Consider the following 142,878-nt stretch of genomic DNA (forward strand, 5'->3'; position numbering starts at 1 on the left):
ATTTCTAAGTGCATTAAATTGAATTACCCAATATTATCAAGGGACGCGAAACATTGGGGCTTGGACTGGACTGTATATAAGGTATATTATATTCAAGTAAGCAAGGACTATGAAAGCCAAGTGCAGCAAGCTTGGAATGTGGGTTCAGGAGTGTTATATGCAGTTAAAAAACAAGTAAGAGGTTCTAGTCCCGACTAGGGCATACCCTGAACCCTCTTCTTCCAACAGGCGATAGGTATAAAATGATAGATACTTGATATATACATATATACTATTCTAGAAGCTACATGTCGAGTTTGATGACTCTAGCTCATATTATTTTTTATCGATTACTTGGAAACGGGCCAAGTTATCGATTATCGGAAACAAACTCGATCTGCGCGGGCACTAGGAGGACCTACAGCTAAAATTGCAAGTCTCTAGCTCTTATAGGTTCCGAGATCCTTGCGTTCATACACACGGACAGACAGACGGACATGGCTAGATCGACTCGGCTGTTGATGCTGATCAAGAATATATATACTTTATGGGGTCGGAGATGCTTTCCTCTGCCTGTTACATACATTTGCACAAATACATAATACCCTTTTTACTCAATTTTCAATGGGTTCAGGGCATAATGAGTTACTTTTTGGATGCCTGCCAATCGTAACGCCCATAAGGCAGAAGAACTAATTCTTAAAGCTAGAGCCTTGCGCTTGGGTATATACAGACTTTTGCATGCCAAATGCAAGCTCTACAAATTTCATTCAGATCGGACTATAAAGACCGAAGTTCGGCAAGAACGGAGCACAGCTTGTGTGCGTGTGTGTGCGACTAGGCTAACCTCCCGGTTGAGTGGAAAGTGCATTAATGTTGGATTTCTCCAGGGTGCCGGGCCACAATCGATATGCAATCGAAATTCAATCGGAATATAAAGCGCCAGCTTTGGCTGCACTCCAGTTATTCGGCATGGAGCTGGCCGCTGGGCAATGGCTGCTGCTCGGACTGTGCCTGGTTGGCCGCGCGCTGACCTGGCCGGAACAGGAGCAGGAACAGGAGCAGGAGCAGAGAATCGTTGAGAGGTTGTCGCATGTGCTGCAGGCGATATTCAATGCGAACCTGAGCATCTCGGTGAGCAGCGTCTATCGCGAGGATCTGCCGTTGGCGCAACGTCGTCTCGTGGAGCGCGTCCTGGACCGCAGCTGGCCGCGGGCGGAACTGTTGCCCGCTGTGCTGGACAGGCAGCTGCAGCCGGAGCTCAGCCTGCGCGTCCAGCTGCTGCTGTTCTTTGTGCTGGACGCGACGCAGCTAATTAGCGCCGCCAACCGGAATCCGCGCGTCAGCGTTACCCACAAGTACAAGTATCTGATCGTGCTGCTGGCCAAGCCGGAGGCGGCGGCGGCGTCGGTCGCCTGGCAGCGGACGCAAATGCGCCACATCTTTGGCTATCTGCTGCGGCAGCGCTACAATGTCGATGTGCTGCTGCTGCTGGCGGAGCTGACAACGGGCGGCAACGTCACCAGCTACAGCTATGCGCCGTATGCGGCGGCGCCGCAACGTTGCGACTCGACGGAGCCGCTGGCATGGCCGCTGCATCAGGCGCAGGCGCGGCGGCGGCGGCTGGAGCAACTGTATCCGGGCGATAAGCTGGCCAATTTGCACGGCTGTCCGCTGCGCGTCATTGTCTGGCAAATCCAGCCGTATATGCAGCTGCATCCGGACGGACGCATCTCCGGCCTGGATGCGGAGATACTGCAGCTGCTCGCCGTGCGGCTCAACTTCAGTTTGGCTCTGGTGGCCAATGAGCCGCCGGAGCTGATTGGCGGCGCCAGCTATATGAACGGCAGCATGACCGGCGCCTTTCGCATGCTCCGCGAGCGTCGGGCCAATCTGACGCTGGGCTTCACCGCCTGCCTGGCGGCACGCTATAAGTTTTTGGCCAGCACGCTGCCATACGGCCAGGTGGAATATGTTCTCGTGTTGCGCCGAGCACGGCCGTTTAGCCTGTACGAGATTATGCTGTTGCCGTTCGATCGCTCGGTCTGGCTGCTGTTGTTCGTGCTGGCTGCAGTGCGTCCGTTGTGCCGGCGGCTGCCGTCGCAGCTGCAGCTGGCCTGGCTGCTCTTCCTCTTTCTGCTGCGATTGAGCTACGAGAGCTGCGTGTTCGTGCTGGTGCACAATGCACCGCGACGCCCGCTGCCGGACAGCCTGGAGCAGGCTTTGCAGCTGGACTATGGCTTCATTGTGGACCATGCCACGTTTAGGATGACGGAGCTGCTGCCGGTGCTGAAGGCGCGCACCAGCATTTTGCCCGGCCAGCCGGTGGACATGTTCGAACAGCTGCTGGCCCAGCCGCCGGAGAGGCGGATCGCCGCCATCAGTACGCCGCATTTTCTGGCCCACTATCTGAGCGGGCGGCGCGACCAGCAGCCGCTCTTTGTCCTCGCCAGCCGCAAGATCATGGACAACATGGCCTGTGTGCACTTTCCGCTCGGCTCCTATCTGACCGCCACCGTCGATCGGATGCTCTTCTATATGCGCAGCTCCGGCATCAATCAGCATATCGCCAATCGCCTTACAACCATCTTGGCCCGACTACGTCATGGGCGTGCCACCGCCTCCATATCGAGGGAACATGCGACACGGTATAAGGAGTCCATGCGTTTCATCTATGCCGCTCTCAATTGCCTGCTGATCGGCGAATCCATCACGCTCGTCATATTCGCCTTGGAGCTGCTCAGCCTGCGTCTGCCCTGGCTCGCCAGGCTCCTCCAGCGTCTCTGATCAGCTGGGATTCCTATTAAAATATTGAATATATATTTATCAATGTAAAATATTAAATATATAGTTACCAGCTGCTATTGCCCGGCCTTGTCCGGCGCAAGTCTCTTGCTTCAAATGTTTAGAAAACGATTTTCCACCCTTTTTCCGCACGTGAAAATGGCTATAGATCTTTCAAAATTAATTTGAACTTGAACGAATTAGAACTAAAAGTTATATCATTGGTAAAAAAAAAGGGTCAAAAGGAGACTAGCCTCGTGAAAATCGGATGAGATTCGACCCAGTTATTGGGGTGGGAAATTATAACCTGTATGGGGAAATTCGACCAGGAATAAGATACTCAGATTTGGATGCCAAATTGATCTAGAAGTCAAACCATGAACAAAAAGCCAAACCTTATGAAAATCGAATGAAATTTGACCAAGATATGAGGGTGGGAAATTTTAACCTGACTAACTATGGGATATTTGTGGGTTATTTGAGGGTACCATTTCCACATGAATTTCGACCAGGAATAAGATACTCAGATTTGGATGCCAAATTGATCTAGAAGTCAAACCATGTACAAAAAGCCGAACCTTATGAAAATTGGATGAAATTTGATCGAGTTATGGGGTTGGGAAATTTTAACCTGTGTCTATATGGGATATTTGTGGCTTATTTGAGGGTACCATTTCCACATGAATTTCGACCAGGAATAAGGTACCCAGATTTAGACGCCCATTTTTTAAAGAGGTCAAACAATGAACAAAAATCCAAAGTTTATGAAAATCGAATGAGATTTGATCGAGTTATGGGGTTGGGAAATTTTGACCCATGTCTTAATTGGATATTTGAGGGTACCATTTCCATATCTTAATAGACAATACAGTTTTTCATACAACAACTTAATTTTCGACCGATCGTTCCTATGGCAGCTATATGATATAGTAATCCGATGTAAATAAATGTAGGGAACATAATGAAACTTACAATTGGCGAGTTTTCTCAGGAGATCTTGAAAAGCAAAAAAGTTTTCCATATAACAACTCCACGAAAAGTTTTTTTTTTCGATTTTACCAATTAGTGTAAAGTATTCGTAGTCCGAATTCACGACTATTTCAATTCTTTAAAAATCATACCGAAGAATTCAAATATAACATTTAATCTTATAAGCAAACGTATAAGTAAACCGATTTATATACTACTTTATTTTAGTGCAAAAAAAAATGTTTCTCACATCGAACGCATTTAAAGATATAAACATAAAGCTCAACAATATGCTTTAAATATATATATATATGTTACAGATTTTTTCGAATATTATTATATTATTTTTCAAATATTATTTATATATATTTTACTGAAATACAGCGCATTAAGCCTTCAAGTAGATATTTCTTATAATAATATGATAAATATTATTGTCTATATTATATATATTCTATATTAGAATAATATTATTATAATTGCAAAGCCAAAAAAACATTTGTTGCAGGTTTCTACAGCTACTGGAGGCTATATAAGTCAAAAAGAAATAATAATTAAGAGTTAGTTAGATATCTTAAAAAACATAAAATAATTTATACAAATCAATCAAACTTCGACCAAGATTTAGCTCACAAGCAAAAGTTATACTGACGATCGCGAGTTTGGATAAAATATTTTAAATAACATATAAGTTTTCTTATAGAACACAATTTTATAAAAGATTTTGCCCATGCACTTATATGGAATAGATATTATATTTTAAGGTAAGGCTCAAATTTCAGCTGGGCATTGCTTGGTTTAAGATATCTTGAAAAACAATAAAAAGCTGTTTTACACAAAAGCCTCTTCTCGCGATTTGCTATGCATATTATAAGAGAGACAAATTATCTGTTGTTACTGAACAAGAATATATACACTTGATGGGTTCAAAGATGCCCACAGCAAGTGTTTACAAATGTTGTATAGAAGCTTATGTGGATAAGGGCAAAGCGAGCCAGAATAGCTGGGCAATAAATGTGTTTAAGTTACAAAGTAGTTAACATAATAAAGGGGTTTTCTCAATCGATTGGATTGATGTCGCTTTAGACCACATAACGATTGGCCGCATTCATGAGCCGCCGGAGACGTGGTCGCTGTGGCTGGGCGGCGCGCAGTTCGAGCACGAACACGATGCTGGCGAACAGATGCATTAGCCCCAAGCTGGCGAAGAGGCCGGCGAGCAGCCAGAGGGTTAGTTTGATTGGATCACGGTTGCGCTGGGCGGCCATATGCTCGATCCGGTCGAGGTACATGCGACGATAGCGATGCACCAGGCCGGAGGACATCATGTTGATCAGCAGCTTGTTGATGCGCTGCTTCAGATACGAATGTGGACGCATGTAGAGCGCCAGCGGTGCGGTGAGCAGGGGATAGGGCAGCACAGTGAGACGCTGCTTTTCGGGACCGGAGTCCATATCGAATCTGGCTACGGTCGGCTGCAGCACCGGCACCACAAATTGCGCCTCGCTGTCATCGCGCAGCTGGCGAAGCGAATCCTCCAGACCGGACACCACCACGATACGCTGACGGGGCACCGTGTCCTTGAACACCGGCTGCAGTGCGGGCAGCATATTGAACGCATACTTCCTCTCCAGCACCTCGGACAGCGAACGCAACGGTGTACGCACCCGCCCATCCTGCAGCAGTATGTACAGCTCGCCGGTGTAGGCGGCACGCAGCACCAGTGTCTGGAGCAGCCACATTGCGAGCAAATATCGGGCGAAATTGCGACGCGGCGGATGCAAATGCAGGCCGCCGAGCAGTGTGCTCCACAGCTCTGTGCCGGGCAGCCGATTGTTCTCGCCAAGCACAAAGCGACGCAATCGCGGCCCGCCGAGCAACTGCAGCCAGGCGATCAGACAAAAGCCCAGCAGCACGCACATCAACAGGCACAGCCAGGTGATGTAGCCCAGCGGCTTGGTCAGGCGCTGCAGCGGCGACAGCGGATAGCCGCCGGGTATGCAGAGCACTATCGGGAAGCTGGTGTACGAGATGCTCGGCAGCATATACGTGGCGCGCTCCATGTTGTACATAAACGAGACAAAGGTTATGTTCGCCACGCCGTCAACGATCTGCAAGGAGAGCATGCGGTTAAGGTGAATCAGTTCCAAAGTTTGCCTGCCTCAAGCTGAAGATTGACTCACCATTTTCATGGCGCCCGTTATGGTGCCATTGGGAAGGAGTTCACCTCGATCACTATTTGGCTCCTTTACGATTTTGATGCCAAAGTTCATGCGCTCCGCCAGCAGGCGATAGATCATGCCCTCGATGCCATATATGCGCTGGTCATCGGGCTGGCTGGAATCGTCATTGATCATGACAAAGGGGCGACTCTCAAATGTGGCGGTGACCAGCTGACAGCCATGCATGTCATGCACCTTGGCGTCAAAGAATTGATCGCTGTTCTCCACATGGATTATTGGCGGTGCACCAAGGCCGCCCTGGAAGGTGGCATAGTGCACCGGCTCCGATGACTGACAGCGATGCGGACGATATGGATAATAATTGTAGACCCGGACGGTGCCCGTTTGACGACCCACCAGCAGCACATTCACGTTGATCACATAGATGGCGAGCAGACGTTTAAAGATTTCGCCAATTGTGCGCAGACGTCCGGTCTCCCTGCCCGTGTACACAATGCAATAGAAGCCGTTGCGCTTAAAGAAGCTGCCCGGCTGCAGCAGATGCCGCTCCAGACGCATATAGGCGCGCCAGCTGTCCAGCAGCAATATGGCAATATCGCGGCCCACAAAGCCGCTGGCCAGGCCAGTGTGCGCTGTGCCCGCCGGCGGCTCGTCGTCGCCATCGATGCGCTCGTGCTCCAACAGAAACTTGATGCGACCGGCACCAGATGCCAAACGCAGCACAGAATCAATCAGATCGTTGTGGAGAGCGCGACTTGAGTCGCGCGTGGCAAAGTGCATAATGGACAACGGTTTGCTCGAGTCGCTCGCATAGTGACTGTTAATCGTCCAGACGACGGCATACATTAGTGTTATGTTATAAATCGCCTGCACCGACGCGCTGGACAACATGTTGAGGGCAAGTGAAGAGTCGTCCAGTAACTGCTGTGCGCGCGGCGGCAATTGCTGAAGCTTTTAGTGCTTGCATGTGAGCTTGCAGCTTATCGCAGCTCGTTATCTGGCAAATTGTATTTAAATGGATGCGCCATCAGTTAACAAGTCGTTCGTCACATTGCCTGCCGCATGCCACATGCCACATGCTACATCTGCAAAAAAAAAAAAAAAAAAAAACCAATCTTTATATACTTAAACCGTTTACTTTATAAATCGAGTTAATTTTGCAAACGGCTCGTTGGTTTTGAACTGCCGCTGCCAGTGTGACCAACATCCGTTTTTGCTAGCTTTAACCAAATTTGTTAGCAGAAGTGACCACAAGAAGATGGACAGACATGGATGTGAGTAATTGGTTGCCACGCGGCGCTTGCCAGATCTGTATAAAAAATATTTGAGAACACAACTGTTCAAATATGTTGATTTTGCGAACTGCTCGTTAACTTTGAATTGCGGCTGCCGGTGTGGCCCCTATGTTTGTGTGTTCGCCTGTTTTCACAGCATTCGCAAGTCAGTGTGACCCCAAAATGCAGCGCAATAAATGGCGAATAAGCATTTTAATTGTTTTAGGTTTTTGCTTTTTATCTTGAAATGAGTAATTGGCAACGAAATTGCAACAGATGCAGCAACAGCTCGTGTCGCAACACAATTTACAGATCGCTGACCGTATTTTATGTGTTCATTTACAATACAAACAACTATTTGCTAAATTTTTTTGATGACCTAAGCAGCCACCCGCAAATTAATAAAAAAAAAAAAAAATAAATAAAAATATATGATAATACATGTTCCTACATATTTTTTGTAATATTTTATTCTTATTTTGTACCACAGTCGACGTTGGAGTTAAAAGTCCATTGCAGAGCTTAGCTCAGCATTGATGCACCTCGCTGGCTTCGGCGCGGTGACACACATTCGCGACAAGGCGGTCTACGCTGCGAGAATTTTTTGGTCACTAAAAATGGCAGACACTCATTTATTGGAGATGGACCACGAATACCCCAATCACGATAATGTGCATAGAAATAAAATATTTTAATTATTAAAACATATATTACAGTATATAAAGTGTATGTATATTGCTAATAAGCTGAAGGCAATTAAATGTATTGTTATTGTCTTTATTTATGTTTGATTTAGTGAATAGGTACGTTTAAGAAGACGTACATGAACTTAAACCAAAAACAATCATATGTTCAAAATAACAAACAAGAACTCAAAAACATATTGTTACTAAAGTCACGTTAATAATTTCATTTTAAGCGGTCTAATAACATCGATAACGAGTAAAAATACTAATAACTCATACTTAAGGGAATATTTGAAAATATGAGTATGTTAATTGTTTTTTCGTGCTTCTTGGGGGCCCCCAACTGTCATCTCTATGGACAATTTGATATGAGCACGTAGCGGCTGCTGTTCAAAATAAAAATGTAATATGTAGGGTCACACTTTTGGAAACGGTTAAAAGACACAAGAGACAAAGCGGAAAAGAAGTCGTGCTTAGCTTCCGGATTGTCGCGAATCGTAGACAAAACAATTCCAAAACGCAGATAAGACGAAAGAATTGGCAACTATGTGGAACTGTGGATTTGTTTTCAGTGCAACATTTTGCACTGATTCCATGAAAAATTGCTCATCAGCAAATTGTTAAGTCAAGGTTTTTTTTGTTCTTGTTTTTATGTATGTATGTATTTATTGTGCTGCGGCGGCTGCTGCAGCAGCTGCAGTCTCCATTGGGTATTTCTTTAATTTCTTTTACTTTTACTGACCGAACCCATCGGAAAAGGGTAAAATATGGGTAGCTTTGTTATTTGCAAATGGGCGAGGCATCTGGGATCCCTTAAAGCTGATTCGATCTGGTGATGTCTGCCTGCCAGTAAAGACACACTTAAGCTCTTGTTAACCATACCCAGTTTTTTTAAAGTTAAGTTTATATTAAAATATTGATAACAGCGTTTCTTAAAACGATTCAAACGATTTGGCATGTATCCAGATTATATGGCGACATTTGGTATGTTTTCTCGTTAAGTAAAGTAGAAATAGATATCATATAATCGCAAATCGCATTGTATTTATACAATAAATAACAATTTCTATTAAGCTTTTTGCCTAAACAAATATTAAATTATCCTGCTATTTCCTGCTACACTTTTTATTAGTATTTAAATTTTATAAAGCACAATAATATGGAACGGTATTTTTTTTTTGTATATTTAATTTATGTTATATGTATACACTGAAAATACGTTGACAATTGGAAAACGAATGCGGCGGCTATTTCATATTGAGAGAAAAAATTAGCACATAGACTAGCTAAAGTGTCGCTGATTATAGGGTATTTACCAGTCGATCAGTCTCAACACGAGCACTTTTGGTTGCTGTTAGTTGGCTTTTTGTGGCGCACACACACGGAAACGAAATTGAAATGCAATGTCAATTTTTGGTGTCACCAAGGCAGGGCGTTGCGGGACGGGGCGTGGCCGCATCAACTCGCAGTGCGTGCAAATTGCAGCGCAGCTCTTTGGCACGATTCGGCGGCGTCGACACTTTTTGGCCGCCGCCAACGCTGGCAGAGTTCTATATGGGCCAGAGTCGGAGCGCTTGGAGCGTCAGTCGCCGTTCGACGCTCAACAAACGGCTAGTTCCAGCAAAAGCGCTCTGAAAAGCGATACAGAGTATATACGATATTAAGGATGAGATTGATTTGTGTAACGCTGCTGCTGCTTGGCGGCGCACTGTGCAGCGCCCAGGATGCGTCGGCGGGTGCCAGCGTTGTCAGCGGCGCGGAGGCAGCTGCCGCCGTGGATAGCCTAACGCCTAACGGCAATGCCAATGACACCGCCGAGGAGAAGCCGCGCATACCCAGCCAGGAAGAGGTGAGCATCAATAGCGGCGACCTAAGCCAGCGACAAAAGCTAATCCTTTGCAACTCTTTCATCTACGACCGCAGTTACTCGCCCAGATGCCGCCCCTGCAGCCCCTAAACAGTGGAATACCCTCTCTGGATGCGTTCTATATGATGTTCCCGGCGCTGAGCAGCCTCCTGCGCTGGGGCAGCCTCTTTCCGGCACAGTCGCTGCTAGGCGCCGTGCCGGACACACTGCAGCCGGCCGCCTCGAAGGTGGTGCTCGTGCTGGCGGACGAAGCCAATGGACACAAGTCGCGTGTAACGCGTCAGGATGCAACCGCACAACCGGCGCCAGCTCCGGCGGCACCAACAGCGATGAACGGAGCCGCGATGCTGCAGCAAATGCAGCAGATGCTTGGCCAGATGCCGCCTCCAAATCTAGGCCAGATGATGCCTCCAAATCTAGGCCAGATGATGCCACAAGTGCCCGCCGGCTGGCTGCCGGATGGCTTTACGCTAGGCCAAATGCCGCCGCTGCCGGATAACTTTAATCTGGGTCAAATGCCACCAATGCCGGATGGCTTCAATCTTGGCCAAATGGCGCCCGTTATGGCCAACTTTGGCCTGCGTCCGCTGGAGGGTCTGCTCGGCCAGGCGCCAGTCGCGCCCGCCACCACAGCTGCGCCGCCGGCAGCCAAGCCGGCGAGCGAGTCGGAGCCGGCGCCAGCGCCAGCGGTGGGTCAGGCGCCACCAGCAGCAGGAGCCGGAGGATTTGGCGCTCTCTTCGATGGCGGCAGCAATCTGCTGGGCCAAGCCTTCAGTGGCATGCCCGCAGCGCCCACGCCGGACGCCTTCATGGCTGGCCTGCGCCAGTTCTGGCCGGGCGCAGCGCCGCCCACGGGCGACAGAAGCGCCCAGGCCTCGGAAATATCGGAGGTGCGCGTCAAGCCGGATAACCAGGACACGATCGGTTATCGGGCGCCACAGCAGGCGCACGCACAGATGGCCCAAATGAAGATCAAGTCCGCGCTGCAGCTGGAGCAGGAGAAGCAGCGCGTGCCGCTGCTCTGGTTCCGCATGCCCACCTCCGAAACGCAACAGTCCAAGTCCACGGAACGTGTCCAGATCGAGTCCAAGCTGCAGGCCTTCGAGCAGCAGGTAATCGCCGAGCTGCAACAGCTCCAGCAGATCGAGCGCCTGGCGCGGGAGATGCGCGCAAATGCCCAGGGTGAAACGCCCGCATACAAGCTGCGCTATCCGCTGAGCCGCACGCCCGTCCACAAGATCACCCGGGCGGACATTGAGCGCGCTTTGCGCGACGACTATGTGCGCCGCCTGCTGCAGAAGGAGGCGCAGCGCAAGACGAACTTCAAGCGACAGACGCAGCCGGAGCAGCTGCTCACCAAGGAGGACATCGTCAAGGTCATGGCCTATGCCTATCGCATGGCCAACGAAAATGCCGAACGGAAGGCCAAGGAGGACAAGTTCTATGCGGCCTACCGAGCCGCCGAGACAGCGGAGCCAGCGGAGCGACAGCAACAGCAATGGGAGCTCCAGCAGCAGCGTCAGTGGACGGAGGATCAGGCTAAGGCGCAGCAGCAGGCAAAGGATCAGCAGAATGACATGATGATGCGCCAGGCCAAGGCGCAGCAGGAGATGATGCAACAGCAGCCGAATCCCATGATGATGCGCCAGTGGACGGAGGAACAGATCAAGGCCCATCAGCAGGCAAGGGATCGACAGAATTCCATGATGATGCGTCAGTGGACGGAGGAGCAGGCCAAGGCGCAACAGCAGAACACCATGATGATGCAGCAGCAGCAGCAGAATCCCATGATGATGCGTCAGTGGACGGAGGAGCAGGCCAAAGCACAGCAACAGCAGGCAAAGGAACAGCAAATGCGTCAGTGGACGGAAGATCAGGCCAAGACACAGCAGCAGGCCCAGGAGCAGCAACGCCAGTGGACGGAAGATCATGCCAAGACACAGCAACAGGCAAACGAGCAGCAGAAGCCCATGATGATGATGCGCCAGTGGACAGAGGAACAGGCCAAGGCACAGCAACGGGCGGAGGATCAGGCCAATGCACAGCAAGCGATGCAGCAACAGAATCCCATGATGATGATGCGTCAGTGGACAGAGGATCAGACCAAGGCACAGCGGGATCCACAACAGTTTCAGCAGCAGCAGATGCCCATGATGATCCAGCAACAGAATCCCATGATGATGCGCCAATGGACAGAGGATCAGGTCAAAGCTCAGCAGGCAAAGGCCCAGCAAGAGATGCAGCAGCGTCAATGGACAGAGGAACAGGCCAAGGCGCAGCAGCCGCAACAGATGTCCGAGAAATCCATGGAACAGGCAGCCGAACGCCAGTGGGCGGATGAGAAGATGCGGGCCATGCAACAGCAACAGCAGCAGCAACAGCAGGAGCAGCAGCAGGAGCCGCAACAGAACATGGAGCAGCCGGATGAGGAGTCGGTGCTGGGCGAGGCCAAGCCGCAGATGCCCGAAAATGCTGGCCAGGCACGGCACAAAGGTAATCTCTATGGTGTATTCCGCAGTACCGATCCTAATCTCTTGCCGCAAACAGTGGACGCGCTTGGCCTCGGCGGCGATCATCGCAGGAAATCCAAATCCCATTCGTCGCCCACCATCATCAACTACTACCACAGTGCGCCGGCGGCCAGTTACGGCCAGGGCTACGGCCAGGGCTACGGCCAGAGCTACGGCCAGGGCTACAGCCAGAGCCACGGCCAGGGCTACGGCCAGAGCTACGGCCAGAACTCCGCCCAGACCTATGGCCAGAGCTCTGGACAGGGCTATGGCCAGAGCTCTGGACAGGGCTATAGGCCCAGCTATGGCACCAGCTACGGCGGCGGCGGCCAAGGCTCCAATGCATATGGCGGCTATCGTGCGGCCATTGGCAACGACGAGATCGACTCCATGCTGCAACAGCATCAGGTCATGGCGGTAAGTTAAGCCAAACCAAAAACAATCTATAGATGGAAAACATGGAACCAGCCTTTAAATCAATCAATATCAGCTCCGAACCCATAAGGAAGTCGATAAAGTCAAGGGCTTAGCTATATAACAGGCAGAAGAGAAAACCCATCTAGCCTTGTCCGTCTGTCCGCCTTTCAGACAGACTGGAAGACAGACTGGAAGACAGACTTGAAGACAGACTGCAAGACAGACCGAAAGACAGACTGGAAGACAGACTGGAAGACAGACTTACAGTCAGACTGGAAGACAGACTGGAAGACAGACTGAAAGACAGACTGGAAGACAGACTGGAAGACAGACTGGAAGACAGACTGAAAGACAGACTGAAAGACAGACTGGAAGACAGACTGGAAGACAGACTGAAAGACAGACTGACAGTCAGACTGGAAGACAGACTGGAAGACAGACTGAAAGACAGACTGGAAGACAGACTGGAAGACAGACTGAAAGACAGACTGGAAGACAGACTGGAAGACAGACTGGACGGCAGACTGGAAGATAGACTGGAAGACAGACTGGAAGACAGACTGGAAGGCTGACTTGGAGACAGACTGAAAGACAGACTGGAAGACAGACTGGAAGACAGACTGAAGGACAGACTGGATGACAGACTGGAAGATAAACTCGAAGACAGACTTGAAGACAGACTGGAAGACAGACTGGAAGAGACTGAAAGACAGACTGGAAGACAGACTGGAAGATAGCCTGGATGACAAACTAGATGACAGACTGGAAGATAGACTGAAAGACAGACTGGAAGACAGACTTGAAGACAGACTTGAAGACCGACTGGAAGACAGACTTAAAGACAGACTGGGAGACAGACTGGAAGACAGACTGGACGACAGACTGACAATTAGACTGGCAAACATTGCTTTTCAAGCATAACTCGATGAATTCAAGAGCCAGATACACAAAGGATTGCTTGTAGATCAGCGTATAATGTACGCATATTATAAATAATTAATTTTTGGAATAGCTTTCCCTCGTACCCACCATAAAATGAAAAAGAAGCTAAAGCTTTGCGCTTTGGTATGCACATACTTTACCATGTCATATTTGAGCTTTGGAAATTTGATGAAGATCGGACCATAAATACCGAAGTTAATCAAGATCAAATTTCTCGTGCATAGTTTGGTGACAAAGGGAAGAAGAAGCATAGCCGCTGCTCAAGCTGCGCTGTAACGGAAATTGAGTCCAGGGTATCTGCTAGTCGGGCACTTCCGATTAGAAAACTTTTACTTGCTTTTAAATTGTCCAGTTCCATCTATATATTGTGTATATATTCGGTTAAGACAAACCACGCACACTCACACACATGCGCACACACACACACACAGCCACACACATACCACACCCACACACACACATACCACACACAGCCACACACACACATACCACACACAGCCACACACACACACACCCAAGTAGCTGGCTCCATATCATTCACATTTTTGCATCTTCTCCTCGCCCGCTGTTCCTCATGTCATTAACAGGCGACGCATTTCAGACAATAAAACCCTACAACAACAACAACGACAACAACAAGGATGAGCAGCTGACCAGCGGGAACAGCAGCTCCTCCGCATCCCCAGACCCGTCCTCGTCCAGCAGTCATCACATTGAGAAAAGGTTAGCAAATTTTTGTAGCAAATCCTCGCCAGCATTGCGACCTGGCAGCTGCAGCTGCGGCAGCGCTAACTGCGCCTGCGGCAGCAGCTGCCGTTGCGCCGCTGCCCGAGCTCAATCCCAGGGCCAATCCCAGGGCAAATCCCAGGGCCAATGTCCGTGCCAGCGGGCTGAGCAGGCTGGCCGGCGCAGACGCAGCGCGGAATATGGCACGCTGGAGACCATTGACGAGGGCTCGCTGAATGCGCTGAGGAAGGAGTATAAGCTGGGCCTGAAGGAGATCACGCTCAGTCCGGACGAGGATCCGGCCGAGGCGCTGATGCGCTACAATGCGGCATCCATACGCGAGGCGCTCGAGCGTGCCAGCCAGGAGCCGCTGGAGATCAACGGCGATCAGCTGACCTCGGGCGAAATGGCCGCCCACCAGGAGGAGGAGCTGGAGTATGCCACCGAGCCGCCGTTGGTGACAAGCACCTCCGCAGCTCCGGCCATTGTCAGCAGCAGCACGGAGCGTGCCCAGCAGGATGGGCCCAGCAGCGAACGGGCTGCGATAACCGCAGAGCTGGCCGCGACGCGCGCCGAATTCAAGCAGCTGTACGGCCTAATCGAGAGCCTCAAGGAGCAGCTGACCAAGGCGGAGCAGCGGCTGCGGGATTGCAGGCAGCCCGAGACAGCCACAACGAGCAGCAGCAGCAGCAGCAGCACGAGTACGAGCACGAGCACGAGCACGACCACGAGCACGAGCACGACTGAGGCGCCGGTGCCCTGGGCGCATCTGCTGGCCAGCAAAGGCTACGATACCAACTATCTGTCCAAGTCGCACGAGCACCAGTATGCCCAGGGCGGGCAGCTGGACATGCCCAAGCCGGAGTCAACGGGCTCCGGTGATTATAGCTACCAGGAGCTGCAGCCCTACGAGCCGGACAATAAGCCCAAGCGCGCCACGGATGTCAATATCAGCACCACGTCGACGTCGACGACGACGACGGAGCATTCGACTGCGGCGCTGCAGCAGGCGCAGCAGCTAAATGCGGCGCTCCACAGCAATGCCATAGCTGATAATGGAGCAGCAGCAGCAGCCGCCGGCGGCGATGATGTGGGCAACACGAGCACCAGCACGGCCACGCCGTATGCGCTGCGTGGTAAATTTGTGCGCAGGCGGAGCACCGCCAGGCTGGGATTGCGGACGACGCGCCAAGCGAAGGTAACGAAGGCATCCAGCGAGAATGCGGAGCTGTCGTTGTTGCGTGCGCGCAGCACGAAGCTTGATCAACTGATCGATGTCTTACACGAACTCCTACGTTTGCAGCTCCAGCGGGAAAATGCGCTCGCCAAGATAACCAGCTCCAGCTCCAGCGTTAGCTCCACCCGGCGTCCCAGCAAAGCCTCGAACCGTTTGCGCCGGCGACGTAAGCAGCGTCCGAGCAGCAGCCCCAAAAACATAAATTCATCTATTTAAATCAACAACAAAAATTTACCATTAACTTTAACATTAACTTTAACATTAACTTTACCATTAACTTTAACATGAACATAACTAATGTTGCCTCATTCATGCTATTCACTTTCATTGCATATGTTGACATCAAATCAGTCAGTCATCAGCAACCGCACCCGCATCAGCATCAGCATCTGCATCAGCATCCACATCAGCATCAACATCCGCATCTGCATCCGCATCCATATCCGAAGTCGACGACGCCAACGTGGGCGCTCCGCTTGGCTTGAAAGAGGGCCTGCTGCGGCCCTATATGGGCCTCCTGCCGCTCGAGCAGCCGAACGATCCCTGGACACAGAAGGCCTATAATCCGCATTATCCATTGTATAGCGGCGGCGGCAGCTATGAAACGTATCTGAGGCCACGCCGCGACACGCACATTATGGCTCGCAGCCAGCCGCTGCTGACGCCCGGCATGCTGGAGCGCCTGCTGCGCATCAAGGCGGAGTTCCAGCGACGCTTTCCCCATCTCTACCAGGGCATGCTCAATCATCATACGAATCAGACGCGTGTCGTCGTTAAGCCGCCGCTGCTGGTGCGTCTGTCCAGCAACAGGGCGAGGTATAGCGACAAGCCGCTCCTGGAGCTGGGCGCCGCCGAACGCGGCCTCTTTGACGAGGAGGCGGAGGCGGAGGAGGAGGAGGAAGCCAGTGCCGAGCAGCCGACCACCGAGAAAAATGAGTCAAGCGAGCTTTTCGATAAAAAGGATGACCTTGTTGGCGATTTCGACTACTTTCACTTCGAGGATAACGATGATAATGATAACGATAACGATAACGATAACGATACTGATATTATTGACGATTAGATAAAGGTTAGTTTAATTATGTAAATCCCCTTGAACAGAATCACTAAAAATGTATAAAAGAAAACCGTTGCGTTTCAATAATTTTTATCGATATATATATATATATATATCGATAGGCATTGTCCCTAGTACTTAGAGATGAGAAATTAGCACAGGGTTGTGATTGGCGGGAGTGAAGTTTTGACTGATTGATGGCCTATTTGTATACAAGATTTTCGGAATAACTACCAACTGGGTATAATGAATTGTCCGATCGACTTATATCAAATATATATACTATATGGCACACAATATGCCGCATGATTTGCAACTGACAGCCGTTGGGTTTGTCTTGTTCTTGACTTGGGTCCAAACCTCACACGCACCCCGGGGAAATCTGTTTAATGCGTGCTTAATAAGCATATTGGTGTGTAACAATCCGAATACCTGATATCCCATATTCAATACCCTAGAGTCTCGGCCTCTCCATTTGCCTGAGTCAATTAATGAGCGGCTGTCGTTAAATTTGAACTCTGCAAGAAAAAGTGTGCACCTATTGACGAAAATTGTCTAAAATGTGCCAGCGATAACAATCGATATTTGATATTAAATAATACCAAAAATACCAGCACGGCACTTAGATCGAGAGAGAAGGCGGCAATAAGCCGAAGGATACTTATTCAATTATTAAAATGTAATAGCCACATATTACTTTTATTTATTTAGCTCCTCGGCGAATCGACTGCGTTTCATTTTAAATAGTTGCAACATTTAAGGGAAATAAATATCACGTGCATTTAATTTTGTTAAATGCTCGCTTTATCGAAAGCTCAATCGATAGATTCGCAATCGATGAGAAAATACACCGAATAAGAAACCGTTAAGATTCGAATATATGGAAGAAAGTTCTCTTTTACGCATTAGGTTGAAATTCTTTTGGATATGTATTTTATAAATATGTTATGCATTTGGTAAAAATGGTTAAATGGAAAAAGAAGAAAATCAATTAAGCTGAAATGGAGTTGTGTGTAGGAGGATCGGGAATAGCTGATTGTAGATTTTAGAACCAGTTCAGCTGATGGCAATGCGAAGTGCTGGCAGAGCGGGTGAGCGAGCGGTTGCGGGCTGAGGTCTCCCTTAACCAGCCATGCAGGAACCAGTGATTGAATAAACTGTCAGCTGGAGGCGGGTCCGTTGAGAAGGTCGGCATGTGGGCCAGGTCCAGCTGGAAACGGGGCTCCTGGTTTGGTCGGAGCTCGCGGTACACAGCGATGGGCTGCTCCTCGCCCGGCATTGACCAGAGCGAGAGGGGCTCGAACCACTCTCTGTACAAGGGATACTCCGGACTTGCGGGCCTGTCGGGGTCATCTTCCGAGTCCAGCTCAAACATATCCTCCCCAATAATGGGGCATACCCAGTAGACGGCGGTTGGGTCCTGGGCATATGCTGGCTGCTTCTTCTGCTGCTCTTCAGCTGGCGAATCGGACGGCGAGGCCAAGCCCTTGCCCTTGCTTGGAGCCGCTCCTCCAGCGCCATTACGAGTGCAGAGCGTACAGGAGGCTGGCACAGTTGGGGGCAGGAGTTGCTCCTCATCGTTGGGGCCAGCTGCACATCGGAAAGGCGCGAACAGCTGATGACCATTGCGACCGGGTTCATTGTGGTACCGGACATACGCGGCACAGTCCCTTTGCCCGGCCAGGAGCGACGCCAGCTGTGTGCGCTGAGCCAGGCTGAGATTGTGGTCGGAGGGCAGGAAATAGGTGTCCGGTATGTCGGCACGGACGCTGAGGTCGTCGAGGCGCAGGATGTCGCGACGCGCCTCGTAGATCTTGGAGGTGAACTTCTCCAGGCCCTTGATGATAACCGTGCGTTGGCGCTGGTTCTGGAGCAGCACAATGTGGCAGCCGTACCTGATGTTGAGCTCCATGAGTTGGCAGGCGAGGAACTGGTGACTCGAGGCGTAGTCGAATTTTAGAGTGACCGGCAAGTTGCCGAGAAGCAGCTGACGTGCTCGGTAGACGTTATCGATGCTCCCCGAGATGGCCACGTGGGAGGCGTCGCTGGGATTCAGCTGCGGGCAGCACAGCTCGGGCAACGTAATCCTCGTCTGCGTGTACGCCATGATGCTCTTCAGGTTGCGGTCGTGGATACCCCTGATGACCAGGTGGTGCTGCGAGGTTATCTCCATGTACAGCTTCACGGTCGCATCGCGGCCAGCGCTCGACCAGGTGAAGTTCATCAGCAGCTGCGTGGCGTCGCGCAGCTTGTCCGCCTCCCGCTCCACGCCCTTGACCAGCATCACGGAGAAGTAGAGGCGCGCCCGCTCCGAGTAGATGACCTGCACATTGTAGCTCCTCTCGATCATCCGGAGGTAGCGCGCGCTATACGGCTGGGCCTGGATCTGGGCCACGGGCAGCTCGAAGGCGAGCAGGAGGGGGGTGGAGAGTCGCAGCAGGGCTCTGGCCTGCTCCACCTGGGAGAGGCTGCCCGAGACGGAGACCTGGTTCGATTGCTCTGTGAAGCTCTGCATTTCGTCCGGGAAGTGGATGTGCGTGCTGGTCAGGTCCCTGATGCGCTTGATGCCGCTGCCGCCGCATCCGATCATGAACGTGTGGTCCGTGTGGCTGATGTCCATCTTGAGGAGGACGCGCGATGCGCGATCCTCCAGTCTGCTCAGGATGCGGTGCTTGGCTCGGAGCACCTGCTCCCGCTGGCCCACGACGCGCACGTACGGATCCTTGCGGCTCTTGGCCCCGATCTTCAGCCTGCTCGGCCAGCAGACGTAGGTCCGGGTGCTGCTCATGATCTTCTCGAAGAAGTCGCGCGCTCCACTGAGGCCCTCCTTGCGCAGCAGCTGCTCCAGCCAGTGGCGGTCCACCTTGAAGGACTCGTTGTGCAGCTCCGCCACGTCTGCGCCCAGCTTCCTGGCAATGTTCTGCATGCCAATCCACTCCAAGCACTGCTCCCCTTGCTCCCCCTGTGCCCCGCCAGCCCCGTCTGCGGCATCTGGTGGCCACCTTGGTGCGTTGCCCCTTATCGATCTTCTGCTGGACATGGCGGCGCTCACTTCCGCTGACTCAGAGCTCAGTTAATGGGATGACTGAGAGCACGTGTCACTGGGGCCCTCTACGAGTTATCGCTCAGCAATTATCGGCTATCGGTTATCGGCTATCGCTGGGTTGCTCTAACTGTAAGGCAGCCATCTTGTAGGGTTGCCACATGGCAACAAATTGTATTTCCGATTTTTATACAAAAATAAATACTATTTCTATAATTATTTCCTTAGTTACTTAAATGTCAATTAAAAAAACTCCTCAGAATTGTATATTCTCTTGTACATATATATAAAGAAGCCTGTGCTATGTGCATGAGTTTTGCATGTGTGTTTGCATGCATGCATGATGCACTTCTACAATCAGCTATTCCCGATCCTCTTCTTATTCCATTTAACCATTTTTACCAAATGCATAACATATTTATAAAATACATATCCACAATAATTTCAACCTAATGCGTAAAAGAGAACTTTCTTCCATATATTCGAATTTTAACGGTTTCTTATTCGGTGTATTTTCTCATCGATTGCGAATCTATCGATTAAGCTTTCGATAAAGCGAGCATTTAACAAAATTAAATGCACGTGATATTTATTTCCCTTAAATGTTGCAACTATTTAAAATGAAACGCAGTCGATTCGCCGAGGAGCTAAATAAATAAAAGTAATATGTGGCTATTACATTTTAATAATTGAATAAGTATCCTTCAATAAGCTGCCTTTTCTCTCGATCTAAGTGCCATGCTGGTATTTTTGGTATTATTTAATATCAAATATCGATTGTTATCGCTGGCACATTTTAGACAATTTTCGTCAATAGGTGCACACTTTTTCATGCAGAGTTCAAATTTAACGACAGCCGCTCATTAATTGACTCAGGCAAATGGAGAGGCCGAGACTCTAGGGTATTCAATATGGGATATCAGGTATTCGGATTGTTACGCACCAATATGCTTATTAAGCACGCATTAAACAGATTTCCCCGGGGTGCGTGTGAGGTTTGGACCCAAGTCAAGAACAAGACAAACCCAACGGCTGTCAGTTGCAAATCATGCGGCATATTGTGTGCCAGTTGCTGCTGCTGCAGCAGTGTCATGCGGCGCTGACGACGACGACGACGACGACGACTAGCTCAAGGCTGGACACTTTGGCTCTGGCTGTGGCCCAGGTGCTGCACGAGTCGGATATGTCACGCTGCCAGACACTTTACGTCCACATGGAGTACAGCGCGCTGTCGGCGCGGCCGCAGCTGCTGGAGCTGCTGGCACGCCTGTTGCACGCGCTGCCGGCCGCAACATTGCAGCCGCGCTGCCTGTTCCAGCAACGCCCCATGGAGTACAGGCCGTACGTGCATGCTGTGCTGCTGCTGGTGGACGACATGCGTGCGCTGCGCCGCCTCTACGCCGGGCTGGGGGCCACCGGCGATCTGGCCTATACGCTCGTCTACATGCTGCAGCCGCAGCCCACGCTGGCCATGCAGTTGATGTGGAGCCGGAGCGTGCTCAATGTCGGCTTGCTGCTGCCGGACAGCCAACAGCTGCTCCTGCTGCTCAGCTACTTTCCGTACGCTGCTGCCGCGGATGGCTGTCGTCGGATACGCGCCAGTGTTGTGAATCGTTTTGTGACAGCGCTGGGTCGCTGGTCGAGCGATGTATATTTTCCCGCCAAGCTGGACAATTTCTTTGGCTGCACTTTGACCTGCGCCACGTGGCCGGACATGCCGTATCTGGTGCGGCGCGCGGATGGCGCCTTCCTGGGCATCGAGGGGGCCCTGCTCCAGTTTATGGCCGACAATTTGAACTTCAGCGTGGGCCTCTACTGGCTGAACGAGTCCCAGGTGCGCGATACCTTCAATGAGTCCGGCTGGGTTTTCGAACAGGTGCGTATAAACGAACTTTAACTTTTCTGTTAAAGTATAGGTTAATTTAAAACCAGTGTTGGTAAACCTTTTGGACCTACTCATTGTTTACTTGTGAGGTTATGTTCGCGATGCACAGCTATGAATATTGAAATATTCAAATAACTAAAAATATGCAATATTTAATTATTTAAATATTTCATATTGTTATGTTATTTAGTCCTGTTGGGTATTCTAACCTGTATAAAGGACCTTTAACTTCTTGTTACATTATAGGTTAATTTAAAACCAGTGTTGGTAAACGTTTTGGGAATACTCATTGTTTACTTATGAGGTTATGTTTGCGATGCACAGCTATGAATATAGCCATTGAAATATTCAAATAACTGTATTTTTTTATTATTTTATATTTTTCGTATTTTAATTAGTCCTGTTGGGTATTCTAACCTGTATACCTTTAACTTCTTGTTGAATAATAGGTTGATTTAAAAACCAGTGTTGGCAAACGTTTTGGGAGTACTCATTAAAAACAAAAGTTTGATTATTTTTGAGGTTTTGTGGGCGATATACAGTTATAAATACACCCATTTCAATATTCAAATAACTGTCAATATATTCAATAGTTAATTTTTAGTCTTTTATTTTGATTTAAAGCCAGTGTTGCCAAACTCTTTCAATTTTTCTTTTACAGTCTGATTAATTATTTTTAAACGTCTTTCTTACGTTTTTGTTTTTACAGATCTTTAGTATGGCGGAATATGCCTTGGGCGGCTTCCACTACAAGCCCAACGAGCGGGGCGAGGTGCCCTATTCACAGTCGACGTACTACTTCATGAGCCACATCATGTTGGTCACAAATCTGCCCAGCGCTTATTCGGCCTACGAGAAGTTGGCATTTCCCTTCCATCCGCTCCTCTGGCAGGCCATTTGCCTGGTGTTAGCGCTGGGCTGCCTCGCGCTCTGGCTGCTGCAGCGATGCTGGAAACAGTTGCCACAGGTAAATATCAGCTGGACACAGCTGGCGATCGGACAGAAAGTTAGGTTTTGTAGCAAAACCTCCTTCTGTGGCCAAGCATCAATATATATTGCAATTCAGCTAGGGTATTTTGAACTTTGGCAACATAAATAACACCGTTTTTTCTTGATTCCCATGAAATTATACGAAATACTTAATAGAATTTGAGGTTAAGTTGCAAATTTAGAGGGGTTAACATAAGAATTGAGGTTAGGTTACGGATTTGTAAGGTTAAGTTCAATTAAACTCAATGAAATTTACTCTTCAATTATTAAATAATATAATGATTGAGGTTAAGTTGCAAATTTAGAGAGTTTCATGTTAGAATTGAAGTTAGGTTAAAGATTTGTGAGGTTATGTTGAATTAAACTCTGAAATATTTGATATAATCATTTAATAATATGAGGAATGAGGTTAAGTTGGAAATTCTTGAGGTTAGGTTAAGGATTTGTAAGGCTAAGTTGAATTAAACTTTATGAAAGGTACTCAATAATTATTTAATAATATAATTTAGAAGTTTGGTGTCAGAATGAAGGTTAAGTTAAAGATTTGTGAGGTTAGGTTTAAGATTTGTGAGGTTAAATTGAATTAAACTATGAAACGTCTGGTTTAATTATTAAATAATATAATTATTGAGGTTAAGTTTGCAAATATAACGAGCTTAACATAAGAATTAAGGTTAGGTCACAAATTTGTAAGGTTACGTTGAATCAAACTCAGAAATATTCGATTTAATCATTTAATAATATGAGGAATGAGGTTAAGTTGGAAATTCTTGAGGTTAGGTTAAGGATTTGTGAGGTTAAGTTGAATTAGACTCTCTGAAATGTACGCTATGATTATTTAAGAAGTATATTTAAGGATTTTGAATAACATATGTTTTGTTTTACCGGCATATCTGTCCAATTTAGCATCCGTATTACCAGCTGCTGGTGCTGACCATGGGCGGAAATCTGTTGCCCCGAGAGCTGCCGCAGCGCAACTCATGCCGCTTGCTGTTGATCACCTGGCTGCTGTGCGCCTGGTTGCTGCGCAGCGCCTACCAGTCGGGCATGTACCAGCTGCTGCGCCAGGACACGCAACGCAATCCGCCCCAGACAATTGCCGAGGTGCTGGCCCAGCGCTATACGATCCAGCTGGTGGCGGGCACTGCGGAACTCTGGCTGGAAAGCTTGCCGGAGCTGCGCGCCCAGCCGCTGCGCCAGCTGGAGGCCAGCGAGCTGCAATCGTTCGCCGGCTTGGCGGCACGGAGCGGCAGCGATGAGCGCGTCGCCATCATTACGCCCTACGAGTACTTTGGCTACTTTCGCAAGGTGCATCCGATGAGTCGCCGTCTGCATTTGGTGCGGGAGCGCATCTTCACCCAGCAGCTGGCCTTCAATGTGCGCCGTCACTCGCATCTTGTCCGCGTGCTCAACAGGCAAATAATGCGGGCGCATTCACATGGCTTTCTGGAGCACTGGACGCGTCAATATGTCAGCGCCGTCGATGAATCGGATGAGAGCATAGCCCCGATTGCCGCAATACCCTACGAAACTGTCAACGGGCATCGGCCGGAGGGCGAACTGGGCTTGAGGATGCAGGATGACGACCCAGTGTCTGGCAAATTGCTGGTGCTCTCCTTCAAGGAGCTGGCCGCCCTCTTCTGGCTAACCCTGTGGGCTCTGCTGTGCTCCGTTCTTGTCTTTGGCCTCGAACTGTTGCTGCATAAATAATGCCAACATTTATTTTGTGCTAAAGCGTTTTAATTAAATTACTTCATAATCCCGCAGCAGCCAGAAAACAAAGCACTTGCCACACACACACACCCTCACACACACACACACACCCTCACACACACACACACACCCTCACACACACACACACACCCTCACACACACACACACACACACACAGCTCGGCTGGAGAGCTGCTCCCGCTGATAGTTGCCAGCGTTTGCCGCTCGTATCGTAAAAACGCAAAACGTTTTATCTAAAAGCGATAAATTTGCAAAACCAAAAAAAAAAAAAATAACCACCAAATCTTCCCTCAGCAGAAAACCCACAAAAAGCACACACAACCCACCACATGGACATCAATTTTCTGTGTGTGTGCAAGTGTGTGTTGGTGTGGGGCTGTGTGTGTGTGTGTGTGTGTGTGACAATCGTTTGCCGGCAAAACGCTGCTTAATGCCGTTGGCTAGTCACATTCTCTGATACCCTTACCGAAGCTTAACTTTTAGCTGAGCTGAGGACGAGGCAACAGAATTTCTCTTACAGATGAAACTATTTGTTCTGACTGACTGATTGACTGACTGAACGAATGATTGACTGACTAGTTAAATGACTGATTGATTGATTGGCTGACTAAAAGATTTGTTAGATTGAATAACTGGCTTACTGACTGATTAATTGGCTAATTGATTGAGAGATTGGCTAACAGAATGATTGATTGACTGCTTGATTAGCCAACTGAGTGACTAACTGATTGACTGTTTTACTGGTTTAATATCTGATTGATTCGTGACAAAAGGACTGGCTGACTGCTTAATTAATTGAGAGATTGGCTAACAGAATGATTGATTGCTTGATTTGCCGACTGACTGATTGATTTACTGACTGAATGATTGATTGACTAATTGATTGACTGGCTGAAGAAGAAATTAATTGGCTGACTAATTTGCAAACAGACTGAATGATTGACTGGCTGACTAAGGGATTGATTGACTCACTAATTTGCAAACTGACAAATCGATTGACTGACTAATTGGATAACTGACTGATTGAGAATTTTTGATTGACTGACTGCGGGATTGGCTGACTGACTATACTGATTGACTGACTGCGGGATTGGCTGACTAAGTGATTGACTGACTGACTGACTAATTGGATAACTGACTGACTGATTGATTGGCCAACTGATTGATTAATTGATTTATTCGTTAAATGAATGTTTGACTGACTGACTGATAGATTGATTGACTGTCTGACTGACGGATTGTCTGGCTAAGTGAATGATTGACTTAAAGATTGATTGATGAACAACGCCCAGCCCAAACCGTAAGTGCTAGTAAGCTAAATTTTCTACTGTAGTTTCCTTCGGCATATTGCATAGCACTGGGAAAGGACTCGAGAGGCGCCCAACTCGACTTGGTACCACGAAAACCCAATTGTCCCTCCCAAGGCGCCTTTGAGTGGAGCTGCTGCGGCTGCTGCTGCTGCTTTGCTTATCGCCTCGCACATTTGCGCTTTTCCGAAATTTTTTGCCACACTGCGCCACAAAACTGTTGTAATGGGCATGACGTTGCCCCAGCATTCAGCATATCCAGTCGCAGCGCCAAGTAGTCAACGACATCGTCATCGTAGCTGGAAATTCAAGTAAATGTATTGAACTTAAGCTCATTGCCTTTGCCTGCATTGTCCTCCCCTCCCAGCCACGTCTCCATCTCCTATCAGCATCCTTTTGCCACAGAGAAGCTGTGCTGCGCTGGGCTGGGCTGGGCTGGGCTAACCTATCAGGCTTCATGGCGCGCTTCCTCTCTTAAATACGCTACGCTGTTCGGTAGAAAAAACTTTATGCAATTCTTTTTATAAAATGTTTCCTACTTTTGTATTTTTTTTTTTTTCATGTACGCCTGGCCTGCATCATTCATAGCATGTCAACGAGCTGGGATAATAGACGAGTGAAAGTCGAATAGCAGCGAGTGGAAGATTAGCGAGTAAAATAAGCCAAGCAACTGCGATTCAGCGAGAGTGAGACGCCAGCGAGTCGAGCGCGGAAATCAAAAGCTTATTTTATAGAGGTAATTGGGTAGCGAGTGCATATCCTTGTCGAAGAGCAGAGAGTTGAAGACTAGCGAGTAAAATAAGTCAGTGAGATTGAGACGCCAGCGAGTGGAGCGCGGAAAGCAAAAGCTACTTTTATGGGGGTAACGAGAGCCGGAAAAGTAACGAGTGTGTATTTAAAAGCAACGAATGCCTAACAATAATTGGCTAAGAAGTAGCGAGTGTAAACTATGTGTGACACTCGCTAATTGAAAAGCAGCGAATGCGTAACGAGAGCAGGGCTAGTAGCGAGTGTCAACTATATACGTATACTCGTTGCTATCTCTGCTCTCGTTACACATTCGCTGCTCTTTCAATTTCTAGTCACTGCTTTTAAACACCCAAACAACAAACGAGTCAAATATGCTAAAAGTGCAGCGAGTACAGTCTGCAAAGCAGCGAGCAAATCGATGGGTTAGCGACGAGTACACAAACAGCGAGTAATCTATTCTCAGCGAGTGAATGATATACAGAGTGGAGGGCACGCCCAGTGCTGCTTGAAGCTCGCTGCTTAACTTTTATGGCCACGACTAGCTTGACGGAGCCAGCGACAGAGCCTTGCGTCAACTCGTCCGGACTACTCCCGGCGATTGGCGGGGGCCGTGGCAATACTTTGGCTCGTTTGCCAATGAATTTTTATGGCGTCAGCTGAAGTCGACGCCGAAGCGCGGGCAGCGATTGCCGAAACGACGAGACAAGGCAACAAAAAACAAATATATTCATGACGCAGATTATGTGCGAGTGCACTTAAAAATTAGAGCATGGCGGAGGAGGAGGAGGAGGAGGAGGAGGAGCAGCAGCAGTCAACAGTTTTATCAGCTGCGCCGCACAAACTGGCAATTTCCGGCCGCGAAATTGCAGCTAATTAGCTAATCAACACAATTATGGCACATGAACATGGCCAGAACAGGATCAAGCAGCAGTTTGTCAGCCAAATGCAGCGGAAGTTAACCAGACGCACAGCCAAGCTCACGGCTCGGCCCGGCTCCCTCAAGTCCATGCGATGTCCGCCAACCGACCGCAACGCACACATCCGCACACATTTTGGGGCCATGTTACAAATGTGTGCAGCTGCATCCACATGGCCACCAGCTGGAGCGGACCACGTGGCCAGCCACTTGAAGCCACTTGAAGCCACTTCCAGTTAATGCAGATAGTTTTTATGGCATGGAATTTATCAGCAGAACGTAATGTCTTCTGGTCCATATACCATATTGGCTGCAAGTAATCGAAATATGACTTAAGATGTCTTGAATTAAATGTACAAGAGGCTGCTCCAGTTGGACTGGCGTGATACCCTGCAAAGTCTATGAGAAGTCTGTTCTACGGCACCCAAAGGTGTGTGCATACCAAAGTCCAAGACTTTACCTTTAAAAAGGAAATATTTAGGTAGGCATCTAAAATGGGAAATAATCTTCATCTGTGTGCGCTGAACCAGAAGCTACATGCCAAATTTGGTAACGCTAGCTCGTAAGACCTGGAAGATATGCCAAAAAAAACGGACGGTTGATATCGATTTTTATCGATTTCCAGCTCCAGCTCTTACAGTCTCCGAGAACGACCCGTCCATAAGGACTTTGCTGGATGGACTAGGCTAATGTGTTCGGAGAAGCCTCCTTAGCTTTTAAGACCTGGAAGATAGACGGCTGTTATCGATTTAAGTCGATTTCAAGCTAACAAGGCAAGTTATCGACAATTTAATCTAAAATATCGGAACTGTAACTCTTACAGTCTCCGAGGACTTTGCTGGATGGGCCAGGCTAGTGTGTTCGGAGAAGCCTCCTTGGCTCTTAACACCTGGAAGATATGCCACAAGAAAAACAGACGGTTGTTATCGATTTTTATCGATTTCAAGCTGCAACTCTTGCAGTTTCCGAGATCGACCCACTCATATGGACATGACTGGATGGACCAGGCTAATGGGCGAGGAGAAGCCTCCTTCGCCCGTAACACCAGGAAGAAATGCCACAAAAAACACACAGTTATCGATTTTTATCGATTTCAAGCTAACAAGGCAAGTTATCGGCGGTTGAATATAAAATATCGAAACTCTAGCTCTTACAGTCTTCGAGAACAACCCAATCATAAGGGCTTTGCTGGTTGGACTCGGATGATGGGCGAGCAGAAGCCTGAGAAACCAGACGTTTGATATCGATATTTATCGATTTCAAGCTAACAAGGCAAGTTATTGGCGATGGGATATAAAATTGATCTCTTCGCGACAGGAATTACGTACAAATTTTCAGGACTCCAGCTCTTAGAGTCTTCGAGAAGAAACCCAACAACTTCCGAGAGAAATTTATGCATTTATTCTACGTATTTCAATTGAATTCGATCGATCGATGAATCCCTTATAATTAGTTCTTGTACTCCCAGGCGCGATAATCCAATGGGCAGACCTCGCGCCTGCGCAGCCAGCGGGAAATGCAATGGAAATGATAAACGTGCTGGCAGATGCCGCTCGCCTCGGGGCACTCCTCCTCGGACATGTTCGACTGGCACTCGATGCATGGATCCTTAATCAGATTGCGGCAAATGGCGCAAGTATCAATCTGTACATCTGAATATCATTTATATAAAATATGATACAAATTGGGGAATTGCGGCTTGGACTTACCCCAGGACCAGAGCGCATTCGCATTCCACTGTTTGCGGAAACGTCGAAAAAAAAGAAGATAATTAATTGATTTTTCTGTTTTTCTCTTTTCTTTGATGGCTCTCACATTCATAATCTCGAAACGCTTGCGTTCCTCCTGGTTCGGGTCTTTCTTCTTGTTCTCAATCTCTTTCATTTTTCGAGCAGAATTCAGAAATTCAAGTAAACGTCTAAATTTTTCTTGTGACTTGTGATTCGATACGACGGAAAGGCAATACTACAGCAAACAGCAGAGTTGCTTTGAAAAAAAAAAACAAAACAGTGTTAAAAGCTGTCAGCTTGTGAGTGCTGTAAAATGGCACAAGAAGCACGCATAACCTCCAAATACAAACAGACTTCAATAACCGATGTAAAGTTTACGATGTGATCGCTGCAAATGGCAATATCTGCTCGATTTTAAAATCAAATATAGTTAGATAGCGTCCCACTGTGAATGGTAATAAAATAAAATAAATATTAATAAGTTATTTGTCAACCAGCTGCTGCATTTACCTTCAAGACCTCGAACCGCTTCTTGCCTTTCTTATCGCCCTCCATTTTAATATCGATTGTGTATTTTAAAGCGGCATTTCTTTACTAATGTCTTCCAGTTTCGTCGAGCACGCCGTTATGTTTGGCAAAATGGCGCCAAAAGCAGTTAGGTAACTAGGCCTGAACTAGTTCAAGTGCATTGTTCAATTGGCTAGTTCAACTATCGATAAACGTGAAGCTAGATCCATTTGAGAAAAAACTGTACTCTGATCGTTGAAGAAATACAAATTTTTGAATTAATATGAATACACAAAATTATGTGGAGGAATCATATTAGTTAATAAATTATCTTAAACGATAAAATGTAACTATTTTGTAGGTATAACCGCTAACGGTACATTCGCTCCACATGGTTCACGTGAGCTTTTGTTCATCAGTGAAATGTTCACTTTTGCAATTAGCCAACACTAAGTAGCGGCTGGTTCATTGAACTTATGTCGTGATCTCCAGCTGAGCGTACTGGTAATTCATTAGTTCATTGCGAAAGGTAGAGAAGAGAAAACAAAATGGCAGCTGGCTGACATTGAGCAACGTTTATAAGGGTTCTACATCATTATCATCATCAACATTGGCAACTACATTATTATCATGCTTAATATCCTGTGTCAACTGTTGTCCATTCCATTTGCATTTTTGCAATTATTTCAATTAAATTGACAAAAGAAACGTCTGGCCGAGGCCCCAAGGCACGACGGCAGCAGCTCAGCCGTCGTCTATGGGATGGTAAAGGGGGGGGGGGGGGGGGCTGCGTTTGGCGAATATAATTTCCTCGTGCCGGATGTGACAATGAATACGCATTAATAAGTACACGCTCACCTACGCATGTGTGTGTGTATGCATGTTTACAATTTTTGCGCTCACCGAGCGGCCGGTCATTTCGTTGCTTTGTGTGTGTGTGTGTGCCTTCCGGTGTGTAAATTGATACGCCCGTTCATTTATCCAACCGTTCACTGACCCCCCCCCATCCAACTCTCTGCCTCTCTCGCTGCCACTCAGCCACTCTCGCAGTCAGTGTGCACCCACTTACCGACAGACGTAACCGCACAGCGAGCGCATGAATGAATGGCTGGCTAATTTTGTAGAGAGGCGGACGCGCACGGCACGCGCTTTTAACAATATTAATATGCACAATAATATAAATGCAGTGACGGCAGCGGGACAAATGAAGGATAAGCCGCAGCGAAGGGGTCTCTCCTCTGCGTCTCGCACAGCAAGACAAAGGCGCAAAATGAAAGAAGCAAGCAAATAAATTTCATTGTAGGCGGCGCCACGCACAACGCACAACACACCGCTCGCGCGTGACATGGCAGCACTGTCGCCGGCGCTGCCAGCAGGCAGTCGGCCTGCTTGGCGGCAATTCCAATTGGATTTGACAGCGAGAGCAGGTCCTTTTCGAGCGAGTCTCTTATTCGCATGTCCTTCTGTCTTATTGTTGTGCTTCAGCGCAACAGTGTTGCCAGAATTATAAGCCAGTTCCAATTAAAAGCTAGAAAAACGCTAAAGTTATAGAAATGTTGGAAAAAATGAGGACTAACAATATATTAATAAAATTTTAATATAAACGGTATTTAATTTGGCAAAAGTCACGTTCTAACTCAGCTCTTGACCAAGGTAAAGGGGCTGTTTTAAAGCGAATAGCGCCAAGGAGCAAAAAAGGTTGCTCAACGAACGTCAAAAGTGGTGACAAAAGAACGTAAATGAGAATGCCTCAAGAACCATTAGTTATCAAGTCGATAACTTTAAAATGAATATATATTCTTAATGTCCGATATCTTATTAATAGCATAAAGCCTGTTATAAAAGCCAGTGTCAGCTACAAAATACCCAAAGTGGCAACACTGTCGCGTATTTGTCAAGCACAACCTCGTACATATGCGTAATATGATTATTTACATGCTGCCAGTGTTGCCATGTATATTTTTTTGTAATCTATTTCTTTTTTTGCCCCGCTGTGCGCGTGCTGTAAAGATGAAATTATATGATTTGAATAATAATTGAATTAGAAAATCATAGTCAAAGCCATGCGCCACTCAGTTGTTGGCTTGCGGCGCAAACAAATAGCCGCCGTCAGCAACGTATGCCCCCCCCTCAACCGCCATCAAATTATTGTCACATACGCAAATTTACATGCATGCACATACATTGCTGCCGTTGCTGCATTTATGCAGCTCAAGTCGTCGCTATGCGTCAACATGCTATGCATTTTGAGGGCAACGATTTTCATTTACAGCCGGCGGCGTAAATTAGGGCTTTTTGTGAATTAACTTGCTGGCAGCACATGTGCACACACTGGCAGCGCTGCCAGCTTATTGGGCGATCAACAGCTGATCGCAACGCGCTTAAAAACGAACGGTTTCTAAAAGAGAGTTGTGCAATTTGTGTTTTATTTTCTGTGCGCGACAAATTTCGTTCGATTTAATGCGTGCAATTCATTTAAACGGCAACAATGCCAACGCGCGCGCTTGTAACATGGCAAAAGTTGCACGCTAAAGAGTGTCGTGAAGCGTGCGAGTCGAACGGTCGGTCGGGCGGTAGGTCATCGGTGGGCGGGGGCGGGGGCGGGGCGGGGCAACTTGAAGCGGCTGCCAAGTGACGGCGTCCTTATAACTTGGCTCTAATGCGCACGACATTTGTCGCCTTCAAATGGTTAACAAGTTTCTGCAAATAGCGGCAGACAGACATCATTTACTGCACACAAACACACATACGCATGTGTCTGTATGCAAGTGTGTGTGTGCCTTGTAATCATGTGAATCCGTTTAAACTGTCGAAGTGTATTGTGCGTCATTATTCTCTTTCGTGCCATTAGACTTGAATAGTTTTTTCAATATAGAAAAAAAAAGACGAATGCAAATCGCAGCGACGGCGGCGCTGCTTATCAATGCATATGTGTGTGTGTGCGTGTGCGTGTGTGTGCACGCCTTTGCCAGGCGGCGTATGCAGCTCATCAGCAGACAAAATGGCGACTGTTCAAGATATCTATTGCTTGGCCATTAAATACCAAAAATACCGAAAAAAGTAAAAAAAAAAACCGGCATTAAAGTGTCATCAGCTGCATTTTGATTTGCACCAATTTTGCTTAGTTCGCAGCGTACTTAGCGCGTTCCAGTTAGAGCCCTTGGAATGCAACGTTGTCACTTGACTGCGTTTCCACTTAAGTGCGCGTCTTCTTTTTGTCTCTTTATCCACTTTTCGGGCGCTGCGGAATTTTGAGCATCAATCTTCTTCTTTCTTTTTTTTTTGGTAGCAACACATTTTGGACTCTTAAAGTTGCCTTTTCGTTTATAATTGCGGACAATTGCCCATTTTTGTTGTTGTTGTTTTTGCAGCGTTCAATTGCAACAAAGCGCTTAAATAAATCATTTTAAAAATTTTATTGAGCCCCCCGCGTGACGTGCACCACGAAAATTGCATTTTAAATGCAAATAAAATTCTGTGTGCGTGTGCCTTATTACAAAGATCGATGGCAAAACGAGTCAGCAAAAGTGCTTGACGAAAAGATACCCTGTAATTGAATACAGTGAAAGCTAACTGGCATAAGTACGCACAGTTCCAGGCTCTGTAAAGGCACAGGTAAATATTAAATATCAATTTACTTTACTTTACTTTACTTTACTTTATTTCCGACACTTTACACATTTTATCAAAAGTTGCTAAGGCACAAAAACCAGTGTTGAGAAAGTCTACATTTTGGTGCAAAAAATGATTATTTGTTTATTCTTAAGCCCGCTTCCGAAACTGGAAGATTTATGTATGACAAAAACTTAATGAAAATCAAGCTACAATTAGTCAACAGATTCGACATCCCAAATTTTTCAACTGCAACTTCAAGAGTTCCCGAGTTACGTGAGGTTGCATCTTCGTTGAAAGCTCCATTTCTTTATATCTGCCATATACTTATTATCGCAGTCAGCCCCTTTTGGCTGATGCTCGGGCAACAGGGTATGGAAGGCCACACAATTGGAATGTAAATTGTTGCGCTTTTGATAATAAGGCATGAGCCGAAATAGCAAAAATGAACGAAAAAATAAATATAAAATAAAACAATTAAAACCCATTTAAAATTTCAAGCGCACATTTCTATGCACTGGCCATTTGTTTATTTATAATTCTCTATAACGCGTTTAATACCTTTAATTTATATTTACCAAAAGATTAAATTTAATTCAATTTCGCACGTTAATTTTTTCCATTTTTGTTATTGCGATTCAATGAACCTCCCAAATCGGGTATTGCATCAGCTTAGAGCAGAGGGCAGTTAAGAGATAGTCTCAGCCTTTTTATACCCTGAACCCATTAAAAATGGGTAAACCGGGTATATTGTATTTGTACAAATGTATGTACCAGGCAGAAGGAAGCATTTCCGATCACATTAAGTATATACATAGCCGAGTCGATCTAGCCATGTCCGTCTGTCCGTCCGTCCGTCCGTCCGTCCGTCCGTCCGTATGTATGAACCCAAGGATCTCGGAACCTATACGAGCTAGAGACTTGAAATTTTAGCTGTAGGTCCTCCTAGTGCCCACGCAGATCGAGTTTGTTTCCGATATTCGATAACTTGCCCCGTTTCCAAGTAATCGATAGAAATCGATATCGAAATCCGTCACCAAAAGAAATAGAGTCACCAAACTTGACATGTAGCTTCTAGAATAGTATATATATATCAAGTTTCTTTCATTTGATACCTATCGCCTGTCGGAAGAAGAGGGTTCAGGGTATCCCCTAGTCGGGAGCTCCCGACTAGAAACTCTTTTTTCTATTTACATTTATCTAATTAATGGAAAAAGTTTTCTGACTATGTGTGCTTGTATTTCGATAAATTGAAAGATTTTCCACACCACCTCAACAGCAAATCATTCGTTGAACTATCGGCTTAGGTTCATAGTTCTTGCCATGTTGCTGGTTCGGTTCACGGTATGAACCGATGTTTTTACAGGGTAAGACTCGCACCTTGGCTTTTTACATTTCTCCCATTTTTGAAAACAAAAACTATTATCCCATATCCACACTGTATACGCTATAACACAACCCACATTCCAAGTTTGGTAGCTAGCTCTTACAATCTTCGAGTTTTTAGTATAAGACCTCTTTTCAAAATCGATATTTATCGATATTCAGAAATTGGAAGAGATATCGATATTCAGAACGTATTCTGTTTAAGGTATGGACAGCCACTTCGTAAAGGGTATAACAAGAAACTAGGCTATTAAATAGAAATTGTTCTATGCAGTCTTGTGTCGGATATATCTTTCTAGTCCCTTAGATAAAGATGCTATCGATGCTCCATAATAGTCCCCATCTGAATGATTCCACGCACCATTTCAATAGTTTGCAAGTTGGTGTCACATGACTGCAAAGCAAAACAGTTACGTTTAGGCGCAGTTTGAACCATGTTGCTGGTTCAGTTCACAGTTTGCACCTATGTTCCCCCCATGGACCGACTCGCACCTTAGATTTTTACATTTCTTCCATATATATCTATATAATCTGCATAACGATTCAATTAAAGCTGCATAAGTATACTAGACTTGTTTTCATCTTTTGAATGCCATCTAATTAACCCCATTCTCTCCCATTTCAAGGAGAATTGACTTCATAATTGGCATACTCCCATAATAGATTTGGCTTTATCCTTTGCCATCCAATTAACCCTTCTTCCCACCCAGCATTAAGAGATAAACTGTGTATGTCTAAGCTCGCATTTTTATTCTTCTTTATAATTATAGCCGCAATTCTTATTTGTAAAAGGACCAATTTAATTTTATTTTGATTCAGTTTTTGGTTAATTAGGAGTTAGGCCAGCTGTAAAATGGGAATTTATTTAGAGTAGATCCTCCGCATCGAGAGCTTAGTCTTACCTTCTTCCGTGACGATGTGATTCTCCATGTAAATATAAGCTTGATAATTTTGTATATTATGTTCTTATTACGATTCTTCCCTGAAGAAAAGGCGGATAATTTCCAAAGGAAAGAGGAGAGGGAAGATCCAAGGCTTGCGTTGAGTGTGGCGATGATTGTGGTCCCTTTCTTAGCCATTTAAAATATGAAGTCGAGCTTAGAAAATGTCATTTTGAATTTGGAATTTCTCATTTATTTTTTGGGTGTTGAATTTTACGCACAAAGACAACTTTGAATGATCAGAATATAACTGCAATAGGTCGTATTATACCGATAAGATCGAGATTATATAGCTCGTACAATACCTTGACGCACATTGAGTCTTGCAATTGAAAAGGACAACAAATACCTGCTCAGATTGGGGAGTATTACCAGATGGAGAGATCACTCGAGAGAGATCTGTCTGGACTTACCCCTTGGCTGGGCAATCAACTCCGAGAGTTTCCGATTCCCTGCGCGAATATACATTCGAAAGTTACGAATTGTGAAATAAACAATCACATCAAATCCTGCGGGAGATCGAATATATATATATGCATATATCTGAAGCGGGAACTTTGGGTTTCTCACTCACTTGGTTACGAAATACGATACTTGGTTATTAGAGATAAATAGAAACGCGTAAAACTTTTGATCTGGACTTCTGTTTAAAATTTTGCGCTGTGACGACTGGAGAAGGGGGAAGGGAAGGGAAGGGAAGGGGACAAGGGTTGGGATGAATCTTTGCTAGGTTAATGCGAATCCCTCTCTGGGTACTCACCATTATTGTGTTCACACCCATTCACACGAAGAACATACAAACCGCTTCTGAACGTAATTTTGCAACACTTCTTGAAATTTTCACATTGTTTACAGAGAAACTTTGAAACAAACTGAATTTTGACACTTTTTGATTTTATTTGTTTCTCTCAACAGAAATAAACGGAGAGAAAAGGCAGAACAAATTTAGAAAACTAGAGCTGTTGGCTCCAGTTGAGCTCCAACTGGAATGAATCTGTTTGCCTTTCGCCTGGTCTCATTCATTCTCATGTCGACTTCGAGGCCTGCTCAAGCTGTACAGCATCAAATTTCATTTACATGGCCAACAAACCAGCGAAAGTAACGAGTTTCCAAAAGTAACGAGTAGCTAAATAAATTGGCGCCAAAGCGATTAATCAGTGTGACGAGAAGACAAAACTGAAGTGTAACCTAATAGAGAGTAGATCAGTCGGGGTAACGAGTACCCAAAAAGTAACGAGTACCCGAAAGTAACGAGTACCCGAAAAGTGACGAGTACCCGAGCCCAAGAGGAGCCAATAGTAAAGAGTACCCAAAAGTAACGAGTAGCTAAATATATTGGGGTAAAAGTGACTAATCAGATTAACGAGAAGAAAAAAAACCCTTGACTTTGTCGATTGGAACTAGAAAATTGTACTTTTAATCGATTGTGGGTGTGAAATCAGTAAAAACGTTAAAAAAGATTCTGTTCGGGGAAAATTCGACAAATTTGGACTCTCACAAGCTTGACAGCAGACTAGACTTTCCACATTTGTCTGTTTTCGGAAAGATCCAAGCTTTGTATTCCCCGAGCCCATTGAAACAGGGCATAATGTGTTTTGTGCGAATTTATCCATCAGACAAAAGGAAGTAGGATGACGACTTTTATGCCATCTTTTATCTTCCATCTTCTATCTTCTCTTTTCCATCTTCTATCTCCCATCTTGTACCTTTCGTCTTACATCGTGCATCTACCATCTTTTTATACCCTGAACCCATCAAAAATGGGTAAACAGGGTATGTTGTATTTGTGCAAATGTATGTAACAGACAAAAGAAAGCATCTCCGAACCCAGAAAGTATATATATTCTTGATCAGCATCAATAGCCAAGTCGATCCAACCATGTGAGGCTGTCCGTCGATCTGTCCCTCTGTATGTATGAAGGCAAGGATCTCAGAGCCTATAACAGCTCGAGAAATTGAAATTAAACGTTGTCCTCCTTATAGCCGCACAATACTTGTTTCCAATAATCTTGGGTTTTCAGAGCTCGAGCCAAGTGTCTTTTATCTTTAGCTACCCTACGGAATTCCAAACATACATAGCTTGGCCATTTTTGCCAGGATTTAAATTGGATTAATAGGGAATCTTAACTCTGAGCATATTGGAAAGAAACAAAAGATCTCACCTTTTTATTTTTAACTGATTTCAGATAAATATCACAAAGGGGTTAACTTTTAGGTCGAAAGTCATGCCTAGAGCCAAGTAAATGCCTCTAATACATTTCCATCTTTCCATAACTTGGACAGTTCCTAACCGATTCCATACAAAGTCTATTTTAGAAGGGATACTTAATACAAGCTAAGCTATTATGGATTTTCAAATAAGTGATATCTTAAGCAAGAAATATTTGCGGGCTAAAATCAGGTCTGAAAAAGGCTCAGTATAAATTTGATGATTGGACCACAATCTTTCATAAACACTTCCAATTGATTTTATTCCAGTATTGGATAACAATAACATTTAGAATAATCCCGTATATTTCAACGAGTAGGTAAAGTAACGAGTGAACGTTTGAATAAGCAGCGAGAGGCACCAAGTCTCTTCTTTTAATTTTTTTAATTTTAATTTAATAAATTACCTGCCCAAAAAAAAAAAGTGTTTGTTGCATCTGTGATTTTATTTCGATAGACGATTAATAGAACAAAACAAATATGAGCTTCTGATAATACAGTGACGCGCAACCCTCATGATTCTGTTCAACTGGATTCCGTGCAAAAACTGTTTTTTTTAACTACGAGAAAAGAGATTCATATTAAAAGCCATCCGGATTCGAGATGCATTCGGATGCACACAGCTTACCCCCTTCTATGGCGATGCACGAGGTGATTGCGTCCAAAATATTATTATTGTTATTATTGATTTGTTAAGCGGGCTGACAGTTTTTTGGTAACCAACCGCGACAATGTTAATTGTATGAAGCTTACTTCCTGATGTGCGACAACGACGATATGGGCGAACACAAAAAAAAAAGTAAGTTTAAGTGTGGCCAAAAAAAAAACACGATTTTTTTTTTCGTATGGTTTTGGTTACTTGGTTTCTTTTTCCTAATACATATATGTCTATGTACAGAGCGAGCATAAAAGATGCATAAATAAGCTAAAAGATGAAATGAAAGATTAAGTTGTTGAATTTATTTAAATATTTACCATCGACGAAGAAATCGAAACGTCTGAGAATTGAGTATTAGTGTGCTGTGTGTGCTGTGTCTGCTGTGTGTGTAGACACTGGAGTTTGTAGTGTTGGTTAACTAGAAAATGTTAGGAATCGTAAAACTAGCATCATCTCAGGTTTTTCAACACTTACGTGTTGTATGTTCTAATTTTGTTTTTTTTTTAACTTTTTATTGTCTACTACAGATGGGAGGGTGAATTTGTGCCACAAACAGTTTATTCATATATTGCCTTTGATCGACTAATCCAGCAAACTGTAAAGGTTAGATTGAAAATTTAAGTATAATTTTTCCATATTTTATGTCATCACTTACCCCTATGGAAACACGGGTCTGTGGTACCATCGCATCAACGATATAAAGTCAGCAAAAACGCAAATACACCAAGCAGATCGCCATTTATCAGGGTTAGTTTATTGTGTGCTCTTGTGTGTAACATGTTGTAGGTTAAACTGAAAAATAAAAATAAAGAAGCAAGGTCTGCTTTAACACAGAGCTTTACCTCGAGGAGCGTTGCAAGCATAAGTCCAACCTATTGGACTAAGCTATTCCAAAGTCAAGGTATACGTTGTCAATCGAGCTCTGGTAAAATTCCATGCTTTGCTACGACTGCTTTGCCAATTAAGGCAGCTATTCCCTGAATCCCCAGGTTACCTACGAGGAGGTCAAACGTGGGTCTGTTTATTCTCCCCGATGGTTGGAAGAACGGACGAACGGACAGGATTCACACACAGACAAAAAGGGCAAAACGAACAAAACCAATATAGTTTGGCTCGACTAGGGAATACCCCGAACCTACTTCTAATAAAAGTTTAGAATTTAGAGGCGCATTTAAGAGGCACTAGACCATGGTCGAACCTTGGAAGCTTCAGCCAAATCAAAGGCCAGAAATTTGCCATACAGAGTTGTAGCTCTTAAATAGACAACAAGCAAGAGGCTCCAGTCGGAAGTTCCCGATTAGGGATCTGCATATACGATTCTGGAAGCTACATGCCAAATTCCAACAGAAATTCGATATCGATATTTATCGATTACTTGGAAACGGGGCAAGTTATCGTTTATCGGAAACAAACTCGAACTGCGCATGGACTAGGAGAACCTACAGCCGAGATCCTTGCGTTCATACATACGGACAGACAGACGGACATGGCTAGATCGACTCGGCTGTTGATGCTGATCAAGAATATATATACTTTATGTTGTCGGAGATGTTTCCTTCTGCCCGTTACATAAATTCAAACAAATACATTATACCCTTCTTGCCCACATTCACATTGGGGTCAGGGTATACGAATTGATGCCAAGGCTTGAACTAAAACCTGCGCCTACGAACCGAACCAATATACCACTTTTGCCTTATAACAAGTGAACGATTCGTTGCGCCTTCATATATCGGGCAGTGTACTTACACGTTTTTTCTTCGAGTGGATTTTCATCTAACATTTCTAAGTAGCACACTTCCTGACATTGACATTGAAACGAAATTTGGTACGAACTAAACAAAAAATTTACATCTATTTTTTAGCATCACAATTTTCAATTTGCTTTTAAAACAATTCTCAGCCGCAGAAAAGTCACAACGTTAATTTAGCCACGAAACTTATTGTTCTCACATTTTTTCTTAATTTTTATTTTTTTTATTACAAATAATTTCAATAAGTTGGAGCTCCTGACTGTAAGAGAGCTCGAACTGTAATGACAATTTTGGAGATGTGAGCCAGTGCCTAGACCCGTCACCAAAGCCTACTCCGATATTTTCACGCAATGTGCCTGCTCGGTTCTCTGAAATTCAATTGGATTTCGATTTTGTATGCATTCAGCGTTAGTTGGGTCCCATTCTCATGAATGTCGCGTGTCTACAAAATGTGGATAAATTGAGTATATATTCAAGGTTTTCTAGAATATGCGTGTTGGTTTATTATTTGTACTTTTGCAACACTCTGTAAAGTGTTAGTGTTGGAAAATGTCGAATGTATAGACATTAAGTGTTGGGAAATTTCCTCGACTTTTAAGAGCAAAAAAAGGTGCGTTGCACAGCCTGAAAGCAATTTCGAGATAAGATGGAATAATATTGTATTATTTTCTCTATAAGCCAGTGTTGGACAACTCAGCTATTTTCTGGCTAAATTTGGCTATTTTCAGCGGTTTTCAGCTGAAATAAATTGACATTTGCTTTGCCTGCAATTGCCAGCTTTTTAGCGACTTTTTCTAGTTGTTTGAAAAAATTTTTTAGTAATATATTAATATACCCTAAGCTCTTGGGGAATGGGTGAACGGGTAGAAGAGAACTATTAAGTATATATATGTATATATATCTGATCATACTTAACAGCCGAGCTGATCAAGCCATGCTCATCTATCTGTTTCTATCTCCCATTCTTATGAAGATTTGCAGAGGTTTATCCTTAGGTCTCATTGTGGGAATCCTTCCGATCGGACACAGTTGTCCGATGATACAGTTATTATAAAGCTTGTTTGTTCTTCACTTCAAGATATTTTAACCAAAGCATGAAAACCTCAGGAAGGGGCAATCCAATCCAATATCAGCATCAGACTTCTATTTCATAAAACTCTATAAAGAAAGGCTGCGATTGAAAAATAAGTTTTTGCGTGGAAAACTTGTATGCTCCCTTCTATACTAGATATATTTTTGATCAAGCCCAGCAATTACGAGCTGCACAAATACTTTCACATATTTTATATAGGGTATTTCATATTCGAGCCTCTTATTTGATGGGATCAGGATTCGGACTCGATGAACTTTTATAACTTAGCTGGAGAATATTTGCGACTGGACTGTCAAATGAAACGCGATACTTGATTTCTGTGCGTACCCTGTTGGGAATTTATTTTTCTTTTTTGTTAAACTCAAATTTAATTTCTTTGTTTTTTTTTTTTTTGGTTTTTTTTATGTCAATAAACAACTATTGCGAACAAACTGTTCGAGCAGCCTCAGAGACAGAATAATATATATATATACACACACACACAGTTTGCGGCTCAATGGGTTAAGCTCAATTTGCTTTTGCTGTTGGGGATACGGGTTGGGTCTCTTTGACGGCCTCTTGCAGTTTATTTTGCAGCTCACGATCGATGCGTTCCTTGGCCCGAAAGACTTTCGATTGTATGTAGAAGGAGCCACCGGTTGTCTTCTCGTTGGCCTGAAACAGATGCTCAAAATTGCCACGGATCTCTTCGACGTTGGACAGATCCTTAACATTGAGTATCTGTTGGGCCTCGTGCAGGGTCATGCCCTTGACAGCCAGATTTAAACACTTCGATTTGCTATTCACGTTCGATCGATGTTGGTTCGCCGCCGCCCGCGATGCCTCGATCTCCTGTCGAACGGCCTTGATAAAGGCCCGGCCCACAGACTGAGCACCGTAGACAATGATCCGTGCAAAATGTTTGGCCATTTTCTCCCGCTCACTAGCTCCCCCTTCTGTCTGGGAGTGTGCCTCGAATCGATCCAAAGAATTTTACGTATGTTTTTAAACATTAATGTACAAATGTACAGAATTTTCTATGTAAAAATATCGAAAAGTGTGTGCTCCCGATTTGTTTTCATTTGAGATGTGACAGAAATTGAAAAGAGTTTACAAGTAAACTTCAACAACAAGTATTTGTCCTAACGGACTGACCAGCTGTAGAAGCTAAAAAACTACACAATATTTGGCTTTTCGGCGCCCAACGTGTGTCTCGTAAAGCTTTTCTTTAAATTTCTAAGAATAAGTAAAATGCTACTATAAATGTTTATTTATTTTAATTATGATTTAAGACAACATACAATCATGGGTCAGAATGATCCAAACGTTTAATATCTACATTGGCGCCCAACGTGGGGCGTTCACTTAAGGATTGCCTAGGTAAACACTCACAAATTAGCTTTTCCCTTTTCGGAAAGTACTTCTTATTTACTAAAAATATAGTTTGATTGCCTATTAAATGATCCCAGAGACTCCGAAATTGTAAACCTCGAGGGGAACTATAGACAAACGTGAACTAATGTGGCGGAAGTGAACACAATATTTCTACCTTCAGTCTAAGCTTTCAGATGAACTCCGATTGTTCTGATCTGGAATATATATATATATATATATATACTTTCCGGTTTAGAAGAAGTTGCCTTCCGACTGCTACAAAAACTAACGAAACTTTCTAATACCCGTTTTCTTTGTGGGGCATGAGAACAGCTCGGTTTTGGGGACATCTTCGGGGCTGTGCGTGTGTGTAAAGCTCGTAAAGAAATTATGCGCAAATTAACTTAGTTCCGGAGAAAGCGATGCGCAAGCTAACAATGTGGTAGTCGCCCTCAGGGCACGTAGCTAGACAGAGAGGGAGAGGGACAGAGGCGGCGGCAATCAGATAAAGAGGGAGAGATGCGATATGATGCCATGTGATGTGATGTGTGCCGGGTATTAACATAATTACAATAATGACTTGTTGCCGGTCAATGTCAGAACGGGGCCGACAAAATGGAAATTGTAACTCCGGACACCGGACGCCGGACGCCAGACTCCGGAATTTGTGGCCATAATTTCGAGAGTCAAGTTGTCAGCAGTTGTGGCCATGCATTTGCATAAGCTCAATATGCACTTGGGTCTTTTTAAAGCACAACCAACCGAATCGAATCTAACCTCATATAATGTAACGTTACCCAGTCTCAGTCCTTCTGCACGCCTTTTGCCGCACGTCCACATTGGCAATTTACGCAGTGTGCCCAGCCTAGCCGCAAATGCACAACAATTACGATTGCACAGTGCCGCACAGTGGTTCGCATCCGATTGAAATCAGCAACAAAAATTAGCTTGATGAAACCCACATTATATGTGAAGATAAGTTTTTTAGCATATCAAATAATAATATGAATAATGAGAAATGGTATACAAATGTTTTTCTCCAACTTTCCACCCTTTCGGATGGCCTTTTTTCTTCCAAAACTTCTCCAAGCACTGACGTTATTTATATCGATAAAAGCAATCGATATCAGCTGTCAATAACATTGAGTATAAGCAGTCTAAATAGTTTGGAAAAAAAGCTAAAGATGTATTGGTCTCAGGTTAGAATTCAAATATATCGATAAAAGCAATCGATAACAATGGTTATAAGCTATTTAACCCGAAAGTCAGCATAAAAAGCTTAATATATATATACTTCAAGATTTTTAAGCAAATGACACCAGTCTTTGAAGGCAAACATATATCGATAACAGCTATCGATAACTGAGCGTTGGGCTTTATAAAGCTAGTTTTAATAAATTGTGGCTCACTGTGCGCCGCCTTTACAATTTGTCATACAAACTCTTACTGATCATATTTGCCAAATATTACAATTATGTATATATATCGATAACAGCAATCGATAACAGCAATATGATCAGTCAGTTATTATAATAAGAAAAAACCTTACTAATCTCTTTAATCGTTTATATCGATAACAGCAATCGATAACAGCTATTTAATCAGTTAGACAGGAGAAATGTCTGTATCCAAGTTATTATAAAGTAAATAAATAAAACTTTACTAATCTCTTTAATCGTAAATATCGATAACAGCAATTTAATCAGTTAGATAGAATAAACCTTACTAATCTCTATAATCGGATATATCGACAGCAGTAATCGATAACATTGATTGCAAGCTTTTTTGTCAGTCTGTCAGCATAAAAAGCTTGATATGCATGTTATTTTCAAACACAATAAAAGTTTAACTAAACTTTAAAGTCGTCCGTATCGATAACATAAATCGATAACTTTATGCTTGGCTCGATAAATGTATTTTCCAAATTCCTGCCCACAGTGCGCCGCCGCCTTTCCCATTTGCCGCTGAAATCCACAAACTGTAATTGATCACATTTGCGCTTGTCGTTTGATTTCATTGTCTTGTGCGTGAAACGGCACGAGACGGGGCGAGACTCTTGGGGCTTGGGTATTTGAGGTTGGGTCGCATCTGCGGGTCGAGGGTGGGGGGAGGCGGGTAGGCGGTTAGGCGGGTAGGCGCTACCAATTCCGAAAAAAGCCACAGCTGATGGTTGTTATTGTTGCTGGCGCGCAAGCTCATTCATTATGCAAACACCTCCACCTGACCGTGGCCCATGATGCGCCTCCAGCTCATCAACTCGCTCACCTCCCCTCCCTCCCTCCCTCCCCTCTCTCTCGCTCGCTCTCTCGAACTGCATTTTGCGATTAGTTGCCATTTAAACTGCTGTTAACCCTCGTCCACCCTTGTTGCACCCTTCTCTCGCACTTGTCTACGGTCGAACTCCTGCTCTGATCTGTCGCTGTTGGCCGCCAAAGCATTTTGATTTCCGCACTGCATCCGGCTATTTTAATCCCTGGACATCAGCTGCCTCCCCAAAAAACTGAGCAGCTAAATGTTTCAAGTTGCGCGTGCTCGAATAGCAGATACCCTGTCGCCAGCAACGAGTTGCTTTTTTCAATTTATGTTGGACCCCCTTATCCGAATGTTTTGAAATTTCCGGGGAATACATAAAGCTTTCAAAAATTTACGTATACCCAGCCGTAATCCCCTCCGAGATCGACTGAAAAGACAATCGACTTGACTTGGCTAACAGGTTCGGCATTATACCCACTTGCAATGGCTACAGGGTATACAAACCAAACGTTAAAATGCAAATGCAACAAGAATTGAATATCAATCACAACAAACCGACAACTCGCATATCCTACAGACGCTTTTCTATTTTTAAAGTAATTGAAATATGAAAGTAATTGAAATATCTAAATTTTTTCAAGTGTGGTAACGCTCAGAGTTTTTTATATCCAAAAAAAATGGCAAAAGGGTTGCCAACTCCTTAAAAACTTACATTTGTCATAATTAAATTTGGCCATTTTTGGCAGAGCTATGTTTTTGGGCATTTTCAACGATAAAATCACTTTGACAACATGTTAAAGTGTCTGTTAACTTTGACACCAACGTGAATACTTAAATGTTATGTGAACTGCCTGTTTGATTTTCGACCTTTGCTAAAAATTACGGACATAGAAAATATATTTTGACAATGTATTAAACTGTCGGTTAACTTTGACAGGAACATGACGTTAAATTATAAATGGCCTACTGATCCCAAACAGATGCTAGAAATTTCAGCAAGTAAAAAGATTTTTGACAACATGTTGAACTGTCTGTCAATTTTGACAGGAACATGAGATTATAATATCGCAGTTAAAGTGGCTGTTAGCTTTAACAGGCAGAAGAGAATGTCAACTTATGAATTTGATAGCGACTTTGATAGCGACTTTGATAGCATTAAAGTCCCTGTCAACTTTGATAAGAAGTTAGTAGCAGTAGATGTCAAATGGCGGCAAAGAATTTGAATAAAATTTGACTACAAGTTATGCCAGATGAACTAGCTGCCAAATGTTGACAGCTGGTCAAAAGTTAAGAAATTGCATTTAACAATGACCACATGTTAAAGTGGCTGCTAATTTCGATTGGCAAATCAAAGGGCGCAAGAGCTAATTAATGCTAATTTTTGTGAGCGTTTCTTTCTATAGAGTTAGTTCATATAACCCCTTGGTTAGGGTATACAAATTGACAAATGGCATGAAGGGGCGACGGAGGCCAGTGGAGAGAGCGATAGAGGGAGAGAGGTGGGGCGTGTAGTTGGCAACGAATGCGAACGCAGTTCACTATTTACCACACATGAACGTGGGATCTGAACGAGAACGTGAATGTGAACGTGAATGTGAATGTGAATGTGAACGTGGGTGATGCATGGCGCTGAAAATGTTTAGGCCTAGTGTCTGGTGTCGCATTCATTGCCATTCATTCGGTTGCTGCCGTTTCGTGGTTGCCTATTGCCATTGCCTGTTGGTTGTGATACCCTAGATCCATTCAAAATGTGTGCACAGGCTATGATGCTTATGTGCGAATGCTTACAGTTTAGGCCGCGTCAAAGTACGTATGTATGCTCTGGTAGAATTCGAAAACTTTAAGAGCTACTTGCCCATACGCAGCTCGATAGTTCCTTTCGTTTTTATAGTATCGATATATATCGATTTTGAGATATAGTCTTTTAAGCATATATCAAAAACTTTGTTAGGTTGAGACTTGGCTTTTGGAACACGTTGATTCCAGCAGCTCGATAGTTCATTTCATTTTAATAATATCGATATTTATCGATTTTGAGATATAGTCTTTTAAGCATATATCAAAAACCGTGAGAGGTTGAGACTTGGCTTTTCGAACACGTTGATTCCTTTCATTTTAATAATATCGATATTTATCGACTTTAGCACACATATAATAGCTTAATAGTTGACCTTTAAAATATATAATTGCCTTTACCATAAGCAGCTCGATAACGCCTTTCATTTCCTTTTTATCGACATATATCGATTTGGAGATTTGGTTTCTTAAGCATAACTGTAAAACTTTAAGAGCTTGAGACTTGACTTTTGTTATATTATATATATTATCGATAAATATCGATTTTGAGATTTGTTTAATTGAGCATAGCTCAAAGAATTTAAGAGCTAGAGACATGACTTTTAAAATTATATATTGTGTATGCCATACGCAAAATAAGTCTTTTCGTTTTCACGATATCGATAAATATCGATTTTGAGATATAGTCTTTTAAGCAAAGCTCGGAAATTGTAATAGCTTGAGACTTGGCTAATGAAGTATTTTGTTGCCTATACCATGCGCAGCACAATAGCGCCTTTCGTTGTTATCAAATCGATAAATATCGATTTTGTGCCATTGTCTTTTAAGCATAATTCGAAGGCTTTAAGAGTTGGAAGCACCAAGCTTGGTATGTAGTGCGAGGCAAAGGAAACTTGAAGCACAAGTTTGTGTGCATATTTTGTCTATGTACTTATGTTGAGAAGCAAGCAGGGTATCTTTTGTTCGAGCACTCCCGACTGAAGCGCTCTTATTGTTGTTGTTGCTTGTGGCTAACATGCAAGCTTAGGATTTGGAAAACAATTTCACTGTTAGTGGAATGTCAACGTCAGGCCCATGCCCATGCCCATTGCACTTGGTGTCCCTGCAGACACACGGATTTCCACGCCCTGCCATTCCCGCAATCTATTCGTGCCGAAACGTAAAATTTAAGCGCGCGCGCGGCGCTCACATCACTAATTAGTGATGTGCAATAATCGTGCGGGAACTGCATGATGCCCAGGCGACTGGATTTTTGTTGGATTTTTGTTTGGTGTTCATTGTTCCCCTTTGGCTGTTTCAGAGATTTGCGCTCGGATGTCACCCAAAACCCATCGATGCGTTGGCTCGGTGCAGAATTTTGCAACATTGTTAATCAACTGTGCGTGTCGCATAAGTTCCTTTTGCCGTTGCCGTTTCGGGATTGGGTCTTGGGGACTGGCTACCGGTTACGATTCGCTTGCAATTCGTCATTTCGAATTGATATGGCTACTCAATAAAAGAAGAAAAATTGCGAGTGGAAGCTAGAGGCAAGGGGAGAAGATTGTGTTCAAATTAATCAATTCATCAATCAATTCAACTGGGAAGAATCCAGATCTGAGCTTGACTAATTTGTCGCTTGATATTATTTCAGTAATTAAAAATGCCCGCTTCAAGCATTTTGTCCTTCAATTCGTTTCGTTTTGAAGGACTTTTGAACCAAGAATTTTAAATTATAGAAAAAAAGTTCATTTATAGCAATCATTAAGTGTGTTAAGGGCTTCAAGTTATAGGAAATAATAAAAATTAATTAAGAAATGAATACTAATTAAATAATAAAATATTCCCAACTTAACTATGATACTGTATCTAAAGTATTTACTTCGCAAAATCTAACATATTTATTTATTTAATTGTTAAAATCATTATACTACCTAAAAAAAAGCATTCTCCAACACTATTTTGGGCTTATTTAAAGTATTCAAAGCATTTTGATACACTGCTTATGCTATTTGAGTTCACTTGGACTATTTACTTTTAATTTGAAACCATTTCCGAACACAGTTTTTAGACTTTCAGGCATTAAATTGCTCGCGATTATTTAAAGTGCTTTTAAACACTGGCTCGGTAAACTTAGCTCACTTAAACTATTTTCCCGATCATTTAAAGCACTTCAAACACTATTGCTTATAATGGTATTCATTTAAAGCACTTTCTAACACTGTTTTTGGTTAGCTCATCACATTTGAACTGTTTTCTTTTTGTCTTTGATCATTGCTGAACACTGTTTTCATTAGCTTTGGACTTCAAGCATATTAATACACATCTTTTTTTATTTTGGTTCACTTTTAATCACATTAAACCATTTTCAAACAGACTTTCAGACTCGCTGAAACTATTATCCAGTTTATATAAAGCGTTGTTTAACACTGGCTTGGTTAACTTTGCTCACTTCAACTAAGTATTATCCGGACATTTTAAACATTTCGAACGCTGTTGCTTGTTTAACCAACACTGTTTTCGTCAGCTGTGCACTTTTAACATTATTAAACACTGCTACCCTTAAAAGCAGAAATTCGTTCTGTTTTGCTCTCACAAGCTAATTAACTGTTTATTTAACGCTCTTTCCAACACTGGCTTGTTTAACTTTGTTTCACTTTCCAACACTGTTTTGCTTCATGAATCGCTGCGTCAAACTATTTGATCCGATATGCTTTGAACTTGAACTTATCAAACGTTTCCCAACACTGTATTTAACTGCACACAAATGCGTTTACAGACCGAATAAATACCCTTTATAAATGTCGGTTTTTCTGATGCGATTTTTCCAGTGTTGTTGTTGACTTCACATGCAATTTGCAGCGGCGTGTAAATAAAAAGAGCTGAACTTGCAACTCATACACATTGGATGTGTGTGCGAGTGTGTGCGCGTGTGTGTGTGTGTGTGTGTGCAGCTGGCAATATGGTTGCATTTAATTGACCAGAAAAACAGCATAGAGTAAAATTGCCTAATTGAAATTTCATGTTCTGCAATAAGTGGCAAAATGGTGACAAGAGACAACAGGGGCGGTCCGGGATCAAAAAGTGGGGGCGTGCCCTTAACGCGTCTCGCGGACAGAGCGGAGCCGGATGGAGCGGGGGATCAGTTGCTTAGGCCATTGATCTTTGGGCTTAAAAGTATGGACAGGCAACATGCGAAGTAAATATAAATCAAATGCCTTGCAAAACAAATAAAATATCAGCTGAAAGTCTTTTAATGTTGCGTTGCAACAAATCGAACTCAAGTCAATTAAAGTTAATGAACGAATTGAAGGAAATGTCATGTGTTGGGTGAATTTTGTGTGAAATCAAGACAAAACGAAGGCAAAATCGCCTTCCAAGCAGAAGAGAAGCCATGAACTGGCTTGAGTGGCCAGAAAATAGCCAAATCAGTTTAAACTTTCAACACTTCGCTTGAAACTAGCCAAATTTGGCCAGAAAAGAGCTGAATTGGCAACGTTCTTATCTAAAGTTGATAAATGTTGTTTTAAAGAGAAGATTTATTTACTTTAAATTTCATATGCGAAAAAACAGACTTTTTAAAGCTGAAAACAGCTAAAAAGAAGTAACTGTTACTTAAAAGATGTTGAGAGTTTAAAAACCCTTGAAAAAGTTTGAACAGATCTTAAACAAAATAGTTATCATGCCCAAAAAGAGTTTAAAAAGCGTATTCAAACTTTGATAGCATGAAATATGGCCGATCTGTGTATACTCTACATAAATTTACTTATTGACTCAGAACTCAGAAAATTGATAAAAAAAACAGAATTTCTATATCGATGTGAGGCAAACTCGACGGACAGGAAATATATTTAAAATAGGTATATAGGAATGCTAGGTAGTAAATGCTTGCTTCTGCTTCGATTCTATGCGATTCTATTCGATTCATTATCAATAGAGTCAGGCTATATAAAACGTATATACGAAGCATTAATTCCTATAGAAGTTCTTCCGTGGAAGTTGGATTATATGCTGCACTCGTCCGTTGTAGGCCGATAGTCAAGCCCTGCAATTAGTTATTGAAGAATGCATTTCCTATGCAGCACAGCAATCCATCAATTAGTCAATCAGGAATAAGTTCATATATAGTTTTATATATGTGGAGAGAGAAAGTCAGAGAAAGTCAGCCTTGTGGGCTCTGTCAGGGCGTTAGCTAGCCTTGATTGGAGCCTCAGTTTGTTTCAGCCCGAGCGAGCAGTCAGAACAAGTCGAGACGAAAAATTTCAATTAAATTGTGATTGGACGCGATTCGAACAGATGCCAAGCGTAATGCAGAGTCGTCGTGAGCTAATGCTGGAGGCGGCGCCTGTGCAGCGTCTCGAGGGGGGCGTGGCAGCGCTAGATGAAATCGGCAATGAGGCTGGCCAGGAGCTGGAGCTGGAGCAGGATCAGTTGGCGGAACGGAACGGGCAGGAGTTGGAAACATTGGAACAGCAACTGGAAACAGAAACCGATTGGGATAATGATCTGGACAAACCGAATGAGTTTTTGCGCTTCTTTCTACGGATGGGCTTCGGTGCCGTCATGCATCCGTATGAGTACGCCAAGGTGCTGATGCAGCTGGGCTACGAGCCGCTGCCGGCTGTGGCATCCACCAGCTGGCTGGGCCGCTCGACGCTGTTTCTGCCGAGCGTGCATCAGTATATACGCTATATACGGCATACGGATGGCTTTGCCGGACTCTATCGTGGTTTGGGTCCGCGCATTTTGAGCAGCGCCAGCTCGGCTCTGTTGTCGGAGAGTCTCGTCCATTTGGTTGGCTGGAGGCAGCTGGAGAAGCCGGCGCATCCGTTGCGTGAATACGTCTCGAATACGCCGCGAGACGGTATTATAATTGCCACCGGTTTGGCCATATCGCATCCGTTCTATGTCATCTCGGTGCGCCAGATGGCCCAGTTTGTTGGCCGCGAGGTCGTCTATTCGACAATCCGGGGCAGTGTGCGCGAGATTCTTGCCCAGGATGGGCCGCTCGGCTTCTATGCGGGCTTTCTGCCGCGCCTCATCAGCGATCTCGGTGTGCTCTTCTGCACCAGCACCCTCAGCGCCATCTGTAATCGCGTCTTTATGCTCAAGTCCGATCAGCGGGAGTATAACTCGGCTCTGCTTCAATTTGGTGCCATCATGCTGCTCTATCCCCTTCAGGTTGTCGGCGCCTGTATGGCCTGCTCCGGCTCGGGCGTGGCAGCCGGCGCACCGCCCTTTATGCCCATCTATTGCCAGTGGATCGATTGTCTAACGGATTTGATTGCTCGCGGCGATCATTATCGCGGCGCCTTCATCTTTCGCCGCACTTTGCCCAAAATGCAAGCCCAGCGTATCTACGATCCATATGGCGTTTCGCGCATGATTTAAATATTCCCAGTTTTCTGAAATTTCTTTGTTCATTTGTTAAACCATTAAAAATTTGGTGTTGCGTTAAATCTATATAAATGTTTCCGTTTATATATGTATTCGTATACTACATTTTGAATCTTCTTTCCTCCATCTTTCAACTTGAATTCTTTAACATTTCTCTTAACCATTTATATATTCATGTACCTATCTATACATCCATATATCTATGCGCAAGCATAATATTGCCAAATTTAGATGTCAAATTAGTCTAGAGGGCAAGCAATAAACAAAAAGCCAAACTTTATGAAAATCGGATGAGATTTGCCCAAGTTATGGGGGTGGGAAATTTTGACCTAAGTCTATAAGGATATTTGAGGGTGCCATTTACATGAATTTGGACCAAAAATAATGTTGCCAGATTAAGATGCAAAATTGATATAAAGATCAAACCATAAACAAAAAGCCAAACTGTATGAAAATCGGATGAGATTTGACCAAGTTATGGGGGTGGGAAATTTACACCTAGGTCTATAAGGATATTTGAAGGTACCATTTTCACATGAATTTGGACCAAAAATAATGTTGCCAGATTTAGATACAAAATTGATATAGAGCTCAAACCATAAACAAAAAGCCAAACTTTATGAAAATCGGATGAGATTTGACCAAGTTATGGGGGTGGGAAATTTAGACCTAGGTCTATAAGGATATTTGAAGGTAACATTTTCACATGAATTTGGACCAAAAATAATGTTGCCAGATTTAGATACAAAATTGATATAGAGCTCAAACCATAAACAAAAAGCCAAACTTTATGAAAATCGGATGAGATTTGACCAAGTTATGGGGGTGGGAAATTTAGACCTAGGTCTATAAGGATATTTGAGGGTACCATTTACATGAATTGGGACCAAAAATAATGTTGCCAGATTTAGATGAAAAATTGATATAAAGCTCAAACAATAAACAAAAAGCCAAACTTTATGAAAATCGGATGAGATTTGACCAAGTTATGGGGGTGGGAAATTTAGACCTAGGTCTATAAGGATATTTGAAGGTAACATTTTCACATGAATTTGGACCAAAAATAATGTTGGCAGGTTAAGGTGCAAAATTGATATAGAGCTCAAACCATAAACAAAAAGCCAAACTTAATGAAAATCAGATGAGATTTGACCATCTGTCATCTGCCATCTTTCATATATTATCTTCCAGCTTCTATCTTTTTTCTTCTACCTTCTCTTTTCCATCTTGTACCTTTCGTCTTTCATCGTGCATCTACCATCTTTTTATACCCTGAACCCATTAAAAATGGGTAAAAGGGGTATAATGTATTTGTGCAAATGTATGTAACAGGCAGAAGGAAGCGTCTCCGTCCCCATAAAGTATATATATTCTTGATCAGCATCAATAGCCGACCTAGCCATGTCCGTCCGACCGTCTGTACGTATGTATGAACGCAAGGATCTCAGAACCTATAAGAGCTAGAGATTTGAGATTTTAGCTGTAGCTCCTCCTAGTCCCCGTGCAGATCGAGTTTGTTTCCGATAGTCGATAACTTGCCCCGTTTCCAATCGTAATCGATAAAAATCGATATCGAAATCCTCTTTTTGAGCGATTTCGGCAAATAATATGAGCTAGAGTCACCAAACTTGACATGTAGCTTCTAGAATAGTATATATATATATCAAGTATCTTTCATTTTATGCCTATCGCCTGTCGGAAGAAGAGGGTACAGGGTATCCCCTAGTCGGGAGCTCCCGACTAGAACCTCTTACTTGTTTATTCTTCTTCCTTCAGTCATCTTCCAGCTCATATATTCTAGCTCCTGTTATCTGGTTCTTAAGCTTCCTTATATCTGATATCTATTTATATCTTGTCTCTTCTATATTATATATCATTTTGTTGCTGTAGCTCAAATCGGAGCAATCAGTCGAAACACCAGAGATATTTCTGTCGTGTTTTTTTTTGAAGTGTTTATATTAAATTGATGGATTTTTATACTCATAAAATTATAATTATCGCTGTGCATTTGCCTACATTTAATTTGTGTCAAATTTTTGGATAAATATTCAAGAACATTTTCATGTTTGGAATTTTATAAAGAGCTCAACTCGGCAATGAAGTAGGTGGCATTGCTTGCTGCAGTTGTTGTTGCTGCTCGGGCAGCTTGTACTAATTTGAATTATTTAGCTTGACGCACGAGACTCTGGAATCAAGGCACACACACACACACACACAGACACACACACATACATTTTGTGGTCTCTATTGGGCGGCCTGTTTTAATTCATAAGCGAGGCGAACGCCTGGGAATGGGTTGGAACGTGTGGAAAATAGGTTTGTTGTTGTAAGCGTTACGTTCTGGCCGTTTTTCTTGGCTGCAACACAAAATGTCAGCAGAGATTAAGCGATTGAAATCTGTTCATGTACAAGATTTTATAAACCAAGCAGAGAGCGACACACACACACAGCACACACACACACAGAGAATGATGCTTAGCTGGCAGCTGCACGTAATGAAAATATCAAAAATCTTTAACGAATTGTGCCGACGGCTTTATGTGGGAAATTCTATGAGCTTTACGGGGGGGAGGGGGTGGCCGGACAAGTGTGTGAAGGGGGTGGGGGGGGGGGGGGGGGCATTTGAATGCGACACATTTGTGTGTGTGTGTGTGTTGTAGTTGTTGGTCTGGTTCATTTAGGCCAGAGAAATCAAAAGTCAAAAGTTAGTCCGTAGCCCGCAGAGACTTGAGCTCTTGAAATAAACGACTAGTTATTACATGTGGGTCTCTGTATGGGTGTGTGTGCGTGTGTGCGAGTGTGCGAGTGTGTGTGTGTGTGTGTGTGTGTGCGAGTGTGTGTGCGTGCCTGTTAGGTGTGCCATGCACATGCACATGATGACAATGGCAATGACAGTGGCTGGCCACACTGGTCACCCAAAACAAGTCAAAATACACCAAACAGAAACTGAGCGACTAGAAGATACCCTACTCATAGCTCTGGAATTTAGATGGCATTCACATTCAACAATCGATGTAATATTTCTTAAGGTGGGGAAAAGTTATCCAAATAAAATGCTCTTCAGCTGTAAATGCTGTTAAGCCACCTTCATGAGAGTCTTCACGATACGCATAAATTTTCCATATCGATAATTATCGATTTTCGTAGAACGAGCACTCGATTTGCGAATGTCAAAGAACAAGCCAACTGCCAACTTTTGATGCCTTTAACGCTTTTACTCGTTGATATGTGCTCGAGGGGACAAGTCTACAAATCGATATTTATCGACTTTGGCGAGCTGGCAAAAGTTATCGATCAGCAATCGATCAGCAACCCTGCCTCTCACACGCACATGTGCTCAGGTTCAATATACCCATTGCCATTAATTTGGCATGCGTACAGGGTACAAGCTGGGGCGTACAGACTTAATAGCCAAAAAATGCAATCAGCAACTATGTGACCAGAGCCAACTGACCAACTGGAACCAGCTACAGTCACACTCGCTGCGGACAGCCCTGTGACATGGACGCACGCATGCTGCAGCATCATCATCAAGCCTCTTCCTGTATACCCTTTCCCCGTGCGTATGCCCCTCCGCACCCTTTGCTCGGTCTTCGTGTCCTGTCCTGTCCTGACTTGTCTTGTCTTGTCTTGTTGCTTCGTTGTTTCGTTCTGGAAAATGCAATTAGGCTAACGATGCAACACAATTTTGTATTTAACTACAGCGAGGGTGCGAGCGAGATGGCTGCAATAGGGCGAAAAACCCTCGTCCCTCTACTGGCAGGCATGCAGCTTGGGCATATTAGCTGCGAGGTGCGCCTCAAATCTTTGCCAGCGCTCAAGCTCTCAGATTCTCCAGAATTACAACTGTCCTCCATGGTCAGTTGTCTATTAATTTTGTTGAAACTCTGATGTCCTCCATGTTCATTAGTAATGCTTTTTTTCTCATTTGCCAGAGTTTTATTAGCATTTCATGACTTCCATTGTCATACATATTATTCACGTAACAGTTGTCCATTCATTTAATCTGTCCTCCATGTTCACTTTTTCTGCCCGCATACAGTTAATTGTAAGAGTTTTCCTGAATTTTATTGGAAGAGCGGAAGGCTCAATTACTTGACTTTTACTTTATTTATGACCGTGTATTCCATGTTCACTTTCTTAGGTCCATTTGCATGAGTTTGCATTTTAGTCCTTCGGTCCTCCCTGTTCACTTTTTGAGTCCGTGTTGTGTCTTTTAACGTCTCTTTTTATGGCCTCTCGTGGTATCTGCTTAACTTATATATATTCAATTTGTATTAAAATGATCTGATTGACTGATTGATGGGTAAGTTAATGTCCTCCATGTTCACTAGGCTAGAAAGCACATGCTCCATTCAACGTCTTTTTAGTTTTTGATTGACTGATTGATGGGCAACGTTATGTCCTCCATGTTCATTTGGCTACAGAGCTCATGTTAATAACAATTCATTAATATATTTTATATGTATTAAAATGATCTTGATTGATGATTAACTGATTGATGGGCAACGGTATGTCCTCCATATTCACTTGACCAGAGAGCAAAAGGTCCATTCAAGGTCTTCTTTCTTTTTTTCAACAATAATACTAATTCATAAGTTCTACATTTAGTAAGATGTCTTGATTGACTGATTGATGGGCAATGCACAGCCTTAGCCGTAAGCCCTAAAAAGTTGAGTCTTTTACAAAAATGGTTACAAGAAACTTTCTGATTTTAAGGGAAATTTTTCGAAAATTTCCTTCACACAGCCTTCGGGAAATTCACTTTCCAAGCTTGGACAAAAGTTTTACTGATTGAATACACAGACAATAGCCGCGCAAAGCCGCGTAATATATATATTCATATTTTAATATGTTATTTTAAATACCCCACAATTAAATGTACTGAGCTTTGTTTAAACTTTCCTCGCACAAGACACAAGCACAAGTATTTTCTATAATGCTTTAAACTTGAACTTATGGGCATATCATGTGTTTAACATTATGTGTGTCCTTCTGTGCGTGTGTTTGTGTGTGCGTGTGTGTGCGTGTGTGCGTGTGTGTGCGTGTGTGCGTGTGTGCGTGTGCCGGAAATGTCGAACAAATGATGCACTCTCTGCCTATTGAATTAACTCGAGCTGTCAAGACATCGAGCCGGTCGGTTCAGAAAGTTTTGTGTCCAGGCCTTATAATTATGCTGTGTGTGTTGTCTGTGCTCTGCGATGACGATGACTGAGTTAATTCGCATCAAATTATGAATTATTATTGCAACTCAATCTAATTAAGCAACGAATACCTCAAAATTTAACAACGTTTACAGCTCCTGTCTTTGACCAACCATATATCATAATTAAAATTTGCCAGCCAAAAGCAACTCTCTGCATGTGGTCTGTAAAAAAAAGTCAACATATTATAATTAATCACGTGTAGTTACATCAAACCGATTCGCTATAATTTCTCTGCCATTTCGCCATCTGATGGTAGCCAGCAAATATGTGAACGATTCTTGAAATCAGTTTTAATCTCTCGAATTATATCTATATATATATATAAATGATTGATTGATTGACTGATTGACTACCTTAGTGACAAATGTTTAGTGTGCACACTAAAACGTGCTTTGTCGAAATTCCACCTGAAAGCGTGGAAAATTCGCGGAAATGTGTCAAACTTTGCTAAGATTTCTCTGCCTTCTCCTGAACTTTCTATCTCTATATAGAAAACTGAATGACTGATTGCCTGACTTATTGATTGACTATCTTACCGACTCAAGTTACGCTAAGACGTGATTTGTCGCAATTCCACCCGCAACTGTGGAAAATTCATTTGGAAAGTGTTTCAAACTTTTCGCAAAATTCACATCTTCTTTGTGGACAATGTCGGCGAAAAGTCAAGTTTCGTCAAATTTATGTTCAGAGCTCTAGAGAAAAACTTAATGAATGCATGTTTCAGCAATTTTTGCACTTTCACCCGCAACAGTGGAAAATTGACGGAAACTGGCAGCATGAAACGTTTGCCCTTTTTCATATTCTTCACGGAAGTGTGTGGAATAGTTTGTCTAAAATTTGAAGAAATAACTTGGCCCGAGCAAGGCCGGGCAATACCCGCTGGTAAGGTATATACATATATGCACGTGATCAGCATTGACAGTCGAGGCGATTTCCCTCTGGCTGTCATATAAATTTTGACAGGGAAATGGGCAAACGTATCAATAAATATTATATAAGAATTATAATATTTAAATTCAACTTTTAATCAAATATAATTCACAAATAATATCTATTAAACATGAACTTCTTTGGGAACAAAAACTTCGAAAAATTTTAACTATCTGCATATTTAACTTCATGTCAACTTTATGTTGAATGACTCAGAAATTGATTCGAGTTAGAATGTGTACACATTTTAATATTCTCATACAACTTTTTCTGTACAGGGTATAACTAAGTCGACACAGCTCGACTACAATGCCCTTACTTGCTGTTTTTAATATAAATCGCAGAACTTTCTCCTTGGAAGCAGGATTTTTGATCTGCTTTTCTTAACTTGTGTCAAAGTTGAACACTTGTTTAACAACCTTTCTAGTAAGCCTTGGCTAGGGTATTATAGAAGTCACAGATATATGTATACTTGAAATCCATTAGTTGGCCATGTGAATGGAATTCGATGCTGTACAGCTTGAGCAGGCCTCGAAGTCGACATGAGAATGAATGAGCCCAGGCGAAAGGCAAACAGATTCATTCCAGTTGGAGCTCAACTGGAGCCAACAGCTCTAGTTTTCTAAATTTGTTCTGCCTTTTCTCTCCGTTTATTTCTGTTGAGAGAAACAAATAAAATCAAAAAGTGTCAAAATTCAGTTTGTTTCAAAGTTTCTCTGTAAACAATGTGAAAATTTCAAGAAGTGTTGCAAAATTACGTTCAGAAGCGGTTTGTATGTTCTTCGTGTGAATGGGTGTGAACACAATAATGGTGAGTACCCAGAGAGGGATTCGCATTAACCTAGCAAAGATTCATCCCAACCCTTGTCCCCTTCCCTTCCCTTCCCTTCCCTTCCCCCTTCTCCAGTCGTCACAGCGCAAAATTTTAAACAGAAGTCCAGATCAAAAGTTTTACGCGTTTCTATTTATCTCTAATAACCAAGTATCGTATTTCGTAACCAAGTGAGTGAGAAACCCAAAGTTCCCGCTTCAGATATATGTATATATTCGATCTCCCGCAGGATTTGATGTGATTGTTTATTTCACAATTCGTAACTTTCGAATGTATATTCGCCCATAGAATCGGAAACTCTCGGAGTTGATTGCCCAGCCAAGGGGTAAGTCCAGACAGATCTCTCTCGAGTGATCTCTCCATCTGGTAATACTCCCCGTTCTGAGCAGGTATTTGTTGTCCTTTTCAATTGCAAGACTCAATGTGCGTCAAGGTATTGTACGAGCTATATAATCTCGATCTTATCGGTATAATACGTTCTATTGCAGTTATATTCTGATCATTCAAAGTTGTCTTTGTGCGTAAAATTCAACACCCAAAAAATAAATGAGAAATTCCAAATTCAAAATGACATTTTCTAAGCTCGACTTCATATTTTAAATGGCTAAGAAAGGGACCACAATCATCGCCACACTCAACGCAAGCCTTGGATCTTCCCTCTTCTCTTTCCTTTGGCAATTGTCCGCCTTTTCTTCAGGGAAGAATCGTAATAAGAAACTAATACAAAATTATCAAGCTTATATATACATGGAGAATCACAACGTCACGGAAGAAGGTAAGACTAAGCTCTCGATGCGGAGGATCTACTCTAAATAAATTCCCATTTAACAGCTGGCCTAGCTCTTAACTACAAAAATACTAGTCGTAATATCAACCAAAAACTGAACCAAAATAAAATTAAATTGGTCCTTTAACAAATAAGAAGTGCGGCTATAATTATAAAGAAGAATAAAAATGCGAGCTTAGACATACACAGTTTGTCTCTTAATGCTGGGAGGGAAGAAGGGTTAATTAATTGGATGGCAAAGGATAAAGCCAAATCTATTATGGGAGTATGCCAATTATGAAGTCAATTCTCCTTGAAATGGGAGAGAATGGGGTTAATTAGATGGCATTCAAAAGATAAAAACAAGTCTAGTTACTTACGCAGCTTCAATTGAATCGTTATTCAAGGAAGCGCACGTATACCATGCAGATTATATGGATATACATATATGGAAGGAATGTAAAAATTTAAGGTGCGTGTCGGTCCATGGGGGGAACATAGGTGCAAACTGTGAACTGAACCAGCAACATGGTTCAAACTGAGCCTAAACGTAACTGTTTTGCTTTGCAGTCATGTGACACCAACTTGCAAACTATTGAAATGGTGCGTGGAATCATCCATATGGGGACTATTATGGAGCATCGATAGCATCTTTATCTAAGGGACTAGAAAGATATATCCGACACAAGACTGCATAGTACAATTTCTATTTAATAGCCTAGTTTGTTTTTATACCCTTTACGAAGTGGCTGTCCATACCTTAAACAGAATACGTTCTGAATATCGATATCTCTTTCCATTTCTGAATATCGATAAATATCGATTTTGAAAAGAGGTCTTACACTAAAAACTCGAAGATTGTAAGAGCTAGCTACCAAACTTGGATTGTAGGTTGTGTTATAGCATATACAGATTATGAATATTTCACTTTTTGGATGCCACGCCCATTTCGTCCTAAGATTGGAAAACATTAATTTGTATAGGTAGAGACTTGCGCTTTGGGATCTAAACACTTTAGTGTGCTATCAATAACGGAGTTAATGATGATTGAATTGCTAATGGAAAGGGTGAGGAAAGTTTGTCACTATGTGCAGGGTATCTTCTAGTCGCGTACTCCCCTCTGAAGCGCTCATACTTGCTATTTGGTGTTTACGCATTTGGGAACAGGTTGATTTAAAAAAGAAGTTATGTTTATATTACGCATACGTCGCACAGGCGGGCGACTTCCGATGATGGCAGCCGCGTTGGCGGTTTCAATATTATACGATAAATCCAATTAACATGGTTTTATGCCACAAACAACACACACACGCACACGGCAGAGGTGTTAATCGACGTCATTATGATGTAAAGCGGGCGTTGAGAATGATATTTTGTATATTTTATGACCGCAGATGCGATGCGTAATTAACAGCAACAGCAACAGCAACAACAACAACAACAACAACAATTGTCAGGCAGGTTAATGAGGCATCATTGATTATGCATATGAGTGGCGGTTAGGTGTGCGTGTGTGTGCGTGTGTGTCTGTTTGTGTGTGTGTGTAGAGTTTCATTCGCTTTTCACACATCAAATTAAATTGTTACATATGCTAATGAAATCAACCAAAATTATGAGCAATTATGAATAGCTTAATGGGATTTACCAAAGCCACACACACACACACACACATTCTAAAACTATGTGCGTGTGTCCTTAAAGCCAAGACTTTTGCTTAAAGTAACAAGTCGCAGTTTCTCTTGTCAGCACTGATCGACTTCGTGATACCCTAAAACAGCTGTCCAGCTGCCCAGCTGTCGCTGCAAATATTCTAGCTTCCCTCTATGCTTGCATATACGAATACACGCGAAGTTCTGCTTCCCTCTGGCATAAAAAAGTGTGCACATACAAGCTTAAATCTCTTAAAATGCTTGTCTTTCAATCCTAGAGCAAAAGGTGTGTGGCATCCGAAAAAGAAACATTCTTTATATGTATATACTAAAATAGAGCTTATATAACAAGTTTGGTTTAGCCAGCTCTCATAATCTTCGAGTTATGCTTTAAAAACCATTCCTCAAAATCGATATTTATCGATATTACAGAAATGGGAAAAGATATCGATATCAGAACGTGTTCTGTTTAAGGTATAGACAAATTTTAATTGCATATTTTAAGCTTCAAGTTCTTCAGTTTTCAAGATCGACAAGTTCTCTCAAAATCGATATTTATCGATATTACAGAAATGGGAAAAGATATCGATATCAGAACGTGTTCTGTTTAAGGTATAGACAAATTTTAATTGCATATTTTAAGCTTCAAGTTCTTCAGTTTTCAAGATCGACCAGTTCTCTCAAAATCGATATTTATCGATATTACAAAAAATGCGAAGAAATATCTATTACAAGCACGTTCTGTTTATGGTATGGACAACATATATATTTAAAATTTTAAGCTTCAAGTTCTTCAGTTTTCAAGATCGACAAGTTCTCTCAATAACGATATTTATCGATATTACGAAAATGGGAAAAGATATCGATTGAAAACTATAAATGCCTTCTGCGTTTGACATAATACATGTTAATATCAAATTGCAAGCCTCCAGCTTTGACAGTTGCCGAGTTCGTTGGGTTTATTTGGATGGTTTGCCAGCTCTTCGACCTGATCAAGGGGCATTCATGGGCGATGTCGCCTTCTGCCTGTTACATATGCTTGCACAGAAACAAGCTACCCGTTTGAGCTCATACTTTTTCAGCCGCCCCTGGCAAGGCAAGGCAAGGCAAGGCAAGGCTGGGCTGGCCAAGCATGGCTGCCGCCAGGCAGTCAAAAAACGCAGCCAGGTGTAAATTACAAACTTGCAAGATTTTTGCCTGGCATTTCCGGTCCCCGCCTCCATCTAAATGCCCAAACCCCGCGACTGTCCACTCTCTCCCCTCTCTCCCCTCTGTTAGCCAGGCTTGTTGTCTCCTGCCTGTAGCTGAGTGCGGCTACAGGGAATGGGCCTACGTTTTGCTTAGGCGCTTTGCTGTTGCTCTGCTTCTGGTTGTGCTTCCTCTTGCTTAACTTCACGTAATGCCAACAATTACGCAGCTGAATATTTTATGAGCCAAGCAGATTAATATGAATATTTTATTATCATGTTTGAATCCGAATTTTGTTTGTTGGACCGCACTCTCGCTCTGCGCTGTGTCTCGCCTCGGTGGCTGTGCCCCCAATTTGAGCCACTGCCACGCCCCCGCCGCCCCTTGGCCATGTCAGCCTTTGCTTAGCCAAGCCAAACTCAAGGCGAAAGCATGTCCAAAAATATGCTTTATATGCCTTTGCGTTTGAGTGTTTGTTTTTTTTTTCTTAATTTTTTTTTCTTCAGTTTTTTATTCGTGCCCTAAACGTCGGGTACATTCGCTTAAACATGAAGTTTGTCAGAGATTGGAAGAGAATTTGGAATAAAGCTGACTGTCAAAACAAAAAAAAAAACATTTGTGAATCATAATAAATTAAACAAACAAGATCAACCTAAGCATTTCAATTTGATTTGAACCAGCGACCTTTCGTTTGCTGGTTCGGCGCAGGCTTACAACGTTCTGTTTGGCTAAGGACAAATTAGTGTGTTGCGTTCTTCTTGTTGGACTTATCTTAAGCTCAGCTTGATAATCTTTTGGTCTAATTAGTTAACGCTACAAGCCCAAGTCCGAAGTTCTCCTTGTATTGAACAAACAAATGAAATTAGGCAATCAATTTTCTTCTATTATATAATATTTATATAGATTTTTAACTAATTAAAGGATAATGGTTCCCCAGGAAAAAGACTTCCTTTGGTAGGATTTTTAAGTAAAATAACTTCTCGTAAACCTTGTCCTTAGCTTCTTCCTGTTCTTAGACGAATTCCTTGGCAGCTTTAGGCACAGCAAATCTTTTAGGAGACTTCCTCAGCTAATTCTATCTTGCTCTTTTTTTTCCTAACTCTCCCACGGGGAATCTTTCGGGCAAAACTCCTTTAAACTCCGTCCACCAAAAATCTATTCAGTATTCTCTTCAGTTATTCATCGTGCTCTGAAACTTTTCTCAGACTAAAATCTATAGTTGAATTGACTTTAGAGTATTTCAAATTCGTTGCTTGCAATTGAAATTAAACGCGTTGCCGTTTCGTTGCCCGCAGCTTTTTTTGCACCTTTTGGTGAAGTCAAAAATGCTTTTTGCTGCTGGCCAAAAAACACACACACACACACACAGACACCAAGAGAAGGGAGGCCAAAAACTCGACTGAGAGGCAGGTCGGAAGGAGAGAAAATGTGGTGAGAACGGAATTTATGACCACGAGCCTTCAAAGGGCCAAGCAGCCTAAATGTTTTGCGCCAGGCAGCGTCTGTCCCAGACATGCCAAATAAAAACTGGAGGCCAAACAGTACCGGCAGGGGTCGGTAGGGACGGGAGTGGGAGCCAGTGAGATAGAGTGTTGGGAGGTAGCGCAGCGTTACGTGTGTTGCCTCAGTCAAAGTCAGCAAATAAAAAGCCAAAGTGAAACAAGAATATTTTCATTTGTTGCGTTGAAAATTTCATGCGCTCCGGGCACGGCAATTATAATGCTCCCTACCCTACCCCCGATCAACACACTTGAGCTGGGTAGTTGGCTACTCGGTAGCACCCTCTGGTAGCCGCTTTGAGGGGCCCCTTAGCAAACTATGTGAAGTAGTCGTAATATGCTCATCATCTCAGCTCGTGCCCAATAAATTTGGCCAATAAATGCGCCAGCCACGCCCACGTTAGCGGGTGCACGGTAGGGCAGTAGGGCGGTACGGCTGTTGGTACCCTCTGATTTATGCAGTGCCATAAAACAGACGATTCGCCTTAAAGCTTACAACAAACAAACACGAAAAAGTGGCAAAAATTTAAAAAAAAAAGCAAAGAAATATGCCCGAAGGCACCAACAGGAGCTGGCCCTACCGGAGCCAGAAATGGCCGCCGACTGCAAGTCTGAGCTCTGCCAGCTGCGTTCTGGGTTCTGGGCGGCTGTTCAGTTCTAAATCCTGAGCCTCGGCCTAGACTGGCTTAGCGTGTGTGGCGCCCCAAATGGCAGCAGCTCAACGTGTTGCCCGACGCGCGCCTGTCAAGGCGACGCAGCGAAGCGCATCGAGTTGGCAGCACCGCCCGGCACTGACAGTGATGCAATGCGGCGTGGAGCTAGTTCCGAAAAAGAAGAACGAAAAAAATGCTATTGCACTTTCGTTTGAGGCGTTTGAGGTGCTTTAAGGCGAGTTGAGAGTGCGGTTATCTAAAACATTGATTACTGTTAGTGTTAAAGTCCACGCTGTTAAAGGCAGGCTTAACAATGCTTAACAGCTATTAAAGTTATAATTTTTCTGCTGCAGGGCTGCGTGCCTCCAGAGTGCTGACTGAGCTGCTGCGGAGAGCACTAAATAAACTGGGGATAATCAATAGCGTAAGCATTTACTGGGTACCAGGTACATCTGGTATTCCGGGCAACAAGGTCGCGAGCGTATCAGCTTACCTTTGATGGAGCCCTGAGACTTTGGATCATTTCTCGTGAAGTTGACTGTGAGAAGCAAGGAAAGGAAGCGTGGCATGATATCGATATTTAAATCAGCTTTTTCTGAGCATATCCTGAAGCTTATTAGAGCTAGAGACAATAACTTTGGTATGTAGAGTCTTGTATTGTAGACACAGCTCCAGAATTTATCACCTCCCGCAATTCCTCCTATTATGGTAAAAACTATACTCTTGCACTTCGGTATGCACACACCTGCGTGTGCCATTTTTAAGCCTGGAAAGTTTTGATCGATTCGAAAGAAGCAAATCTCTGACTTGTGCTTTTATGTAACTTTACAGTCTAGTTAACAGACTTTTAAATTAACAGATGTAAAGCAACAGCATTCTTTAACTGTATTTGTTGATTGTTTTTAATTTATGCGTATTTAGGAAAGAAGCTAAACCCTAACTTGTGTATTTATGTTACTTAACAGTGTAGTTAACAGACAATACATATAACATAGATGTTAAGTGTTAGCATACTTTTGCTGTCTTTCTTGTTTCATATTTATGTCGTGGTTAACAGACTGTAAACATTAACAGAGGCATGTTAATAAAAGCTTGCCACAGCTGTTAAGTCTGTCCAATATGCTTATCTTTAATTTTCAGCTTGAATTTCGCATATACATTTGCAGAGCTAAAAAATAATACTGATTATCGGAGGATTTTGTTTTATGCGGCTGCCGTCGAGGGGACAGCAAGTCACGTAGCTTTCAATAGATTCTCTGGAGACGTCAGCGTTATAATGCACCTTTTCTCATATTTCACTCGCGCTCTCTTCTCCCTCTCTTTTTCTTCTTGCTCTCTTTCTGTTGTATTCCTGTATTTTGGCCTTTTGTGGCACGCATTATGGGGCAGCGCCTGCTGGCTGTGCGGTTGCATTGTGTGCAGGCCATGCAACAGGCATCAAAATTGACGCTTCGCATTTTTGTTGTCTCGTATAAATTCAGTTCAGGTCTCGTGCGATTTTTCCGGCCACATGCCTGGCTGCACTTCAATCAAAATCAAATATTACAAGCCGTGGCAATGGGGCGCCTGTTTCTGTTCCTGCTGCTTCTTTTGAGTTATGGCCAGGCAGCAACAGCAACAGCCATGTGGCATGCGGCAAGAGGCATTCGACCCTGCACACCAGGCACATCCATCCATATGCATTTTGCAATTCTTATGGCCTTTTGTTGTGCTTCGATAGATGCAACTGGGCAACTCTGGCAACGGCTTGATTACGCACGTTTATTACTGGTTGCGGCTTCGATTCCGTACTCTTGGCCATGGCTTACGGTTACGGATGCCGGATACGCTACGCCACGCCACGCCATGCCATGCCACGGTACGGTAGGGTACGGCAGGGCAGGGCACGGTACGGCATATTGTCTGTTCGGCTGGGCTGTGGGCTGTGCTCATCAATATGCGACGTGTGAGCTGCAAATGTACAACATGATTACTTGCAAATCACGTGATTGTGATTGGGATTATTGCACACAGGCACACACACGCACACACACTCGACACACACACACACGCACACACATAGACCCTTTACAATCTGCACACCCTTCGTACTAGCTCATGTTGTGGGCGGTTCCATTTTGTTGTTGCTGCTTCACCAATTGTCGGACATGCTCAAAAATGCATGCAAGCATGTAGTTCTTTTCTTTTTCCATTTTATTACAATCTTTTCCATTTTTAGTGCCCTGCAAAAGGGCATATTAGGGCCGTGCCTTGGTTAGTCCAAAGTATGCATAAAATTTGTATAAAGATATATTTATAATATGTTCCTACTTGTATGCAATGTATATATGACACTTTTTTCAATGGAAGATAAGAAAGCGATACAAATGCGATACTAGGTAGAAAACGCTTTTTTGCACTAGCCAAATTATGATCCATATTTATTCTCCTTTGTTTTTTAATAACCTCAATAGAAAGCAACTCAGCTTTGCCTCATTACTTAATCAAATGAATGTCGCCTGGGAGATTCGTTTTCTATGATTAAGATGCAAAATGATATCATTATGCTGAAACTTTAAATTTTACCAAAGTACCCCTCTTTTGGGAATCGGAGCATTAGATACTATAAAAAACTCTTTCGCTTTTTCCACAATTATTTCCAGTTTTTTTACTCAAGAACTGTTTACAGGGTATTTGCTAGTCGGTCAGCCTTAACACACACTTAAAGTTGGAATTCTATACTTTTTGATAACTTCTCTTGTATCTCTGTGCGCTGCAAGTAATTAAAAGTTGTGCCGTCATGAGATTCATTTGGCATATTTCTGACCAGGTTCCGGATTATAATATTGCATATTTTCAGCAGAAGCATTTGAATAGAAATATGAAAATGCATTTTTGGCCCAAGAAATAAATTTGCTGCATGAGCTTAACAAAAGTAAGCAATAAAAAAAAATGTAACGATAACCTTGCTGCACTGTGAGAATCCGAATTATTTACAGACTGTTGGCAAATTTCCACGAATAATTCGTCAGATGGAATAAAACCTCTTTTGTATTTCGCTCGCCTTTGTTTTTTTCAAATACCTTCTTGGGAACCAAATCAAATGGTATTTGCAATAGCTCAGGTGAGCTAATCAGATTGTATACTTCTATACAGCCAGATGTTGCCACTCGTTATTTGTTTAACGAGTGCAAGTATCGACCCAGCGAGTCTTTTCCATTCGCTATTTATATATTTTAGACTACAATGATCCATTGGCTGTCGTATGTGTTGATTTAGCGAGTGTTTGTCACTAGCTACGCAATACATTTTCTATTCGTTACATATTTTATCTGCGAGTATTTCCATTCGTTATATCCATTGACTTTTTGCCTATTCAGCGAGTAGTTGCCATTCGCAACTTCTCCGAACGAATGCAAGTTACGATCCAGCGAGTCTTTTGCATCTCGCTATTTATATATTTTAGAACACAATAGCCCATTCGTATGTGTTGATTCAGCGAGTGAGTGCCCCTAAACTACTCGTTAGTTTCTGCATTCGTTGTATATCTTTTGCGAGTATTTTAACTCGCTATGTTTTTCAACACAGCGACAAGTTGGCAGGTCTATTGAACTACTCGTTACTTTGACCATTCGTTGCATATCTGTAGCGAGTATTTTCACTCGCTATATCAATTAACGAGTAAAAGTCTTGTATACTCCTTGCACAGCAACGAGTTGGCAGGTCTAGTGACATTCGTTAAAGCTTTTTAAGCAAAGTAGTTGCCACTCGCTACTTCTTTCACCGAATGCCAGCTTCGATCCAGCGAGTCTTTTCCACTCGGTATTTACTTTTGGCAAACGAAAGCCTCAACTAGTTCTTTGGCAAGCTTATTGGCATTCGTTCCTGATGCCACTCGCTACTCCATAGTTTCTCCATTCGTTCCATATCTTCAGCGAGTATTTTCACTCGCTTCTTGCGCTGTTTTCCAACGATTGCGAGTCTTGGTAACTCCTCGCGCAGCAACAGGTTGTCTGGCCCAACGGCTATTGGCATGCATTTGCCTTATATTTAATACTAATCAAAGTTGGTTTTTTGCACTCGTCGAGGTCAACGCTGACCTCGGCGCAGACGCGACGTCGCTGTCGGCGTTGCGCTCGCTTTCGAATTGCGCTATGAATATTAATTTGGTTTTTAGGGGCCGCAACAATGCAAACTAAAATCTGAATTACAACTAAATATTTATAACTCATTTTGTGTGTGCACAACACGCACACACACGCACATGTCTATGCACGTCTATAAATAATAGAAAAACTGCAGACACACAGCGACACACACACACACACACACACACACACACACACACACACACACACACTCGCACGCAAATGCGCTGGAAATGCCAACAGTTTTTGGGCATAAAATATACAAATGGATATTTTGGGGCGTTTGTTGTCGTGTGTCGCGTGAAAATACACAAAATTAACTTGTATTTAAAATTTAATTAAAACTTTTGCTGTTATTTACATATACGAAATGTCGCTGTATGCGCCTGCCTCTGTGTGTGTGTGTGTGCGCCCTTTGCCCTTTGCGCTGTTAAGTAGGCAACACTTTTTGTGCGTCCCTCAACTTTCGCTGTTCGTGGCGGCTGGTCACGATGGGCGTGGCAGGCGGCATACACTGGGCTTTAAATTAAATCATATTGTATTACACACACTGTGTGTGTGTGTGTGCGTCAATTTAATTGAAATTGCGCGCACAAGTTTTGGTTTATCGCCAAAAAACAAAACAATATGTAAAAATTGCCATAGTCAAGCGTGCTCGACTAGTAGATACCCTAAACCCGGCGTCCAGCTGCCCTTTTAGTAACATTCTAGCTGCCTTCTACACACACACACACACACACACTCACACACACAAGCTCATATTCCTCACACTTTATAACTCACACTTATATATAATAAACGCAAGGCTCTAGCTTGGAAAACTAGCTGCTTTCTTCATCTTCATTGAGAAAGCGAGAATGCATCTGAACTCAATCTATTGATGCCCCACGAGGATCTATATACCAAATTTGGTGTGTGTAGCTCCTTCAATACTCGATTTATGCCAAAAGAATCGATATTTATCGATAACATGAAAATGCAAAGTGATATCGACACAAGCAAGTCTACAAATCGATGTGGCTCCAACTTCAATTAAACTCAGAGTATTCCTTTGAAACAAACATTGTGTTATCGATAAATATTTATATCGATTACATACAAATGGGTAGAGATATCGATAGTTCCTTCTGTTTGTCTGATTCAGTTGTATCAACTGAAATATACCCTATTTCCCATACACTTCAATCGGCGCAGGGTATAGATCAGGTTGTGTGAGCACATCAATGCGCGGGGCGTGGCACGGGGCTGGGCTGCTGGGCAACAGCAAACAGCATTGATTGTCGACCCAACATTGGGCCATTCGCTTTATCGGCCATGGCTAAGTGGTTGTTGCGGCTTTACGCTGTTTAGCATAATTAGTCCATTTGACCGCGTTTCGCGAATTGCGGTTTCAGCTTTAAAACTTAACCCCAAAAATGCATTCAATGCCTTCGCAACGTTCACCCACGCCCAAATTGGTAAACATTTTTCAAAATATGCAAAATTACAATTTATTTACAGTCAAGACTGCCTAAGGCGAACCAGACGATGCGGCTGGAGAAAACTAATGCCCGACTAGATCACACCCTGTAGTCAGTATAAAGGTAAGTTAAATGTATTTTATTTTTTAGCTGTTATCATTTCGAGTTATGTTTGGAAGATGTGAAATATGTCGAACAATTTTTAAGGGTACAGGGTATATACAAAACGCAGCGGGCAAAAATTGTCAAATTTACTTTTCGTGTGTGGAAATTTATGGAAGTACTAGGCTTTTAGAAAAAACTTTTAAAGTTAATTTAAAAAAAACATATAACTCCAATGCTCTCTTGCTCTCTCTCTCTCTCTCTCTCTCTCTCTCTCTCTGTCTCTCTCTCTCTCTCTCTCTCTCTCTCTCTCTCTCTCTCTCTCTCTCTCTCACACTCGCTCTCTCTCTCACTCGCTCTCTCTCTCTCTGTCTCCCTCTCTCTCTCACTCGCTCTCTCTCTCGCTCTCTCTCTCACTCGCTCTCTCTCTTTCTTGGGAGCGCACAATTTCTCAGTTCTTCTTTGTGCGATATTCTTAAACGTTTGTTGTTTCTTTTTGCTGATTAATAGAATGAAAGTTTTCTGGAATCTTAAAAGTTCCAAGAGCTTTCAAAACTTATAAATGAATGTAAGATAAATTTAATTAAATTAATATAAATAGCAAATTAAAATCAGCTGCGTTCTCTTGAGCGAGTGAGCACTGTGCTCAAAGCCTGTTGACTGACAGAGCATTTGCCTTTCTCACTCTGCTAGCTATAAAGCAAATGTTAGCTGTCTGTGCTGGCCGTTCGTCTTTTGGGAAGCCCCACTGTACTTTGTAGCGATTTGTGGTGCTAATGAACAGCCACAGCCCCCCCCACAGTCCCCCCACAGTCCCCCAATACCCCATTGGTATTGGGCAAACTTTTGGGGGGAACCGCTTGACTGACCGACGCGACGCGACGCGACGCGACGCCTTTGGCCGCCCGCTGAGCGCAATTTCAATTTATGGTAAATTAATTTGTAATTAATTTTACGTGCGAAACACAACGAGACGAGACGAGCCGGGACGAACCGGGACGAGCCGCGACGTTACGGGACGGGGCAAAACAGTTTGGAATGGAACGTGAAATGAAATGAATTTCCATTACCATGTTACGGAAGGCGCGACGCGCTGAGTTTTTGGGATTTGTGTGTGCGTGTTTTTATTTCGATTTTACGCTAGTTTAGTTTCAATTGCGTCCAATTAAACATGCGGTTGCCCATTTCCGATTACGACTAGTCGTTAGCTAACACTGGTCCCTGCTGTCCCGGGCTGTCCACTGTTCCGACCCCGATCCTGCTCCATGCACAGCTGAGTGAGCTGTGTGTGTGTTTTTTTTTTTGTATTTTTCGGAAATTGAAATTGCATATTAAAATAGGGCGCAGCTGGCGCCAAGGTGCAGCCCCTTAAAAATGCAAACTGGCAACAAAGGAAACAAACAGATGTTGATTTGTTCCACTGTGCCCAAGGCATTTCATAATTCCTGCTGCCTTCTCCTCCTCCTCGCCAGCCGCTTGCTTGATTAGCTTCACGCATTCCGAATTTCATTTGTGTGTTTCGACTTGTTTCGGTGATTAGCAAACCGGATATTGAGTGGCTTTTAACATTTGCCCTCATGATAACCGCATTTGCTGCTTCATTTCAATGCGGAATCAGAATCTCTTATTCATTTCGTTGCAGAGCTCAGAAACCGATAGCTGAGCTATGGCTAGCCTCAGTTCGTAATATCAAATTTGCTGTTTCATTCCGGCGTTTCGCTGGAATTAAAAATATTGTACAACATGTTAAACATGTTGTATAACTATTGAAAGTCTCAAATAAGATAGATAAGTTAGTTTCATTCGAACTTTCCGTGCGAGCTTCCTTTTTGAGTCTCTGTTTCATTCCAGCGTTTCGCAGAGAGATAATTTACAAATATAAACGTGTCAACTACTTGACAAAAAGGCACGCATACTTAAATAACTTTATTGATACCCTTTTTCTAATATACTCTGTTCCATTCCATCATTCCTTTGAGTAAGTATCACAGTTGTGTCTATCAAAGTTTGCTGACGCTAAGTGAAATCTGTTACATTGAGTTCAACGTTTCATTCCATCATTCCGCTGAAAATACCCAGATAATCTGTATTATTCCAATATTCCCCTTTGCAAATTCAGAGAATCCTTTAACAATTTTTGTTGTGTTCCTTTCCAACGTTTATGAAAATGATATTCCTCAGATTTGTTAATTTGATTTGATAAAAAAATGTGAGATTTGAGTTAAGGTTCGCAACAAAAGCAAAGTGTGAACTACTCAAACCTAAAACAGTTCCAGTAGTTCCACTTCATATTCAGTGAACTAGTTCTATTGACCTGCTCAGCACTTGGGAACCAGTTCAGAAATGTTTTTGCCTTGAATCACAAACTGGAATAACTTAATGAAAAGGGCGCAATTTGAGCTGAATGGGCAGGGAACTAGTTCTGTTCACCTGCTCAGATCGCAGGAACCAGTTCAAAAAGCCTTCTTTTTTTTTTTTTTGGCTGGGACCTCGCTGACAAAATGTTTGAGACTTGATAAAAAAAATGCGCATTTAATTGAATTTGTTTATTTTTCATCTTTATTTTTCTTTTGTCACATAGTAGGTTTTTTTTTGTTTTTTATTATTTTTATATATATATATATTTTTTTGTTATTTTTGTGTAATTTTCTGTTCTTTGTATTAATTTGCATTTCATTTTCAATTTGTTACTCATAATATTTGTTGTTGTCGCTATGTTATGCATGTGGAAAATAATAGAGAGATGCATTTATAATTGTTTGCTCGAAAGTTGTTTTGTCAATTTGTTGTTTCGCCTTTGCATTTTGTTGTAATCGTTTATTTTGTCTGGCATTTGTCACTTAATATTCCTATTGTTTGCTCTATAGTCGCAGTACATATTTTGCATTTCTATATGGTAGCATGTGTATACATATATATTTATATAGTTTGTCGTATATGGCAACACAATAGTAACTTACAGTCAATCGCATTTTATACAAATAGACAATTTTTTCTCTACTACGTCTAGTTCATGTTAAGGGAATTCCTCTTTCTCTTCCATCTTCCGTTTACTTTTACTTTGTTGGGGGATAACTTATGATAATTGCACGAATTTTCAACAACCGAATAACATATGTTACAAACACAAAAGCTAATTGCTATGAAACTAAGCGCTATGCATTACTTGTCCGCTGTCCAGCACTCTTACTTACTTATATGTATATCGATATATATATATATATCGAAGCATCTATCGATATAGTGACAAAAAAAAAAAATTACTATTAGTTAGTTTTGCATTTGCGTCTACTTAAGTTAAGCCTAATTTAGTTTATGCATTTAACACGTTTAACTAGAGTTGGTTTGAGTACGATTTATCGATTAGTTATCGATAGCAATATCGCTGACGTTCATTTAACTGGCTGCCTACCCTTTGCCTCTGCCGTATTGCGACTATTTATCGTGTATATATATCTATATATATATATCGTGTATATATCATGTATAGTATGCATTTATCGATTATATGTGTCTGGCATTTACTTACTGGCTGGCTCTTAACTGTTTTGCTCTCCCCTCTTGCTTAGTGTACACACATATTTTAGCTATGTAACTCTACATATGTATATATATATATTTCACATACACATATATCTATATTTTGTATATATTATTTTATAGTTTAGTTTTCTATGCTATGCCCAACTTTTTCAACTTCCTGCTGCTTTGCTTAGTAGTTCTTTTTTTTTTCCCTTTGGGGATGGGGCTTTCATTTAGTTTTTTTTTTTTTTTTGCCTTTCTGTAGTTGTCAAATGTTTGCTTTTCATAGAGTTATATGTTTTTTATTTGTATATCGTATTCATATATAGCTATATACTTAGTTACTTTTTTTCTTGTATGCTTTATATGAATATTTTTTTTTTTTAATTTTTGCTTTTTTTTTTCTCTTCTGCTTTGTTTTTCTTTCTATAAATGTATTTATTTACCTTTTGGTTTCTTTAGTTATTGTCCACCCATCCAGTTTACGGAAATTCTTATTTCATTTGTGTTTTTTGTTTTTCTGCTTCTTCTTATACCCTTGCAGCGCATATTATCATAAAATTCTTCAACAATCTACGTGAACTCGGCTCCGCTTCAAGCTAGGCTCTTGAAAATCGAAACAGCTGCTGGTTCGATTCGTTCGACTAAGACATTTAGTTTTTAATAGCTATCTATTCTCAATTTTAATCGATTTACTATATCTTTATAGCTGCCGTAGCATTGATTAACGAAAACTCGAGTTATATCTATTTGCGTTAGGTTAGAAGGGTGACAAACAGAAGAACGCATCTGCGAACCCTTAAAGTATATATATCCTTGATCAGTCGATCGATGAAGGCGTAAATCTCAGATATCCGTAGAACTAGCTGATATTTTGCATATATATTTTCCAATAATATAATCAGTTTGTCTTTTTTACCTATATTTCCTCTCTTAGTATCTCTTAGTATCAATTTTCAGATTCGATAACTCGATAACTCGAGCTGAATGCACCAAAATTGGTTTGAATGTTCTTGTTTAGTACACACAGATTCGGGATAGTTCACATCTTAAATGCCACCAGCATAAAACTCCTTTCTGTATTCTGAATATCGATATAAATCGATTTTCAGATTCGATAACTCAAACATTATAAGCTTGAAGGTTCTCGTTTAGATCTCACAAATGCGGAATAGTTCACTTTTCAAATACCACAAGCCGAAATCTTCTTGCCGCACTCTTAATTTCGATAAAAATCGATATTTAGACTCAAAAACTTGAAAATTATAAGAGCTAGATGCACCGAACATGGCTTGAAGGGTCTCGTTTTATACTCACATATGCTTAATAGTTTATTTGTTAAATCTGCCCACCTTGAATTTCCTCTTCACATTCCTAATATCGATAAAAATCGATTTTCAGATTCGATAACTTGAAAATTAAAAGAGCTACATGCAGCAAACTTGTCTTGGGGTTCCTTGTTTCGTACTCACAAAGTCTGAATAGCACACTTTTAAAGTCTCATTACCTCAAAACTCCACTCCATATTCCTAATATCGATAAAAATCGATTTTCCGATTCGATAACTCGAACATTATAAGAGCTAGATGCATTCAGCTTGGTTCTGGTTTAGTACACTGAGATTCGGGATAGTCCACTTTAAATAAAATCGGACAATAAGCTCCGAAGTTATTCAAGAATGTGGGGTAAAGCGAAGAAGAAGCCAAGCCGCTGCATTTGCGCGCGTGTGTGTGTATGTGTGAGTGTGTGTTTTTATGTGTGTGCGTATAGGAGGCAGGAGAGAATGAGTGCAACAGCAGCTCGTCGCTGGGTTCAGGGTATCTTCTAGTCGGGCACTGCCGACACGCGCACTCTAGCTTGTTTTTTATTCAGCTGCAAGGGTATTTGAGATTCGGCTTGCCGCATTCGCTGGCTAGTTCTTTGTGTGTGGCGCATCAAATGATAAATTAAAGTGAAAGCCAAACAAAAAAAAAAAATGGAAAATAAATAAATAAATACAAATAAATGCCGCAAATAAAGCTGAATCAATAATTGGCCATCAATAATTTTAAAAAAAAAATATGAACAAAAATAATAACAAATTCTCAGCTAGTGCATATGTGTGTGTGTGTGTGTGTGTGTGTGTGTGTCTGTTTAAACTAATATTGAACGCATTTTTATGATTTCACAAATATGAAAAGGCAGCAATTAATTTGTGGCACAGCGTGGGGCGTGTCCTGCCATTCGTCCAAATTAAATTTATTTATTTATCTATTTTAGTTAGCTTCAGTGGCATTAACTGGTTTTTGTTTGTTATTTGTTCATAAATATGTTTGGCCTTTGTTAGGGCATGTCCTTGCAGATAGAAAGAGAGAGAGAGAGTACTTTGACTTTCTCACAAGAGATATCTCCTCCGTGGAATACCCTGAACCAGAACCACGGGCTATAAACCCCTGTGGAGGGTTTTATAAGTCTGGCAAGTCCGATCCCATAAGGCATATATAATCTTGATCTCTATCAACTGTCGAATCGTTAAGCTCCGTCGTGCCGAATATGTCTTTATTTTTTCCTTGATATCTGTCCTTGCCTGCAAATTTCATAAAGATCGGACTATAAACACCGAAGTTACTCAGGAATGCAGTTCCCATATAAAGTTGTTGGGGCAAAGGGAAGATTAAGAAGCATATGTGCATATGTATATGTTGAGTGTGTGTATGAGTGTGTATATAGAAGGAAGCTGGAATAATTTGAAGGCTAGCTCGGCATTCGGTTCAGGCGGAGGACTCTGCAAGGGCATTAGACATTCGGCTAGCCGAAGTCAAACTCTTTTTACCTTGTTGCTATTAATGAAACGATATATATATATATATATATATGTGTGTGTGTATATATGTGTGTGTGTGTGTGTATATATATATGCGATGTTTGTTGTTGTTTGTAATAGTTGTTGTTGTTGCTGTTAGGAATGTTGCAAGCCAAACGAATCCTGAGCTCGTTTCAAAAACGTGAATATAAAATTTGAATGCGGCATCAAAAATGCGAAATGCGTTGCCAGCCTCAGATCCAGTTCCAGTTCCAGTTCCAGTTCCAGTTGTTGTTGTTGTTGCTGTTGTTCTCTTTGTTGTCGTTGTTGTCGTCAACGTATCTGAAGTCCCGTGTCTGGCGACCAGCGATTCGCTCGATAGTACATGTCCTTGTACATGGAAGGGCATGCGTTTTGATTCTGTTTCGGATTTAAAGCATGAATGAAAGCATAAATAATTAAGGATTTAATTGAATACTTTTATATAGCAACAGATATCATGGAGTATTTCCATATAGTTGGACAAGCGGACATTACCCAGCTATGCCCGGCCCAAGTTTTTAATATCTACAAATTTTTGACACCACTTTTCCACTCATTTTCCAACTGTATGAATTTCATATTATTTTTATAAATATTTTTTTGTCGAGCATTTTGAAAACTCAACATCAAGCCGTGAATTGAATTTTCGTTCATTTCCACACTTTCCCTTCAAGAGACGTGAATTCTCTGAAAAGGGTGAAAAATGTCTCAAATGCATTTTTACTACAAATTTGCGAAACAAAGTTGAAGCTAGATTGTACGCTAAGCCATATAGTTTGACACATGCGAATTCCGCCAATTTTTCACACTTGCTGGTGGAATTATGCTAGAAATCCGTCTAACAGCTTCATTTTGTATGCTGCTTTATACTACAGTAAAATTTCCATCAATCAGTCAGTCTGTGAGTCAATCATATAATCATGTATACCACAAGCAATATGCATACTATATTTATAACATATCGATAGTTATCGATAGCACACATTTAGATAACTTTAAAGTGCACTCACCTTATGACGCTTAAAATCTATGTTCGTCCTTACGGTTCTATGGTGTAAACTTTGCACGGGTCGCGCATTATTACCTAATGGAGCTTTCGGTGTACTCTCGGAGCCTTGCATCAGTCGTCGGAGTTGATATAACTGCAAATATAAAAGAAGGCGAGAGAGGTTTTAAGCGATTAACTGGTATTGGTCACAAAAAACTTGCATAGAACTGCTTTTCGCCGATATTCCACAGTTTCGGGTGGAATTTCGAAAACAGCTGAAACACGTATTCGTTAAGTAAGAACGTCAAGAGCTTCGCAAATTGAAAAAGAAAACTTGCAACCTTTGATCTCTAATAACTAAACAAGGCATATGTTTTCACTAAAAGTGTCAAACCTGTCACAGGTTCCTAAAAATATTCACTACGATCTATGAAAATGAGTTTAAAGCGGATCGGTTGGCATACAACAAGTTTCACTCAACCCGTTTCCTCTAGTTTTCCACAGTTGCGGGTGGATATCTTTTGGCAGTTGATTTAATAGAGTTTATATTAATTTCTCTTCTTCCAAGTCTTAGTCTCAAATCAGCTCAGCTTTATGTACAGTCACTGCTGTCAGTGTTATATAGTACTGCTAACAGTGCTGTACAGAGACGCTAGCTCTGCGCGTTTTACAACACTGGTTCGTTTAATCGATTCATCCCAGCTCTGACTAGCAAAAAAAGCTTTCATATTTGATTTATGTTACTTTGTTTAATTTTATTTACTTTTAAATCTTGCCACTTTTTGCAGTTTCCGTTGAGGTTAGCCTTTTTTTGTTGATCTACCAGCTGAACCAATTAGACGATTTCCTTTCTCCCAGCCTTCCCAGTCTCCCCGCCGCCCTTTATGACAATAGCCAGCCTCCCATTTTGATCTATTCAATTGCGTTTGATTAACGCATTGTTTTTGATTAAGCTCTATTATATAAACCAACTGCTTTGTTGCCGCATTTTATTTGATTTTCCTTCGCGTTTTTTTCCACTCCCCTCAATTGTTGTCTAGTTACATAGTTTCTGCCCCTCTCCCTCTTTCTCTGTCTCTCTGTTGATTTGTATGCAAATTGATTAAACTAACCAAATATTGTTTTTTAATTATGCGCAGAGCATCGCATTGACCGCAACTGAACCGCGGGTTGCGACCGTTGCCCAATTGATGAGAAATTTTATAATTGCATTTATGCGATTTTCAACAATTAAAAAAAAAACAAAAACAAAAAATAATAAAAAAAGGCCTTCCTAATTGCAATTGCAAAACCCAAATGCATTTCATTATTTGCGGTCGCTTGTAAAAGCAAAGCTACCCAAAACCGGTGGGTGATAAGGGATGGGGGGGGGGGGGGGGTTGTCCTCCCCTGTGCATCTAGTTTTTTGGAGTCTTACCTCTTGTTTGGTGATATAGATGGGTTTATTAACTATTATCCAGACGGTGCTCTCCCAGCAGCCCGGATGCGTGGTGGATCCCTCGTACGTGATATAATGATCCGTATTCGGCAGCAGCGATCGAACCGATATATGCCGAATGGGCGTCGAGAAGCCTACGGTTAGAAATAAGAGAGAAGAGAAGGGAAGAGAAGAGATGAAAAGAAAGGAAAGACAACATTAAGATGGTTGGAAAGGCAATTCAGACAATACGAGGCTAAGAAATCAAAGCGGAAAGCTAAAAAATAAAAACAATTTGCATTCCTTCGGTTCACTGTTTGAACTAGTGTGTGGACTGCTAGTTCCAAATGGTGAACAAGTTCAATAGTTCTTTTGCGAGTCATGCGCTGAGACGGTCATTCAATCAGCTGTAAACAATTCATTCTGTTTAGGCTGCAAACCAAACACTTTTTGTGGCTCAGTTCACGATTCGAACTAGTGTGGGGACTACTAGTTCAATTTGGTAAACAGGTTCAATCGTTCTTTTGCGAGTCATGCACTGATGCGGTCATTCAATCGGTAATTCTGCGTAGACAGCAAACCAAACAGTTTTAGTGGTTCGCTTCACGATTCGAACTAGCCTGTGGACTTCCAGTTCAATTTGGTGAACCAGTTCAATCGTTTATTTGTGATTTCGTGAACTTAATCGTCTATTTAGTCGCTTTGTTCAGATAGCCCGCTCTCGGTTGGAACTAGTACAGAATATTTTAGTTCGATTTGGTGAACAGGTTCACTTGTTCTTTTGCGAGTCATGTACCAAGTCGGTCATTTTGTTGATTTTGAACAATTCATTCTGTTTAGCCTGCAAACCTAACATTTTAGTCTTTCGGTTCACGGATCAAACTAGCCTGAGGACTTCTAGTTCAATTTTGTGAACAAGTTCAATAGTTCATTCAATAGGGAATGATTCATTTTGTTCGGACTGCAAGCCTACGAACTATTTTAGTGGTTCGCTCCACGGTTCCAACTTCTGTTGGGAATGCTAGTTCTATATAGCGAACAAGAACCAGTTCTATATTTGATTGTTCATTTATAAGTCGTGTAATAAGTTGATCATTCAAACGGCTATGAACGATTCGAATTGTTCGTGGAACGAACTAGTGTAAATACCAAATATGTTGACTCTAGCTTGTTTACTCTTCGAATTCCTTGGCATGGACAGTCGCAAGTTTTTAAGGACCGGGGAAGTAGCGCACACTTAGAGATCGAAGCGTATTTTAATGATGGATCTGCATACTTTTCAGCCTCAACATCTTTTACAGGGTATATGTAGGAAAGTTCAAGGTGCATCTGCCATTTAAATGGAGCGCACATTTCGCTATGTCTCGTTATTTATGCGCTTGGAATGTGAATGCAAAACGTCGACGATACGAAAGGACCTAATGAATAATTCAGACTAGCTTCAAGGGGCAGCAGGAGGACGTAGGGGGGGGGGGGGGGTAGGGGGCTCACGGGTTAATAGGGTGGTGTTGGATGAGCGGAAGCGGGGAGGAGTGGGTGGAGGGTCTGATTTTGCTGGTTGCCTTCTTGTTGGTCACTTGAACGACGGCGCTCGACTTCATTCATACAAATCATTATGCCCAGCCGGAAATGAAGCGCCTCGCGGTTTATGAGACGACGGCAAATGGAACTAAAAAACGCGAACGGAATGCGGAGGGCGAGTGTGGGCTGGCGGGGGCTGGGGAGGGAGCCGAGGATTAGGTTTGGCGAGAGGCAAGGCATTCCGAAAAATTATTTGCAGCACAATTGTAAGTTCGTGTGCGACGTGCAACGACGTACATTTACACTAGGTGATGAAAAAAAAATATCGATAACAAACTATCGATAAAAAGGTTAGAAAGAGAAATAAGCATTATAAATGCTTAACCTAATTTCAAATGTGAATGCGTGAAAAGGACGCTGAAAGTGTTTTAAACTATCGATATAAACTAAATTATCGAACAGCGTTTTTATCGATAGGCCGAAAAATAGGAAGTTCCTGACAATCGATTGTATTTTAAACAGGTTCGTATTCTCAAAATTGAGGCTATGTTAATGTCGTATAAAGTAGAGAAGACTAACAAGAATCGATAAGAAATCGATGCTATCGATAAAAATAGACGATTCTAATACACAATAGTAGGAAATACCTATTGCAAGATTTAGCTAATGTCGAGCTTAAATGCTGTACGAAGGCTTTGTAACCGATTGCAAATGATCGATAGTTTTATTGTTATCGATAGGGAAAACTGATAAATGAAATAAAGTTTATGTTTTTCATTTGGTCAATCAAAACGAATGTTGTTTTTTTGTACTCCACATAGCAATAGTTTGGCGATTTGATGTACTCAAAGTTTGGAAACCGATAACTTTTTCGATAACTTTATTTAATTTTCCCCTGTACAAGTGAAATTCTCATTTTCACTTTCACTGCCAGCTCATGAAATGCAGAATGCCTTTCGCTGTGTCCATTCTCGCTTTCTGATTTCGATTCTTCTATAACAATTGGTTCGAGCGCTTTGTTAGTGTATTTCGCATTCGTTGCAGGGACTTTGCTTTTGGCGCATTTAAACTTTCAAGTTGTTTTGCCAGCTGGTTCACAGAAATTGGCCGCATATTTTCTGCACTCTGAGTCGTTTTACAAGTCCAAAACCAAGGCGAACGGTCTGAAGGAAACTCCGTGAGAGGAAAGAGGAGCTGTTTTTTTTTTCCTTTTTCTTTTTTCTCTCTCGTTTTTGTAGTTTTTCCTTTTGATGGGGCTACATAAAGTTGTACGACCTGTAAAAAGGCTATTAAACTGGGTCGGCCAGAGCTTGGGCATGGGAATTATTAAGTGTCGGTTTAGTGTAATTCGAGGTTTCATTTTCGTCACTTTGCGCGCCGCGGCGCCAATTTCGCGGCCAACGGCTGTCGAGCAATTTTTATGGCTCACTTTAGAACGTTGCCGCACATAATTATGCAGCTTGTTGTTGCCAACACAATTGTTGCAGTCCCTGTTGCAGCTGCAGTTGCACTGACAGTTGTTGTTGCTGCTGTTGTTGTTGCTGCTGCTGCTGCTGCTGCGGAATGACATCATAAAAGAACTCGCCGCATAGCCACGAGCCACGAGCCACGAGTCATGGGCCGCGAGCCATGAGCCAGGCAAACGTTGCAACATTTCCGGTGCATTTTGCGTAACGGAAATGATGTTGCCCCGCCCCACGCCTCGCCCTGCCAGCTGAAGCCCAACTGGAGAATTCATCAAACGCAATTCAGCTCGACTGTACGTGAAAGAATGCTGACAACTTATGCCAAAGTGCAGCTAGAGATGGGCGTGAGGCGTGTCGTGACACGAGTTGTAGCAAAAAAGAGTGCATTGAACTTGATTGACTGGATTGCAATTAGAGCCTGGACGAGAGAAGCGAATATTGCATGGAAAACTTATGCCTAAGTGCAGCTAGAGATGGGCGTGAGTCGTGTCGTGACACGCGTGTAGTACAAGAATGCATTTAAATGGATTGATTGGATTGCAATTAGAATCTGAACGAGAAAGGTTAACGTTTCACGGAAAAGTGTGATGCCAATATGCAGCTAGAGATGGGCGTGAGTCGTGTCGTGACACGAGATGTAGTAAAAGAATGCATTTGAATGGATTGATTGGATTGCAATTAGAACCTGAACGAGAAAGGTTAACGTTTTACGGAAAAGTGTGATGCCAATATGCAGCTAGAGATGGGCGTGAGTCGTGTCGTGACACGCGTGTAGTACAAGAATGCATTTAAATGGATTGATTGGATTGCAATTAGAGTCTGAAGTACTGAAGGGTGCAAAAATGCATGTCAAAATACTGCTCGTGACACGATAGGTGGCATAAATGTCTAAATTAATTCATCAAAAGAATGACAAACGATTTAGCGCTGGGTAAACGTCAGAAACCAATTCGTGACACGACTTTTAAGTATTCTTATATAACAAAAGCTATTGAGCTGTGAAAAAGAACAAGCCCGAGGTGACACGAAATTTCTTTATTGACCAACGCCGAATTTCGTTTATTATTACAAAAAACTTGATCTTTCATGACACGATTTGCGCACATCTCCAAAGTTTCTTTCTCTTTTTCTTTCGTTAGTTCGTTCTTAAGCTTGTAAGACGACCGAAATGAACAAAGGTAACAAAGGTAGGCCTTATGTACTATTGTCGTGACACGACGTACTCGTGCTTTATTTTTAGAGATCTTTGCGCAATCAAGCCGTGAACGGAATTTGAGATGGATGTGTGAAATTGCTTTTATATAGCTCTAGTAAGCATAAGGGCTGAGATTGAATTTATATATAGAGATGGGCCTTAAGCTGCAAACAGGAGCAAATCTTCGGTTGGATGGGAAAATTTTATAAATAAAACAAAGGGCTCACAAAACTAATTTATCTAGAGATGAGCAAGATGCGTGACACGAGGCGTCATCGTGCTCACGAAAGAGATGAAACATCTCAATCCATGTAAGTATAAAAGTGAATCCATAAATCATTAATTAAATTATAAATTATAGAGTTGTAGGGATGGGAGTGGCTCGTGACATGAAAATTGTAATATGAAACACTATAAAATTTAAGTTTGCCACAAAAATTGGAGGGGAGCGTGACTCGTGACACGAAGAAATAATTCGCTTTTATTCAAAAGTCGTGAAGAAGAGCTTTATAGTGGCAAGAATTGTTGGTAAAAGTTGCTTTATGAATGCGAAATTGATGTGATTGAATAACTCGTGCCGATACTATCGGCATAGTTTCGACAAATATATATACAGTCTAGACAAAGTTGTGAAACATCTAGAGATGCGCGTGACTCGTGACACGAAGAAATAAGAATACAAATTCATTTTGTCAAGAATTGTTGGTAAAAGTTGCTTTATGAATGCGAAATTGATGTGATTGAATAACTCGTGCCGATACTATCGGCATAGTTTTGACAAATATATATACAGTCTAGACAAAGTTGTGAAACATCTAGAGATGCGTGTGACTCGTGACACGACGAAATAAGAATAAGAATTCATTTTGGCAAGAATTGTTGGTAAAATAAATAACTCGTGCCGATACTATCGGTATGGATGGATACTCACCTTTATAGAGGACCTTGTTGAATGTGCTTGTTATGATGCGCAGCTCGGGATTGGGCGTTTCGCCAATTTGCACCATCAACGAGAGCCCGACAATGCCCTGTGATTTATGCTGCGCCTCGGACATGTTGTGGTACAGCTCCTTGTTGAAGCCATAGATTTGTATCTGTGTGTGTGTGTGTGTGTGAGTGTGTGCGTGTGTGTATTGTGGAATATGTTACAACATTAATATTGCTGCTGGTTGGTCTGGCGGACTAGCCCGACGCTGATTGACTTACCTCGCCCGGGAAACTGTAGCCCTGTATAAAGTGCTCGGAGCCGCGACTGTTCTCGGTGCCGTAGTGTATGTAAATCTCCTCGAATTGATAGCGATAGGCCAAAGGACCTCCGGATATGTTCACGTGTTGCTTTGTGTCCTTGTCCACGCGAAAGACGAGTGATTGACCCGTGTTGTGCAGCGTGCCGGAAACCTGTTGACGACAGTCCGTGTTAGTCAAACAGTGAGAGAGCGGGAGGCAGAGAGAGGGGGTTGAAGTCGTTTCCGGTAGGACTTACCTTGTGCTTATCAATGTGCAGCGGTCGCAGGTACGGATCGAAGAGCAGCTTGTCGGGCACCACATCAATGGGCGACTGGCGGCGTCCTTTGTTGCACATATTCCACTGCGGATTGATGAGGCCCCAGAAGCTGGGACCTGCAAGTAACAAGTAAAATAGATAAAAACAATAAATAATTAAATGAGCCGGCAGTAGTCGACTAGCAGATGCCCTATGCGTAAGCCCAAGGTAGCTGAGGTCGCAACTCTTATAGTCTTAGAGTCTCTGAGTTTGGACAGGCTCGGGACTCGAGCTCGAACTTGGTTGTCTTATGTGATAAAAGGTGTCGTAGCAGCCAGCTTTTGCGAACTGTGAAGGTTATCGAAAACCGATCTGAACTCTCGAGACTGAGCCAAAGATCGTGCCCAGCTTGTGTGCACTTTATTTGTACAGGGTATACAAAGGAACTGAATGATAGCTGCCAGTTTGACGTGACTGTCAATCGGTTGGGCAAATGGAAATCGAGTCCGAATCCCCACGACCCCACGTGACGACCCCTCGTCATCATCCCCTCTCACATCCAGACGAATTGTAAACAACGCGTCGACAGTTCAAACACCAAATGAAATTTCATAAGCTCCTTCTCGCACCGTTCGGCTCGCTGTCCGTCAGTTTAAATAGCAATTAAATGATACCAAATGCGAGTTGCCACGCCCATGGCCAAAGCCACTCACCCCGCCCCGCCCCGCCCCCTCACCAACTACACTTAACCCGGAGCTGACCCCTGCCCTCAGCCTAGGTAAGCGTTAGTTGGCGCTGCGCTGCGATTGTTGTTTTGCCCGTGTTGCGAATGTTCAATTTGATGTGACAGAAACAGAAACTGTCGAAACTTTTCAAAACAACAAACCCACCCCCCCCCCCCTCTTCCCCTTCCCCGGTCAGCCCTATAAGGGGGAAGGGGTTTTGATGGGGGGGGGGGGTGTGTGTTGTGTGCAGTTGCCGTATGGAAAAATTAAATATTTTCTGCTGTTGCATTTTTCGCAATCTAAATACGAAAAAAAAAGAGCAAGAAATACAATTAAGAGAGCGCTAGTCGGGCGTGCACGACTAGGAGATACCCAGTGCTTCTTCTTCTTCTTCTTCCGTCACGCCCCACACTTTTAAGGAAAAAGTGCATTCCCTTATAACTCTGGCGTTTGCAGTCCGAACTGTCTGAATTTTTCAAGGTTAAGCTAGGGCATACTGAAGTGCGTGCATACCCAAGCCCAAGGCTTTAGCTGCAAAAATTAATCTCTAAGGTCTTTGTAGAGTTATGCATAAAGTAATATATTCCCCATCTGTTTATACTATACGCTAATGTATCTCCTATTCTATTATCTTCCAGTTATGCTTAAGTTTGCATGTTTCCAGATTTATTTTAATAGATATTATGAAAATGGAAGCAGATATTAAAAGTTCAAATAGATTCTAAGATTTCAGAGATAGACGGATATGGCTGATTTAAAAGATTTATACTCTAAGGGTTCTCTAATGCTACCTTCTCCCATTTTTACCCATTTCCAATGGGAACAAAGAGATATTTTACACGGTTTATTTCGTAAACTCATCAACAATGCCTGACAAGTTTAATGAGCTACACGCAAACACGAAGCTGACTGTAATTTTTCTACTATTTTCGCTATGAGCGGGTGCTGAGGTAGACCCGGTAGAGCTCATTGTAGAGGGTGCTCCTATGAACTACCGCAGGAAGCTGGCAATATGAGAGAGAGAGAGGGAGAGCGAGAGAGAGGGAGGAAGAGAGCAGCTGTGCTGTGGGTGTGTGTCTATATATTGATGATATGTGACACACCACACACACACAGGTTCGCACACCCTCTCACAGGCACACCCTGCTCCTAGGCAAAGTTTAAAAAGCGCCGCGTGTCAGTGCAACTTTTGTGTGTGTGGGTGGAGCTCCCTGCTCCCCATGCTGCATGCTGCTGTTGATGCTCATTTTGTGTTTGCATTCACTCACTCACACACTCATTTACTCGCTCATTCATTTATTCACTTATTCATTCGTTTTGTTGCCCGTTTTGTTTTTGCGTTGTCTGTCGCCTGGCTCTACCTCTACTACTACCCTTGCCGCTGCCCTGCCCCTGTCTTTGCCCCTGGTGCATTAATAAAACTGCGTCCTGCTGCAACCTGCAACAAAAATGGCCGCTTGTGGCACCGACCCGGTCCACGGAGGCCCCGCACAGCCCACGCACAACTCGAACAACTCGGGAGCATTATTCACAAATATGTTGCCGCTTATTTTATTTATTTTTCTCACTTTCAAGTCCAATTCAATCGGATCGAATGACAGATAGCAGCAGCCAGTTTTCTCTCTTTCTCTCTCTCTCTCTCTCTCTCTCTCTCTCTCTCTCTCTCTCTCTCTCTCTCTCTCTCTCTCTCTCTCTCTCTCTCTCTTTCTCTCTCTCTCTCTCTCTTTCTCTCTATTAGTATCTCTACCTTTACCTCTTTTTCTATCTCTATCTTTCTATCGCCCTAAATCTCTATCTCTGTATTTATATTTCTATAAATTAAACTGTTTGTCCTGACTGACTGACTGATTGACTGATTGACTGCCTGACTGATTGACTGACTGATTGGTGATCAACGCACAGTGAAATTTTCACTGTAGGTACCTTATGTGATGAAGGTGCACGTTAAGAAGGGGATTTGAGAAATTTCACCCGCAAGTGTGGAAAATTGGTGGAAAAGGGTTGTATAAAAGTTTTTCGTTTACCGTTCGATCGGCTTAAAATTCATTTTCAAAGATCTTTGAGAGAACGTGCCACGTGCCCGGGGTATACCCTCAAATATTCTACTTAGACATAGGTCGAAATTTCCCACTCCCATAACTCAATCAAATCTCAACCGATTTTTGGCTTTTTGTTCAGGGTTTGGTTTATCTCTATATCTATATATCTATATATCTATATATCTGTATATCTATATATCTATATATCTATATATCTATATATCTATATATCTATATATCTATATATCTATATATCTATATATCTATATATCTATGTATCTATATATCTCTATATCTCTATATCTCTATATCTCTATATCTCTATATCTCTATATCTCTATATCTCTATATCTCTATATCTCTATGTCTCTATGTCTCTATGTCTCTATGTCTCTATATCTCTACAAAAACTCTATATCTCTATATCTCTATATCTCAGTAGCTCTATAGCTCTATATATATCTATATCCGTATCTGTATCATCTCCATCTCATATCTTGCTTCGCATCTCTCTATTATATTTCTGTCCATGAATCTCCATCTCTATTCACTTCCCACTCCATTTCCAATCAAATACTTGTACCTCTTTTGAATACATTCGAATAGCCACAAATGTTTCGAATGTTCTTAACTTATGAATGCATTTGTAAATTAGTTAAGCTTGAATGAGTTACATTTAAATATGATACGCCAAGTCGAATTTTATTCAGTTGTTAACTCTGTTCATTTGCATTTGTTTGCTCAGGCATTTGAAATATTCGCTTGAGTTTAAGCCAAGCACTTGGTATTTACAAAGGGCGGTGTCGTGACAAATTTATGCGCTCTATCGATTGAGTGCAGCGAGTAATTGCCACTCGTTACATTTGTTAACGAGTGAATGAATCGAGTGCTGCTCGCAAATGTCTGCAGAGTGTTTGTTCTTTCTACATTTTACGCACACTTTAAATTCAATTGAAATTTACTTCTGAATTCGAATAAATATGTAACTTACCGGAAATGCCATCGTACGTCCACCATTCCTCCCAGCTGGACAGGACCTCTGCGAATGGGAAAACAGATGGAAAAATATTTCAGTCGAGAGACAATAACAGAATGAGAAATGCATTAATGTGCCAGGGCTTAAAGCCAAGCCAATCTCTATGCTGGGACGGGCAAAAAATAAAACCACTTTCTTACCCCCTTGAAGAAATTTGTCTGGCGAAGTCTTATTTTACACGCCGGAGCCCCGCTAAGAGATGCAAAAAAATGCTCGTCAATGACACCCGGATATAGGAACTAGGCTGGCAGGCCGTAGACCCCGTTTAGCTTTTGGTGCGAGGGAGAAGCGGCAAAGCAGTTGGCAGCCAAATCTTTGGCTTTTCAATGCGCATAATTCGCTGCCAATGTAAACAGCGCATGAAATCAACTAATGTAGGACTTCCCCTTGTGCCACAGCCAAGAGCCGAACGTTAGTGTGAGAAATGAGGCAGACAAAACAAACAACGCAGCTTCTCTCCTAGCCGCTGCTCGTTGCTCGCTTCTCGCTTCTTGCTTCTGGCGTCTCATGTCTCGCTGGCAGCCATCGAGACGCCAATGCGCCGGGCATGTCTGGGGGCTTCCTTCGCCAAATGCGTGTCGCATGAGTCAACACGGTTCAACATGCTTCTATTTCTGGATATGGATGTGCCACCGACTCCTGCTCCCCTCTCCATCTCCACCTCGCCGACTCCGGCTCCGGCTGAGTTCTGGCAAACGTTGTCGCCAGTCGGTCGGGCGCCAATAAAGTTTACACTCAGTTGCCACATTTCGTTTATGGGCAAGTTCTGCTTCCGTTTTATCAAGCGACAGACAATTTTCGCTATTTTTCTTTCGGACAAAACCCCCCATCCCCAGCCCCAATCTCTACCCCCCGCCCCCCTTTGAGCGTATTCAAAATTTATGCTATATGCGTTCTGCCGCAGCGGGTAGGATGTAAAGTCTGCTCTGTTAGACGGAGAGGGAGAATGGGTGCCGTCGGTCGCCGTCTGTGGAAGGGGGCAATAAAGCCAAAAGAAATTGCTGCAAGCCAAAGCGGAAGTTGGGAAAGGGAGTCGCTGGAATCGTTGCTGCTTCCTGCAGCTACCAGCTACAGCGTTATGCTATGTCTTCTTTTCAAATACCCTCATTCAACGGGCCCCTCAACTTTTTGAAGTGAAAGGGAACTACTTGAAGGGGAAGATACATTTCCCAATAGCAAAATGTAGCTGCAGCTGATTAACTAATGAGTACAACAAATTTATATTCTTTCTTCGTTTAAACCCTCAACATCGAGCTCCGTGTGCCCAATATGCTCCTGAATCGAATATTTCAACTTTTCTACTGCCACACACTTCTTCAATTTCTCCTAAAGTCTTTTGCTGGAGCGTGTCGGTACTGCCGAATAAAAGTTGGTGTGACATCAATAAAAAATATCGGTAGAACTGAAGGTCTTACTCTGCTTACATTGACATAATACAACCAAGCAAATGCCGAATCCCTGGTACTTTAGTAGGTTGTAAATGCGTAAAAAAGGCTGTCAAATGCTGCTACCCTGCGCACAGCACCCTCTCCAAGCGGGTCTTCAAATGAGTGCGGTTACCTGATTACCTGATTTGGCGCCATGCTGGCGCTCTATATAGCCTCTCTTAAGATGTTTACAGCCTTTTACAGCTGTTAATGCTAGGACCAAGCCGGTACTGCTCTCTTTCTAGTGCTTACATGAGAGGGTGCTACGTTGGCTTGAGCTTTATATTGTAGTTATTCATAAATACGGCACAAAAATCATATCAGATAAGCTGAATTCAATAAAAATTTCGTTAAATAACAATGGATTACGAATTTTGTCCGGTACTGCACAAGGTTCTTAGGGTACTGATATCAGGTAGGGTCTATACCCTACCATACGATGCTAGGTTGATTAGAGGGTGTTTTCAATAAAGTTTTTAGACATATTAGAATAAAAACAAGCTTAATTTGCTGGTATTATGGAAACTGCTCCGGTAAGTATTTTATCCGGTACCGCACAAGGTTCTCAGGGTACTGATTGACCCTACCATCGATGCTAGGTTGGTAATAGGTTGTTTTACTATAGTTTTTAGGCTAATTAGACTGAGTTGGTATTCAGTTGGTCTTATTATGCTGATAATATAAAAAATACTGCCCGGTACGGCTCTTTGGTGCTACTCTACCGTATATGGGGAAGGGAATAGATTGAGAGCAGTTAGCATATATAAAAGTGTGCTTAACTAGCGTATTTCCGTTTTGTTTATAAAGTATATAAAGTAGAAAGTATATCGAGATGCCTTTAAAAAGCAAAACGGACATTTTCAGGCTCAGGGAAGGAAGGTAGAGCCCAAACGTATTTACAGGGGTAAGTGCATGATGAGCGCTTTAATTTTGTTTGGGCAGTAGAGAGGGTATCAATGCGGCGTTTTTATGGTCTAAGACTAAGTAAGATTGTTTGAATTGTGGGTAAACTTGGGGGGCTTAGGGTGGAGGAGGGCGAGAGGGAGCGAGGGAGGGTGCTGTGGTAGGCGGTTTGTCGTGTTGCTTTTCTTAAAATAACAATGAACGTCCGTTTGGTTGGATTCGCGAGTTGCCGTCACTTCATTTTGTTTGTTTGTCGCGCATTTTGTGGGATAGTTGTTGTTACTCTTCCTCTTCCTCTTGGCTCTTGTTCTTGCTCTTATTTTGCTGCTAAGCAAGTTCTGTTTCTGCTTCTGCTGCTTCCCCGCTTAGCGCTGCAAAGTATGCTATTAAATTGGCCTCGCAACGAAGTCAAACCGAAAAATGGCACAAAGCCCTCAATAAAAACCATTTGAGAATGTTTTACGGCATTTTGCAAGGGTCGCTTTTTAGCCAACCCCTGCCCGCGCCCCCCCTTCCCTGGCCCCTCACCCATTAGTCTGTAGTTTCTAGTCTCAATCCGATTCGTTTCATCTCTGATGATTCGTCAACAGATTGCACATTTTTAGCGGGTGCTCTGCCCCGGCCCCATAGCGAACCCTGCCCCCGTCTCTGTCCCTGTCCCAGTCCCAGTCCCAGTCCCAGTTCCTGCTCCGTCCTTGCGCCTTGAGTCATTTGGCAATTTGGTTTTTATGCTGCAACAGCAACTTAATTTATTGTTATAACAGTTTTTCGGGCCACATTCCCGGCGTTTTCTTTTTTTCTCTCTCTCGATCAATTCGATGGCCGGACCGAGTGTCGCCACTTTGTTGGATGCTTTATGAAGAGATTTGCCCGGGTTTCATTATCTATTCAAATGGCATTCGTTTTGGGGGTAGCAATTCTTAAATTTTATTTTTTTTTGCTGTGAATTCAACTTTTCAACTGTTATCAGGCAGTTTTTCCACTTGTATCCTAATTGACGTTCAACATTTTCGCCGATTATGCTCAAAACAATTTCGCCACAATTTCGCTTTTATAAGAGTTTCGCTTTTGTGGAAGAACAAGTTGTTGGAGGTTTTTAAAACTTGATTTGTTTGGTTGCTTAGAAGTCAAAGACCATTTCGCCCGAATTTCGCTTTTCTTTTCGCCCGCATTTCGCCTTTTCATTTGTTCTAGCGACCAGTTCTTTCCTGGAGTCTGTTGTAATTAACTTCAAGTTAACTACTTTACGTATTGCTCAGCTCTCTCTATATATGCTTTAAACTCGAGTTATGTTATCTCTCCAAAGTAATTACCCGGCGTTGCACGAGTCAAATTAACAAGACGAAAAATGCAAGTGCTAGCAGAATTATTTATTCATTTACGACAGATACAAAGCCGTTTATGCTTTCTGTTATTTATTGGTAAACAAATATATATTGAAATTAAATTTCTTGTTCTTCCTCTAAGGGGGCTCGACCCCTTGACTTACAAAACATGCATAAAAAGGTTAAATTTTTTTATTGTTCATTATATAAATGCAAATTTTTTGCAAGATTTGAATCGGCGACTTTCCGCTTGCTGGTTCGACTTTTGTTACCTAATGAGTTTTTAATGCCAATCAGTCTCTTCTCGCCCCTCACTTCTTCTAAATATGTCCAAACCGCAAAGTCATCTATTTGTCACAAATTTAATATGCAATCTAAACAAAGTTTGGATGTTTATTTCGTTGTCTTGTCGTCGCTTTGAGCTACATTTTGTATTGTAATCTCTTGTGTGTTGTTTGACAAACAAAAACTTTGCAATAATTCGAAATCAGATTTTGCGGTTTGGCGCTCGAAACGTAATTAAGCCAGCCGAAAGGCGGGCAATAAACAAAACTTTACGGCTTCTGCATATTGAAAATGCGGCCCGCCTATCGATAACAAGAGCGTTGCGATGACTAAATTAAATAGTTGTCGTTGTTCTCGTTAAATCAAAATCAAAATAAAGCGCCTGGCGCCGCAAAGGGATCCAGACTCGTAATGTGCTCCTTGATGGTCCTTGTTGCTGTTGTTTCTCACAGCAAAGTGGCTATGAAATGACAACAAGAACAAAAGTCACGCACACACACACACTTTATATTTGTACAGTGTGTGTGCGAGTGTGTGCGAGTGTGTGTGCGAGTGTGTGTGCGAGTGTGTGTGCGAGTGCTTATAATGGCGTCGCGCATCAAAAGACAACACGCCCTCGTAACTAATTCAAGTCCAGGTGCGGACTGCAGCTGCGTCCAGGCCCAAACGGGGCCCAGTGTTGCGTAGTGTGTTGGTTTTGAGTATTGGTAAACGTATGCTTGAGTTAAGGTTTATGCTTGATGGACAAAATCAATTTGAAAATGTGTTGGCCTTTGCTAAAATTGCATGCAGCGCATATGAGAGTAAACTATTCGTAATATTTGAAAGTTTTGAGAGTGTAGAACGTGTTTTTTTTACACCATATAGCTTTTATGCAGTTTTACAACACTGTGCAACGGCCAAAAGAAATGCTAAGGCTGGCAAACCTACTTTTTATAGACTATCAATTAATTATATTCTGAGCTAATATTATTTTATTAGAACATTAAATTATTTATCATTTATTTTATTAATTTTTAACGATTTTTTCAACATGATGATATTAGGAAATTATGTACAGATATTATTTAGGCATTGCTATTGCCTATTGAAATCGATAGATAAACGATATAGTTATAGACTTTCAAGCTAAGAATCTATTTTTAAACTATTTCTATACCCTGAACCAATTGAATATGGGTAAAAAGGGTATTATGTATTTGTGCAAATGTATGTATGTGAACGCAAGGATCTCAGAACCTATAAGAGCTAGAGACTTTCAGTTTTAGCTGTAGGTCCTCCTAATGCCCGCGCAGATCGGGTTTGTTTCCGATAGTCGATAACTTGCTCCGTTTCCAAGTAATCGATAACAATCGATATCGAAATCCGGTTTTTTTTAGCAATTTCGGCAAATAATATGAGCTAGAGTCACCAAACTTGTATCTTCTCAAGTATCTATCATTTTATGCCTATCGCCTGTCGGAAGAAGAGGGCTTAGGGTATCCCCTAGTCGGGAGCTCCCGACTAGAACCTCTTACTTGTTATATTACATTTATGATATTTTTGGTAGCCCCACGTTTTGCGGCCCAATCCGGGAGTCCGCTCCTGTTTTCTTTAATTCGAAATGAATGCAAGACACGCGACAACAAACAAAGGCGAGCGAAAGCCCAAAAGTTGAATCCGAAATCCAAAGACAATGGGCAAACCGCAGACGCACACACACACGGACACACACACACGCACACAAGGACACGGACACGCACACTAGTCAGCCCTTTTATGTGTAAATTATGGGTTCAATATAATATTGACAAAGAATCAATAAAGGAAATGTCCTTAAAATTAATAGGCGACATTCTGATATCGAATTACTCGCTATGTCATCGCTTTTAATTAAAATTTCTAGACAAGGGCGCGACACACACACACACACGCACACTCGCACACTCGCACGCACACACATGCACTGGCATGTCCTGGCAAAATTTATGACTTCCTGTTAAGCGCGCTCAACGAACGCTGATTAGTATCTGGGAAGCATCTGAAGGATCCATCGTCAGTTTATCAAACTGTCGCCTCGCCGCGAAGATTGACGGCCATAACTTTGGTCTGTTCCCCCTGTTCCCCCTGCTTCCCCCGTCGCTCCTGCCCACCCCCAAACCCCTTCTCGAACATCTTGGGTTACGCCGGGACTCGCTTTTCGGTTACGGCACTTTGGCGGCTTTTTGTTGGTTCTTTGTTGCGGCAAGCTTAACGTTGGGTTAATTTGCGTTAATAAAGTTGGCCAATTGCTGCAATTCACAGCGAAAGGCAATATCCTTTTCATGGAAATGTTTTCTCAAAAAAAAAAAAAAAAAAGCAGCTCGCGCAACTCGTTGGCAATGCCCGACTAGTAGATACCCTGATATCTAGCTGCCGTTGCAAATATTACAGTTCTTCTTCTACGCGCAGCAGCTGTGCTTCTTCTTTCCAAAAGTGCCATTCTCTGAGAAATGCGTTCCGAAATAACTTGAGAGTCTAGTTTCCGATCTTGGTGAAACTTGTAGGGCAGAAGTATATGAAGAAAATGTATGTCTAAATCTCTAGCTTCCACAATTAATTGTATATAGGAAGGAATTATTATATACGGCATAATAATCAATAGTAAATATATATGGCTCAGATATGATTAAGACAGACGGATGGACGGACCTACAGGCGAACATGGCTATAACGACTCGACAGCTCGATCCGATCAAGATTATATATGCCTAATGGAAAGGGAGATATCTCCTTCATAATATCTCAATTATAATATCTTTTACAAGGGTATACAAAAACGAGAAGGAAGGGCTATCTTCGGCTAGCCGAAGACTTAATACCCTTGCAGACCCAACCTTTTCATAATGTTCATATCTAAGAAGCACAGAGGCAAAAGTTAATGCCGAGTATGGTTGAGAGGTCTTGAAAAACAAAAAGGTTTTCCATACAACTTAATTTTCGATCGATCGTTCCTATGGCAGCTATATGATATAGTTTTCCGATCTTAATAGGATTTTGCATATATATGAGGAGCATAGTAAAACTAATAAATGCCGAGTTTGATCAAGATGTCTTTATAAACAAAAAAGTTTTTCATACAAGAACCAACTTTTCGACAAATCGTTTCTATGGCAGCTATATGATATAGTTGTCCGATCTTAATAAGATTTTGCATGTATATGAGGAGCATAGTAAAACTAATAAATGCCGAGTTTGATCAAGATATCTTCATAAATAAAAATGTTTTTCATACAAGAACCAACTTTTCGACAAATCGTTCCTATGGCAGCTATATGATATAGTTATCCGATCCATGGTCCGTTGGTTTTGACATATGAACTGCGTGCAACAGAAAGAGAGATTTCTGCAAAGTTTCATAAAGATAGCTTCAAAACTGAGAGACTAGTTCGCATAGAAACAGACAGACGGACAGACGGACTCGGCTGTTGATATTGATCAAGAATATATATACTTTATGGGCTTGGAGATGTCTCCTTCTATGCGTTACACACGACACACGACGAAATTATAATACCCTCTGCAAGGGTATAATAAAATGCAGCAGCATTAGTTACAAACGATTATTCCTATGGGATCTGTACGATATAGTAGCTCGTTTTCTACGGCTTTCTAGATATGGGAGATGGGGTAATATGGTTTCCGATTGATATATTGATAAGAGGAAAAAGTATTTGAAACAAAATAGAGCTATACAATATAAGTAGTAGCCCGTTGTCCAGATGGGAAAGAAAATATCGCACCTTTCAGCTTGCTCTATGATAGATATGATATAATATCCAAGCCATGCTTCAAATACCTCAATTTAATTAAAAAACTGTATTTTTTTTCTTTTTTGGGCTACTTTAAAAAGGTGAATTTACATTTCGCACACATTTGACACGGAATTACGAGCGACCAAAAGAGACCAACAATAACAATTGTCGGGCCATTACGCGATTTCTCTGAACGTTCTTTTTTTTTTTTTGGCAAACTTTTTGTGCGTTTCTCTAAATTTTGCATGCCCTGTACTGTGAGAGGGGTATATTGTTTAGGTGATGGTGTTTGCAACAGGCAAAAGAAAGCATCTCTGATTCCTCAAGGCACATATATTCCTGATCAGTATTAATAGATTAATATTAATATCGTTTTTTGGTTTATCGATATGTGTTTTTTTTAGGCATAACTCGAGGAATATGTGAGCTGAATTTACCAAACTTGGTATGTAGCTTCCTTTATGGGATGTACACATTAAAAAGCTTTCACATTTTTTCACATTTCTCCCGTTTGCATCCAAAAACTGCATTTTGCTGAGCTGAACTCATTTTGAAAGCTAGAGCTTTCGGCTTTGGTATGTGCACATTTTGTCATGCCCCATTTAAGCGCTGAAAATTTGATTAAGATCGCTCGATTTACCCCCGAGTTATTCAAGAATGCATGTCCGATATCTTGCGAAGAAGAAGCTCAGGCTAAGAGCCGAGGAAGAGGCACAGCTTGTCAATGTTTGTGTGAATGTCTTGACTGTAGCTTATCGCTGTGTGTTAGGGTATCTGGCAGTCGGTCAGTTTTGCATTTGCTTTTTTTTTTTTTGTGGGCTGCAAGCAATAAATGAATTTTAACAAAACGAAGAAACGCCAAATTGTTGGCAATGATATCAAAAGTATTTGTTGTTGTTTTCATTGTTGCTGTTGATATTTTTTTTCTGCGGCTATTTTGTGCAACGAAACAAAAAAAAAGGAATTGGAAGTGAGAAACACTTTTTTTTGGTTTTTTCTTTTGTTTCTTGTTGTATTTCAAATAAAATTCCAATTTCAGCTGGCGCCGTGCGGGCTCGACTGATGAGAGCCGGCGACTCCGCTGTGCGCCCCATGAAACTAAATTAAACAAGTAAGAGGCTCTAGTCGGGCGCTCCCGACTAGGGGATACCCTGTACCCTCTTCCTCCGACAGGCGATAGGCATAAAATGAAAGATACTTGAGTAGATACAAGTTTGGTGACTCTAGCTTATATTATTTGCCGAAATTGCTCAAAAAACCGGATTTCGATATCGATTTTAATCGATTACTTGGGAAGTTATCGAATATCGGATACAAACTCGATCTGCGCGGGGACTTGGAGGACCTACAACATGGCTAGATCGACTCGGCTATTGATGCTGATCAAGAATATATATACTTTATGCGGTCGGAGATGCTTCCTTCTGCCTGTTACATACAATCGCACAAATACAATATACCCTGTTTACCCATTTTCAATGGGTTCAGCGTATAAAAATAGGTCAACACACACAACAAAATTTGAGCGAAAACAAAAACAGGAACAACATGGCGAAAAAAAATAGCAAACATTTTTTGCAATTCACGCGATGAGTTAACAGCAAAAGTTTATGTATATTCACAGAACCCCAGCCCCAAACCCAATCCCAGTCCCAGTCGCAGTCGCAGTCGCAGTCGCAGGTTTTTATGCGACTGCTTCTGGCGCTATTATTATTTGTACTAAAATTCGGTTTGGGCAGCGCCCTCTGCCAATCTATTTGCTTTGACATGTGAGCGGTTTCCATGGCGTTTGAATTTCAATTCGAGATCTCTTCTTTTTTATCGATATCGAAATCTCGATATTAAATTGTCGTTTATTTCGTGTGCATTTAAACCAAAAACCTGATGCAACAAATTTGCTTTGTGCGTTGATTAACTCTTTTAACTCTAACAGCTGTTATCTAGAGCTCTGTTAACCGAACTGTTAATGTTAGAGTTAACTGAATGAAGGAGAGAGAGCGAGAAAGAGAGCGATAAAAAGCAACTGAACTGATGAATGTCTAGCAACAATCAGATGCAACAATTCTGCGTTATGTGTTGTTTAACTTTTTTAACTCTAACAGCTGTTATTTAGAGCTCTGTTAACCAAACTGTTAATGGGAGAGTTAACAGAGAGAGCAAGGAAGAGAGAGAGAGCAATGAGAAGCAACTGAACTGATAAATGAACGGCAAAAACTTGACGCAAATTTGCTTTGTGGGTTGCTTAATTTTTTTTAACTCTAACAGCTGTTAACTAGAGCTCTGTTAACCGAACTGTTAATGGCAGAGTTAACAGAGAGAGTGAGAGAGACGCAAAGCAACTGAGCTGAGGTGTTCAGCAATGCAGGCTAGTTGTAAATTAAGTTGAAGTTACTTTCTAATTATAATCGAGTACTTTTGTGAAGACTGCACGACTTGGAGCTACCCTGTGCCCTAGTTCTCGCTTGAGCAGAGTGTGCTCAACTAGAAGCTGCTGCGCGATTGCAACTAATTAAATAATATTGCTCAACAAGAAGCTGCTTTGTGTTCTTTGAGTAGCCATAAAACCGGCTGTAAGGTTAAAGTTAGGAATGCCAGACTGGCTTATACCCTCTTTATAGCTCAAGTCAGTCTGTCAATTGTGTTCGACTAGAAAATACCACTTAATGATCAGTTGTTCTTTCTCTTAAAGATATATAGGTTTTCTTTTACGTCAATTATTTGCCAGGCATGAAGAAGTTTGACGATGCATATCGCGTTCTTCTCGCTTTCTTATCTTTCAAGGGGACAACGTGTTAAATTTACTTCTCTTGCACGTGAAAAATTAGTAATTTTTATGTCGGTTTCGTGTCCCTTTTTAATTGGCCAAGCAAAGAAAAGTTTAACCCAGCATATCGCCTTCTTCTCGCTTTCTTAACTTCCAAAGGGACAAGGTGTTAAATTTTGTTCCTCTGCACGAGAGAAACGAGTAATTTTCAAGTCAGTTTCGTAACAATTTTTAAACTTGTCAAGCAAAGAGGAGTTTCACCAAGCTTATCGCTTTCTTCTCTTCCATTGTGAAAATGTGGTAAATTTCCTTCTTGTCAGTGAGTAAAAAACGCAGACTTGACATCCTTTCCTTATCTATTTACTTTCGTCAGAGATAAAGGTTTTACCCAGCATATCGCTTTCTGCTCGCTTTCTCTATCTTCCAAGGGGAGAAAATCTTTAATTTTCTACTTCTCATTGAGAAAAGTGCCTCGTTTTCTTAACGCCTTCTTATTACTTTTCTAATATTGCCATAGTATGGTTATACCAAGCATATCGCTTTCTTCTCGCTTTCTTATCTTCCATGTATAAAAAGTGCTTAATTTGATTTTATTGAGAAATGTACTTTTCGTTTTGTGTATTTTATTTTCATACTTTTTATTTGCCATGCAAAGAGAGGTATTCGCACTCGAAAAATCATATCGCTTTCTTTTCGCTTTCTTATCTTCCAATGGGAACAAGTGAGTCAGCTTTCTCTTTGAATAAAAAATGAGAAGTGTGCTTTGTTCTCATATCTCTTATCTATTACTTTTTCAATTTTCCCAAAATAAGGTCTTAATTGGCGTATCGCATTCTTGTCGCCTTTTTAACTTCCCTTAGCTTCTGCTGCCTTTAAAGGGCATACGACTGTGTCTGCAATATCCCATTTCGAAAACATTTTCATCCAACTGGGTAAACTTTAACTAAAACTTAATATTGTCTATGCAAATACGTTGGCTATTCATACAAATGTGTGCTCAACTTTTTGGTATTATTTAAAAGCCGAACAGATTTGTGGCTGCGAAGGTCGACAAGCCACTAAATGGAAAGCTGCGTGGGGGCGGGGGGGGGGGGTGGTGTGTGTAAAAAAAAACCAAATGCAAACAAACAAAGCAAACTGCCTCCCCCCCCCCCCCCCTAGGTTACAAGCCACACTCTTTTTTCTGTGTGTGTGTGTGTTTTTTTTTTCTTCTCTTTTTCTGGGAGTACAATTCACAGTGGCAAATTGCATGGCCCCGAGGCGCATGTTGTTGGACGGACTCTCTAATGGCCAATTCCTTGACATGCCACACACACACACACACACACACACACACACGCAAATAATTGTGGTAACAAAAAGCTCATGTTAAGTTTCTCATCGAGCGTCTGAGGGGCAGCGCGTGCTGCCATGGCTGGCAGTGCTAGAGAGAGAGAGACAGAGAGAGAGTGAGAGTGAGAGAGAGAGAGAGAGAGAAGAGAGAGAGAGAGAGGGGTAAGGCGAACCTCGCAACGTTTGAAAACCATAATTTGACTAAAAACCGTCTAGACGCGCCAACTAAGCAACTATCCAACTATCTTAATAAGTTGCCTGGCAAAAACTTTGCAACCAACCCCTCACCCCTCACTCCTCACCCCGAAAACCAACCCCCTTCCCCCCCTTCCCACCAGAAAGAAATGTTAAGGAATTCTTGGGTAGTTCAGGAAGTTGCCGCTGCAGTTTTGTGGCATATACAATTTCGATAATAAGCAACAGAGACCGCATTAACTGTCGGCGGACAGGTTGACTAGAAAAGTGCTCAACGGCGAGGGGGGGGGGGCGGGTGGGTGGCGGCCTTGTGGGCGTGGCACACGTGTGCAATGCTAATGCGAGTCACGTCAACGCCGCATACGAAATCGTTGCAAAGTTGCCCAAAAAAAAAAAACATGGCAACCGTCGTTAAACTTGCCACAAATACACTGAGCGACAGCGGGTAGCCGGATACCCTGTCCCTGCGCAGCCCAGCGAGTTGTCCCGCTCCTAGCTTGTCTTAAGTCTTCCGCCCCATTCCTGCATAACTCGGCTGCCTGTCAGCCGAACGTTGTGCGATTCTCAGCGCTTGAAGACGGCTTTCAATTGTGTATGCATGCCAAAAAGCAAGACTGCACCTTGTCGAGTTTTGATTTTATTTGGCTAACTATTTATGAATATTTTATTTACATTTTTTTTTTTAAAGAATTGAAGAAAAATTAGGCAAAATCATGGAAATATATTTAATATTATTTTATTTAAGTTTTTTTTATAGAAAAAAGTTGTGTTATCAAAGGAAAACTAAGCTAAAAATGGGAAATATATTTATGAATATTTTATTTACATTTTTTTTAAAGAAAAAATTTGTGTTTTTGAAGAAAAATTATGCTAAAACTGTGCAATATATTTAATAATATTTTATTTAAATTTTTTCTCATATATTGATTTATCTAATCTAAAATTTGTTTTATCGATTTATTCACTATTTCATTTATAATGGGAAAGAGGTAGGGTATTCGAAAAGTGTTATAAATATATCTTATATATATCGTATAAACAAGTTTGGTCTATCTAGCTTTTGTGGACTACAAGTTATGCTTTAAAGACCTTTGCCTAAAATCGATAAGTATCGATATTATGAAAAATACGGATAAAATCGTTCTTTAAAGATTTAATATTTAACTCAACTTCCATCACTGAATTGACTTGAATGTTGATACCTTTGTAGCAAAAAACTTCTCCGAGCCCTTGAAGTATATTGAAAATATTTATATATCAAAAGCGAAGTCTTTCGATTGAAGGCTTTCTCCTGCTCTTGCAGGCAGCACATTTTATCTATAGCATATATATTTGAACGATCTGTTTTTATACCCTGAACCCATTGAAAATGGGTAAAAGGGTATTATGTATTTGTGCAAATGTATGTAACAGGCAGAAGGAAGCATCTCCGACCCCATAAAGTATACATATTCTTGATCAGCATCAATAGCCGAGTCGATCTAGCCATGTCCGTCTGTGTGTCCGTCTGTCTATCCGTATGTATGAACGCAAGGATCTCAGAACCTATAAGAGCTAGAGAAATGTTAGCTGTAAGTCCTCCTAGTCCCCGCGCAGATCGAGTTTGTTTGCGATAGTCGATAACTTGCCCCGTTTCCAATCGTAATCGATAAAAATCGATATCGAAATCCTGTTTTTTGAGCAATTTCGGCAAATAATATGAGCTAGAGTCACCAAACTTGTATCTACTCAAGTATCTTTAATTTTATGCCTATCGCCTGTCGGAGGAAGAGGGTACAGGGTATCCCCTAGTCGGGTTCTCCCGACTAGAACCTCTTACTTGTTCTTTTTCAAACTATCGCAAACAAACTGGGCACAGAGGAGTTCTGTCCAGCTCCTCAGATGTGAGCTAAGTCTGGCTTTATGGCTGAGCTCTATGGACAGGAGGGCTGGAAAAAATAAGTTTAAATATGGTAAACTTTTGTCTTACTTCAGATATGTTTAGCACGCAAGGCAATCACGAGCTTAATATGCTGCTCACCTTTGCCCCATGTAAGCTAGGGCATTCAATATTCAATATACCCTTGTAGAGGGTATTATAATTCTGTCAAGGAAAATATAAATAATATCTTACATATACTTTTTATAAGATATAGGATTATATAAGGTAGAATAATGTTGATCGAGTCGTCATAGCCATGTTTCCCTGTCTGCTTATATGCGAATTAGTCTCTCTTTGTATAAGTTCGTCTTTCTGTTGCAGGCAGTATATAAATCGGATCGAAGCACTATATCATATAGCTGCCATAGGAATGATCGGTCGAAAAGTTGGTGCTTGTATGGAAAACTTGTTTCTTTATCAAGATTTCTTAATCAGACCCGACATTAACTAGCTTAACTTTGCTGCCTATATCTCAGCCAAGTCCTATCAGGATCTCCCTTCCATATTATATAGTTCCATCTGAAGAATCGTTCGCCAAATGAGTTTATCTGTTTTTCATGCTATTTTTTTTCAAGCTCAGCATTCTCTCACATAACTGCATAGCCGTAGGGCAAATGTCTGCAAGGGTATTGAATCTTCGGCTTGCCCAAGTTAATCTTACTTTCGCGTTTTCATTTGACTTTTTGGTTTGAGTGTAGCTGTCGCATTCGCTTCCGCTTTGGCCCACTTTGAGGCAGGGGTCAAAAGCTGGCTCAATTATTGCCGTTGCATGCAACATTCTGCCTGAGTGTCTGTGTGTGTGTGAGTGTGTGTGTGTGTGTGTGTGTGTGTGGCATTGGCCTTAAAGTGACAGCAACAAGAGCAACTGCCTTTTAGCTACTCATTTGTCGATTTGTCGATTGTCAGTCGCCATTATTGCCCCACGGCCAAAACTCTTCCAATGTGTCTGTGTCGGACAGACAAAAGCACAATCAGCTAAACAGCCACTCACACACACACACATGCACACACACAGACTCGCACACATAGACATAGAAAAAAAATGTATATAATCCATGGCATTGCGCCATGTCAAAGTGATTTTTCACCTCAAGGGCAAATTTAACACAATAATTTGCACAATTTGTCAAAACAACCCTCGGGCTAAATGGTATCATAAACCACAACAGCAGGCAGTCACACACACACGCACACACACACACACACACACACACACAGTCACACACACACACACAGTCACACACATATCCACTGAGTCGAGTCAAAAAGTCAGACAAGTTGATTGTCCTGCGTGCACGCCTCCATCTCTATATGTATGTGTATACCCTGTAGCTATGGGTATGCCGTCAATGGGGTATACCAAATCTATGACAAGCCTATGAACCTATAGCTTATAGAGCTGCAAAGCTCCTCACCTCATATATATACAGTAAAAACTCTCCCAAAGGACACTTGGTTTAGGCAAGAACTTCTCTTGTTGGAACATTTGCTCTAAAAGCATTATATATCGGACCACGCCCACTTTTCGCTCTATTAAGCGAAGAATAATCAACCAACAATTGCAGCCCATTCAAGGGAGTTTTCACTGTACCCAGAGGGGGGAGAGCGAAAGCAAGAAAGAGAGAGAGAATTGTCTTTTTATGCCATGAACCCCAAATTTTTGCTCAAAATTGAAAACACAATAATTTTGAAAGGCAGCGACTGAGCTTTGGTATTCAAACACTTTTTAATGCTATATTCAAGCCCTGAAAATTTCATAAAGATCGGACCGTAAACACCGAAGTTCTTCTAGAACGCATTTCCCATGCATACTGTGGGGCAAAGCGAAGGAGAAGCAAAGGCGCGGAAGAAGCGAGGAAGCAGTTAAGCCGCTGAAGAAGCAAGGGAGAAGCACAGACGCTGGAGAAGCGAAGAAGTACAATATGCGCTGAAGAAGTACGGGCGATGAGGAAGCAAAGGAGAGGCACAAGCGATGAGGAAGCAAAGGAGAGGCACAAGCGAGGAAGAAGCAAAGAAGAAGCACAAGCAAGGAAAATGCACAAGCGAGGAAGAAGCAGAGAAGCAAAAAAAAAAAAACAGACGCTGAAGATGGGAGAAAGGAGCACAGAGGCTTAAGAAGCGAAGACGATGCATAGTCAAGGAAGAAGCAAAGAAGAAGCACAGGCGGGGAAGAAGCGAAGAAGCAGAAAAGAAGCACAGACGCTGAAGAAGCGAAGAAGCACAATATGCGCTGAAGAAGTACGGGCGATGAGGAAGCAAAGGAGAGGTACAAGCGATGAGGAAGCAAAGGAGAGGCACAAGCGAGGAAGAAGCAAAGAAGAAGCACAAGCGAGGAAGAAGCAGAGAAGCAAAAAAAAAAAACAGACGCTGAAGATGGAAGAAAGGAGCACAGAGGCCTAAGAAGCGAAGACGATGCATAGGAAAGGAAGAAGCAAAGAAGAAGCACAGGCGCTGAAGAAGCAAAGAAGCAGAAAAGAAGCACAGACGCTGAAGAAGCGAAGAAGAAGATGTGCTATGCATAAAAGAAAGCTGAAATCTTCGAGATTCGGGCACTTCTCTTACTTGTTTCGCATTTCTGCAAAATTCGCGCACTTCTTTAACTTCTTTCTCATATCCGTCCCACAAGAAATTCCACTCAAATTTGCACTTTTAATTTGGCTTTCAACAATCGATAAAATCCTTAGCAAGTCTTAACTTTTGTTTGGCTTTATTTATGGAGAAAGTAGATTTAATTTGCATTATGCCAAATTTCCCATTTTACTTGCGGCAGATAGGTTCGAGGCACGCCCCCCCCAGCCGCCTCCCAGCCGCGCCCCCTCTAGCTGCTCGAACTTGGTAAATAAAAATGCAGAAGGTGAATTTCAAGCTGCAACAACAACAACAACAAATTGCACTTTATTTAATAAAAAACAAAGAAAGATAAAACGAAAAGTATGCACTTAATGAAAAATTGAACTTTTCCGCATATTCAAATATATCAATGCTCCCGCCCCCCCCCCCCCCCCCTCTCTCCCCCCTCTGCCATGGCACTATCTCTGGTGATTTTTCATTTATTGAAATAAATATGATTGAAGAGTTTCTGCATTTAATTTGAAGTATTTTTAACCAAATATTCCAGAGTCGAAGCGTTAAATCGAACTGAAAACAAAAACTCATCTCGATATTTAAGCACAACACAAAGATTATTTGTGTGTGGCACTTATCTAATTGAATTAACTGAGAAGTGTTTGAACTAACAAAAATGGTTGTGCCAATAAACTTGGAAATGTTGTACGTTTATTGATGATCTATCTGAATGCCTAAATTGCCAATTTATTAACATTTGTGACTCGGTTTTAATTAATTGCCTTGCATGCCAAACAGGCGTCTATTTTGATAAGATGCAGCGTGAATCCACACGGAGGAAACGTGCAGGTTGCCGGTTCAAAATCCAGGCTATGCTACGGTTGAAGGCGGAACTCTTAGTCGGGGGCTATATAATAGGTTTACCCAATATTCACTACCTATTAATTAATAATAGTTGTTCTCTTTGTAAAAAAGCTTCGTTTACTTTTGTCTCTACGGGGACTCGATCTATCTATAACATTTTGGAGCCCAGTGAACCAGTTAGAATCTGCACTTTCAATTTTCATGGTTGTATGAGCCGTATCTGCATTAAGACGTGCTTTGGGAAAATTTATTCTCCAAATAAGGGCAAGCATCATTAACAACATAGGCAGATGAATGTGCTTTGCATGTGACAGGCTTTAAGGCTGCGTTGAACCATCAAGTAAAAAGTTGCCAGTTCAAACTCAGCTGCTGCCCAGCTCCATCAGTCGGAAAGACGCAAATGCAGGGGAAATGTGAATACAATTCTCATAAGCAAGTTCGCTATATCGAGCGTGCACTGTCATAAGTGTGGAATATTCGAACCACTTAGCGAGAAGTCGCCAGTTCTAATTCAGCAGCTGCCCAGCTCCATCAGTCGGAAAGACGCAAATGCAGGGGATATGTGAATACAATTCTCATAAGCAAGTTCGCTATATCGAGCGTGCACTGTCATAAGTGTGGAATATTCGAACCACTTAGCGAGAAGTCGCCAGTTCTAATTCAGCAGCTGCCTTGCTTCATCTGACGGAATGCATGAAATATGGGATCAAAATTTGTATAAGAAAGTTTGCTATATCGAGCGTGCACAGTCATAAGTGTGGCATATTCGAACCAGCAAACGAGAAGTTGCCAGTTCTAATTCAGCAGCCGCCTAGCTCCACCGACTGTTGGCCTTTTTATGTCGATTAAAGATGCAAATGCATGGAAAATGTGAATACAATTTGTATATGAAGTTCGTTATAGCGAGCGAGCACTGTGATGAGTATGTGTGGCATATTCCGCTGAGAATTTGGATTAGTTGAAGAGCTGGCAAGAGGCAAGATGCAAGAGGTGGGCCTTTAATTTGTAGCTTGCAACAAGGTCATAAAGCACAAGTGCCTCTGGGCAAAGGCAGCTGTGTGTGTGTTGTGTGTGTGTTGTGTGTGTGTGTGTGTCGGGCAACTGGAGCAGCCGAAAAAATATTTATGTTATTGTGCAACAAAATGCATTAACTCAACAGTTGCAACAGTTGCTGCAATTGCTGAAGTTGCAAGTGGCAACTTGTCTTCCAACTCTCTGTGTGTGTGTTGGTGTGTGTATGTGTGTGTGTGCAATGTGCCTCGCACAACATTTTACATTCGATGACGTTTTCATTGCTAGATGCAACGTCAACAATAACAGAAATAGAAACAGAAAATGGAAACAGAAAATGGAAATGGCAAATGGAATAAAGTACAAGAACAACTCTTCAGCTGTTTTGCTCGCATGAATAACTGACCAGACTGACTGTGTGTGTGTGTGTGCGAGTGAGTGTGAGTGAGTGTGTGTGCGAGTGTATGAATGATTGTATAAATGAATAAACAGTTTGAGGAGCTGCAACTTTTGCCACGGCAGCAGCTCAGCTCAATTCGCATTGTATTCACTTTTCGATTTTTCTATGCTTCTTTTATTTTGTTGCTGCTCCTCGAATACCCTGTAAAAAAAAAGGGGCTAAAAGGCGCGCCTGCCACGCAGAGGAGAACTTTACACTTCCACTCAAGACAAGTTAAAATGTTTGTAAAATTTAAACGTTTTTTTGTAAGCCTCAAGAACTTTCTTCTCAATTAGGGCAATCTCTGAGCAACTTAATTTAAGCAAATGCATTACTTAATTTAAGCTAAATTGTGCTTGCTTTAAGCACTTTTCACACACTTTTCAGTTCTGCAACATTTTGTTATAAGTATTTTCTTTTACCTTCAAGTTCCACAGTTTTTTTCTTTAAGTTTTATTAATTTAAATTTAAGTTTTATTTTTAAATCAAGTCTGTTTCAACTTAAGTCAAGTCAGTAAATCTTAAAATTTACACACTTTTGCGTCCTAAAAACTTCGAATCAGCAAAGAGCTGCAAACTAACCTGATCACATGTCTTTATGGGGAAAAGATATCCCTTGAAAAACTAAATTAAATTAAGTACACAATTGTATTTTAAGGAAAACTATCCTTAAAGAAAGTAGAACATTAAGTACAAGGGAAAATATCTTTTGATTTTCAGTTCAAGGTCTATTGTTTTGTATTCATTTATTTATATGCCAGCCATAAATTCTCCCATGATTGATTTCGATATCGATCAATAGCGATAAATATCGATAAATATCGATTGTACTCAACTCTTAGCAATATATTGAAAAACAATTGTGTATTGAGTTAAAATTCTTCTCTCTTCTTTTGTTGTTCCAAATAACTAAATTAACAATTCCGGTTTGCGATTCCAACAAACTAAGTGAACTCTGCTTTTAGAATATTTATTTATTTCAATATCTTGAAGAACTCATCACTTTATATTAACGTACGAAGATTACAATCTAAAGCTGAGTACAAATTCTTTTCAGTTTATTTTATGCATAAACTCTTGATCAGAATTTGAATTGAATATTTCAGCTCTGACAAATTTTAAAAGCTTTCTCTTTGCGCCTTTATTTCGATATTTTCTTACAGCTCAACTCTGTTAAATATATTAAAAAAAATATATATTTTATTTATATCGATATAATGTTGATTTTTAGCTAAAATTCTTCTATTATTATTTAATTTATCCAAAAGTTCTTGATAGGGATCCTAAAAAACTGACCGAACTCTGCTTTTAGATCAGCTTTAGCTGGGAAAATTTAAAATGAGGCTCAAAATTTACCAAATGAATTTGAATTTCTTTAGTTTTGAACTCAACTCTTGGCAATATTTACGAAAAAAAAAAGATCTAAATATAATTGTATTTTGGGTTTAATTTCTTCTCTTTTTTTGTATGTTCTTCTAAATATATAAATAAAAAACTTACTAAGCGAACTCTGCATTAAGCTGACAAATTTTGTATATTGGAATATTTTTTCAATTTTATTTTCATCATATTATATTAAGAAAAAAAGAAAAGCAAAGTAAATACAATCTAATTTTGAGTCGAAATACTTTCTAGTTTGTTTTGTTTGTTCATAAATTCTTGATTTTCAGTTGAAATTATATTTCATTTTTTTTTTGTGATTCATCAATTTTTGAGTCCAAATTGTTTCTACTCTTTCTTCGTCTCCATAAATTCTTGACCGAGACCCAAACAGACTACATAGAGCTGGAAATTTTTGGTATGTGGATTGATATTTGCCAAGAGAATATTTATAGATTGTTTTTTGAAGATTGAAGAATTGAAAAAAAAATTGAATTAAAATTGATTTTATTTATTTTTTGACTTCAATTCAATTCTTTAGCTTCAATCGTATTTTCTTTTAAGTTGAAACTCTATTCATTTATTTTTTTTATTTTTTTATTTCAATTTATTAAGTTATTTCTTTAGTTTATTAATTTATTTAAGTTTCTCTTTTGTACTCATAAATTCTTGTTCCTGTTCATAATTCGAGTCAAAATAAAAACTCGATTCAACTCCAAAAAGAAAACTTCGTGGAATTGTTTTCTTTTTGTGTTCAATTTGAGTCAATTCTTAAGCTTCAATTTTCTTTTAAGTTGAAACTTTATGCATTTAATTTTTATTTATTTTATAACAATTTATTAAGTTTTTTATTGAGTTTATTAATTTATTTAAGTTTCTCTTTTGTACTCATAAATTCGCGAACTGGAACCGAACTTGCAAGAGCCACAGTTATCAGATTTCAGATGTGACCTTTGACTAACTAAAATTAAGATGCGACCTTTGACTAACTAAATTTAGTTAAAGTATTTTAAAATTACTTTCAGTTAGGCTGCGCGGCCCGGCGCGGTTTAAAAGTTAGGGAAAGGCAGCACAGCTATGGCTTGATATCGCAAGAGCTTCGTTTAACAGGGTATCGGGCAGTCGGGCAGTTAGTTGATTGGCACGTGTTGTGCATAGAGTTTCACTTACCGGAACTGCAAAGCAGAACGATTGCTGAGCAAGCGATAAATCCAGCTGCCGAGAAGCAGAACGTCTGTCCCTGCAATGCCATGGTGGCCCGTCGGTGGCGAGGGGGGGGAGGGGGGCTAGAGTGGGTTTAGGGTGGACCCGAAAACACGCTGCGCTTAGCTCGTTTGCTGACAGTCAGTCGGGCAGTCGGCCAGTCGGGCAGTTGATGAAGTTGTTGTCAATTTTGTTGAGCGTTTTATCTGGTTGTCAGCTAATGCACAACAGATCTGATTATCTCGCTCTCTCTCGCTCTCGCTCTCTCTCTCGCTCTCGCTCGCTCTCGCTCTCTCTATCTCCGTTGGCTGTTTGGCCTTTTAGCTGGCCGTCAAGTTTATTCAAAAAACAGCTTCGAGCTGAGTTTTTGAGTGCTGAATTCGTTTGCCGGCTTCACCGGGCCTTGGCAGCAACAGCAGCAGCAGCAGCAGCAGCTCATCTTTTGGCCACATTGTTGCCACATTTTGGGCATTGCCCCGCCGCTGACCGCCTCTCGCCACACGCCTCTCTCTGTGTCCTGTGTGTCCTCTGTGTCCCGCGTGTCCTCTGTGTGTCCTGCTGCTGCAGCCGGCTGCACATGCAAATTTTAATTTCCGTTGCTTTCTTCGATGTGCACACAACTGACATCCTTCATTTCCGCACCACAAACTTACTTTCTCTCCCTCTCCCTCACTCTCCCTCACTCTCTCTCTCCCGCTCTCTCTCTCTCTCTCTCTCGCTCAGCTTTCTTTTCAAAATTCTTTTATTTTTTTAATATTTTTTCTCCATATTTTGCACAAAAAAAAAAACAAAAAACTTGAAAAAAAAACTAACCAACGCGCGTTTCTTTAATTTAATTCGCTTGCAACTTTTTTTAAGCAAAAACTAAAAAAAAAAACTGTCTTTCTTTTTTTTTCTTACTAAGTTTTGTTTCTTTTCATATTTTTTTGTTTGAACCAATAACAACTTAAAATAAGTTTCTTTTTTTATTAAATTATTTGCTGCTTTAGTTTAATTTCTTTTAATGTTTCTCTGTATTTTTTTTCTAAATTTTTTTAAATTTTATTTGACTTGAAAAAAGTTTTTGCGTTTTGTACTTTTTTTAATATTTGTTCGCTTGCTTTTAGTTTATGCTTAGTTGTTTTTTTTTTTTATTTGGGAAACTTAAAAAATGTCGTTTTTTAATTTATTTAAGTTAGCTTTAAAGTTTCGCTTTATGATTTACGCGTTCTTCAACTTCGCTTCGGCTTATCAAAATTTCATTTGTCTTTATTTTGTTGGGTCGAGCGCACGCGTCCGCTTGCATCTGCATCCGAGTCGAGACTGAGGCTTGTCGCTGCCGAACTGAACTGCTGATAGCAGCGCCAAAGGATATGCAACGCGCTGCTCTGCCCGTCGCGCAGCAGCAGCAGCAGCAGCGGCAGCAGCAGCAGCGGCAGCAGCGGCGGCAGTCGGCAATCGGCAATTCGGCATCTCAAGCTCGTGTCCTGACACGAACGCAAGCAGCCGAAGCAGCGCGACAAATACTGGGCCAGCGTATAAGTTGAATGTTTTGGGCTATTTCTTGAAAGGGATATTTTCGTTTGAGGAATTTCCCTTGCCATTCAGGGAACACATTTGTACGAGCCTTGACAGCTGCAGCTGATGTCCTCTAATGCCAAATCAAAGGCCAGACAGAGTTGCACCTCTTAGGTATACAACTAGTAAGAGGCTCTAGGCGGGAGTGCCCGACTCGGGAATACCCTATATATACTATTCCCTATATATGCTATTCTTCATGTCAAGAAGTTTGTTGATTCAAATTCTTAAATCGCTAAAGTTTTGCTCAGAAACAGAATTTCGATATCGATTGCTTGGCAATGGGATAAGTTATCGATTATCGGAAACGAACTCGTACTGCGGGCAAGTATAGAAAGCGATAGTGTGTGTTTATTTGCCCATAAAGAAGCTAGATTCGTGGGATGTAGGGTATCTATCAGTCGTGCACACCCGACCAGATCACGCTCATTTGTATTTCCTAAATAATCCTCTGTTCATTGTGAGCATAATTATTCTCTTGCTTAAACTGAACGCTAAATTGTAGGCCAAGTTATTTCTGTTCCCAGGCCAAAATCTGTTCCCACATTGTAACTGTGCCCTACTCAGTATTTTCGCCGGCTGTTGCTGTTGCTTGGCATACTTATTATTATACTCTTATATGCAGCTCTTCGAATTGCTTTGGCACGAATCGCCGGCTGCGCTGCCGGCGTCGACGCGTCGTGTGTCGTCAATTTTTCAGCGAATTACAACGCTTGACGCCACGTGCTGCCGCTGCCGGCGTCGCTAGTGCCGTTAGCTATCGCTGGCGTCGCTGCCAGCTGCCAGCTGCTGCTTGTTGTTGTCTTTTGTTGCCGCCGCTGCTTATCAGTGGGCGTTGTGTGTAGGCAGCGCGAAACAACGCGTTGCCCCCCCCCGCCCCCTCGTGGCCTCAAACTCCCCCTCCCGCTCATCCGTAATGTGATGTCCTTCTCGTTTTGTCGCGCTCGTTCAAGTCGGGCCTTGCGCCTTGCGAGAAAAGCTTTGATATAAATTCTTATTGGCGCATTACAAATTGTCGTCTTCTGTGTGCGCGCGCGTGTGTGTGTGTGTTTGTGTGTGTGTGTGTGTGTGTGTGTATATAATGTAATCAGTCACATAACACAAACATTTTCAATCACACCCACACACACACACACACTCACAGCGACAGCGCGCGAGTCGCTTATTGTTTGTTTTGTCATTAGATTTCGCGCATATTTTTCCGTAATTAGATTTTCACTTCATTTGCATACAAATGATGCCGAGGAAAAATCAAAAACGAACAACAACCAAAAAAAAAAATGCTGAACATATTTTCACATTTTCATTGTCTTAGTTATGTCATTGTCTTTGTTAGCGCCCCAGGCTCAAGCTCAAGCTCAAGCCCAGACCCCGCCCCCGCCCCATGCGCGCATAATTTAAGGGCGGGCAGCGAGTCACAGCAACTGCCTAATGTCAATCATTCATTTCATTCACTTCTCCCACTCGCCACTCGCTACTCTTCACTCATCCTTGCTCCATTGCCCTCCAAAATCATATTTACACACAGTTAATCTGTTTGCCTGTCTCATGTAAATTAAACCCAATCAAAAGTTTGTTCACTCGTTAATTTATTTGTGTACGCCAATGATATTCTTGATATTTGCGAGTACCCACTTTTTAGCGAGTACCTAGCTACTCGTTAATGTCAATTCCTAACTCACTCCTCGATTCGTTTGACTATTTTTCGTTTCGTATAACTATGCGACACTCGCTACTTTCAACTTCTCACTCACTGCTCGCTACTCGTTACTATTTACTCGTCAGTTGCCATACTACTCTCTTTACTCGTAATTCTCTAGTCAGTAATTGTCTAGTTAGTCGCTGCGTGAGACTGCCTAGTCTCTAGTCGTAGTCGCTGCGTGCTACTCGCTACATGCTACTCGTTATATCGCATTGTCGCTACTGGTTGCTTGAAGTTCCTCATTAGTTTCTTGTTTGTTGTTTTACGTCACACTTAACTCGCTTCCAACCTGTTAAGTGTGTTGCAACCTGTTACTCGCTACTCGTTATTTGTTACTCGCTACTATTTACTCTTTACTTTATAGTCGCTATACATCAAGCTCGCTTTTATTGTTTTTGGCATCCTATTACAACCCACCCACTCGTCACTCGCTCCTCTTTACTCGCCACTCGTTACTCGGTACTCGATACTCGTCGCTCGATTTGCTTTAAGTAACTTTTATTAGTCTCTTTTAGTTACGTCTCTTTCACTCGCTGCCCTTTGCTCTCTTCACCCGCCCCTTGTGCGAACCGGGCAAAAAGGTGAAACAGAAAACATACAAATAAAAACGCAATCAGCGTAAAGAGCTGCTAATTCAATTCAAATGTCTCAGCTTAATTTGAATGGCGTCTCGTTGCATTATTAAATGCCGCGCATTTCCATCAAACCAACAACGCACAACCCACACACTCGCACACACACACACACACACACCTGAAATTTACCTCCCACGACTCTGGCCGCAAAAACCGAAACCAATCACTTGACATTACAATTGAAAGCCAAGTCAGCCCCAACGATAACAACAACAAACACAACAGCTCAACAATAATAAATCCGTATGAAATTCCATACGCGAAACGGACTTTCAAATGCCCTGCCTGGAACATTAGGGGTATTCCACATTGAATCTATTGAATTTGGGTCTAAATTCATTTTTATTATTTACATTCTGTTTGACACACTCAAAGTTTGCTTAAGCTTAGCCTATGGTAAGATAAAACATAAAAGAAGAAGAGCAAACCAAGCAACTGCTTATTCCAAATCGATTACAGACTTAGATAGATTGCAGCTATGATCGATTTTCTGTCCAGCTACAGAGCTAAACCATGTCAAGCCTAAGCTTACCTTTAGTTTCTACAAGGAGCTCAAAATATTGCCTTGCCCCAGTTTGGCTGAGAGCTAGAAGCTCCAACCTTGCGATAGAAGCTCAGCCTTGGCATACTCAGCTCTAGTTCGTGTCAAACTATCGATCTATCGATATCGCCTCGGTTTGTTCCTAAGCATTTATCGTAGCTGAGTAGCTTAGACTTGAAATTTGGAATGTAGGCAACCCTATTGCAGGAGCTAAGCAAGTTTATTGAAAACTATCGATAAATATCGATTCTCAACAGTTCTTTCCAGGGCAAGTTTATTGCAAACTATCGATAAATATCGATTGTTAGCAGCTGTTCTTTGAACAAGTTTATGGCAAACTATCAATAAATATCGATTGTTAACAGCTGTTCTTTGGGCAAGTCTATTGCAAACTATCGATAAATATCGATTTTCCTTGGGCGGCTTCACAAATGAATTGGATTAATGTTTCTATTAAAAATGCCCTGTTTACTTGCCTTAGATATCGAAGAAAACTAGCTGGATTGTGCCTAGATTTTTGGTATTTAAAAAATACTAAATGTCAACTTTATGGCCTGTAAATTTCGATAAATATCGGAGCATATGCTAAAAGGTTATTAAAGAAATGCATTTTATCTCAATCAATTGAGGTCGAAAATGTTTGTATATGTATAAATGTGACAACAGATCGCAGCTGGTTACAGGGTATCTGCTGGTCGTGCAGCATGCACTTGTTAATTTTGCTATCGGGCATTGATTAAGGCCTTGCCCTAAAAAGTATGCTACAAAAAATGCTTTCTGCGCTGTGCAATTGGCGCCTGGCGATTGTTGTTGCCAGCTTACAACGCACACACACACACACACACAGAGAACACATACTCGCACACACACACACACACACAGAACACATACTCGCACACACACACACACACACACACACAACACACAGGCTGCAGTCAATGCAATTGAATTGAATTCGTAGCAGTTTTAATGTAATTAGTTTTTACACCTTTGCCAAACAGACGCGAGTGCTTCAGCTGCATGAAGCAGTGGAGGGGAGGGGGGGGGGGAGGGGGTTGGGAGGCTGCTGCTGCTGCTGCTGCTTGAAGTGTCTGCTCTATGCTTCCATCCCCCCACCCCCCGCGCCCCCTGCCCATTTGTCTGGCTGCATTTTCTAATTAAAAACGCCAACACGGGAATTGTTATTGGCCGCGCGTCGCAGCGGCTAATTGGCAACAAGATAAATCGCTGTTCGCAAATTTGCCGCCGCGAATTATGCGACAGGATCAATTTTTCGGCCAGCGCCAGGGCCAAGGTCTTACGCCCAGCTAACCCTAACCCTACCCCAACCCCATCTCCCCCCTCCGCCCTCCGCCCTCAGCCGAGCCCTGGCCCGCTGGCAAATGTTGGGCAATTGAAGTGCGGCTCATAACAATTTGTTTTACGACTTTTTGGCCGAACGCCTCAGAGCGCGCATTAAAGCCAACCTCAGGCTGTGGGCGTGGCCTGGTTGCAGCCAAGGCTTGTGGGCGTATGGCGCGTGTGGGCGTGGCGGGTGGCTGCGCTCAGCGCAGTTGCAAGTGTTTCCAGCGGATTTCGAAAATTAATATAACTAAAAGGTTTTTGCACGCTGCGCGTAACTGACGCTTCTTTCGCTTAAAGACCAGCCAAGCCCCCTCCCCCCCCTAAGTCACCCCTCCCTGCGTTTTTTTTTTGCCACTATTTTTTTATTTATTGATTTCCACTTCCCAAAAAGGAAAGCAAACGGAAAGAAAACGCAGCCGCGTTGCCTGCGGTCTGCCTTTAGTTTTTTTTTTACGTTTCACAACACACACACACACACACTCTCACACACACACGCATAAAAGAGACTGCGTGTGGCTTTAACCCTTGATTGAATTGGCCGTGTTCGCGTGTGTTCACAGCGCAGCTGAATACATTCACAATAGCTGCAGGCCCTCAATGCGTTGATGAACTAGTTCCAGTTCATTAATTGCAATCGCTCACTCAACTTTTCAGCACTTCAAGCTCAGTTCAATTCATTAGCAAACGTCTAAAGTGGCAGCCACAAAGCGCCACAAAACAATCTGGCAACGCTCTGCGGCAGTGTTTCTTTGCCCAAGTGGCCTTTATTGCCTTTATTGAGCGCAACAAAAATTTGTTAACCAAAAGCTGTCAAATTGGACAGCAAGTACAAAATATGCCACTGCTCAGCATATATTACTCTCTGAACTTTCCTTAGATGTGGCAACTCTCGTCTTAGGTGGCAACGCTGTCTAATTGAACTGATTGTCGGATTCGTGTGATTCGAATTGGTTACAACTTTAATTTTCAGCTTTGAACATAAACTAGTTCCCTTCTTTTCCCCATCACATCCAATCAACTAAGTGCAATGAACTAGTTCGTTCACTTTTCATAGAGTGAGGCCTTTTAACGAACTAGTTCTCCACTCACAGCTTATCAAATGAGTCTTTAAAATCGGATTAGCTCATCGAAGCAACTGAGTCTAATGAACTAGTTCATTTAATCTTCGCTCACAGCTAATCAGCTAAATATAGTTAACTAGCTTATTCGCCTTTTTACGCATTTCCAGCTTCTACCGCAAACTAGTTCTTCCCTTATTGCTTATCGGCTGAATGTAATGAACTAGTTCATTCGCATTTCCAGCTTTGAACATAAAGTAGTTCCAAGCTCACAATCAAGCAGCTAAGTATAATTAACAAGTTCATTCGATTTTCATGGAATTGCAGCTTCAAACTAGAACTAGTTCGCCCTTACATTCAAGAGGCTAAGTGTAATGAACTAGTTCATTTTCTTTTCGCTCACAGATAATCAGGTAAGTATAATGAACTAGCTCATTCGCTTTTCATGGATTGGAGGCATTTAACATGAGTGTAATGAACTAGTTCATTCGCTTCATTGCGTATTTTCAGCTTTTACGCCATCTAGTTCCAACCTCACAGCTATTCAACTGAGTGTTTTGAACCAGTTCATTCACTTTCTCATGCATATTTAGTTTTTAGCTTGAACTAGTTGCCCCCCACAGCTTATCAGCTGAGTAACTTATGAACTAGTTCGTTCGTCTTTTAATGGATATTCGCTGCGAAACACAAGGGTTAAAGCCGCTTTATGCCACATTTGCTAGCGCGAATTGAAATTGTTATTTATTTATTGGGCTTCCAATGTTGCCTCCTTTTCTTCTCACAAAGCAATTCATTAATATTGGAAAGAGGAGAGCAGCCGGCAGGGGGGGGGGGGGAGGGGTGAGGTTCAGCCAAGGAGTGCAGCAATAACTGGTTCCAGTTCCAGGAACTACTCAAAGAGCTAAACAAAAACTTTGGTAAATAGGCATCCGATATCAATTGGAGAGAGAAATTGAAAAAAATACAGTTTAGAAAGCGCTTTCGGGCCATTTGACTGAGTTTACTGAGTATCTTGTAGTCGTGCAGAGCTCTTTGTTGCATTCATCATTTCGATTTCCGTTTGAGTTTAAAGCTCAATATCCTTTATCCGTTGCAACAACAAATTCGTGCGGCCTTCAGGTGTCAACATTATCTGCATTTTCACGCAGCGCAACTGAAATTTATTGTTGCCGGCAAATGCCAAGCCAAGCCAAGGAAGGGAGCGAAGGAGCCACAACACGAAAGTGACCTCACCTGGAGGTGGAGCTGGGGGGGGGGGGGGTGACTTTATCGCTGCAATTGAGGCGTCTCATGTGATGAGCTATCCCCGTTATACCCAGTGAAAACGTAAAGCGCAGGGTATATTGCAGCTGAGCAAATGTCTTTGACATGCAGAGGCAGATATATCAGACAGACAAGTGTATATATATTCATGATCAGCTGCAAAAGCCGCATCGATTTATCCGTGGGTTCGGCTGTCTGCAGAAAGGCGTCCATATCAGAAGTTGAGAACTTCTTCACCTTATCGATAACTGTACGAAATCGATAAATATCGAGAACCACAACTAGAACCGGATTTCTAACATATCACATATTTTATATTTATTGTGATATTTAATGTTGCATGAAGGTCAATCTCTTTCCTGTGCAGATCAAGTATATTTGTAACATATCGATAAATATCGATATACAGGCCAGGTTGTCAAAGCATCTCTTAAAACTTACAAGAGCTACAGATATTAAATTTAGAATATAAGCCTCGCTATATCATACGAATCTAGAATATATTGTAACTTATCGATACCTCAAATCTTTTAAAATCGATAAATATCGAAAACCAGCACCGGGCTACCAGCGTGTTACGTATTTTAAAGGAATTAGATATATATAAAAGCCAGATATTTTGAATAAAAGTTAAGCTCTTGCCTGCGCAGATTAAGTAAATATTTTAAATATCGATAAATATCGATGTTTAGCTTACGTTTCTTGAGCATATCTCGAAAGTTATGAACGCTGGAGACATTAACTATTGAATGTCTGCTGAATACTGAGCTTCAACTTTCTGTTCCTCCTTATTCTAAAATCGATAAGTATCGAGAATATCGATAAATTTCGAGCTTATCGCGTATTGTATTGTATGTATGGGATTTTGAATGTGTGGTAAACTCTTGCCAGAGCAAATGAATTTTATTTTTCGATAACAATTTCGATAAATATCGATTATAGACTATCAGAGCTGAAGACAACATACACAGATCAAGAATACTTGACGGAACCGGGTTAAACACGGGGCAATGCGCCTGGTTATAATCTACAGGGTATTTGCCCGTCGGGCACACTCGTCGCACTGCACTCCTACTGCTTCTGCTGCTGCTGCTGCAGTGTGTACATTACGCTAAATTACATTTTGAATATTGAATCGATGCTGTTGACCTTTTCGCACCAGAGTTGAGTTCTGTTTATGCCACCTGTCTGCAATCGAAGTCTTCTTCAGGCTCCGCCTCTGCTTCCGCCTTCGCTTCAGCCTCCGCCTGCGCCTTCGTCTCCGCTGGATTCGACTGCATCGTCATCAGGACGCTGCCGTCCCCCAATTTTCCAGCTACTCCTCGCTACCTTTTGCCCAGCTTCAATTGCATTTTGCGGCTGCTGTTTGGTGGCCTCCAGTCGCAACGTGACTGCCACAGCAACAACATCCTCAACCTCCTCGTTTTCTATTCATTTGCGGGACGAAAGCGTAACAAATTCGCTGGCATTGAAATTCACCTTCAATAATATTCAACTATATCGAACTGCAGGTCTCTGTGTGCAATTGCCGCTCTCGGTGTGTTGTCCTCAGATCTTATTTCATACAAAATAAGTTTGTGCTTCAGCTGGCGCCATCTAGCGTTCCGTAGTAGCATGTTGTATATATTTAAGCGACTTTCGGTCTTAACTTCTTTCCCTCCATCTAACTTTCTACATTAAAGCTTTGTTTTTAATAAAACCTTTTCTTCAATTACATTTATATTAGCTTCGAGGCTTTCTTAGCGCAGCTCCTATTTAAAATAACTGCCGTATCGAATTGCTTCTTAAGAAACTTCGTAAAAGAATCTATATTTTTGTAAGATTTTATTTGTAATTACGTACTCACCTGTGAATTGATACGCACGATTATTTAATCGTCATCCATCAGAAAAGAGAGACAAACTTTTATAATAACACATAACTGAAAGAACAGAAAAGCTGTTATAATGTTTATGATAAACTTGACTTGAACTAGTGAGAATCGCGTAGAAGGGCAATATTTATAAATACGTGTCTTGTATATTTTCAGCTCTGCTCAACATACACACATATTGAAATACATGCAAGCCAATATGCAAATAATGATATAATACAGACCAGTTTTATCATTTTATCCGCCAAAGCCATAGCCGCTGCCTCCTCCAAAGTTGAAGCCTCCTCCTCCTTTGCTTAAGCCGCCGTCTCCGCAATAGCTTAAGCCACCGCCTCCTTCATCGTTCAAGCCTCCGTCTCCTCTATTGTTAGAGCTGCTGTCTCCTCCAATATTAAAGCCGCCGCCCCCTTCACTTAAAGTGAAGCCCATACTCTTCTAAGACTTACTTGAAATCATGAGAATCGCGTAGTAGGGCATTAGTAAGGAATAGGAATTGTTTGATTTGCAGCGCAGAGGTAATCTCGGCCTTGCCTAAAGACAAACAAGATATGTGCATACATTTATTTACATATAATGTATACATATATATATGCACTAGCGGGTATACCCCGGTCAAAATAATGAGGGTCGGAAATTTTGACCTATATATATCTATTTGGGATATTTGAGGGTACCATTTTCACATGAATTTTGACCAAAATTAATGTTGCCAGATTAAGATGCAAAACTGATAAACTGAGATTAAACCATGAACAAGAAGCCAAACTTTATGAATATCGGATAAGATTTGACCAAGTTATGGGGGTGGGAAATTTCAACCTATGTATGTCTATTTGGGATATTTGAGGGTACCATTTTCACATGAATTTTGACCAAGAACAATGTTGCCAGATTAAGATGCAAAATTGAACGAGAGATCAAACCATGAACAAAAAGCCAAACTTTATGAAAATCGGATAAGATTTGACCAAGTTATGTTGTTGGGAAATTTTGATCTATGTCTATTTGGGATATTTGAGGGTACAGTTTGTACATGAATTTTGACCAAGAACAATGTCAGTCAGTCAATTCCGGCAGATTTTGCCCAAGTTGACTGAGGCGAAAAGAATGACAGCAAAAATGTGAAATCAAAGCGTGTTCACTTTGCGCTGTGATTTTCAGATTGCGATTGTGATTGAGTTCGAGACTCGAATTTGGATTCTAATTTCGATGCGAGTCTTTAGGCAGATTAAGCACCTGCTACGTGTGGAGTGTGTGTGCCACGAGGCGAAGCCAGCCCCAAGGAGCTCGGCGGGCAACTCTTCAAATATATATACATATATATTAATGTGTGTATGCTCTGGGGGCTTAGTCAGGCATTCAGTCACGCACATGGCGTAAAACATTTCACAGACACGCAACACCTCAACTTCCCACACACACTTGGGCCAAGGACACGCATGTGAAAGCCAAAATCGTTGGCTTCTTCAGGTTTGTTTTTTTCCCCCATTGTCCAGGCTGGGCGTGCGAGGGGCTGAACGAGCTGCCAGCTTGCCAGTTGGCCTGTAAGGCTTTCTGCTTCTACAGTACAAACTGCCTTCAATGGACCAAGCAGAATGTGCTTATAAATGTGCTTAAATAAAAAAGAAAAAAGGATGCTCAGAATGTTTAATTGATAAAATCGTTTACAGCTTAAAAGCTGAAGCAAGCTTTCTAACTCTTCAATGGGAAAAATCTTGATATTTTTCAATTCCAATTTCAAGAGCACAATAAATCCTAAATAAATCCTAAGCTGTCTTCGGCTGTACTTACTGTGCTTTAAAGCTCATCACAAAAATATTTAAGATTTATCTTGATTTCATCTTCAAAGCACAAGGAAAACCTCCTGAAAGTTCATTAAAGCTTCAGAACCCAACGATTGTCTTAATTGTATACTTTAAAGCTTACTAAAAGCTCGTCGAAATTCGTGGGGAGCTTTAAGAACACATAAGTTAGATTATTCGCTGACTTTTTAGAAGAGATACGCGCTGGAGTTAGTTGTATTTTTCATTCAGGCAGCTTAAGCTTTAAGCTCAACACCCATTGACTTTAAAGCTTCTTAGAAGCAAATAAACGATGACTTCAAAAATCGTTCTTATGTTTATGTCAGCTTTAAGTAAGCTCGCTCGCTTGAAGAGCTTTAAAAGCACGTAAAAGCAAGCTCGCTGCCCATTCAGCTATGTTAAGAGCTTTAAAGCTCCTTGAACTTTAATTCATTTTTTTCTAATAACTGTTTTAAAACTTTTTTAAGCTTATGCCAGCTTTTAGTGAGCTTTCTCGCTTAAAGAGCTTTATTAGCTCTTAAGAGTAGTAAGCTCATTAATTTACTATATAAAGCTTTTCAAAATTCTCGAAAGCTTTGCTTATGCTTTATTAAGTAGCAATATTAGGCGAAAGCTCGCTTAAAGTCAAAACGTTGACTCTTTGTGCGCCACATGCTATCGCTTTTAGGCAATCCCCACTGTACCTTGCCCTTTTCTTTGGCTAGTCTTCATATTTTTTGTGCGTCTTGACTGCTTGCCTGCCATTTTATTACTCAACTTGGCCTCCTCAAAGCGACGAGCGACGAGCCCTTTGTTTGTGCCGCGTGTGAGTTGTTGTGTGTGCTTTGGCTTGTAATAAAAAGTAATTTTAATGTGTTAATTCAGTTGGTTTGTCGTTGGCAGCGTGTCAGAGATTAACTAGCAGCCATGAGCCATGAGCAGCAGCAAAACGGGGGTAGCCCGAGCAGCTGCATGCGGCATGCGGCATGCGGCATGCGGCATGCGGCATGCGGCAAGTTGAGGCAGGTCAGTTGAACTTAAAGCTGCAACCAAGTGGAAAACGAGGTTTGCAACAACTCCCAACAACAACAGTAAACAAACACTTGCTCGTTTTCAATTAACAACTTTTTTTTTTATTTTCAAGCCAATTTACAGTCTTGGCTTACAATGCTCCACTGGCAGATACCCTGTAAAAAGCCTCGTCTTTGCTTTTATAAACCAACTAGCAAATGTGCCTCTTTTTCTGTACTCTAGTCGAACGAGAGGAAGCACATTCCCAAAATTCAAGCTTGTACTTGAAGGTTGTACTCAAAAAAGTGTTTGTTATTCCAGAAATTATATCCCAAAGCTGGAGTCGCTGGCTTTTTTCATCTCTGAGATATGCTCTAAAAACCTAGGCTGCAAATCGATATTTATCGAACTTTTTCAAATAAACTTGATCTGCACAGTCAAGAGTTCATTTAAAGTGTAAACGATCAAGTTCTTACAAAATACGTAATATGCTTGAAAGCCGCAGTTGGCAATCGATATTTATCGGTTCCGGAAAAACGCGTCAGCTATCGATAATTTCCAATGTATTTCACCTTGGTAAGGTATACCACAGCTGATATTTCAAATTTGATCTCTAGCTTTTATCGTTTACAAGAAAATCTTTAAAAACCCAGGCTGTAAATCGATATTTATCAATATTTTGAAAATAAACTTTAGCTGCGCATTCAAGAGGTCAACCATCATTTCAGTTACAGTATATTGGGCTGTTATTATGTCCGTCTTGTGCTCGAAAGCCACAGCTGATCGTCTTAATTTATCGAATTCAGAAAAGCGGTGATAGTTATCGATAATTTAAAGTGTATTTGATCTTGGTATGGTATATTTATCGATATTTATCGATATTTAAAAATAAACTTTGGCTGCGCATGCAAGATGTTAATCTTCTTTTAAAATTATATATATCAAGCTTTTTTATTTCATTTATTTAATTTGCTCGAAAGCCGCAGCTGGTTATCGATACTTATCGTTTCCGGAAAAACGGGCGCAGTTATCGATAGTTACAAATGTGCTTGATAGACCACAGCTGATAATCCTATGCAGTAAGAAAACCTAGGCTACAAATCGATATCAATCGATATTTAGAAAAAGAAAAACTGGATCCACGCGTGCGAATGATTGGCCTCTCTTCCAAAATGAAAAGCCTTTGGCTCTTATAATAACCATGATATGCTGAAAAAGCGTAGCTCGTTCTCGATATTTATCGATATCAGGGCAGTTATCGATAGTGTGCAACAGGCCTGTTTTGTATATTCCAAATTCTAGGCTAGTCTCTGACTTGAACGCCTTTTTTCAGACCGACGTTTCGGCTTCTTATGCTGTTTAGTGTAGTATACCCGTTCGATACTCACGTTAAATAGTTACAGGGTATAGCTGAAAAAATAAAAAACTCGCACTGCGCTGCCTAATTGATTTGCAAGTTGTTGGCCACTGGTAAACCTGGCAGACCTGGCGGACAACAGGTAACCCTTGGGTGCTTAAGGTCCTTAGCTCCTTGTGCTCTTCAGGTCGTTAACTGCCACCGCATGCCTCAGCCTCCCCGCAAGCCTTGTTGTTGTCTTGTTCGGCTTTGCAATGCACACAATGAATGCATTTAGTCTTTCCATTCTCTCACTTTTACCTACTCTCATTCTCTCTCTCTCTCTCTCTCTCTCTCTCTTTCTTTCCCTTCTTCCCTTTTTGTTGCCAACTCCTGCACTCTTTATCTGGCGCATCCTTTGGGTCTGGGGTTGCCACCGTTTCCGTTTAGTTTTGCTTCGTGCTCATTTGTTGCCAATTAGTTTGCGGAGCATCGCAGTCAATTGGAAATTTCTGTGGGGCCCAACTTCCCCAGAGCAAAGCATTTTGTTCTCGTTGTTATTGCTGTCTGAAGTTTTGTATACCCTACCGGTTGGGCATTGGACTATTCTAATGCATTTTGTGACATTTGTATTACTAGCTATATTTCAGCCTGTCCACCTATCTATCTGTCTATTTATCACTTATCCATCTATCTATTAACGCTGTTTATCCTGATTGATTAGCTGATTGAAGGACTGACTGACTGAAAGACTGATTGATTGATCGACTGATGTACTGAGAGACTGATTGACGGACTGACTGGCTGATAGACTGACTCACTGAATGAAAGACTGATTGATTGACTAACTGATTGCCTGACTGACTTACCGACTGATGTACTTAGGTTGACTGACGGGAAGACTGATTGATTGACTAACTGATGGAATGAGCGACTGATTGTCTCTCTGTTTGACTGCTTGATTGACTGAAAGATTGATTGATTGACTGACTGAGGGACTGAGAGACTGATTGAGTGAGTGACTGACAGACCGACTGATTTACGGAAAGACTGATTGATTGACCAGCTGTTTGACTGACTGATGGACTTAGAGACTGAAAACTAGCTGACTGAGAGACTGATTGACTGAGAGACTGTTTGACTGAGCGCAACTGACAGATTTGTGGACCGTCCGACTGAATGATTGACTGATTTTAACCCTACAATAAATACATTGCCTTGGCAGCATCAGTAAGAACTTTAACATCAACAAAAAGTCAGGGCTCGAACCTGAGCTTGTGCAAGTGGAAAATCAGGTTTCGAGCCGTAAGTCAGATTTAAAGCATAGTGGGACGATGAAGATGAAGATTTGCCCAATATCGCTGCAAGGGTATTTGGATTTGGTCAAACCGAAGTTCAATTTGCGTTTGGGACTGGCCAATGATGACAAAGTTGCCGGAGGGTGTGCCGAGCACCTTTCTGCCCCTTGTTATTGTTTTTGCTGCTGCTGTTTTGGTTATCCATTTATCGATGCGGCAAACTTTTGTAATGACTTTGAAAATAAAACAAGCAAATAATGGAGCCGAAACCCTTGGAATTGGGCAAGCGCACGAAAGGCAGGTGGAGTAAAAGCGAAAAGAAACCAGAAAAGAAAATAAAGAAGGAACCAAAACAATAAACAGAACCGAAACAAAACAAAAGACTAAATTATCCAACTATTGACAATAATGAGCTCTGCTAATGAGTAATACATAGTTGGGTGGACTCCCGTCCGAGCGGGACAGGGGTACAAATCGCAGCAGTGCCAGACAAGTGGGGGCGGGGGCGGTGGGAAGGGGGGGGGGGGGTTGCCATCAAATGACCGTTCCTAACAATGTGCAAATGACAAAAGTTTTGTCTGTCGATTCGTTGCCCCTTTTTATACCCTGAACCCATACAAAACGGACAGAAAGGGTATCCCAGGCAAAGGGAGAATCTGGAATCTGAGAATCTCAGAGTAACGAGGTATATTCAAGAAAATCTTGATCAAGACGATGAGCTAATGCGATCCGATTGTCGGTTCGTCTTACAAAACCCAATCCCGCTTATCCCAAAATATTATTAAAAATCGATAAAAATCGATTTTTCGACTTGAACTTTTGGGAATAACTCGAGAACAACAAGAGTTAGATAAACCAAAATTGGTATGTGGGTGCGCATAAAGCTTACACATATTATATTCTCTTCACTTTTTGAATACCTTTCAAAAAAACACCTATTTGAAAGGTAAAGCATTGTGCCTCGGTGTACACACACTTTTGTATCCCATATTTAATCCCTGAAAATTTCATAAAGATCGGACCATAAACAACCGAGTTCGTCTAGAACACATTTCCTGTGCATAATGTGGGGCAGAGAAAAGAATAAGAACTTCTTTCTCTTCTTCTCTTCTCTCTCTTCTCTGCATGCCAAGCAAATAGCTAGACTGCCTTTAACGGCAGTTTTCCTTTGTGTACAGGGCATCTGCTAGTCGGGCACAGTCGACTGGCGGACTCTTGCTTGTTTTTGTTTTTGCCACCCGATTCTCGTCCTACAACTCGTTTTGGTCGGCGCATTAAAAGAAAACTTGCTGTTTTGTGTGGCAAAATTATATGTGTACCGTTAATTAGTCGCTGTCCCCTGGAGTTTGGGTTGTACGAAGTCGAACAAACCGAATAACAGGAGTTAAACAATCCCATAAAAACCCTTGGAATTGAGCTTATATAGAGGTAATGGAACTTAATGATCGTGTTATATTACGAGAATATGAAAAAGGAAATTCTTTAAGCAGAAACTTCGCTGTCAGCTTAGGCAGATTTTTAAACAGCGTCCCAAATTTATATCTTGCTTTGGATCGACAAAATGTGAAGTGAGAAGCATTTGATAAGCGACTATAAGCTCAGCAGATCCTATCGATGCCTATCGATTTTACAGTTATCGATTAAACTAGACATTCTCTGAAGACCTTGAAGAGCTTTCAACTTAGCAATTCTTACATATCAAATTTTTACATACCAAAAGACGTTTATATGTAGTCTTATCCATTCTCGCTCTCACACTTTCTCGTTCGCTTTCTTTCACTTTTGCTCTCTTTCTGTCTTTGTACGTTGTTCGCTCTCTCTCTCTCTTCCTCTATCGCGATTATGTTCGTCATCTCTCTCTCTCTCTCTTTCTTTCTCTCTCTCTCTCGCTCTGTCTAACTTTCTAATATTTTTCGTTAAATCTCACACTCATTCTTCTCTGTCTTTCTCTTTCTGTTTCTGTCGCTCTCTCCTTCTTCCTTTAAATCTCTCACTCATTTCTTGCCTCTGCTCTCTACTTTATCTGTTCTCTGACTCGTTTTCTCTCCCTTTTAAACTTTCTTTCCTTCTCTCTCTCGCTCTTTCTCTCTCTCTCTCTCTCGCTCTCTCTCTGTTGTCATCTCTATCTATCTTTCATTTCTTCTCTCTCTCTTTCTCTGTTTCTCTTCCCTGACCTTATGCTCTCTTTCCCTCTCTCGGACTAACTGCTAGACAGTCTATCTCCCTCTCTCTATCTTCCCATATCTCTGAATTTATTTCTCTCTAATTTTTCTTTATTCTGCCTTCTTCCTTATCCCACTCTCTCTCACCATTTCACTTCTCTCTCTCGCTCTTCTGTTCTCTGTCTGTCTCACATTCTTCTCTCTCTTTCTCTCTCTCACTTTCAGTTTCTTTCCCCTCTCTCTCTCTCTCTCTCTCTCTCTCTTTTCATCTATCTCTTGCTCTTTCTATCTCTATCTCTCTCTCTCTCTCTCTCCCTCTCTCTCTGTCACTCTCTAATTCGATTAGTCACATTCTGGTCATCTCTCTCAGACTGACAGTCTCCCATTTTGTTCCCTTCCCTATTCTAACTTTTACTAATACCCAACCCCCCCTCCATCGCCGTTCCGTCTCGTCGCGGCTGTGTCGCATCAACTTTTCTCAGCTAAACGCCGCAAATTGCCAGACAAGTTGCGAAGCATAAAACAATTTGCCAGCTAAATAACAAAACGTAAGACCAACTACGTCATCCTCAAGCGGCAATTCTCTTCATTTTCTCTCGACAGCCTCAACCTAACCTCATTCCGATGCCCAAACTAACCTCAACTGAGCTTCATTCGCTGTGTCTGTCGCCAAACCACAACAAAGTGCAAATTTATGCCACAATAAATGTTGCCCATAGTCTAGTCAAGTCTCTTAACAGTTCCGGGCGGGATAGAAGATAGAGAGAGAGAGGGAGAGAGAGAGAGAGAGAGATGGAGAGATGGGGAGAGAGAGAGAGCAGTTGACCAATGCAAGTCTTTAAGGCGTCGCGTTATGGCGCTTCTAAGCACTTTGATGGGACGACACCTAGAAAAGGCCCTCAAACCGAAAGAGCGACAATAATCCACATAAAGAAAGCATGGATGGTGCAGTGGGTGGGCGGGAGGCCGGGATCGGTGGTGGGGGTGAGGGGGGGGGGGGAGAGGGGTTGGGTTAGGGTTAGGCTCTTGTCAATAAAGCAGCAAAAGTAAAAACTTTGGAAGGCGCCCCATAAACTGTCAGGCATCGGTAACTTATCGACCCTTGGCTTTTAAGTGGATGATTTCAGGTTTCAGATTTCCGTACACACCCACACACACACACACACCTGACCAGACAGCTCCGCTCCTCTCTCTATGTGTGTGTGCGTCGTGTTGAGGTATTTCCCATACCCTGGGCTAGCCACAAAAATGGTGAGCATAGTGCGCAACTTTATGCAACAGGTGAATTGAACTGTCAGCTATCAACAGCTGAAATTTTCTCGGATTTTTGGCATAACAGTCTATGTGGAACTCAGGAACTAGAAGAGCGAGGGTTCCGAAGAATGGAATGTAGTTTCCAGGCTTAAAATTATTTAGTATTTTTACCAAACTTTCCATCAAAACCAAGAAACTGCATTTTTATTGATAAATAAATGAAAGTGAATTCACGCTTCAGTGTGGAATACGAGTGAAAGCTCAATTTTCATTCGTTTGTCTTTTAACTTGTTTTCAAAACCTTTTTGTGACCTTTGAATTTTGTGATTTCTAATCTTAACAAGCATAAATAAATTAAAGTGAATTCACGCTTCAGTGTGGAATACGAGTGAAATCGCAATTTTCATTCGTTTGTCTTTTAACTTGTTTTCAAAACCTTTTTGTGACCTTTGAATTTTGTGATTTCTAATCTTAACAAGCATAAATAAATGAAAGTGAATTCACGCTTCAGTGTGGAATACGAGTGAAATCGCAATTTTCATTCGTTTGTCTTTTAACTTGTTTTGAAAACTCTTCTGTGACATTTGAAATTTATTATCTGTAGCCGAAAGCCACAATTACATAAAAGATTGAGCTATTCAGGGCAAGGATCAAGCAACCCCGTAGGACATCAGTTTTCTCTCTGGACGAAACGAATGTCTGGCTTACAGGGTATCCCCTCGCTGCGCACTCTTTGCTCGATTTCTTTTATTTCTGTTTTATTTCACTTTCTATGCGGGCGGCTGGCGCTTTTCCGCTTTCATTCAGTTGCTGTTGTTGTTTCTATCTGCCATTTTCTTTATGTTGCCATTTTACCAAGCCCCCGCCCGCCCGTGCACCCCGCTGTACAGAGCTACCCTCCACAGCACAGTTGCCCCTGTTGTCTTCGTCTTCGACATCGTCGTCATCATTTTATTTTATAAACTCCTGCACTTTCTGGTCAACTTGACTGACTTTTAGTTGTGCCTCGAGTGGGCCAGCTTGCGGGGACTACACCGTAAAAAAAAAAGTATTGCTTTCAATTGAAAAAGCGACTTGTTGTGGCATAAAACTGACAGCATTTGTTCTTCACCAAACAATAGAGAAATGTGAAATCTTTTTCATTTGTTTGTTGTTTTGAGTGCATCAAATAAATTGGTTTTGAACCGGCAACTGCTATTTTGCTGGCTCGACGCTTGGACAGCGAGGCTTCACAGGATCTTGGCATCTTATTTGCATTGTTGTGGACTTTCTTCAGAGACAAACTGATTAGTGTCCAAGCGTCGAACCAGCGAGCTAGTGGTTGCCGGCTCAAATCCAGTAAGAGGAAAACTCCGTACAAATCTCTTACTTCTCTTACTTTGGGATGTGCCTGCCTAAGTCTGTCTCGACAGGCCCATTTTTTAATATAGAAATTTTGTGCTATTGTAAATTGTAAAAAAAAGTGAAATTGAACCTTGACGCTGGTTCAAACCTGTTCAAACAGATTCCAAGAACATTTGTCAGTCCGTCTGGACAGGCCTTTTTTAATATATGAACTAAAGGTATTGTAAATTGTTAAAAAAAGAAACTGAAATTGAACCTTGACGCTGGTTCAACGCTATTCAAACCGATTCAAAGAACATTTTCGTTTGCTACGCCAGCTTGTATTAAGATTGAAACTTGCTGTTAAATTGTTTGCTGTGTAGACACAAGCACACGACCTACGTGTGTGTGTGTGTGTGGGTCTGGGTGTGTGTGTGTGCGTGTGTTCGTGTCTAGGTGTGCCTGTTTGTGGTTAGCTGCTGTTGCTGCTGTTGCTGTTGCTTCTGTGGCGGCTGCTGTTGCTGTTGCTGCCGTGCACATCAAGTGTCCTTAAACGGATTAAGGGTGAATGATAGCGGCTTATGTCTTAGGTGTGTCTGGTGTCCTTTTGTGAAATACACCCCAAGCCCCCCCCCCCCCCCTCCTTCCCTGCCGCTGCCCCTGTCCATGCTTCTGCTCCACCTGCCCTTTTAGCCCATCTAATGCCGTAGCCTCTGCTGCTGCTGTTGTTAGTTGGTGCTTTAATGTTTTCACATTTTATTGCGGCTTTGCCGTCCTGTTTCGGGCTCCTAGCTGCGGGCCAACTCCTGGCGACGGCATTTTGCTTGGCTCTTGACTTTTCACTTCTTACCAGCGGGCGCTGAGTGCATAACAATTTGCGAGAAACAGCTCAGCTGCAGAGAGGAAGAAAGGGAGTAAGAGAGAGGGAGAAAAAGAGAGAGATAGAGCGAAAGACTGGGAAAACGTTTGATGGGATTAACGTATCGAAAGTATCCTACAAAGGTTCTCTGGAGTAGTTGAATAGTTCGCGAAAAGAGCGACAAATATATCTCAACTCATCTGCGAAGCTGTTGTATCCCGATTCCGTACAGGATTTTAGAACTAGTTACTGACTCAGAACTATATATCCTCATTGAACTGGTTCCATTTGGCTCAGCCTTGTAAACTTTCCACCAGAAATAGTTGGAAATACCTAACTAAATTTCTATTTTAGCTCAGAACTAGTTAATGATGTTTAACGTCTTTGAACTGGTTCCATTTGGTTCATCCTTGTAAATTTTCCATTAGAACTAGTATCTGATTCGCAGCTAACTTTCCTTTTTGAATTGGTTCCTTTTGGTTCATCTTTGTAAATTTTCTTCCCTTAGAACTAGTAGCTGATTCTCAAAAAAATTTCTTCTTAAAATCGCACCCAGTTAATGATTCATAACTTCTTTGAACTGGTTCCATTTGGTTCATCTCCCTAAATTTCCTACTTGTATGTTATTCACAACTATATTTCCTCTTTGAACTGGTTCCATTTAATTCATAGTTTCAATTTCCAACCAGATCGAATTCACAAGTAAAATTCATGTGTAACTGGTTCTATTTGGTTTGTATATGTACATTTTCTTTCAGAACTAGTTCCAGCTTCACAACTTAATTTCCTCATTGAACTGGTTCCCTTTGGTTCATCCTTGTAAATTTCCGCCTAGAACTAGTAGCTGATTCACAACAAAATTAGTTCGTCCTTAAACTGGTTCCATTTTATTCATCTTTTTGAATTTGCAACCAGTACTTGTATTTGGTTCATCTCTGTTAATTGCCCACCTGTATCTTATTCACAACTTTATTTCCTCTTTAAACTGGTTCGACTTAATTCATAATTTAAATTTCCAACCAGATCGAATTTACAAGTAAAATTCATGTGTAACTGGTTCTATTTGGTTCGTATATGTATGTTTTCTTTCAGAACTAGTTTCTGATTCACAGCTTAATTTCCTCTTTGAACTGGTTCCCTTTGGTTCATCTCTGTTAATTGCCCACAAGAACTAGCTACTCAACAAATGAAGTTGAGCTAGTTGAATGCACAGCTGGATCTAGTTCAGTAAATCTAGAGAGGAAATGTTATTTGTAAACTATTCTGGTTTCCCAGCAAGATAATTTAATTTCAATTTTATTTCAACTGTAATGTATCTATGATACGGTATATGCGTAACTTGAGCTTGCCTAGAGTTCATATAAAAAATGTTCTATTCATAACGTGAACTGGTTCGAAACGTGTCCAGTTTTAAGCTAGGCAAATGAACAAGCTAAAAGAAAAGCAACTTGGGCGTAATGACAGAAATTAGTTGAATAACTATATTCAATTATATAAAATCAAATCAGGCAGCTCGTGAACCTTAAACGAAGAAAAGAACTAGTTCCATTTGTGTAGCAAGCGTTTATTCTTTACCAATTTCTATTCAAGCATAAATTTTAGCTCAAAGAGCTTCAACTATGACAGCTCTTAGCTAAACAAAAAGCGAATTTGTTGCAAAAGAACTAGTTCGATTCATGTAGAAAAATGGAACTGCTTTTTAAGTTGATTCTCGAGAGTTTCCTGCATAATTGTTGTGGCTTGAAGCTATTTTAGATCAATAAATGAATAAATAAATGCTTGGCTAAAACAAAGAAAAGCAAGAAAATATTTTAGAAATTATTTTGTGAACCAGAGATAAACGTGAGAGTGTGTGTGTAAGTGTGTGTGTGTGTGTGTGTGTGTGTGTGTGTGGCAACTAGAAGCCAAGATAGACAACATGTGGCACACACCAGCCCCATCTCCCTTTTGATACCCTAGTAGAGGGTATTATGATTTAGTCATCAAATATGTATAGACTTTATATAAGATAGAATAATCTGGTTCGAGTCGTCATAGCCATGTTCCCCTGTCTCCTCCTCCGTCTGTTTCCATGCGAACTAGTCTCTCAGTTTGAAAGCTTGCGTCTTGAAACTTTTCATCTTTTTTCATCTTTCTGTTGCAGGCAGTACATAAGTCGAAAAAGGCCGGATCGAAGCAATATATCATATAAGTAGCTGCCATGGGAACAATCGGTCGAAAAGTAGGAGAAACCTTTTTCTTTATCAATATATGTTGATCCGACCCGACATCAACTAGCTGAACTATGCTGACTATATCTGAGGGCAAGTCTTAACATAATCCCACTACTATATTATATAGCTCTATGGGAAGAATCGGAAATGAGTTTGTGTCTGTCCAAAATATTCTGTTGTCCAAGATATTTTCCTTTACGAGCTTCGCTCTATCTCACTCTAACCGCAAAGCTTCAAGGCAGATGTCTGCAAGGGTATTAAAACTTCGGCGTGCCGTAGTTAACCCTACTTTCTTGGTTGTTGTTGTTGTTGTTGTTGTTGTTGTTAACCCTCTGCTGTCTAACCGCAAGACAATTAAAAAGTTGGCGCCCGAAAATTGCCGCTAAATTGGCGGCTGTTCGCGAGCAAAAACTCAACTTGTGGCACGTACGGCAACTGCAGCTGCAACAACAACAACAGCAACAACAACAACAGCAACAACAACAACAACAGCAACAACAACAACAACGTCAGCTGCTGCTGCTGCTGCTGTCTATAGACAATGACACAAATCAAAAAGTTGACGGCAAATGCAAAGTTTATGCGAGCGCAACAGAGCCTCAAAACAAATTGCGAAACGTTCCACAACTTAGACACCCCTCTTCCACCCCCCCCCCCCCTTACCCCCCTACCACCCCTCTGCCACGCCTCTGGCTGTCTGCTTTTGGGCTGTTTAATTTTCATGTCTAATTGCGTGGCAGAAGAACAACACAAAATACCAGAGCCCCAAAAACGCAGACGAAAGCTACAAAATATCCCCACGGTACAATGCGGCGTATACGTGATTTATTTGCTGCACAGCGACACGCTGGCCAAGGGGGGGGGGGGGGGAGGGGAAGTGGTGAGGGGGTGGGTTTAATGGAAAGTTGTTGGCGTAATCTCAGTGTCAATATTTATAAAATATTTGTAAAATACGTGCGCCACCAAAGTTGAAAATCAATTGCCAAACACGAGATATGCGTCACATGATGTTGGCGGGGTCAGCAAGTGGATGGGGAGGGTGTGGGGGGGGGGGGGGGGGGGGGGGTTCGCTTGGTAAGTGGACAGCAGCATTTGAAAGCCAATCCGTTTACTTTTCATTGACAGTTGTGCGACACATGCGTTACACAAAAACCAACAGAAAAAAAAAACGAAAAAAAAAAATTCCCCCTAGTTGGAGGGCGCAGTCAATAAAACAAGTTGTTTTTGTTGCCCGGAAAATATGTCAGCAGCGGGTGAAAAGCACTCAAATTAATAAACTCCATAAAATGTGAGCGCAGACAGTTATGAAACAAGTTCGTGTGCGAACGACACAGGCAATGATAGACGCGCAAATACCCTGCCATAACGAGATTGAATGAATATATTTAGCTTACGTTCATTTGAAAGAGAATAATTACTTGTGCGAGAGTTTCTCAGTTCGAGTCGACTTTATTATCTGCCAGTTATATATGAGAAGTAAAACATAAAACATGGAACTCTCTTGAGAATTTCCATGCGGAATATCGCGCTGCATAAGTCATATAAGCTACCTCGAGACCTCAAATAGACTTGGCTTAGTGTGTTCTAGAATATAATAAAATAAAATAAAATATGGTCTTAATATGGAGCGTATCAGGACATCTAGCCATGTCTGTCTGTCTATCCGTCCGTCTGTCCGTCCGTCTGTCCGTATGCATGACCGCAAGGATCTCAGAACCTATAAAAGCTAGAGACTTGAAATTTTGGCTGTAGGTCCTCCTAGTGCCCGCGCAGATCGAGTTTGTTTCCGATATTCGATAACTAGCCCCGTTACCAAGTAATCGATAAAAATCGATATCGAGCTAGAGTCACCAAACTTGACATGTAGCTTCTAGAATAGTATATATATATCAAGTATCTTTCATTTTATACCTATCGCCTGTCGGAAGAAGAGGCTTCAGGGTATCCCCTAGTCGGGAGCTCCCGACTAGAAACTCTTACTTGTTTTATTTTACTTTTCTCAATAACTGCCCAGTTCTTTGCCAAATGATTCCATTTGAAAGTAAATTCATAATTATGTGACATTTTTGCAAAGACATCCCAAATTTTTCAACTGTCGCGCCTAAAGATCCTGAGATTCTGGCATAGAAACAAAGTTATGTCTGGCTGCTTTAGAGACTATAGCACACTTCTTTTTACAGGGTATCAAGAGCAGAAGCAGCGCAAAACAAAGCGAATAGAGTGACAGAGAGAGGGGGAGCGAAAAAAATGCGAGCAAAGAAAACAAAACCGAAAACCGAAAACGAACTTCCAACAATGGAACAATGAAGGAGACGTTCGTGTCTGTGTGTGTGTGTGTGTGCAGCTTTAAGTGGCCTGCACCCAAACGCAGCCCACATGTGCCCCATGCGACACTCGCCAACCCCCCCGCCGGCCGCCCGTTCCCCGTAAATCAATGCGGTAGCTTCGAGGGGGGAGGAGTGGGGGCGGGGAGTCGGCCGGACAGTAGTCATGGCCATGACGGCTGCTGGGAGCGAATGCTCTTGGCCTTTCGAACATCAGACACTCTGTCAAACTTTTGTTTGCGCCTGCTGAGGGGTGGATGGAGGGGAGGCGGGTGGCAAGGTAATCGGGGTGGTGGTGGCGAAGGGGGGGGGGGAAGGTTGGGGTTCATGGCCACTTCAAACTCGCACACACGTCAGCAGGGGGCGGGCTACTGGGGATAGAGGGAACAGATTGTGGAGGTAGACGGGCATAGACCGGAGATGGTAAAGGTCAAAGGGGAGCAAGGGAGGGAGGCAGGGTGCAGGGTTCAGCCCCTTAATGTTGACGCTCAAGCTGAAGCTGTCAATTGTTTTTGCCGTCTGCACTGGACACGGGGCAGCCCTTGGCTGGCTCTGGACTCCGGATCCGTGACCAGAATGGGCCAGCTATGTATATGACTGAGAGGGGAAGAGAGAATAAGGGGGGGGGGGGGGGTGGTCATGGAAACAGGGGCCAGGGGCTGCTTTTGTTTGACAGTTTTAACACTCATAAAGAGCAGACAACAATTGGAACGAGGCGAACAGGTTAACCACCTTTAACAAAGCCCAAGAATCGATTAAAGCCAAAGGGGGCGTGGCAAAACGAAATACAACAAGTTGCAACAAGTTGATGGACTATTTTTTTTTTACACAAATTCGCATCTCGAGTACAAATAGTTGTAGCAAAAGTTTCAAATGGAATAGATGTAAAAGTCAAACTACAGTGGGGGAAAAAAATCTATTTGAACCACTTTTAATTGAAGTTGATTGCAGTAGAAGAAGCATTCTTTGTATTTTGTTGGGGAATATTACAAAAAAATTTCATTTCTATGATGAAGTGAAAACTTTTTGACCTAAGCTTATATTCAGTTAGATATGAATATAAATACGGATGAAAGTGCATTATGTTATATTCATCTGTTGAAAAAGGCCAGCTTGAAGAATCTTCCACAGCCAGTCGACCATAGAATTGGTCTCCCTAATGGAGATCTCTTTCTATGACAGACTTCCTAACATTGCAAGATTTTGGCTACTCTCGCCTGGCTGACCCACTTGCTCATAAGTAGACTTTGACTGACTGACCCACATGCTCATAAGTAGACTTCGAGCTGCTGTATTCCGTGCTTGAATTCCTTAGCACCAGCTGGACACACTTTTGGTCTTTAAAAGCAGGCATATCGTACGCAGTTTGAGGCTCGTTAGTTCGAGTTTTGCTTGAGCTGGGGCGCTGCTGTGGGGCGCTACTGTGGGGCGCTGCTGTGGGGTGCCCAGCTTATCTATACTCTTACTCAAATGGGGGTGGCATGTTTGCTGGACATAGAAAAAGTATGCCTTACAAGCTACCTCTACTTGGAGTATATAATTACTTCGTTGACTGGGATGCGCTTAGTTGGATATTCCATATATTTGTCCTTAGCTCCAGGGCTGCAAGATGTGCTTGCGTCTTGAATGTGTCTCTGTATCACCAGCAATTAGATGGTCTCTTCATTATCTTCTAGTGTCCAGCTTGATGATGATGTGGCTGGAAGCATCCGTTTTTGTTCCGACAGCCAAGCAGTTATCAAGTCTCTTCATTCGATATTGTACAACTCGATGTTTGTCAACAACTGCTGCGTTTACTCTCAAGAGACAGCTAAGCAGCTTGTAGCTTACCTCATATGACTCCCAGTCCACAGGAAAGTTGAGCTCTCTGGAAGATATATGCCGGGTTTCTTGGCAGACGTGGTCTAGCCATTACGTGGGACTCTTTAAAAGGAACCCTGTTAGTCTCCTAAACAGCGGAAGAAGCAATATCTCACCTCATTTGTAGGTCTTATCCAGCTTCGCCTATCTTCCATATCCTAGGAATTCTTCCACTCGATCCATCAGATCTCTTCAAGCAGGACTCAAACGACTTTCATGTCTTCTCCGTGCCTCGGTGTGGAATTAGTTGCTCCCTCATTTGTTACAATGGAAATTGAGTTAAATTAAAAATGAATCCAATCAAAATATACTCGAAGCCGTGCAGCTATTTGTGCTTCATTTAACTTAAGGCAACCTTTAGAGCTGTCAGCTCGTCTCACTTTGGGACGCTTGAGGAAACTTATTTAGTGAAGCCAAGTCCACTTTTTTTCCACTCAGCGACAACTCAATTAAGTGTATCCCCATTTAAATTGCAAACACAAGACGGGCGCCCGAGCAGGGACGATCAATTTGTCCAGTTAGGCGCCCGAGCAGGGACCGACTTGTCGCTTATAGCTGGCGTTTAGTCAGCTGATTAAGTGGCCTTAATTATTATTGGACAACTAGATGTTGTCTTAAAGTAGCGCTGCATTAGCCATAAGAAAGGGGGGGGGGCTGGGCAGCTGCCGCTAACAGTGCATGCAACTGTCAGGTTGTGGAGGGGAGGGGGGGAGGAGGAGGGGCAAAGGAAAAAGCCCAAGTGAAAGCCAAAGCAAAGCGACAAAACTTTTGCCACAACCAAGAAAATGCAGACAACTTTTGTCATCTGATTCTCAGTTTTGCACTTTTCTTTGCTTGCTTCACTATTTTTTTCTCTCTCAATACCCTGTACTGGAGAAACTCGGGAGTTACTTGATCTAGAGGAAAATGGAAAATTTCCTAAGAGGCTTTTCTTCGACTAAATCAAGGCCAAATTTCTGCTTTTAGCTGAAGATATTTTTTGAATCATCTTTGATGTATTCAGCTTATCAGGTTCAGGCATCTACAGGGTATCTATTAGTCCAGCTTTTTGCTCTCTTTTTTTTTTTTTGTTCCATCTGTTGTTTTGCTTAGCAAAAAATTGTAATATTTACTAACTTATGCAAAAAGTGGCAGCCGCCGACTGCCTGCTGCCTGCTGCCTGTTCTCTAATGAAATGCAGCAGCTTCTCCGCCCCCCTTGCCCTTCTCTGGCCTTAACTTAACCCACTCGCCAAGCGTTTAGTTTGCGAGTCGAAAAATGAAAGCCAGAAAGTGGCGGCAACTTTTGCCAGCTGCCAAAAGTGGCGACAGTTGATAGCAGGCAGACAAAACTTGGCCCTAAGTAAATGCGCGCTCCAGACGTGTGCATTACCTGCCCAACATCCCCTACTCCCCCTACCCCCCATCCACCCTCCACCCTCCACCCCTTCCAACAACAAAAACAACAACAGCTGTTGATGGACCAGCAGCTGTTGGCTGGCAATTTGGCCGCTTGCCACATCTGCCGCATGCCCCCACAAAAAAAAAAATACACAAAACAAAAACAAAAACTCCACGAAAACAATTTGCCGCCGTTTAACAAATTGAAATGCCTGGCGCTGATTATTTGCGAACCTCCCAGCGAAAGTCCTCGAACCACGCCCACTAACCCCTGACCTGCTTGTTTGGCTAACTTGCCCATTCTGGAGGTCAGCTGACAGCAGCTGTCAAGACATTTGCTGCCCAGTTGCAGCTCTTCAATTCTTAATGTGTTCGAAAATGTTTTGCTCAAAGCCAGACATTTGTGCTTAAAAAGTTGCCTGAAAGTGACGCCAAATTGCAATTTGATCGACACATTGAGCGCAATTCAATTAGTGCTGCCTTGAAAATGAAATTTGTTACATGTGGCAACGCCATTCGCAGCTTTCCATGCACAACAGATCGAAGGAGCACTTAATTTGCAGCTCTAATTTGACTTAAGCATGGCATGGAGGCTACTTAGCAATGCATTTCGTATTTAAGTGTGGTACAATTCTATGAAAATTGCATTAGGTCAATTAGGTGGCAACGCTGTTAAGCACTTTAGGTGCCAAATAGCTTACTAGCGACTTGAGCACATTAATTGGCTAGGTATTATTGCACTTGGTGTGTCAGTGTTGCAAAACCTCGTTAAACTTGCTCACAAATAACCATGTGGCAACGCCTCAGAAGGACTTTTGTACTTAGCGTTAGGAGTACTTAACAAAGTGCACAAATTGGACTTTCAAATGGCATGAAGCTAGTAATCAATGCATTTGGTATTTAAGTGTTGTCAAATTTTACAAAAACGTGACACAACCAATTAGGTGGCAACGCTCTTAAGCAATTTCAACTCCAAAAAGCTAAGAGCAACACTAAAACTCGACTGAAGCACATAAATTGGCTAAGCACCATAAATTTGGTGTGTCAGTGTTGTAAAATGTAGTGAATCTTGATCAGAAATGACCATGTGGCAACGCCACTGAAAGACTTTTGTACTTAGTAGTAGGTTGTGCTCAAATTTGCTTGAAGCGTATTGTGGCCCTTGGTTTTAATGCATTTGGTATTTAAGTGTGGTAAAATATGTGGTAAATTGAGCAAAGTTGGTCAGGTGGCAACGCTGCCATGCAATTTTTGAACCTAATATTGAATGACAGCATTTAGTACACCACTTGCACTCGACTAAAGCACATAAACTGGTCAGGCATCATTGCATTCGGTGTGCCAGTGTTGTAAAACTGTAAAAATTGCGCGCAAATGACCATGTGGCAACGTCACTTACATTTGACATTTGTAGGTGACCAATAATGGCAGCTGATAGCATACCTTAAGAGCCCGATGGTTGCATTTAAAAAGAATTAGCAGTCGTTTAATTTGGCGTTTGAGTGTTGTAAAGCTCTGAAATTATGATATGGCAACGCTGTTGCAGCATTCCAGGCTTAGGTATTTTTGTAAAAATAATAAGCATTTTTCCAGAAAATGAATGCAAATACAGAAAGCATTTTGAACGCCAACAAATTCAAGTGCCAGTGTTGAGAACTAGCTGAAAATACCTTAAATTTTTGATGTAACGTAAAGTTTTAACATTTTGTGAATGAACTTAACAATTTGTGCGAGTGTGCGTTTAGAGCTTGTGTGTTCAGTGTGTGTGAGTGTGTGTGTGTGTGTGACCAGTGTTGGTAGTCGTTATTGGAAGTATCTTATATTGCCATATGGGGGCCACTTAAGCACACAAGTTGTTGCACAAAATCCATATGTAAATAGGCACGCACTCAGAGCAAGAGAAGAAGAGAGGGTGAGCGAGAGGGGGGGTAAGAGAGAGAGAGAGGGGGAGAGCATGTGTAGAGTTGTGGAAAAGTTGTTTTGGTGTGTGCCACATTTTTGGGCAACTTGCGAGCAACTTTGCACCAATTAAACTTGTTAAAACGCTCGTTTTGGGTTATCCAAAAGCTGACAACTTCACTACACAAAACTCTAATTACATTTTGTGAATGCACAGAGGCACACACACACAGAGCCACACACACACACACACACACACACACACACACACACATACAGTCACACACACTTGCATTTATAGAATGCAGCCCTTAGTTGCGCATAATTAAAAGTTATTTTATTGTTGTGCCTGTGCGCAACAACAAGTTGTGGCTACTTGAAATGCGCCTCAGTCAAATGTGCGACTTACTGGTTGATGGGCGGGTGTGCCTTGCGTGGGTGGAAGGGGGGGGGGGGGGGGGAGGTGTCAGACGAGGAGTCAGACTCTTGTGCGGTTATCTAATAAGCCGTGACAATGTGTGAGCTTTGTTGTTCTTCTTGTAACCCGACACAGATCAAAATTTGGTCAATTTAAGAGAATGGAAGATAGAAACGCGATAAGTGCTTGAAGAGACGGAGTGTGCAATAAAGGGGGAGACAGAGGAAGAGAGAAAGAAAGAGAAGGAAAGAAGGAGAGTTCAGAATAGGGAAAATTGCCCAACTAACCTAGTCAAGCGTTCGATTGATGACAGATTGATGAACTATTGAAATGATGTATTCAGTTAAATTGGAATGACGGAATGTATTTGAATGAACTAACGGAGTGATAAACAGGTAATGCCTGGTTGAACTGATACATCAATTGATGGATCACGTGCGTATTGCGAATTTGATTGAAAAGGTAACTGGTAATTTAGATTGATGAGATTGATAGGCTGAAAGGGAAAAAGAAGGATGAGGGATTGTTGAATAAATGTAATGAAATGCTGATAGATGGTGGTTGAATGAAATGATGTATGCATGGACTGATGTATTGATGTAGCTATAGTGGAGTTATAGCTTGAATAATTGATAGCTCTTGATGGTATTATAGATTAGTGAATGATAAGTTAACAATGTTGCTGTATGATAAATTGATTGATGAATAAATGTAATGATATGCTAATTAATGGTGGTTGATTGAAATGATGGATGCATGGATTGATGTATTGATGTAGCTTTTGTTATAGATCAATCGATTTATAGCTTTAGATTGTATCATAGATTGATGAATAATTGGTTAAAAACGTTGCTGTATGATGAACAAATAGAATTATATACAGATTGATGGACTAATAAGTTAATGTAATCGTAATGTAAATATAAATTGATGGAGTAAATGAATGACAGCTAATAAATGGATGATACAATAGGTTGTTTGTAAATGAAATGATTGCTGAATGGAAAGATGCATTGATGGATTAATAGCTTATCTCAAAGGTGATTGATTGATTGATTGGACTGATGGAAGAGGGCATATATTGGTGGATAGATTGAATTGGAGAGTTAATTGATTGATATATAATACTTTCATGCTGCGTGACGAAGAGTTAGGCATCAAAATGGCAATTCCATTTACATTTGAGCTTGGGCCTGTTCCTGGTGATGTTGTTGATGTGCGTTCCGCCGCGTTCTTTCCGCCCGTCCTTAATCTTGGACGCAAGTTTTAATTGCCAAAGTTATTTCAGCTTCGGTTTGTGCACTTCTTTGGTCAGCCTAATGGCTAATAAACATAAAAATATGGCCTAAAAGCGCGCGATGTACATAAAAGCCAAATTAATATATCCTTGGAGACCCGAACAGGCCACGCAACTTGCAACTTTACAGCTTGCCCCAAAAAAAAAAAAAAAAAACAATAACAAAAAAAAAAGGAAGAAAATATTCTGTGGCTGAACTTTATGAATTTGAATTTGAAGACAAGTTTTGTGTATTTATTTCGAGGCGTGGCGATTGTTGTGCAATTTTCGGCAGCAGCTGCTAATTCTGTCAAAATCACACAATGCAATACATCACACATTCCCTCTCGCTCTCCCTCTCTCCCTCTCGCTCTCTCTCTCTCTCTCTCGCTCTGCCTGGCAGCCCATCAGTCGACTGGACAAATTCATGGCACCACTCGAGATAGATTGCCAGACCCCAAAGCACAGAGCCCAGCTCCTCCCAGCTCCTCCCATTGCAATTGTGTTGTGCATCCACGCATTCGTTGTCCTGCCCCTCCCCCCCCCCCCCTCACCCCCTCTTCAACCTTCTATGAG

At 42.1% G+C, this 142,878-nt stretch overlaps 9 protein-coding genes and 3 long non-coding RNA genes across 17 annotated transcripts; 5 read left to right on the forward strand and 7 right to left on the reverse strand.

Moving 5' to 3' along the window:
- Positions 1 to 951: 951 nt before the first annotated feature.
- Positions 952 to 2,766, forward strand: Ir7d (Ionotropic receptor 7d). Its single transcript, XM_064683625.1, has one exon. The coding sequence runs from the start codon at positions 952 to 954 to the stop codon at positions 2,764 to 2,766; it is 1,815 nt and encodes a 604-aa protein (XP_064539695.1).
- A 1,386-nt stretch (positions 2,767 to 4,152) lies between these two features.
- Ir7c (Ionotropic receptor 7c) lies at positions 4,153 to 7,693 on the reverse strand. Its single transcript, XM_064683630.1, has 3 exons — positions 7,675 to 7,693; positions 5,916 to 7,000; positions 4,153 to 5,843 (listed from the first exon to the last, which is right to left on the reverse strand). Exons 2-3 carry the CDS (start codon positions 6,804 to 6,806, stop codon positions 4,815 to 4,817), a joined length of 1,920 nt encoding a protein of 639 aa, XP_064539700.1. The 5' UTR covers positions 6,807 to 7,000; positions 7,675 to 7,693; the 3' UTR covers positions 4,153 to 4,814.
- Positions 7,694 to 9,453: 1,760 nt separating this feature from the next.
- Positions 9,454 to 16,701, forward strand: dec (defective chorion). 3 transcript variants are annotated; one of them, XR_010436402.1, is made up of 5 exons: positions 9,459 to 9,724; positions 9,799 to 12,235; positions 12,290 to 12,669; positions 14,199 to 14,334; positions 15,926 to 15,957. XR_010436402.1 is itself a non-coding variant. In XM_064683609.1 (5 exons), the coding sequence occupies exons 1-5, from the start codon at positions 9,542 to 9,544 to the stop codon at positions 16,635 to 16,637; spliced, it is 3,834 nt and encodes a 1,277-aa protein (XP_064539679.1). In that variant the 5' UTR covers positions 9,459 to 9,541; the 3' UTR covers positions 16,638 to 16,701. The 3 variants fall into 3 exon arrangements, 2 of the variants coding, with proteins under 2 accessions (XP_064539678.1, XP_064539679.1); XM_064683609.1 differs by having other exon boundaries at positions 14,213 to 14,334; positions 15,926 to 16,701; XM_064683608.1 differs by lacking the exon at positions 15,926 to 15,957 and having other exon boundaries at positions 9,454 to 9,724; positions 14,213 to 15,827.
- A 975-nt stretch (positions 16,702 to 17,676) lies between these two features.
- On the reverse strand, positions 17,677 to 19,671 carry LOC135429355 (protein bicaudal C-like). The gene has a single exon (XM_064683626.1). It carries the CDS (start codon positions 19,669 to 19,671, stop codon positions 17,677 to 17,679), a length of 1,995 nt encoding a protein of 664 aa, XP_064539696.1.
- An 806-nt stretch (positions 19,672 to 20,477) lies between these two features.
- Ir7b (Ionotropic receptor 7b) lies at positions 20,478 to 24,403 on the forward strand. Of its 2 annotated transcripts, XM_064683610.1 has the most exons (4): positions 20,478 to 20,597; positions 20,648 to 21,550; positions 22,269 to 22,526; positions 23,456 to 24,403. In XM_064683610.1, exons 2-4 carry the CDS (start codon positions 20,723 to 20,725, stop codon positions 24,257 to 24,259), a joined length of 1,890 nt encoding a protein of 629 aa, XP_064539680.1. In that variant the 5' UTR covers positions 20,478 to 20,597; positions 20,648 to 20,722; the 3' UTR covers positions 24,260 to 24,403. The 2 variants fall into 2 exon arrangements, with proteins under 2 accessions (XP_064539680.1, XP_064539681.1); XM_064683611.1 differs by having other exon boundaries at positions 20,531 to 21,550.
- A 4,230-nt stretch (positions 24,404 to 28,633) lies between these two features.
- Positions 28,634 to 29,221, reverse strand: LOC135429388 (RING-box protein 1-like). Its single transcript, XM_064683664.1, has 3 exons — positions 29,071 to 29,221; positions 28,965 to 28,992; positions 28,634 to 28,907 (listed from the first exon to the last, which is right to left on the reverse strand). The coding sequence occupies exons 1-3, from the start codon at positions 29,137 to 29,139 to the stop codon at positions 28,705 to 28,707; spliced, it is 300 nt and encodes a 99-aa protein (XP_064539734.1). The 5' UTR covers positions 29,140 to 29,221; the 3' UTR covers positions 28,634 to 28,704.
- Positions 29,222 to 35,219: 5,998 nt separating this feature from the next.
- LOC135429365 (uncharacterized) lies at positions 35,220 to 36,441 on the reverse strand. Its single transcript, XR_010436403.1, has 6 exons — positions 36,192 to 36,441; positions 36,006 to 36,100; positions 35,845 to 35,940; positions 35,737 to 35,780; positions 35,393 to 35,681; positions 35,220 to 35,336 (listed from the first exon to the last, which is right to left on the reverse strand). It is a non-coding gene; the product is annotated as an uncharacterized LOC135429365 (long non-coding RNA).
- A 1,625-nt stretch (positions 36,442 to 38,066) lies between these two features.
- LOC135429406 (uncharacterized) lies at positions 38,067 to 40,339 on the reverse strand. Of its 3 annotated transcripts, none has more exons than XR_010436414.1 (6): positions 40,047 to 40,339; positions 38,953 to 39,089; positions 38,772 to 38,892; positions 38,615 to 38,692; positions 38,268 to 38,564; positions 38,067 to 38,199 (listed from the first exon to the last, which is right to left on the reverse strand). It is a non-coding gene; the product is annotated as an uncharacterized LOC135429406 (long non-coding RNA). The 3 variants fall into 3 exon arrangements; XR_010436413.1 differs by having other exon boundaries at positions 38,615 to 38,715; positions 40,047 to 40,338; XR_010436415.1 differs by lacking the exon at positions 38,615 to 38,692.
- Positions 40,340 to 41,532: 1,193 nt separating this feature from the next.
- Positions 41,533 to 42,211, reverse strand: LOC135429368 (mitochondrial import inner membrane translocase subunit Tim16). Its single transcript, XM_064683638.1, has one exon. It carries the CDS (start codon positions 42,051 to 42,053, stop codon positions 41,652 to 41,654), a length of 402 nt encoding a protein of 133 aa, XP_064539708.1. The 5' UTR covers positions 42,054 to 42,211; the 3' UTR covers positions 41,533 to 41,651.
- An 8,478-nt stretch (positions 42,212 to 50,689) lies between these two features.
- On the forward strand, positions 50,690 to 51,982 carry LOC135429366 (mitochondrial carrier homolog 2). Its single transcript, XM_064683637.1, has one exon. The coding sequence runs from the start codon at positions 50,820 to 50,822 to the stop codon at positions 51,912 to 51,914; it is 1,095 nt and encodes a 364-aa protein (XP_064539707.1). The 5' UTR covers positions 50,690 to 50,819; the 3' UTR covers positions 51,915 to 51,982.
- A 6,629-nt stretch (positions 51,983 to 58,611) lies between these two features.
- On the forward strand, positions 58,612 to 59,860 carry LOC135429367 (uncharacterized). Its single transcript, XR_010436404.1, has 6 exons — positions 58,612 to 58,868; positions 58,965 to 59,059; positions 59,119 to 59,214; positions 59,279 to 59,322; positions 59,378 to 59,664; positions 59,721 to 59,860. It is a non-coding gene; the product is annotated as an uncharacterized LOC135429367 (long non-coding RNA).
- A 16,683-nt stretch (positions 59,861 to 76,543) lies between these two features.
- Positions 76,544 to 110,139, reverse strand: CARPA (Carbonic anhydrase-related protein A). The gene is made up of 8 exons (XM_064683653.1): positions 109,904 to 110,139; positions 88,505 to 88,552; positions 84,750 to 84,886; positions 84,473 to 84,664; positions 84,198 to 84,360; positions 79,085 to 79,239; positions 77,690 to 77,821; positions 76,544 to 77,057 (listed from the first exon to the last, which is right to left on the reverse strand). Exons 1-8 carry the CDS (start codon positions 109,983 to 109,985, stop codon positions 76,971 to 76,973), a joined length of 996 nt encoding a protein of 331 aa, XP_064539723.1. The 5' UTR covers positions 109,986 to 110,139; the 3' UTR covers positions 76,544 to 76,970.
- Between the last annotated feature and the right edge of the window lie 32,739 nt (positions 110,140 to 142,878).

Source organism: Drosophila montana, unplaced genomic scaffold, assembly GCF_035044405.1.
Source record: "Drosophila montana isolate Dmon_TW-CO22-7 unplaced genomic scaffold, ASM3504440v1 contig_2666_1, whole genome shotgun sequence".
Classification (NCBI taxonomy): domain Eukaryota; kingdom Metazoa; phylum Arthropoda; class Insecta; order Diptera; family Drosophilidae; genus Drosophila; species Drosophila montana.

Bases quoted from the DNA above. Each gene is read 5' to 3' on its own strand.
- LOC135429366 (XM_064683637.1), top strand. From the start codon at position 50,820: ATGCCAAGCGTAATGCAGAGTCGTCGTGAGCTAATGCTGGAGGCGGCG.
- LOC135429355 (XM_064683626.1), bottom strand. From the start codon at position 19,671: ATGTCCAGCAGAAGATCGATAAGGGGCAACGCACCAAGGTGGCCACCA.
- Ir7b (XM_064683610.1), top strand. From the start codon at position 20,723: ATGCGGCATATTGTGTGCCAGTTGCTGCTGCTGCAGCAGTGTCATGCG. The intron at 21,551-22,268 runs GTGCGTATAAAC...TTGTTTTTACAG, and splicing joins CCGGCTGGGTTTTCGAACAG to ATCTTTAGTATGGCGGAATA. The intron at 22,527-23,455 runs GTAAATATCAGC...TGTCCAATTTAG, and splicing joins GCTGGAAACAGTTGCCACAG to CATCCGTATTACCAGCTGCT.
- LOC135429388 (XM_064683664.1), bottom strand. From the start codon at position 29,139: ATGAAAGAGATTGAGAACAAGAAGAAAGACCCGAACCAGGAGGAACGC. The intron at 28,993-29,070 runs GTGAGAGCCATC...TTCCGCAAACAG, and splicing joins AGCGTTTCGAGATTATGAAT to TGGAATGCGAATGCGCTCTG. The intron at 28,908-28,964 runs GTAAGTCCAAGC...AATGATATTCAG, and splicing joins GAATGCGCTCTGGTCCTGGG to ATGTACAGATTGATACTTGC.
- CARPA (XM_064683653.1), bottom strand. From the start codon at position 109,985: ATGGCATTGCAGGGACAGACGTTCTGCTTCTCGGCAGCTGGATTTATC. The intron at 88,553-109,903 runs GTAAGTGAAACT...TCCCATTCGCAG, and splicing joins CGTTCTGCTTTGCAGTTCCG to AGGTCCTGTCCAGCTGGGAG. The intron at 77,822-79,084 runs GTAAGACTCCAA...TTATATTTGCAG, and splicing joins TCTATATCACCAAACAAGAG to TTATATCAACTCCGACGACT.
- Ir7d (XM_064683625.1), top strand. From the start codon at position 952: ATGGAGCTGGCCGCTGGGCAATGGCTGCTGCTCGGACTGTGCCTGGTT.
- LOC135429368 (XM_064683638.1), bottom strand. From the start codon at position 42,053: ATGGCCAAACATTTTGCACGGATCATTGTCTACGGTGCTCAGTCTGTG.
- Ir7c (XM_064683630.1), bottom strand. From the start codon at position 6,806: ATGTTGTCCAGCGCGTCGGTGCAGGCGATTTATAACATAACACTAATG. The intron at 5,844-5,915 runs GTGAGTCAATCT...CTCTCCTTGCAG, and splicing joins TAACGGGCGCCATGAAAATG to ATCGTTGACGGCGTGGCGAA.
- dec (XM_064683608.1), top strand. From the start codon at position 9,542: ATGAGATTGATTTGTGTAACGCTGCTGCTGCTTGGCGGCGCACTGTGC. The intron at 12,236-12,289 runs GTAATCTCTATG...TGCCGCAAACAG, and splicing joins TGGCCAGGCACGGCACAAAG to TGGACGCGCTTGGCCTCGGC. The intron at 12,670-14,212 runs GTAAGTTAAGCC...GACGCATTTCAG, and splicing joins AACAGCATCAGGTCATGGCG to ACAATAAAACCCTACAACAA.